Below are 144,179 nucleotides of genomic sequence, written 5' to 3'. Positions count from 1 at the left end.
GTACGAGTACAGGCAGCCCAGGGGAGTTTTTTTGTCTACATTTGCTTGACCATTTGATTCCATCACAGTCATTTTTATAAAGGCACAAACCAAAATATGTGAATGGACACAGTGAAAGCAAGGTACAGTTATTTATTTATTTATTTATTTAGTTTTACTCTGGGTTTAATAACAGAGGCATAACTGGCCCAACCACAGCTGTGTTTCCATTACCTTCCCTGTCACCGCACATTTAGACCTAGTAGCAATGCAGCCGCCGTTACCCATCAGAAAAACAACCAATAATACTCCAGCAACATGGTTGCCGAACAACAGAGTCTATCAACTACACCTGAAAAGGGTTGCTTTTTCTGTAACCAGGGTGTAGTGTGAATTCCTTCTGGAATTATGACTGTTTCTGCTCGTCCTAATGCGCATTTATATTTTTTTTATATTTCGTGTTTTCAACAAGCTTGCTTCGCCGATAAGCGGATCTCCGAACCGCTTATCGAGGTCTAGATCATTTTTTTACGTTCAGGAAACTCTCTCTTCCGTTTGGGAAGTCACAACAGGGTTGAGAATCAGCGTTTTTTTTCCTGAGGCACAGCAGACTGAGGCTAATGGAAATGTAGCAAACGCCAGCGTGACCCCAGCAGGTCAGTGTGTCTATCTGGCCGTAGAAATGGGCAACATGTAAGCTAAGAACCGTGCGCACTGACCAGGTCAGGATGCACCTGGTAAGGAAACGATAATGTAAAATACAGTAACTGTTTGAAAGAAATTTAAGGGAAATGTTTTTTTTTTTTTGGAATATAATCTAATTTTGTTGATGGGTGATGAGGAGAGAGACGGAAGCTCTTAAGTGACCACGTGCTGTTGTGCCTTAGGTTACTGTAGATGTTGAATTATATATTTAAATTATATGTTTAAAAATCTTATAAATGTTTCATCTGTACATATGCACATATCATACATGCAGTATGCATTTGTGATGCTAACCTTGAAATTATTTCTCCCTTCCTTTTGAGTTTTAAAAAAGAAAAAAAAAAAAAACCTGGACCATTTTGAAACCACGGACATGGGACCCCATTTTAAAATTTTCTTGAAGGTCTAGCGGGACACCCCATTTTCTGTGTGTGTTTACTCCAACCAGCACAGAGGGCTAGTGAACAGCCTGGGATGTGGATGAGGGGGTGTGGTCTGTTTACTTAACGTTTATTGCAATATGCTCCCCAATTGGGAGATGAGGGGTTGAGGGGTGGGGAGGGGGGAGGGGTTGAATTCGATGGAATATTATGAACCCTGTGACCTTTGCTCGCAACGCATTGATAAAAACCGTTTGTTTTGGTTTTTATTACAAAATTACAAACAGAGCATTCTTCCATTTTGTCAGAACCATCAGAACCATTTTAGAACCCTTGAATAGGAAAAATAAATACCTGCACATCACATTAAAAAGCCCTAAATTGGGTTCAATGGCACAATGTTTACACCTGCGAAGGTATAAGCAGCACCTGACAAAGAACTTTTCAGGTCGAAGTGCTGTTTGCACATCAAGCTTACATGTTAATAACACAGTGTGCTGGTATCTCTTCTCTTACTCATCAGTCCATTCCATACCCGTTCCATATTTTTTTTTCTGAAATGTGCGTGCGCTTTATTCCTCTTTAGCGAACATGAACCCCCCAGGGATAGGATTGAACTTGTGAGGGAAGGCGTCGCCTGTTAGAACTCTCTAGAAGCCCGTGTCAGATACTGTGCTGTGTCCGTAGTGGGCCAGGGTTAAGGGAACCTGGCTGTGACTCCGCCGGTTGCTTTGATAGGGCCCCCGTCACTGTGCCCTTTAGCAAAGGTCATTAACCTCCCATTGGTTTTTATAAAATGCCAGTGTTTCAACAACATCATAATAATAATAATAATAATAATAATAATAATAATAATAATAATAATAATTACATTACATTTATTTGGCAGATGCTTTGATCCAAAGCGACATACAAAAAGTGCATTTCATGGTCATATAATAATAATAATATTATTATAAGTAATAATAATAATTAATAATACCTTTATACAAGCACCTTTCATAGGGGAATGTAGCCCAAAAACTTCACAGAAGAGTGACTAGTGACGGAGGACCACAACGGCGAGTCTGGAGGGGTCCAGGGCGTTGGCCTCAAAGAGGAGAGCCGTGCAGCGGCAGCATCCAGCACGGTGACATCACAGCGCTCATTTCCCAGGGTGCAGTGGGGGAACCCGCCAGTTCGTGTAGAAATATTTATTCATGCGTTCATACAAACATGCATTCATACACATTCATACATTTACCATTTGCATGAATTAGATTATCAAGACTTCGGTCTTGATGTCCGTAGGTGGTCGCGACATTGCCTGTTCAGACCCTCAGCCTCACTGTTACGTGTCCGTTCGATATCAAGTCTGCATCAAGCGGTGAGCTCCCTCCAGGGATTATCACTCCGCTTTTACCTGAGGTGTGAGAAATCACCCCCAGGGTGACATTTATTCCGATTTCATGTGCAAAAATGATAGCTCCTGCTTCCCCCACGCCCAGACAGCCAACACAAGTGCTTCCGAAGGTTCAGAATGTGTGAACGGACAGGAAATGAAAAACCATATTTTATTTATTTATTTATTTTTTTGGAAAATGCTTATTTCCAGCTCAGACAGCAAAGGATTTTGTTTTGCTGCCTGTGCTGGGTATATTATCGGAGAGATTGGCTGGCCCCTTGGTGAGGGTTGATGACTCAGTAGGCTGACGTGTGATTGATGTCATTTATAGACGCCTTCCCTGGCTGGATGGAAGGTTTGTGTTCTCCCTCAAATTTGATTCTCTCTCTTGTATGCTGCAAAGTCCATCTTGTTTGGTCAGAAATTAGTTTACTTCGTGCCCGAGTTTCATTTGTGACACTGAACGCCAAGAGATGGAAACTAGAGCTCTTACCTGCTTCCTCTATGGAGGATCGTTTAGCCAGTGGGAACACTACAAATACAGAAAAAAAGAACGTGTTTTGTTTTGAGGTAATAATTACTATGATGTGAATAATACAACAGATATCACTCTAACAATAAAATAAATGGTTTTATTTGAAACTACTAACAGGCAAGACAAAACTATGTCGTATACATTCATTAGATATACTAGCATTATACAAGGAGAGATTGTACTTAACAGTCAAGCTTGCTGTTGCTTACGTCACTGTTGGTATGTTAAAATCTTGTTCAGTACTGGCACAGATTGGAATCGGTTGTTTTTAATTTTTTTTTTCCAGTAAAATGTACCCTGTTTTAAATTAAAAATGATAATATTGACTATCTCCTCTTTGCATTTTATTTTGAAACCTAAAATGTGTATTTATAATTATGTACTGGAAACTAGATTCTGTGAATTGATTTTTATTTCCACCTTGCTGGAGCATTCTTGTTTATTTGGCAAGTATCAATGTGCTTGTTTCCACTGTAGAGCTGGAACCAGGCTGGCTCATTATAGCCCTTTCCCACTGTAGAGCTGGAACCAGGCTGGCTCATTATAGCCCTTTCCCACTGTAGAGCTGGAACCAGGCTGGCTCATTATACCCCTTTCCCACTGTAGAGCTGAACCAGGCTGGCTCATTATACCCCTTTCCCACTATAGAGCTGGAACCTGGCTGGCTCATTATACCCCTTTCCCACTGTAGAACTGAACCAGGCTGGCTCGTTATAGCCCTTTCCCACTGTAGAGCTGGAAACTGGCTGGCTCATTATAGCCCTTTCCCACTGTAGAGCTAGAACCAGGCTGGCTCATTATACCCCTTTCCCACTGTAGAACTGAACCAGGCTGGCTCATTATACCCCTTTCCCACTATAGAGCTGGAACCAGGCTGGTATCCCTTCACTGTAGAGCTGAACCGCTCTAACCTTCCCACTGTAGAGCTGGAACCAGACTGTCACAAACTATAGACAAACAATACAGTGTCAAAACTCTGTCTTTCGACGACACACAGGTACACTGTGTGGAAGGCTGGTTTATATTCAATGACAAAATAGCGTGGTAAAAAGGCTGGATTCAGATGTCCAATGGGAAATGGGTATGAGTCAGCCTGGGTCTAGCGCTACACACACACACACACACACACACACACAGTGGGGCCTGTCACTGGAGATAATGGCTACAATGATAAAAAAGCTCTTGCTTTGCCATTCCGGGTGGTTTATCAGGCCTGTCTCAGAGCTGTTTTCCTTCCATAATCTCCCCCCGGTCTCTGCTCCTCCAGCAGTCCACCACGGCTAATAAAATAAACACATTCCAGTAGACACTTCACATGTACAAGTGCACACACACACACACACACTCTCACACACACACACACACACAACACTCAATCACACGCACACACATACACACACCACACAGCACACACAACAACCAGCACACACAACAACAACAGCAACACACAGCACACACGCACACACACACACAGACAAACACAGGAAATAAAAGATTGTGGAAGACCAAAAAAAACATTTTCGTTTAAATTTTACAATCTAGAACATCTTTTCCCGCACCCCTTCCCCCACCCCACCATGCTAAACCTCAAAGCAAGAATTTCTCCCAAAAGACCAGGAAACAGAATTACTTCGCCCATTCAAGATGGCTTTGTGCATTTTTAATCGCCGTTGCATATTTTTTGGGAACAAAATTAACGGCCCTGCAAATAGACACTCATTAAAAATAATGAACTAGAGAATTTCATTACTGTTTAGATTCCGGGGTCTGTATGCTATAGGTTCACTATCTTACATACATCATGTAAGATAATGAATATCACAAGGCTTATGTAAGATTATTACTGTGGACCAAACCACTACAAATGATTAAATATAGATGGTGAGTGAAGCACTCTGGGGTGGGGGGCGGGGGGCGGCTCTCCCAGGAGAACGCTAGCTGACGAGTGGAAACCCACTCGTGGTGAAGGGTGTCTGCGTCCCCACAATGGCATTATTCAGCACTTTCGCTGCTAATAAAAATGGGAATTGGCCCGCAGAATTTAGAGAGAGAAGGGGAAGAAAAAAGCAGATAACATCACTTAACCATAATAATAATGTTAACAACAGCAACAACAACAACAAGCTTTTTGGCAAGGCCTTTTCCAAACATGGTGCTCAGAAACAAATAAAGCATATGTAATGAGAATAAAAAAGTATAAAAATCATATTACTGCATATGCTTCATCTTGTGTATGTAGTATATATTCCGTTGTTATTATATAATAATAATAATAATAATAATAATAATAATAATCAACCTTTGGGATTGTGGGGGAATTCAATCTCTTCCATATGAAAATTAGCCTTTAATAATATATGAAGACAAGAACAGGTCATTCGGTCTATCTCGGCCCATTACTTGCCTACAGACTCTTCTTCAAGTGCTAGGTACATAAAAAAACTGATGTACATCCCCCCAGGGTGCTGAAGTGAAGTCACCTGAAGGGTAATTCTCATTTCACTATGGAAACCCTGTGGAGTTCGCGCTGAATCCCTAAATAAAGACGCTTTTTGAAATTGGCATTTTATCTACTCTTGTCATTCCCCACCGGCTCCATGCACACCGGCACCTACACAAGTCCCAGAAGTCGGCAGCTCAGACTGCTGCGTGAGTCATCATATGGGGGAGGACCGGAGCTACCCCCCGCAGTTCCCCAAAACCCCAGAGGCCTTCAGCACCACGGACAGCAGCCGCCTCTCCTACAGGAGCACGCACTGCAGCTGAGGCTGATTAATCGCCAGGTCCGCTCACGCTGTGTTTCTGAGGAGAGACGATGACGAGGACAGAGTCGCCGTGTTTCTCCTCAGCTGCCCTCCGGCCAGGAAATCATGCAGGGATACATTTTGCTGTTTGTTTTCTTTCTGTTTATGTTACTCTTGGCTCGCTCCATAAATGCTGAAGTAAACAGCAGCCAGCTGGCCAATTTAGACTCATTCTGTGTGTTTGTATGTGTGTGTGTGTGTGAGTGTCTCTGTGTGAGTGTGTGTGCATGTGCTTGTGTGTGTGTAGGTGTGCCTCTGGGTGTTGTGTGTGCGTGCGGGTGGTGTGTGTGTGTGTGTGTGTGTGAGCCACAGGTGTGTAATATTCCAGGGATCATATTTTTCAATAATAATTCAATAGTCTGAATATTGCCAGGATTTAGACAGACGGACTGACTTCCGGTGCTGCACCAAACCCAGAGTCTGAGCACAGAAGGCTGAGGGTGAAAGGATGAGTCTGACCTTTTAATTCCAAACCGGAGGAAGAAACATCTTCTCCGAAAGAATCATAATGAGCAGTAAGATCTGAAATTTTCTCTCTCTCCCCGAAGGAGGCGCAGGCTCTGTTGTTTTCCCCTAAAAATAGGCTGCCAGTTTGGACCCAAGATCAACTGCACTGATTTCAGTTCATTTGTGATTTTACTTGACATCCAGGCTGTATGTGTGTTTTTCCTGCTCCTGCTGTGCATCATTGCAGGTTAACATCTTGTGGCTCATTCTCCTTTAAACTGGCTTTCTTGTCACTGTGCGTATTTCTGAATTCACGTTTTTCAGTGAATTGCTTTTGTCACTTGCTGTTTTGTTCTGTCTGCCTCTGTCACGTTTCCTCGAGGCTCTGTGCTGTGTCCCAGAGCCTGTCCTTGCATGACTAGTGAATGTGAGGGCGGGGTGTGCCGTGATTGGTGGACGACCGGGACACCGGGATTTGAAAAGTTGCTTTCAAGAGGCAGCTGTGGTTCTCTCACAGGGAATCCAGGCGGCTTTTCTGATGACTATGGCTCGCAAGTCGACAAGCCACTCTGTCATGTCATAATACAAACTGCAGATTGTGTCATAATAGTATGTCATAGATTAGAATGGACATGACGCTTCATGACAGGCGTTGTGCCATGATTATGACACTGTCATGTATATGTCACAATCAAATAAAGAGTTACTGAAGGAGCTACAGACAAGAAGATGGTTTCAGTTCAGATGCAGGCCTTACTGAATGGGAATAAGGTGTTTCAATGTCTGTGGCTTCTGAGCAGAGGTGGAAAGTCCAGGGGTCAGAAAGTAAAAGTCCTGCCATAATATGTTTCTTCTATCCATGAACTCAGCCAGCTGATTTCACTAATTAGCTCTGCCTCCTGGGTGAGGAATTGTGCTCACTAGCAAATCCAGGTGATTGTAACGAAATGCTGGGGAGGAGTTTTACTTTCTGAACCTGGATTTTCCACCTCTGCTTCTGAGACAACCAGAGCAGGCTATCATCCAAAATGTCTGACAGGTGAGCTGCTCTTGGAGGTTTTTTCCTGTGCTCCTCCCAGGTGTTTCTGGTTCCGGTCCTAGAGGAGACAAGCGTCCTTTACCTGGAGGTTGCACAGTTCCAGCCCTGGAGGTGAGTTGGATTTCATTTAGTTTCGTTTTAATTTTCAAATGTTTACGTTTCGTATCTATTGCGGTGCCAGGAAGGGAATTGCGGTGCTGTCCACCAGGGGGCAGCACCAGCCCTACCGGCAGGTATGGCCTCAGCTGTGGTTCATTGTAATAATCTCAGCTGCAGCCCATGCACCTAATTATGGGCTTTAAAAGAGGCCTGGCTCATAGGCCTAGGGAGACTGCTAGGGAGCTGTAGTATGCACAGTGTGGTGTGTTGGAGCCAGTTTCTGTATGTGGGTTTTGTTATTCCTTTTTCTTTGAAGTGTTTGGCTGCCAGGTTGGCCTTTTCTTGTATTTATTTTTATTTTTTTAAGGAATTCTGTTGCATGGGAGTTTTTGTGTAATAAAAGGCGGTACGCCGAACATCTCTGTTGTTTTGTCCTGTCTGTTCACCGACAAGATCACTGGCCACCCTGCATCAAACTATTTATAATAAAAATGAAAATGTTTCAACTTAAATTGTCAGGTGGAGTGTCGTGGGGTCACGTCTCAAATGGGTGTGGAGTGTCTGGGGGCACACGTCCATCAAAGCACAAATGACATCATTAGCAGTGGGACCCTCTGGCATGAGAACTGTATCCTATTAAGATTTCACCTACCAAGATGGTGAAATATAATTGGCTGTTAAGCCCATGTATTGGGTCCAATGCGGCTTGTCAAAAGGTCAGCGGGGAACATGACATGTTGCAGCCTGGCCAATGCCAGCTCACCTTCCGTCCAGAGTTTTCAAATGCATCCCAGGTTCTCCCTGTTCAGCAAAATAGTTTCTGCTGGGAATTGTTTTTGTACTTTTGTGCTTTGGTACCATGTTTTCCATCAGTGCTGTGAAACTCCACTTTTCTACAGTGTTTGTAGAGGTATGACATCTTCCATAATGATCTGTGCCGTCTCAGCAGTTGTGTTCTCTTCCTGATTTTCTTTAGCCGTATCTGACTTCATTTTCCAATCGGACTGCAAACAGACTGGGCTGGTTTGGCTGGTTTGGCTGCTTCCCTCTCCCTGGTGGCCAGAGGCAGAAGAAAAATCACTTCACAGTCCACCTACGTGAACGCAAGGTTGGATGCATTTCTTAATTTGGCCACTGCATGCTTCCCGCAGACTGGGGAATTGTGTTCAAAAATAACCATGTCTTTTTTTAAAACTTTTTTGGCTGGACTGCAACAGCGGGGCCAGCCCTACAAACGCAAATGTCTGTGACTGGAGTCACTGAGTGATGAAGTTACACCATTGGTCGGCCGGATGAAGTGTGTTAGGTCCAGCCATACGCTAGGTTTTGACCTGGTCTTGTTAAATTAAGCCAACAAAGATGAATTGATGGCTCTGCATGTATCTGTGTCTGCGCATGTGTATTGAAGTGGAAATGAACACGATGCAGTACTGGTGAATGTGTGCTTTTGAGTGCCATTTTTGTTCAGTGACAACATTAGAGGCCACAGTGCAATAACGACCACAGCCAGGCGAATTTGGAAACAAATTAAACACAGAACGGCAAAAGTAGCGGCTAGCGCGTAAGCGTGCGGCGTGTCAGAGAATCTGGGTCACGCCTGCGGCCGTTTGATTTCGCCGTGATGGGTTTTGTTTTGCACTTCAAACCACACCGGCGGCAGCGGTGCCTTCTCTGCCAAAAAAAAAAAAAAAAGACAAACATCACAGGCTGCCACGGCAACCCGCGCGGCGACTTTGTTATTGAGATGCTTCGCGACGGTGTTTCGCAGGTATGTCACTGCAGGGCCTTCGAAGCCAGTGTGTCTGGAGTAGATTAATAACACGTCGCTTAAACTGTACACTGTGAAGCCTGCATACTGCCTTAAAGGAAGAAATCACACGTTCAAAAGCCACATGTCCAAAAAAGCCACGTGTGAACACACAACATGTGGAGAGTACACATGGGATCTATAAAAATAAGCCCACATAAAAGATGAGGGCGGGAAAAGGTAGCCTGTGTTATTTCAATTCATGTTTTTTTTTTTTTTCACATGTGAATATTTTAATTCCATAAAGTATGTTGGCTGTTTGTCTCCTGCTTCAGTAGCTTGTAGACTAATCATTCAGTTCACTGCAAAAAAAAAAAAATATATATATATATATAATTAGTTGTTATATGCATAGTTATTTATAAAGGCATTTATTTTTGTTTTATCTCATAGTTATATATAATGTAAATGTATTTTTATTTTATGATCTATTATTGTTAAAAATAGATATCTATTGTTTGAATTGGTTCCAGTGTCATCAAAATAAAAGAAAACAGTTTTGTAGACTAATCATTCAGTTTGCTGCAAAAAATGTATATAATTAGTCATTGTATGCATAGTTATTTATAAAGGCATTTGTTTTTGTTTTATCTCATAGTTATATATAACATAAATGTATTTTTATTTTATGATCTATTATTGTTAAAAATAGTTATTAATTGTTTGAATTGATTCCAGTGTCATCAAAATAAAACAAAACAGTTTTGCTTAACCATTTCAGTTCTTCTTCTTAGAGCATATTTACACCAGGAACACAATGGCATGTCCCATTGACATGATTCTATGATGTGGTTATTCCATACAACCTGTTCTTGCAATGTAAGATGATATACCTGAGCTGACATTTTTGGTTTTGGAGATATACTCAAGTGAATGCATTTTTAGTAAGAAAAAAATATTTTTTCTAAATAATACTACTAAATAATCAATATCATATCCAGGCCTAATCGTGGTATTTCCGGATAGAGAAAAGTCTTGTGAAAAAATTATGGGTTGCGAGAAGGGTTAAAAATCAAAACACCATAGGGCTCAAGGAGCTAGTACTTTTGCAGATTTAACAGATTGTTCAACAAAATTGTTCCCTATTAACAGTGGAAGCTAATGTGTTTGGATGCTGATGAGAATCCATATGGTGTTTGCAGCAAAACTGAGTGTCTGAATTAACTCAAGCACCACAATGAGTAGCAATTACACGCTTATTAAGAGCTGGTTGCTGTTTTTGTGTGCCATGCTATTTTTCTTTACACAGAACCTCAAATTGTTTCTGTCATCAGGGTCTACTTTTTATTTGCGCCCTGTAAGATGTAAGACCACTGATATGTGATTAAAATTTTCTTAAGTGAACATTTTAATGCTGATGTAACAATCACCATTGGTGATGCTATGGATTTTTGTGTTTGAAATAAAGTTAAATTAAAGTTAATTTGATTCAGTTTAATTAACTCTTTGAAGAGCTGGATTTTTGGAATGTTTTTTTTTTCTCTCAAATTTCAAAGTCAGTTTTCTAGAACTCCATTGCTTTCAGTTATCAATAATAGTAATTCTAACATCAGGATTTAAATGTTCTAAGAACATTCTGTAAACACATATTTGCGGTTGCTTAGAGTAATTACGTACGCCATAATGGGTTAATGGAAGAGTGTGGACAGTTTTATTTACTCCTTTTCCAACAATAGATTTCCATTTCAACGCTTGACTCCTTGTAGAATGCATCCATCTTTATTTTTTTTGGTCATTTTGAGATAATGGTTCATGATCTTCTGGTGCCAGATGTCTTCTGGGGTCAGATCTTCAGAGCAGATCAGGCCTGAGGGTCAGAGGTCAGGGCTCAGGTCAGTTCCATTTCAGTTACGTCAATTCAGGCGATGAACTGAAATGCAATTTGGGATGTTTGAAATGCCCTGGAATCGTCCATGTGGAGTCCATTTCCTATAGGGGGCGATTTCCTGTGGGGTCAGGCTGGATGCTTGAGGATCGAGTTCAAGCGTGGTAAAGCAAGCACCAATATTTGCAACGTGGCAAAGACAAGCAGATCAATTATAAATGTCAATCAATCAAAGGGCCACGTAGCACCAAGGTGGGTTTGCACCCAGGAAGTGGTTTCCCGGGCAGATCTGTAACACAGTCTGGGGTCTGTCTCAGTGGAGCGTGTTTCAACACGACACCAGGAGGAGGACGTGAGAGCCTCGTTCACCTGAGTGGTGGGATTTTAAAGAAGGGTCACTACCATTACATTACATTACATTTACTGTGGCAGAAGCTTTTATCCAAAGCAATAAGTGCATTTCATGGTCATTGGACAACTACAGAACACGGGTTCAATAAGATACGATACTCATTTCGTACAGCTATTTCTAGCCAAGAACACAGTTCAGTTCACACAGTGAACACTATTCTGACCTAAGGTATGGCAAGCCAAATTAGAGAGAAGAACTTATTTTTATTTTTTTATTTTTTTTATTTATTTATTCTCACAAAGTAAGTGATAAAACAAAAGTATGTAACAACAAACATAGCAGGGATTGTGCAGGAGAGGCAAGAAACCCCAAGGAGCTTATAGTAAAAACCTCCCCTCTAGGATTTACAATTTATCCTAATACTATGGATACAAGCTACAATATTAGAACAAATACAAATTACCAAAAAGTGCTGGAATGGGGGTACATGTATCATGAGTGTCATGAAAGGGGCGGGGGGGGGGGTTAATGTGAAATGATATACAGAGTGGTGGCTCTTAGTTCAGGTAAGTCTGAAGAGATGCGTCTTCAGACCACGGCGGAAGATGGGTAGTGGGGACCCCCCTCCCCTCCAGGGAGCACCAGCCACCCGGTAAATCAAAGAACGACAGGGCAAGGACAAGTGGAGCGGAGAGGCTTCTCCCCCCCCCCCCCCGCGCACTATTATCCCCCACATGCGTAGCACACTCCACACGCACGCCCAGGCTGCAGCCTGAAATAATCACACTCTCCCTCTCTTTTTAACCCCTCCCTTGTTTATTCTTCCTCCCTTGATCCCTCCTTCACGGGTCATCTCTCTGTCGTTTCCTTCTGCAGCTGGGGCAACTGGGTTTCACTGGGTTTATTTAATGAATATTCCAGTGAGAGGACCAGGGTTCAAGGTGTGGCAGTATTGCGAAAAGCATTTCATACACATAAGTACATTTCAAACCTGCTCTGCCTCGTTTTTCTTTCTTCCCTCTCCTAGGGAAAGATTGCATAAAAACATATATATATATATATATATATATATACATATTTCTGCACCTCTCTCACTCTCTATCGCTCGCTCTCTTTCTGTTGCACACTCTGCCTCGATGTCTAGGCCTCTACTTCCTCTATCTCCGTAATGCTCCTGTATATTGAAGGTTAATTGGATGGAGGCCTGTGACACATTGCAGCGAACCGATCGATCGTCCTTGACCCTGTTGAGAGGAAGGGGGGAGAGAGAGAGAAACAGAAGGGGGAAGACAGGGATAAGGGGAAAGAGAGAGAGAGAAATGGGAAGAGAAGTAAAAGGGGAGAGACAAGAGGGAGTGAGAAGGAAAGAGAGAGACAGAAAGGGGGAAACGAGGAGGAAGGGGGAAAAGGAGAGAGAGAGAGAGAAAGAGAGAGAGAGAGAGATAAATAAAAAGACAGAGAGAGCAGTGGTAATGAGAGTGGAATATATCCTGCTAATGGGAATGTTAATGTGACTTTCTCCACAGAAAAAGATCCAGGTCAGTTATGCTACTCCAGCCCTGCTATCTGCCCCACCCTAGACCCCCTTCCCATCAACCCCCAAAAGGATCAGCAGACAGCACACCATGCCCATGAGATGCCTAACCCTAAACCTAACACTAATTTGAGCCCGAAAAACTAATTGTAATCATAAGTACTTTTGAACAAATTTAATAACCCATTTAAAATAGATGAAAAACAAAGTCAAGATTTAGTCTAACCCTAACCCTAACCCTAGCCGTAACAGTAACCCTAAACCTAATGCTAACCCTAACCCTAGCCGTAACCCTAACCCTAGCCGTAACCCTAACCCTACACCTAACCGCAGCTGTAACGCTAACCCTAACCCAATGGTTAGGGTTAGGGTTAGATTGTGGGTTAGGATTAGGGGTAGGGTTAGGTTTAGGCTTACGGCTAGGGCTAACGGTTAGGGTTACAGCTGGGGTTATGTTTAAGGTTACAGTTATGGCTAGGGTTAGGGTTAGATTGTGCGTTAGGGTTAAGGTTAGGGTTAGGGTTCCAGCTAGGGTTAGGTTTAGGGATGGGTTACGGCAAGGGTTAGGGTTAGATTGTAGTTTAGGATTAGGGTTAGGTTTAACCTTAAAGTTAGGGTTAGGGTTATGGCTAGGGTAAGGGTTCGAGTTATTGCTAGGGTTAGGGTTCAGTTGTGGATTCGGATTATGGTTAAGGTTAGGGTTAGGGTTAAGGTTATGGCTAGGGTTACAGCTAGGGTTAGGGTTAAGGCTAGAGTTAAGGTTAGGGTTAATGTTACAGCTAGGTCAGGGTTAGGGTTATGGCTAGAGTTAGGGTTACAGCTAAGGTTAGGGGTAGGGTTACGGCTAGGGTTAGGGTTAGGGTTAGGGTTACAGCTAGGGTTAGGGTTAGAGTTATGGTTACGGCTAGGGCTTGGGTTAGGGTTAGGGTTACAGCTAGGGTAAGGTTTAGAGTTATGGCTAGGATTAGGGTTACGGTTAAGGTTATAGTTAGGGTTAGGGGTAGGGTTACGGCTAGGGTAAGGGTTAGGGTTATGGTTATAGCTAGGGTTAGGGTTAGGGTTACAGCTAGGGTTAGGGTTAGGGTTAGGGTTACAGCTAGGGTTAGGGTTATGGTTAGGATTAGGGTTAGCGTTTTGGCTAAGGTTAGGGTTAGGGTTAGGTTTACAGCTAGGGTAAGGTTTAGAGTTATGGCTAAGGTTAGGGTTAGGGTTAGGGTTACAGCTAGGGTTAGGGTTATGGTTATGGCTAGGGTTAGGGTTAGGATTACAGCTAGGGTTATGGTTATAGCTAGGGTTAGGGTTAGGGTTACGGCTAGGGTTAGGGTTAGGGTTACATCTAGGGTTAGGGTTATGGCTAGGGTTAGGGTTACAGCTAGGGTTAGGGTTAGGGTTAGGGTTACTGCTAGGGTTAGGGTTGCAGCTAGGGTTAGGGTTAGGGTTAGAGTTATGGCTAGGATTAGGGTTAGGGTTTCGGCTAAGGCTAGGGTTAGGGTTAGGGTTACAGCTAGAGTAAGATTTAAAGTTATGGCTAGGATTAGGGTTCTGGTTATGGTTATGGCTAGGGTTAGGGTTAGGGTTACGGCTAAGGTTAGGGTTAGGGTTAGGGTTACATCTAGGGTTAGGGTTAGGGTTACACCTAGGGTTAGGGTTAGGGTTACAGCTAGGGTTAGGGTTAGGTTTACAGCTAGGGTTAGGGTTTGGGTTAGGGTTACAGCTAGGTTTAGGGTTAGGGTTATGGTTATGGCTAGGGTTAGGGTTAGGGTTACAGCTAGGGTTAGAATTAGGGTTACGGCTAGGGTTAGGGTTTGGGTTACAGATAGGGTTAGGGTTAGGGTTACAGCTAGGGTTAGGGTTTGGGTTAGGGTTACGGCTTGTGTTAGGGTTAGGGTGCCTGCTAAGGTTATGGTTATAGCTAGGGTTAGGGTTAGGGTTACAGCTAGGGTTAGGGTTAGGGTTACGGCTAGGGTTAGGGTTAGGGTTACATCTAGGGTTAGGGTTAAGGTTACGGCTAGGGTTAGGGTTAGGGTTACGGCTAGGGTTAGGGTTAAGGTTACGGCTGAGTTAGGGTTACAGCTAGGGTTAGGGTTAGGGTTACATCTAGGGTTAGGGTTAGGGTTACAGCTAGAGTTAGGGTTAACGTTAGGGTTACAGCTAGAGTTAGGGTTAACGTTAGGGTTATGGCTAGGGTTAGGGTTAGGGTTAGGGTTACATCTAGGGTTAGGGTTAGGGTTACGGCTAGGGTTAGGGTTAGGGTTACGGCTAGGGTTAGGGTTTCACCTAGGGTTAGGGTTAGGGTTAGGGTTACATCTAGGGTTAGGGTTAGGGTTACAGCTAGAGTTAGGGTTAACGTTAGGGTTACAGCTAGAGTTAGGGTTAACGTTAGGGTTATGGCTAGGGTTAGGGTTAGGGTTATGTTATGGCTAGGGTTAGGGTTAGGGTTACGGTTAGGGTTAGGGTTAGGGTTATGGCAAGGGCTAGGGTTAGGGTTAGGGTTAAGGTTACAGCTAGGGTTAGAGCTAGGGTTGGGGTTACAGCTAGGGTTATGGTTATAGCTAGGGTTAGGGTTAGGGTTTCAGTTAGGGCTAGGGTTAGGGTTAGGGTTACGGCTAGGGTGAAGGTTGGGGTTACAGCTCGGGTTAGGGTTAGGGTTAAGGTTTTGGCTGGGGCTAGGGTTAGGGTTAGGGTTACATCTAGGGTTAGGGTTAGGGTTACAGCTAGAGTTAGGGTTAGCGTTAGGGTTATGGCTAGGGTTAGGGTTAGGGTTATGGTTATGGTTATGGTTAGGGTTACGGCTAGGGTTATGGTTACAGCTAGGGTTAGGATTAGGGTTACATCTAGGGTTAGGGTTACAGCTAGGGCTTGGGTTAGGGTTAGGGTTACAGCTAGGGTAAGGTTTAGAGTTATGGCTAGGATTAGGGTTATGGTTATGCTTATCGCTCGGGTTAGGGGTAGGGTTACAGCTAGGGTAAGGGTTAGGGTTATGGTTATAGCTAGGGTTAGGATTAGGGTTACAGCTAGGGTTAGGATTAGGGCTACGACTAGGGTTAGGGTTTGGGTTACAGCTAGGGTTAGGGTTAGGGTTCGGGTTACATTTAGGGTTTGGGTTAGGGTTACCGCTAGGGTTAGGGTTAGGGTTAGGGTTATGGCTAGGGTTAGGGTTAGGGTTACAGCTTGGTTTAGGGTTAGGGTTATGGTTATGGCTAGGGTTAGGGTTAGGGTTACAGCTAGGGTTAGGATTAGGGTTACGGCTAGGGTTAGGGTTTGGGTTACAGCTAGGGTTAGGGTTAGGGTTACGGCTAGGGTTAGGGTTAGGCTTATGGATAGGGTTAGAGTTAGGGTTATAGCTTTGGTTAAGTTTATGGTTAGGGTTATGGCTAGGGTTTGGTTTAGGGTTAGGGTTATAGTTGTGGTTAGGGTTACGTTTAGGGTTAGAGTTTGGATTATGGTCCTAACCCACAATTTAACCCTAACTCTAGCCGTATCCCTCACCCTAAACCTAACCTTAGCTGTATACCTAACCCATATATTAAACCTAACCCCAACCCTAGCCGTAACCCTTAATTCTAAACCTAACCCCAGCTGTAACCCTTACCCTACCCATAATTATATCCCACAATCTAACCCTAATATTAGCCATAACCCTAACCCAAAATTTAACCCCATTTGTAACCCTAATCCTAACCCTAATTTCAGCCCTAAAACCTATTTGAAGCCATAGGTGTCTCAACCACCATGTGTACCATCAAAACACTCACATATCAAAACACTCCCATTACATCATGCAATAAAAGTTAGCTCTAAGGATTTGCATGGGAGAGTCACCAGCCAACACTATAGGTGTTGATCAGACATTGAGCGAAACTGCTGCCAGTGATTGTGAGGTGAAATTTCAACCGTTATAACTCTCTCCTCGCACCTTCGTCTCTTCACTCCGGACGTTCACAATTCCACAGGCGCCCGTCGGTGGAGTCGTAAACACCACAGGCTGTAAAACATCAGCTGGAAGGACAATAAAAAGCCTGCAGCTGCCAGGACGCGGAGCATCAAAGCTGTCTAGCGGTTTATGCCTGGGGCACGTGACTGTCCCCCATATATTGGAAGCGGGATAACCTTTCCGACTAGAGACCCTCTTGAAATGCCGGACCGTAAATATACTATGGGGTGGAGCAAAAGGACCCGGACAAGACTGGGTGCGTAGACAGAGCAACGGCACCTCCACATGGCTGTGGATGGAATGCAGTGAGGGCCATGTGAAAGTATTAGCAGGGGCAAACTAGATACTTATGGGAAGGAATCAAGGACTGGTTATATCTGGAGGGGATATCTGGAGAAATGATTGTTAAAATCATAAGGACACGTAGTCGTCCAAAAGCACTTTATTACTATCACTATTGTCTTTATTGTTTATTAGGATCCCCATTAGCTAACGCCGTGACGTCAGCTAGTCTTCCCGGGGTCCGACTAGTCTAGATTATGGGGGAGTGTACTATGCAGTTTCTTTCCGCCAAGAGGAGGGCGCTCTCCTGTTAAGTCCGCACCTTCCTTTCCATCCACTCTTCTCCAGCTTCACAAATACATAAATACCCAGTAGAGCCGGTGTGTATGTTGAAAAGCAGCGCGACGGTGTCCCGGGGACTGTGGTGGTGGTGTACATACTAGGATCTCGCACCCGGAGTCCCCACGGCTTACTCAGAGCCGAGTACAATTTCCAAGGAAACTTCCAACCAGAGTTTTAACAGTTCAGTCACAAGACCACTGTGTACTGAGTCAGGTGACAAGTTCCAAGGTAATCTGCGATTCTCGTAAGCTATAGAAACGAGTCCCCAGACCCATTGAGACAAAGTCAGGGGGAGGGGGGGATGCTGGTGCCTGACATGTTTAACTCGTAACAAAAATTATTTGTTGTGAAAGCACATCCACTATAATAAAACATAACGCCACAGTTATAATATGAATTTGTCACAATGAACCCAAGTAGGAGTTTTATTTATTGAAGTGCAGCATTAGATGTGATTGGTTCTTTCAGGCACTCAATCAGAAAAAAGGTAGAGGTGGGGGGTCATTTGCAGCAGGAAGTGCAAGCCTGATCTCCCATAAAAGTGTAAATATGTTACATTTGTGCAAATTACCCATTTTTTAAAACGTTTTGATAGATTACTGACATCACTGAAATTAAAATTAATGAACAAAAATTTGAAAAAAGAGAAATTAAGTCTGCCTTTACCCAAGCCCCCTAAATTGAATAATAATATTTATCTGAATAATTTTGCAACATGACTCATTGTATTTATGCTCAGAAGCTTGATGTGTTATTGTATGCATTTTTTAATGCACTAACTACTGCACTAAATATTATCTGTATGAATGCAGATATAATTATTACCAGCTTTATTATGTATTTATGCAGCCCTTATTCAATCAGCAAAATCTCACTTGGGATTAAAATACCTTCTGCAAGAGAGATCTTGCAAGAGAGCGGCAGGAAATTACAAGCAAAAAAAAAATCTGAAAATAAAATCACAATAAGAACAGGAGCACTGCAAACATTACACAGTATTTACAATGCAGATATAAATACAGATTAGGTGGAAAAGTGAATCAGTTTTAGCTGCTGATTTCATGTATTCCAAGACCATGTAGAGTGGATTGCGGCTATTTATCTTTTGGCTGAAATAACCAGTGGTATCATTATTTATCTTTAAGTGAAACGGAAAGTAGTATAAAATGTGACTGTTTATAATACATGTCTGTGGCATTGCTTATCTTAAGAAAATGTTTGAAAAGCCAGTTTTATCAGGGTTGTTTTTTCAGCTAAAAGGACTTTGGCATAAGTTTCGTTATTAATTCTCATCATGATTCCAGCTTCTGTGGCATTATTTAATTTAAAGTAAACACTATTGTGGTATCCATATGATTATTTATATTAATGTACAACGGGTTCTAGTATTGGTGTCATTATTTCTCCTTGGGTAAAAATAACCTCTGCTCTCAGTGCAATCATTTATCATTTAGCCAAATGGACAATATTATAGATGTAATTAATAGCAATGCTGGTATAAGACCATGGCGTCTGTGTCAATACTTATGGTAAGGAAACATTAGAAACACAGTTATGTCAGGGTTATTACTTAAAGGAAAAAAGTGTAGAATCAGTGTTATTTCTCTTCAGGTGAAAATGAAGGCATTGATGATATTATTTAAATGAGGGTTACATTGCACTGTGGCAAAATAAAAAAAATCAGCAGCAATGTTGCCAGTGAAAAACCATTTATAAAGGGGATAAACGGATTATTTAAGTGTATAAATCCTGTTGTTTTATGGAATGATTATTAAATAATGAGCTATTACTGTTATTCTGCATGACCCTGACAGTGAAAAAACAGTGAAGTCCTGTGAGTGTTTACAAATATTTAAATTAAATTTAATATTTTTTACACAGTGTACTGTAGTATCCCTGCAAGTGCTTATGTTAATGAAAGAAGGGGAGAATTATCCACGTCATAATTTCTCTTTGGATAAAAATCACGGCAGTTTCTGTGGAATTATTTGTCTTCGTTTTTCCTGACAGAACTGGGTCTGACTGGGCCCTGGAAGCAAATGAGTGAGGGTCTGATTTATGTGGCCGTGAGCTGTGATTTATACACGTGTTTACTCATCTGTGTCTCTTTGGAACAGAGATCTGTCAGTCACAAGCGAGACAAACTGTGTGTGTGAGAGAGAGAGAAAGGGGGAGAGAGAGAGAGCAATTGAGAGAAAATGAGAAAATAAAAAAATAGCAATTCGTCCCTCTTTTTTTGCTTTCTTCTCCCACTCCCATCAGATACAAGGGGATGTTTGTTGTCACCAGTGAAGCGATTGAAGTATAGTGTACACATTACGCTGCACATTTGTGTCATTATATACATTGGTCGATTGCAACAGGCAAAAATGCTCTCACCTCCACTGGTTAACTTAAAAATAAAATCAGTTCAATCACACAAAAAGTGATGTTGCTGGATGAAAACCTGTTCTGTATAAAATGTATGCTTCTTACAAAGGGAGTTTTCACTAAGCAGCTTTACAGCAATCCATGCCTGAACACCCCAACAGCACGTCAAGCGCGACCATGGCAAGGAAAAACTCTTCGGCTGGTATTATAAAGAAACCTTGAGCAGAACCTGACTCAGAGGAAGAGCCCATTTGCCTGGTTCAGGTTAATTGGAAAATGCTGTTTATATAATACATGTATAACAACCAGGAAAATGACAATGAGATAAATGTCATAATGTCATAAATGTCAGAATGTGTGATTGAAGCTGGGCAAGAATGACTCTGACTCTGTAAGGCTCACCTCTCTGTTTTTTGGGGACTATTTTTTGCCACACTGGGGGAGGCCTTTTCTAATTATTAAGTTTTTCTTTTTGTTTTTTAGTTATAGAAGTAAGCGAAAAAACATCAGCCAACAGGTTCCTTTTATTTTCGGCAAAACAAAAACGTTACACTGGTACATTTGGTACTTTTTTTTTAGGTACATTCAAATTAACCTCAAATTTTCAATTGAGAAAAACTAAAAAATATAGGTATAAGAAAACAGTAAAAGTTTTAGGATTATCCAATGAAACATTGTACATCAGCAGGAAAAAATATAATAGAGCCAGAGTCAGTGTCACTTTTAGAGCATGGGTTTGGGTACAGCCAGAGCTAATCTTGTTTCCTATATGGCTGTGAATTCCCTTAATTAAACTGTTCGGGCCACCTATAGAGCGAATATACTTTGTAATGGGTTGTAAATTAATATTTGCGAATGCCTTTGGGTGACTCCTGATAGTATTTTTAAACTTTTTTTTTTTTTTTTAATGGTTTGTCTTGTTTATATTTGAATTTTTTTTTGGTTTGTATTGTTTATGATTTGTCTTGTTCTTTTTGATATTTATATTTTTTTGATTTTGGTTGGATTTGTATATCATGCCCTGACACTAGTTAAATAAAGGGAGTTGTTAAATTCTCTCCCTCCCTCCCTCCCTCTCTCCCCCCTCTCTCTCTCTCTTCCTCCCTCTCTCCCTCTCTCAGCTCTGTGCTTTTGTTTTTGGGGAGAAGCGGCCCCTTTGCTGAGTACAAAGCTGGGAGAGATGAGGGCAGAGGATCGGAGGAGCAGAGAAGGAAGGAGAACCAGAGGGAACGTTGATAAAGAAACCGTAAGCTCTCAGCTGCGGGGTCACATGGTTGCTTTTCTCCACATCCATTGGGTATTACTGTCCGCCTTTGTTCCGCTGCTACAGGTGAGCTTATGGACCGATTCCCTCTGGGGCTCACTCAGCTCTTAGTGTCAGCCAATCCCAGCCCAGCATCTAGACCAGCGCGAGTTGTGAGCAGCCTGTCTCAGTCCTTTAAAACTGAATAACACTCCAGACCCAGTGTACTGATCAATGGTGGAACATTACAATGCATTCATTTTCTAGCATGCATCCAACTGATGAATCTGTAATAACACCATAATGACAACAGTAATCAACTGTCATTAATAACTGGCCTCCTCTTTAATAAATGCTTATAATAATATTAATAACCGGCCTCCTCTTTAATAAATGCTTATAATAATATTAATAACCGGCTTCCTCTTTAAAAAAAAAAATGCTTATAAAGCATTTGGCAATAATTTATAATAAATTCATGTTGTATTTAGCACTTGTAATCAGACCTAATCCACACTCTGTAATGCACCAATTTTTTTTATATATCCTTCCCTGGTTTTACACTTAACACTTCATTAGTCTGTCCTAATGAAGTTTTATGAAGAGCGATAGACTCAGGAGATTATTTGAAAAGCAGAATCTATCTCTCTCTCTCTCACACACACACTCTCTCTCCCAGCCCACTTGTGTCCTGCTTTTAATTGTTCCTTTCATTTTTCTTATCTGAGTTTCTTAATTTATGTCTTTTATTTGAGCAGTATAATTACCACCTCAGGCCTGTATGCAGCCACTCGTTTCACAAGGCTGTTCGTTCCCTTCATTCGTGAAATGACATCTCTATCTGGAATAAATTAAATGACTGCACTTTTATTTTATTTTATTTTATTTTGACATTTTTCAGATTTTTAGATTGTTAAAACCCCCCAAATTAACCTAAAAAATATAGGTATGAGAAAACAGTAAAAGTTTTAGGTTTATCCAATGAAACGTTTTTTCATGGCGTTGTACATCAGCAGGAAAAAAACATAATAGAGCAGAGAGAAGAGCCAGAGTCACTTTCAAAGCATGGGGGCTAATTTTTTGGGTTTTTAGATTGTTAAAGCCCCCCCCCCCCCCCCCCACTCCACCCCCTGAGAGCAAAGCAAACTGCGCTGTGTCTATGTGATGGAACGGCAGTCTGTCGGCCTGTCAGTTCGTCCCTATTCCAGACACACCAGTAGCAAGCAAGCCTGAGAAGCAATGGGGGTGGAGTTTTTTTTTTTTATAGCTGAGGGGAGAATGAACAGATGGACAGATTGCTGCAGATAAATGTACTACACTATGCACACAAGAGGGGATGGTGGCGGGGGGGTAGTCTTCTCTTTCAGCATCATCTCTCAGTCTCTCAGTCTGTCTGTCGTTGCATCTGATGCACCAGAGGGATGGGATAACCAACCAAATTCTGACTCATCCAAAATAAGACCACTGGGATGCTATTTTTCCACACACATGAGATAAATATCACAACTACAGAGATATGTTGTATAAATTGTAATAATTTATTGGCAAGTTAAATTTTAACAATATTAAGGTCACTCAAATTCAAATTCAAATTCAAAATTCAAATTGCTTTATTGGCAGGAAATACATAGGTACATATTGCCAAAGCATCATAAATCATTTCAAAATACATATTTACAGTGGAATACTAATAATGAACATTCTATTAAAATAAATAAAAATAAAAATAAATAAATAAATAAATAAATAAATAAATAAATAAAAATAAAAATAAAATAAAATATATATTATTATTATTATTATTATTATTATTATTGTTATTAATAAAATAAAATAAAATAAAATAAATAAATAGATAATTATAATTATGTACAATGGTCACTCAGTGTCCCTCAGGTTATGGCAAGCTGAGACATATTGAGCCGCAATTGGGGCTGTTGGTCCTTGTCCTAATAGGACTGCACACTTTTCGTTCTTTGATAAAAAGATAAAAGATTATTCTCTCTCTGAATAAAATGCTATAAAAGTATATGTGCAATGAAATGTCTGTTCTTACCAGGTTCCTATGTTGTGTTGTGTTCCTTTGTGTCATTTTTCTGTCCCTCCCCCAATGAATTGAAAAGGACCATCACACTGATTGACAGGAGAGTCTGCGACTGGGAGTTGGATATGTCTTCAGGCAGGAATATGGCAAGCGCTAAGATTGCGACAAGATGGGTTAGTCATTGATTTTGGATGACCCACATTTTTTTTATGATTGAACATAGCTGCATTTCCTAATGCATATTGACATATTTTTACTGAGCTGCATTTTTCATGATAGACCGTTTCAGTTGTATTGACTTGTGTTTATAATTTTTATTTTTATTTGGTGGATTGAGGATATTTTGATGTTTGATGTTTGATGTTTTCCATTCACCTTAGTAAAAAAACATCAGAAAAACTTTTTTATCTTTTTACATTCAGATGCATGAGAAACCATCTAAATTTTAAAAATGTAATTAGGGGGTCAAGGTGTTTGCTTAGGGTTAGGGTTCTTAGCTGCCATAATTCAGAGGGAGGGTGAGGGTGTGTGTGCGTGTATGCCCTCCCTCTCTTTTGGGGCGCCATTTTTTGGCTTCAGACGTCCGGGCGCTTGGGCTGGGGAGTTGGCGGTTGGGGGCCCCGATGGCGGCCTGACGCCGGGCGGTAAATCTGCGGAGATTCACGGGCCAGTCTGGGCCAACGGTGGCGTTTGCCAGCCACCAAGAAAACATTATTATTATTATTATTATTATTATTAATAATTACATTTATATAGCACTTTTCCAAATGCTCAAAGTGCTTTACAGTGTAGGGGAACTCACTATCACCCACCACCAATGTGTAGCACCCACCTGGGCGATGCACGGCAGCCAATTTGCGCCAGAACGAGAGGGAGAGAACATTTATTTTGCCAATTAAGTCTGGGGATGATTTTAGTGGCAAGTCTGCGAGAGCCAGATCTGGGATTTGGCCAGGACACCGGGGAACCCCCTAAACATCTCATTAAAACCAAAGGCCACCATCTCTCTCTCCTTTCTTTTCCATCCCTCGCCTCATTCCTTTTGACTGCCACGTAATATGTCATCGCGGTGACATCGCAGGCAGGCGAAGAGGGGGAAAAAAAAACACCTTTGTTTGTTCGATTTGCGACGGTGACAGAGCTGTTCGTCTATTTGTGGCTGCCGTTGGAACTGGAACGCACAATGCTGATGGGTAGGATTGTATATTAAACGCTACAAGTCTATATCCACAGTGTATGAGTTCATTACATGAGAACAGAAGACGTTTTGGAAAATGTGGATAAATTTGCGTTAGCGTTGCCATCACCGTGACAAGTCCTAAGCTTTATGATTTTTGCATCTTTATACAACACTGCTCTCTAATGGGGACAGATTCAAACATATGAAAGTGTTGTTCTGACTCTGCAGTTGGCCTGCAGGCACAGAACGATTTTCCCGTGATCCCGAAAGTATAAAATGATAAAAGAAAAAACTTTTTGGAGGAGAAATCATGGTTCAGACATGGTCGAAAAAAAATCTTGATTTTCAGCCTGTCTGCAGGCACGCAAAACAACTCCAAGGCTTTCTTCGATTTCGTCTGTGGCATCTGTCGTGAAGTTGTAAAAGGTACGTCACAAGAATTATCTTTTTGCTTTTATTGATTTCTTCAGGAATATATTCATTGCGCAGCTCTGTGTGACCTATTTGTAAACAATAGGAACAAAATTATCACTTGTGGTGCAAAGTCACACACAGCAATATAGCAACAGAATAAACAGACACAGCCATCTTCCAAAACCCACATTTGCAAATAAAAATGCTGTATGAGATTATCAGCAAATATTGTAACATGATATAATATTCAGTATCACAGTATCTATCATGCTAATCAGTATCATGATGGATCGTACTGTAATGTAAGTACCCATGCCATGCCCCTGTCAGTGATGGCTGGCTCCTTCTCTAATGGTTTCTGAGATACATTTCTGAGCAAGGTCCTCATGGTTTCCTGATATATAAAATATCCTCTCAGTCTGGTCATTAAAAAGCTCTTTGATCAGGAGGGTGATGTGTGCTCATTAGACATTGTAACGCTTTGGTGAGAGGATTTTGGAAAGTACAGTACTGTGTGACGTATATATATTTCTTTCGAGTGTGGGGCTGTCAAAATAAGACAAAATGAGGTCACACTCACCATGGGAAAGTGTTTACATAGACGCATGGTTGCCAAGCAACCAACGCATGAGTTTGAGAGGGAATGGCCTGCAACTTGTTCGCTTACTGTACACACGTGTGCAAATACACACACACACACACACACACACACAATGGACGCGCCACAACACATCACACATGACTTTGCGCATGGCATCACGCACCAGCCAAGCAGCACTCAAACATGAATACGGTACGCATGCAGCGAGCTATGTGCTTTACCATTCATTTTGAGTAACTAATTACACTGCAAAACTGCATCAAAAAGCAAACGGACATGTTTCTGATCATGTTCCCATGGTTTATTGCAAGGCAAAACTGAACTGAAATAATACATAAAACATTCATTATGTCACATACAGTTTTACTACATTATTTGACAATGCAGTCCTATGTATGCAATTCATACGAATCCATTATACCACGGAATGCAAAAATACCACGGAATGCAACAAGTGTGACATGTATGACTTAATATGGTTTAAACATAATATCACAAAAAAAATATTCATCCAAGTAAATATGTAAATCAGGTAAGGGGGAGTCACACATGCCAAAAACACTGAGAAAGTTCAGTGAAGACCTGACAGTTGCTTTTGCTTTATTTTTATGCAGGACACATTTTATTATGAGAAACTTTTTATGCTACAGAACAGTGGATGACTGTGCTGCTGCCCAGAACTAAGAGTCATCCCAAGATGTAAGCAGAAAGATGAGCACATAGAAGACCTGGTTCAAAAATATATTTTAAATACTATAAGTCTTTAGATGCTGGTACAATTTGACAAGAAAACTTATGCGTGACCCTGAGAATGTTCAGTGGAAAAAAAAAAAAAAAAAAATCACTTGACAGAAAACATTTTTTTTTCTGAATATTGGTAAAAAAAATAGACGTCTCATTTATAATGGTTGTTTACAACTGTAATAACAGTACTTGATATGTTGAAATGTTTTCCTGAGGGAGTTTGTTTTTAGGTTATAATGTTGATATTTACAGTAAAATTAAATGTGGTAATTCCCTGAGAGCAGTGGTAAGCCATTATCTGCAGCAAAACCAAGGAGCCAGCTTTCGGTTCTCAACCTCAGCACCGGAAATAATATCGCCCCCTGCTGATATCTATGATTTTCGCTCAAAAACCAAGTTTCCCCATTGGGCTCCATTCACTTTTGACAGCAAAAATAAAATACTTCCACTCAAATATTGATGTTAGCTCTATGCATTATATTAGGGGGAAAATAATCACTTATTCTTTTTCCGAGGTAAAATATATATTTTTTCTACCACACAGACAAAGATATTCATTTTTTATTTATTATTTATTTTAGCCAATGTCTGTGCTATCCTTGTTGTACATGTGGATGTAGGCCCGTGACCAAGGACACACTGAGCATGTCTGTTGAGCAAAAAAAATGGTACTTCCTGGTTCTGATGTGCTCCCCATAGGTTTCTATTGGAGTCGCTGTCTCTACATATTATATACTCTAAGAGTAAAACTCCTACACTTGTGCCCTGCACTTACTCTCCATTTAATTGGTTAAAATAAGACATGCTTAGTTAATAAGCTGTAACATATTTATTACATATTTATACATCCCGAGAGTATACTGAGCAGATCTCTCTCAGCTCCAGTCTATGTTCCCATGTTATAATGCCAGTATGGGACAGCAGAAACCCAACAGCTTTGTATTAGTTAATGTGAATTAATGCTTTGTAGTAGAAGCAGAAGTAGGTTTCTAACATAAATACAGAAATTATTCCATTTTCTTTTGGATTTAGCAATCATATATTCTGGCATTCAATTAAATTATTCAATTTGGAAATGCTTGTCTTGGTGGACGTTCTGTTCTCAGGAAATTGTCTTTAGAGGTCCGAGGCAAATTTGCTTGTAGCATTCTAATGGAAATATAGCTCAACATTTTCCCCTTCAGTTCAGTGACTGATACACCACTAACAGAAAAACACCTCTTCTGTGTTTCTCTTCCCTCCCCAAGACTCACCCTGATACAAAAATATATTAGTTTTCTCATTCGGATACTTCCAGATCAAACAGCAATTCTTTCATCAGTAAAAATGACATAAATCTCAGACTGGGCTCACATTTTGTTGATTTTTTTTTTTTTTTTTAAAGGATGTGCCTGTTACAGTTTCACAGGCACCTTAACCGGGATTCAGAGTCAACCTCAGACAAGAAAAAATCGTGTAAAAACGGCTTGTCCTTCGACCACAGTAAAGCTTTACACAGAATCACGGAACGTTATAGATGCCGCCCATTCTCAGGGCCGCCCAACACTGTTCCTGGAGATCTTCCATCCCGTAGGTTTTCACTCCAACCCTAAAAAAAGATCGCTAATTAGCAGAATCGGGTGTGCCAAATTAGGGGTTTGAAATGAAAACCTACAGGGTGGCGAATCTCCAGGAAACGGCAGCCCTGTTCCGGTTTATTCTGGATTATTATTATTGTTATTCTGGAGTTTTCTGCTTGTTTCAAAAGGAGGCGTTCACATGACGTCACATGGAAAAACGCGGGTGACATGGACAAAGAGCACATGTGCTTTAAACAGAGTCTGAATAAAAAAGCTCGAGTTAGCATATTAAATTGAAGAGACGGAAACCTCAACACCTTGCAATTGCCCAAATCGCTGCTGATGAGGTGGATGAATCAGAGGCTGCCGACAGCTGAACAGGGAATGTTTCTGCAATGTTACAGTCCTGGTTACCTGTTACCTGAATCTACATCAGGAGAACGCTCAAGCTGTAGCTTTACATTACACAGGCATTTAGCAGACGCTCTTATCCACAGCGACTTACACAACTTTTACAATTATACAGCTGGATATATACTGAATCAATTCAGGTTACGTACCTTGCTCAAGTGTACAACGGCAGTGTCCTACTCAGGAATCGAACCTGCGACCTTTCGATTACAAGCCCAGTTCCTTACCCACTGTGCTACGCTGCCACCCCCTGAGCATCACCTCAGAATGAAAGCCCTGGGGGGGCCCGTCTGGTTCTGTCCCAACTGGACTCTGAGACGCACCGATGAGGCGGGCCGACGGAGGAGCTGAATGCTAAGCTAACCGTTAGCGGTGCTAAAAACAAAGACGGGGAGAGAGATGAGGGAAAGATGATGGCCTGTCGCTTTCAGCCTGGTTTCAGACGAGACTGTTTTATCAAAGAGCGTCGGAGAACAGTGGTTGTCGGCTAACGTGGGGTATATGCTGTCTGCAGAGGCACATGCACACGTGCCCACACAGTCAAACGTACAAGCCCTTATATCCACACGCTCACACCTCGCCCTCCACTGAACCGGGCATGGAGTCCTCTAAGCGTGTCTCTGTGCGACATCATGAAGTGTGGATTGCCATGACGACAGGACGGTGCCCCAACTCCCGGTTATTTACAATGCCCACAGTCCTTCTCTCTGGGAGGGTTAACTTGGGGGGGGGGGGGGGCCACCCTGACCTCAACTCCAAATCTGGGAGCTCCAGGGTCTCTGCGATATCCTCCAGCTCGTCCAACAGCTCCGAGAAGGAAGGCCTCCGAAAGGACTCCATCTGTCAATCAGTCAGTCAATCAAACAATCAGTCAATCAAACAATCAGTCAATCAAACAATCAGTCAATCAAACAAGCAACAAATCTATACTTAATTACCCTCACGACACAGCAGTATCAGTGTGCTCACTCACTCACACACTCATGCAACCACTCGCTCACTAAAGCACACACACACTCACTGACGCACTCACTCACTGACACACTCACGCACTCACTCACTCACTCACTCACTCATGCACTCACTCACACACTCACTCACTCACTCACTCTCTCAGTAAACACACACACTCACACACTCACTCACTCACTCACTCACTCACTAAAGCACACATACACACACTCACTCACTCACTAAAGCACACACACACACACACTCACTCACTCACCAAAGCACACACACACACACACACACACTCACTCACTCACTCGTGCACTCACTCACTCACTCACTCACTCACACACTCACTAACACACAGACAGTCTGTAAACTCATTCGCCCACATCCCCTCACTCACTCACTGCTTCACTCACCATACAGCAGCTGGCTGCGAGCTCTATCACCCGCTGTGGGCACCCCGTCACCATCTCCTCGAACGCAGCCACGTCCAGCCCATAATCCTGACCAACACAAGAGACCTTCTGTTCAGCAAAGCCCAATGGCCAGCTGCAGCTACAGGCCTGCCCCATCACTGCAGCGCCCTCTGCTGGCTCTGAGGTGCATGCACTACCATCTAACTCAGAGGTGCACGACTCTGGTCCTGGAGGGCCGGTCTGCATGCTGGTTTTTGTTCCAACCGATTACCTTAGTTTTAGTTTTTTGACAGCTCTATAAACTGTGCTGGTTAACTCCTGTGTCTGAGCTCAGTAAAATCCTTGGGATAAGCTTGCAGTTTGTGACTGTAGCTGGTGCTCATACAAATGACAGACGGATATATGATTGAGCAAATTAAATAATTAAGAGCAGAAGTTGGCACAAAAGCCTGAAACAGATCGGCCCTTGTTGTGCAGTCCTGATCTAACTCCCTCACAGTCCCTCAGTCTGTGAACTGCACCGCTGAGCTGATACAGGGGCACAGGCAGAGGGCCGGTGCCATTACTCAATCAGACAGGAAGTGCACTAATAAATATAATCCCGCCCCCTTTTTGGGCTTAGACCAATTATGCATCACCAGAGAGACTACTGCCTACAGACTGAGTGGCATGTTATACCCAGCACATTCAAAAGCACAGTCTCACACTTATGGCATATAGATATATGCATTATTTTCTAATGATAACACATGGGAAAGCCAAATGATATGTATTTAGTAACAATCTGTGAAACCAATACATAATTTTATTTTCTGCAATTACAGTATTTTGTTCTTTATATTGATGCCTCTACTTTCGTGTTACTCAAATCACAGTCTCTAGGGCTGAGAACTGGTTTTCCACCCTCCCTTTGCCTGGGAGTCAGGTGTGAGGACAGTCTGGCCAATCAGTAGCACTAATTGTTCAGTTAATTACCTGGCAGAAAAGAAAACCAGGGCTGGATTTGGATTCGAGGGCCAGCTTTGAGTATCCACGATCTATTTAAATTTAAATATCACTACCATAACTACATAATCCTGATTTCATATGCCCACGGAGAACGAGAGAAAGAAAGAGAGTTCATTCAGTGCGCTGGCAGAATCGCGGACAGGCAAGCGCTTATAACAGACCAGGAATAATTTTAGCACGTAGCACAGTATGTTCTTGATTATGCCAAGTCTGTTACTGGGCTTCAGAAAAGTACAGCATAATTATATTTCAATCAGCCAAAGGCAGCTATTACAGCAAAGAGACAGACAGACAGACAGATAGATAGATAGATAGATAGATAGATAAATATACAGACAGACAAATAGATAGACAGGCAGACAGACAGACAGATAGATAGATAGATATACAGACAGACAGACAGATAGATAGACAGGCAGACAGACAGACAGATAGATAGATAGATAGATAGATATACAGACAGACAGACAGATAGACAGGCAGACAGACAGACAGAGATGGACGGACGGACAGACAGACAGACAGACAGACAGGCAGGCAGACAGACAGACAGACAAACAGACAGACAGATAGACAGGCAGACAGACAAGACAGATAAACAGACAGACAGATAGATAGACAGGCAGGCAGACAGACAGACAGACAGACAGACAGACAGACAGACAGATAGACAGGCAGACAGACAGACAGACAGACAGACAGACAGCCAGATAGAAAGCAGAGCAAGCAGAAAGCAAGGGGATCAGCAGGGGACACACACGTTGTGTTCCCATGGCAGAGCCGTGCGAGATGAGGGACAGGCTTTACCTGGGTTCGTGGCAGTATTTCGGGGTCGGCCGGGATTTGGCCCAGGATCTCGCACAGCACAATCCCAAAGGAGAACACGTCCACCTGCGGGGAGCCACAGGAAGGTCAGGCAATCGACCAATCAATCAGTCAATCAGTCAACCAACCAAATACTCAACCAATCAACAAGCCAACAAACCGAATAACATTCAACCATAATTCAATAACCAATAATTCAATCAATCAACAAATGAACAAATATTTCAGTCAGTCAGCCAGTCAGTCAATCATTCAATGATCTTTTTTTGTAACCCTTGACAATAGAGTAGTCATAGAGTGTGTACATTTAAGTGTAATTTGTTCCGTAAATAACTCTGGATAAGATCACGACTACACAATAAATTGTACTAAAATAATGAAATATTGAACAAGGAGATGAGAGAACAAAAAAAAAAAAATCAAGACATAAGACACAAAAACATTAGAACAATATCCTTTTGAAATAAATGTTTTTTTACTCATGGAATTGCATATTCCAGATGAATGGGGCAGTAAAAAAAAAGAATAATTGGTAAATTTGGTCAAAGAAACATCTCAATTATTATTCGCCTCATATTTACATCATAGCAGAATCCGTGTGCTTTCGTACGTGCACCACTTTTTAATCCGTCTCACCCACTCACTCACTCACTCACTCACTCACTCACTCACTCACTCACTCACTCACTCACCAAACCAAGAAACAAAGAACATTCAGCCTGTCGCCTTTTGACACGCACGGAAATGGCCTCGGTGATTTGTGTGTGCTGTAATGATGCAGTGAGCTGAAAAAGAACGGGTCCTAATGAAACCTAATAAACGACGCTGAAGCAATGCGCGCGGGACTGACAGGGAAGAATAACGACTCCTCTGGAGAACGTCCTGTTCCAAACGCGGCTATCCAAACGCGCGGAAGTGGCGCTCTGCGAGTCCCTCCTAGAACGAGTCTTTATTTTTTGGGGGGGGGCTTTTTTCAGCTGTATTTGACAGACAAGAAGAATTAGGAGGAGTGAGAGAGGGAGAGAGGGAGAGACACGCGACAAAGGTCGCGCGGTCGGACTCGAACCATCGCCGACGTCACGGCTCGCAATGAGCATGTGGAAAGCGCTCTGCGGGCTACGCCACTGGAGGCCCCCTTTTTTTCAGCTTTTAATGCTGCTTTTATTTCCTTCTTTAAAACCTACATACACCACCGCAGCCATTGTGAAACCCACTGCCCCACTGCACACTCTTATAATAACCTGCTCAGCCAATCACTCTATGTTTTGTTATACAGTGCCATTTAAAGTCAGCGTGTCACACATTGGATTCATTCATTCATGACAGGAATTTTCCAAGGTAAAACAAAATATTAAACCAAATAGTACTGCGCGCAGACTCGATCGGGAGCACCATCGCCAAAAATAAAGTAACGATCAAGGAACAGAGGATGAAATTCCTGGGAAAAAAAGCAGGATTGCTTCCCCTGTCTAATAGTGGGATTTCACTATTTCTTTTTCTCAGAGCCTCAGGCACCAGCCCAGGACAATATCGGAAGGGAGGAGAGGGAAAAGAGAGACGGAGAGGAGGAGAGAAGGACGGCGTGACACTCGCGAAGGGCTGCAATCAGACCGTGACCTCCTTTCTTCAGTACCCCCCGAATTATTATTCCATTTGGAAGCGTCGGAAATGGAACAGCTTCAGCCTTTTTTCACACGCAGCTTTCCCCAAATTCGCCTTCGCGCCGCAGATTGCGGCTCATTGCGGCTCACGGCCCCCCGAGCGGGCGAAGGCGGCGGGCGGCCATTTTAGAACACCGTCGGCAACGAATTTATAAAACGGTGAACGCCACCCCGCCATTCCTTAATTAGATTTTTTAAATTAAGTTAAAAAAACATTTTTTTTAATTCGCTTTTGATTCCAATCCATGTAATTTATTTCCTCCAATGATTTTTTTTTCTTTCATTTTTAAACGTCTGCTTTATTTTCACTGTATGAGCTCTTACACTGTTTGTACGTGTGTTTATTCTTCCTTCCTTCATCCATTGTTCCTTGAGCATCCTAACCGAAGTGATGTCTAAATAAATAAAGTCATGTTGACTCATTTCATTTCAGGCCAGTGCCTTAGACTGAGGATGAGGAAGAGAAGCTCTGCTGTGAAGGTGAATGATTGCTCCTTTGAGGAAGAGCTGACAGCCGGGGAAGGGGGGGGGGGGGGGCTCTCTGTACCTTGCGGTCGTACGGTTCCCCCCTCAGCATTTCGGGGGCCATCCAGAAGGCGGAGCCGACGAGGGACAGCTTCCTCTGCGGGTCGTTGGCGGGCAGGTCGGCCACCTCTCGCGCCAGCCCGAAATCGGCCACCAGGGCCTCCCGCCCCCTCGCCGACACCCTGATCAGGCAGTTCTGCGCGGACAAGACAGAGACAGGACATCAGCCACGTTTCCTGCGCTCCGATTGGCCCATGCTGCATCAGGAGCCTGACGTAGGAAAGCTCTGGTGAGGTATAGTGGAGAACGGTGATCCTGAAGACAACAATGATGATGATGGTGATTATTATTATTATTATTGTTATTATTAGTGTTGTTATTGTTATTATTATTAGTATTATTAAATATTACTATTAATAGTAATAATCGTTATCATCATTATCATCATAATAATAACATACATAAACATTTCTGTATCAGATAATCTTACTTACAAACACACAGATATTTACTTCAATTGTATTGCAGTAAAGACAGCAGTGGTGAAATATTAGTGGTCCCCATTGTTGCCAACCAATCCACTCTCCAGTAGGGGGCAGTATGGCACAGCTTAAACCCCCTGCAGTAGAGCAGTATCCTCCTCTGGGAGCGATAACATTAAGGCAGAATGCAGCATCACTCCTGAATCCTGACCCATTACTCTCTATGAGTGAATTAAAGCGCTGTTCTTTAATCACCTCACGCGGGCCAACAGCAGTGAGAATTGCAGGGGCACGCTGGCGGTGTCAGACTATGTGACTGTCAACGGGAAAAGAGGAAACAGGGGAAAGATACGCACGCGTTCTGCGTGCAAGGTGCCGGCTGAGAAGAGAAACGCTGAACTCACTTATTTATTTAAATGCTTCTCAGAAACTGGCTACAGCGGGTAAAAGAGCACCTGTTGGGCATTCGTACCTGGCCCTCCTTCAGCCTCCTCACCTGATGAATTATTCAGACTGAAAGCTAATGAGCTATACAAAACCTGAGAGTGGCTTTTATAGTCTGTGCGTGTTTGTGAGTGTATATACCTGTATGTGTGTCTGTATGTGTGTGTATGTGTGCGTGTGTATATACATCTGTGTGTGCGGCGGTAGGTGTGTGTGTGCGTGCGTGCGTGTGGGTGTGTGTGTGCATGTGCGTGTGTGTATATGTTACATGTTATACGTCATGTGTGTGTGTGTGTGTGCGTGTGTGTATATGTTACATGTTATACGTCATGTTATGTATGTGTGTGTGTGTGTGTCAGTCGCTGTTGGCGGTGTGTGTACGTGTGTGTGTTCTGTGTGTTGCGTCTGCAGTCTGCACCATGGCCACGCCCGCAGGTTTACCTTAGAGTTGAGGTCCCTGTGGTAGATGTTCTTGTAGTGCAGGTAGATCATGCCGCGGGCGATGTCACAGGCCAGGTCCACCTTCTCTCTCCAGCTCAGGGACACGTCCTTCCTGGAGAGGAGTTCCTCCAGGCAGCCGCCGTTCATGTACTGCGGGACAGAGCGGCAGTGAGACACCGCGCCCCGCGCCCCTGGCACCGCGCCCCGCACCCCTGGCACCGTGCCCTTTGACCTCGCTCCACATTCCATGTGCCACGCGGCATTGATATCCTAACCTTTGAGCTGCTCTGCGCTCTGATTGGCTTACCTGTGAGTCCGCCCTGGCTTGGCTTGGCCAGGCCTGACTTTCAAAAAGAGGTTTGAAAGCTCAAGGTGAACTCCTAGTAAAATGAAGCTTAAAATATAATAATAATAATAATAATAATAATAATAATAATAATAATAAATATGGTTTGGGCAGGTGAGCGGACAGGTGACTGCACGTACACTGATGACTGCTTGGCTACGCTCAGGTTTACCTGAGACATGCTGAAAAACTCGTTCTGATTGGTGGGCCTGCTCAGACACAGTTGGGTGCGATTGACAAGCAAAGCAGGATGGGTAGAATCGGAGTCCCCCCCCGCTTTCCCCTTCCCCATATCTCTCTGAACTAATCAAGGAAGGCGATAAAAGAAGATAACACACCTCTAGGATTGGGTACAGCTTTTCATCCTTCACACAGATTCCAAGATACCTAAAACCAAAAAAAAAAAAAAATAAAGAACAGATATGAACATCTTATAAACCTCGGAGAGATTCCAGAAGTGTCAGATTCTGTCTCTGCCAATGCCATAAACCAGTCCTCCATAACAATACATACACATAAACCCAAAGGTTCTCGCATTCAAAAGTAAACTCAAATTTATCGTCTAACAGTAATTTAACTTTTGGCTCATGTTGATCATAATACAAACTACATCTGACCCCGATTCATGCACTTCTCTAGAGCGTCAGCCAAATGCCAGTAATGTAACATAAGCTCACAGATACATCTTTGTACGCTTAATGAGGTAATTTGATATCCCTTCCGAGGTTCCAAGACTGAAAAACGCATGTCAAGTTTTAGCATGCGCTAGCCTATTGAATGTCAACATCATCATTTTATATATATATTTCCCATGCTGTTTCCCAACACATTTTTCAATATTGACACATTGACAATCAAACAATGTATTTCTGAATGATTCATGTTGTGAGAGCTTCGTCAAGCACTTACTGCATATGTGTGCAATAGCCTGAAGTGTAACGGCTATTTTGTTTTGTAACTGTTAACCGGTTAGAATATCAGGTTCTAAAATACCGTTTTCTTCCAGAATATTCCGGTTCAAGCCCCTGCTAGAAGGTCAAAGCTTTTTGCTAAGCGAAACCAGGCAACGTCATTAATGTCAGTAAGTCACAACACTGGAGACACAGTGCGCGGTCTGAGCCTCATATTTTATTAAGTGTGTGAGCGCGCCGATCATGACGACAGGGAAAGAAAGAGGAGAACGGAGCGAAGCGACTGGCTGACGTTTTTGAAAGGAGGCTTGCCTGACGATGTTGGGGTGCGAGAGCTTCTGGAGCAGGCCGATCTCTCGCACGATGCTGCTCTGGTCCACGTCCTTCTTGTAGATCTTCACCACCATCGCCTTCCGCGTCGTGCAGTGCGTCACCTGGCCAGCAGGGGGCAGCGGTCACAGTCAAGGCCTATTCCACATTTCTCTGCCCATTTTCTGCCACTTCCCATAGTTATTTCATTTTATTGGCTGGACCGCAACAGCGGTGCCAGCCCTGCAAACGCGAATGTCTGTGACTGAGTGACTGAGTGAGTGATGAAGTTACACCATTGGTCGGCCGAGTTATGAAGTCACACCATTGGTCGGCCGGTCCAGCCATATACTAGGTTTTCACCCGGCCTTGTTTTTTTTCTACTGTATATACAGATGTTTTTCTTCCCCCATCATTTTACAATAATCAATTTCATCTCTGTACTCTGAAATCACAGGATCTACGGTGGTGTGTGTCCGTCTCACGCCCCACAGAGAAAAACATTTCTGTCTGGAAGGAGATAGTCGCGCATCTGCCTTCCAGCGGGCTGATCTGGTACGTCTCATCTCAGAAACAGGACTGTAAACCGAGATAAAGAAATCAGTCTGGAGCACACAGATTTTCAGCTACGTATCGCAAACACAACTGCACACACAACTCTTTTTCATTTCTGTGTCGCAGGGGGAGCATATTAAACTGTATTAGAGTAAAAATTTGCAGTGGGAGATGATCAAAAGTACAGCATGCAATAGCAAACTACTCAAAGCCAACCCTGAAATATCGTTTTCCATTATTCCATTATGCACGTTTTGTGGTTCTTGCGTTCCTGTCGGCGTGTGCTCGGCAAGAATGACGTCAGAACGTCGCAGGATTGCGAGCTGCATGCTCCAGCTGCAGCCAGAACAATGCATGCCTCCTTTGATCTGTTCGAACGGCAGGCCGGAGAAAAACACACCAGACTGAAAAAAAAAACACGTACATGTACTGCACGCACAGCGTGATTCACGGTATCCAGGTCGAACCCTCGGTTTAAAGCGACCTTCTGGGACCCGAGTTCAACCCCCCCCACCCCCGGGCCCGAGTGCATGCACGGCCTCGAGGACAATGCGCCCAATCAGGAGCCCTTGTGAGGGCAGACCGTATCGCACGCCGCATCGAGATGCCTATCGACGCACAGTTCCGCTCGAACGCGAACACGCCAACCAGACCCCGAGACGCGACGGGCACCTCCTGCATTACGTCAAACAAGAACGCGTTTTCACCCAGCTGCGATTCGGCCATCTTTAACCCTCTACGGAGCAGGTGGGCTGTTTTTATGACATCAGCAATGGAACGTTCGGTTAAGAAAATTCTAACCGCGTACAGTGCAGCGTTTGTGATCTCACACTTTATAGGGTCAATTAAAATGTTTCTGGCTCAACAACCCCATCAATTATGAAAGCACGGAACTTTAGCCCGGGGGGTTATAAAACGATCCTGGGGGACCCTTGGCATACGCTGGGTTTTATTACAGACGTTCTATTGATCGATGTGGCAGAAAACTGGTTTAACTTCTTTGACACTCTTTAGCCGAAACCAATCTCAACCGCATGCAGGTTCGGCCTGTTGATTTAGATCCAGTGACCACGCGTCAACACTTTCATTTATCTCAGCCATCGATCTATTTTATTATCCTTTCAAAAAATGAAAAAAAGCAACCTGTGTAAAAGCAGGGCCCTCTGAACTGCTTCTGATCCAGGGACTCCCATCATAAGTAAAAGTTAAAAAAAATAAATAAAAAAGCCGTAGACCGGTGGAAGAGAACGAGGAGAATGTGATCGCGGAACAGCGGGGGGGGGGGGGAGGGTGCAATGAGAGTGCAACTGCAGACCCCCTACAGTACCTTTGTGGAACCCCAGCATAAAACTCTAGTTCTAAAGGAATCATTAGTCATGCATCAGAAGAAAATTAAAACATCAGCAGATCTGTCTTGCTAAGCCATTGCAGACATAATGTGACAAAAGGGAGTAAATCTTTCAGTAGACATAAAATTCATTAAAAATTAAGAGCAATTAATATCTTGTTGAAATGCAGGGCTGGTAATTGTGGATGGAATGAAAAGCAGCGATACACAGGGGTCCCCCAGGACTGAGGGTGAGGACCCCTGCTTCACTGCTGAACACAAGTCACCTTTACAGATGACTCATCTGATAAAATAAGCAATAAGTGTAAGACATTATTCCTTCACCTAAGGGGTTCAGTGTAGAATGTGCCTAGATGTATCTGGTGTATAGCTGGAGTCACGTCACTTTATGTTTTTATTGTCCGTTTTGAAAACATTTTAAAATTGCAGGGACATGTTTCTAGAATCCCGCTGGATTTGTTCATCTTTACAGCAGATGCACTGCTCTACTGTCAGGAGTTGTTGTTGTTGTTGCGGTTGTGGCCATGGGTAAACTCAGCCAGCCAGCCAGGCCTTGTGCACAGACATGGCGCACTGTTTTCCTAGAAAGAGGATTAATTACAAAGAAAGCTTCCTGCGCAGTTTCCCCCGTCTGCCAGCCATTTGGATGGCTTCCACATGCAGAGCCGTGCACCTGACCCCGCCGGCTCGGCCATTCTGGTTCCGTGGAACGTAACACCATGGAATGTTCCGGCTTGGCATTGTCTTCACTTTTTCCTTTTTTTTCACATCGCGAGAAAGCCAAGCGTCTAGTCGAGCACAACACGCACCATTCAAAATCGCTCCTTTAACGGTGAGACGAGATGGTCTGAATAGCCTGTTCTCATTGTATATTCTTCTGTTCTATTGCGTTAATGCGTTTCGCATTGGGACATTTTGTGCTAAGGAACTTCAATGACTGAGATGGGAAATAACGCTAAGTATAAATAACCATTGACAAGCGAGTGAAATACAATACCGTGTGTCCACAAATACTTGATGTGATTTTCAAAGCAAGAATCGATGTTACGCAATAAAGCCCGAAGGACCTTAAATCAAATAGAGAAATTTAAAAAAGCATGTGCTTTAACTGCAGCTGGAATATGTATTGCGGAAATATACATAATGTCATAATAATGTCATTCATTCACGTGATGTATGTAATATGTGACATTAATATTAATTTTAGTGATATGCGAGTGCAAACAAACTGGTTGTCCTTAGGACAGGGGTGCTAGTCAAAATACCAAAGAACATGCTGCTCCAACTTAGTGAGGAGATGAACTCCCAATAATGTGACGTACCATATTCACATGGTCTTTATTGAATTTCAACTCATTAATGAGAGAAATAAACAAGGTGTCAGCCTGTGTGGAAGACTATACTATGACAAAAACAAATATGTCAAAATGTGTCAATGTGTAAAAGAACAGTGAGCATATAGTATTTGGATACAATGCTGCAGTCCATTCTTGAATGTAATATTAATGGGCGTTACCTGAATGAAGAACAGTAAAATTGTTGATTTACCTCTTCGGGTGTTTCATATGAAAATATGAAAATACCGCCAACTGCTTTCAAAAAACTACAGAATGCTCACCCGCCCCATTCAAAAAAAATAATGTCAAAACACAGGTGGTGTTCAGTGTCAAACCAACTCTTTACTAACATTTTACTTCACTTCATTCCTATAGGACTGGAGTCATATCAGCCACAGGTGTTTGATGTCTAAACTGGGTGTTTGTTTTCAGGTAAAAGAAAAAAAAAAAAGCCTTTGGCTCCCCAGGGCAGTGCTGACTAGCCCCTGGTGAACGGTCTAATGAGAGTTGAATTAACACTGAACTGAGTATTACTGCATGTCGTTGCGGAATTTATGCTCAGTTTGTCATTATTGATGTATTCTGTGCTTTTAACGTGTTTTTATCTTCTAGCCCCCCCCCCCCATTCCCTTCAGTGGCTTTCATCGCTCGCCAGGCCGCCATCGTAAACAAGAATTTGCTCTTAACGACTTGCCCGGTGAAATGAAGGCGAAATAAGATAAATGAAATAAACACCTTGTAGACCTTGGAGGAGAAGCCGCTTCCGATGCGCTCCGCGCTGAAGTTTTCCCAGAATTCCAGTTTGCGGACGGTGGCGCGGAGCGCGTGCCAGCGGTCGGCCTGGCAGTAGGAGTCCGCGGTCTCGCCCAACGGGGCGGGGCTGCTGGGCTCCGAGGACGAGTCCACCTCCGAGGACGACGAGTCCGCCTCCGTGTCCACGCCGACGTCCACCGAGCACGTCCTGGAGAGCTCGCCTGTGGGCATACACAGACCTGGGGTCAGCCACTTCACCTCTCACTGATCTGGGGTCAGCCACTTCACCTCTCTCTCTCTGCCGTCCTTTATTACTCTGAGGCTCTCGCTGATCTGGGGTCAGCCACTTCACCTCTCACTGATCTGGGGTCAGCCACTTTACCTCTCTCTCTTCCCTACTTTATTACACTGATCTCACTGATCTGGGGTCAGCCACTTCACCTCTCTCTCTGCCGTCCTTTATTACACTCTGAGGCTCTCGCTGATCTGGGGTCAGCCACCACACCTCTCTCTCTGCCGTCCTTTATTACACTCTGAGGCTCTCGCTGATCTGGGGTCAGCCACTTCACCTCTCACTGATCTGGGGTCAGCCACTTTACCTCTCTCTCTTCCCACTTTATTACACTGATCTCACTGATCTGGGGTCAGCCACTTCACCTCTCTCTCTGCCGTCCTTTATTACACTCGGAGGCTCTCGCTGATCTGGGGTCAGCCACCACACCTCTCTCTCTGCCGTCCTTTATTACACTCTGAGGCTCTCACTGACCTGGGGTCAGCCACTTCACCTCTCGCTGATCTGGGGTCAGCCACTTTACCTCTCTCTCTGCCGTCCTTTATTACACTCTGAGGCTCTCACTGACCTGGGGTCAGCCACTTTACCTCTCTCTCTTACCTCCTTTATTACACTCTGAGGCTCTCACTGACCTGGGGTCAGTCACTTTACCTCTTTCTCTCTCACTCCTTTATCAGTCCATAGGACCCCCACAGACCTGGGATCAGTCTTCTCTCAGCCCACACTCCATGACTGTCACTGATCTGGGGTCAGTTAGGGTGTTCTCTGATCTGCTCTCTCTTACCCTATACTCCTTTATTACACTCTGAGGCTCGCAATGATCTGGGGTCAGTCACCTCATCTCTTTCACCTGTGATCATTGCTCTCTCTTTATTTTTTACTGATTCATTTTACTCACATTGCCTCTGTCCTCATTAATAGGGTGCAGAAACAAAGCTTAAAAGTGGTGCAGCGAAGGAGGTGACAGTCTACCATTTATTTTTATTTAAATATTGGTGACCAACATTTTGGCACTGAACATATCCAATTTCCACCCTAATTTGGAATGTCCAATGAACTACTGCAATGGCAGCTGCCCCCATACGCGATCCCCACTGCCGCATCAGGGGAGTTGAGACGACTGCGCTTCCCCTCCGAAACACACGGGGGCGCCAGCCTGCTTCTTTCCACACCGCGGCCCACAGACAAGCTCACACAGAGCTGGGTCCGGGAAGACATCTCATATGCAGCTTTGACATGCAGCCCGCAGGCACCCGACTGACTGACATGGGTCGCTAAAGAGTGACAAAATGCAGACCGACAGAACCGACCCACGTTCCACGCCTATATCCTTGGCCAACGCAAATCAGCAACTGCCCATCTGGGGCGACATAGCTCAGGAGGTAAGAGCGACTGTCGGAGGGTTGCCGGTTCAATCCCCCGCCCTGGGCGTGTCGAAGTGTCCCTGAGCAAGAAACCTAACCCCTAATTGCTCTCGACTAACGAGCTGATTGGTACCTTGCATGGCAGCCTTTCACTGTTGGTGTGTGAGTGTGTGTGAATGGGTGAATGAGAGGCATCAATTGCAAACCGCTTTGGATAAAAGCGCTATATAAATGCAGTCCATTTACCATTTACCCATCACACAATTACTGGCCGGATTCGATACAATCACCACAGCGTGGTGCCTTAACCAAATGGGCCGCCCAGCAGCCCACTGGATCCACCACTTGTGACAGCACTCAGCTCTGGGGTAAGTGCCATTGTGGAGCACTGGCACAGAGATGAGCCTCCATTAAAAGCAGTCACCTCCTTCAGGTTATAATCAAGGGGCGATGGGTATCCCTTAATCAGTTATTATGGCTCTGTGCAAAATACGTAGTCTGAAAGTGCACTACCGAAGGAAAAATGAACTGAAATAATTGTCTTGTTTGTTACTGTCTCATCTAAATCCACTCAAAGGACCAAGGAAGTCTGCCAGAAAAGAAAAGACAACAAAGATCCAGGGATAAGAGACAGCATGCAGACATGAGAGAGAGAGACAATGTCAATGCCATTCTTCAAAATTAATAATATAAGACAAAACAAACCAATACCAAGCAGTTTCATTGCTGAATTGTAAAACAACTGATCTCCAGTAGATCATTTTAAAAACACATCAAAAACAACATTTTTCTGAAGAACTGATATTTCCAGAACGACTGTATGAAAATGAAGTGTCAATATTTTAACAATGACTGAGGGATTGCATCAGCACAGCTAAATGAAGATAAGAAAGAATAAATGCTCTCCCATAAATTAAAGATAACCAAATGCAGATTTAAGATGCAGCCATAAAACCCTGGAGAAGATAAAATCTCAGGTTCAGCAGAGCAAGGTATCTGAGCAGATCCTTTAACACTGACCCAGAACAGAGAATCCATATCCATAGATGCACAACTTTGTGTTCTTAACTTTAAAGTTAAGTATCCTGGCTGCCAAAGCCAGACCGTTTCTGTACCATCGGGAAATTCACGAAGGACACACGACCCAGTACAGTACCGTGGAACGCTGGAGGGGAGTATCCGATAGGTCTATAGAATCGGTGCCCAGAGGCTGTGGATTCGGTTTTGCTGCGTGCTGAACTCTGGGACTTTGAGCTGGTTTTTCCCACAAGAGATGTTTTCCTCTCGGCCGACGAAAGGACCACCGACGCTTTGAGCCAATGACACCCCTGCTGCCGCAAATCACAGGCGCAGCAGCTGGAGCAGATTCAATGGCCTCTTGGTCTTCTGGACAGGAAGAGGAAGCGGGGGGGGAGCGTTTGTACTCGCAGCGACATGGCGGCCGGCAGCTTGCGGGGGGGAGGCAGTGAGCGCGGATTCTCACACCTGCCCCAGAGAGGGGGGCGGGCGGGGGGCTACCATGAGGGCGTCATCCCCCCGCTTTGCGAGCAGACCTGACTTTCGGCACGTCAGTGACACGGGGGTCGCGGCAGAGGGGGTATCCGGGACGGGTCCCGAGAGGAAACAAATGGGCGGCTGTCCCAAAACGAACCCTGAGGTCCCTGCACGTACGCATGGGCTTCACCTCTACCCTGCAGTATTTATTTACTCTACCTTTATTTGATCGGGTAGGTCAACTGAGAGCTCCGTTTTTTTCTTGGCGGTGATGACCTGGAACATCAAAGCTAGGAGAGAGAGAATGTGACAGACTGTGGAAACCCAGAGGTATTCACTCTTGGCCTCGGTGAACTTGCAGGGCAGCTGGTTTTTTTGCTTTTACCGAGCCAAGAAAGCAGGTGAGGGGAATCCTGTACTTGGTTGTTTAAATCAATCAATGAAGCGCCGAGTAAACCTTGGATCTCCAAGGCTGAGGGAATTCCACCAGTGTCAGCCAATCAGATGTACAAGGCCGGTTAGTAGACCGCCAGCCTGCTCTTGGTTCACTACATTCTCTTGTTGTCACGGCGATTCCCTTCCCCTGCTGTGACACGTCAGCCTTCATACATAACAATTTACAGCCTCGCTCATTTTCGCCATAGTAAAATTCAAGCCATCAAATGTGACAAATGGAAGGACAAACAAAAAAGAAACGGGAGGAAAGCTCAGTTTTTCTGGAAGTGGTCTGTGACACAAACATGGCATTTGTCTATCCAGAAATGACAATCTATTTGAACTGTGTCTTCAGGATAAATCGGTTAGCTTGTTGATGAATAGTCTTATCATTCTTGGGAGATTATTATTATTATTATTTTTTTACAAACCTAGAACCATTAAAACCCTACCAAATATTATTGTGCTTAAAAATGAGCCTTGCTTGTACTTCATGTATTTAGAAAAAAGAAAAGAAAAAAAATGCTACCAATCTATTGAACATTGTGACTCTATTTCGCTTAACTTTAGAATGTCCTTGCCCTTAAGTGACTGTTAAAATATTACTTTGCATTATTTTGTTTGGTCCTTTTATATTTGTATCTGATTGCCTTGATTTTTTTGTATATATATATGATGTATTTTGTACATATAATTTGTTTTTGTAATAAAAGAATCAACATGCGTTTTTTATGCCAAGAGTATATTTTCTTTACTATCTTTTGTTTAGTTTTTCAGTCAGATAGACTAAAACACACAAGTGTCAAAATAATAATAATAATAATAATTTTAAATCATTAACACAGCATAACAATTTGTGATACTAATTGTAAATGGCTACATGTGCTCAGTATGGTGTGCCTCAGTCTCTGTCAGAAGTCTCAGCACTGTAAGGCAATTACTTTTGATTGACTGCAAAGGGGAATCATCATTAAAAACTGATTCTGTGTTCCACGATGATTTTAAATCTGAATATACACACGGTGGAAAGGGGTGCAGTTTGAGTGGGTATGAGAGCAGGGTCTCTTTGGAAACGATCCACTCAGTTATTTCATCTTTAAAAATACCACTAAGGCACGCTTCTCATGTTAGCGAGTTAAAATGCCTTAATTGATATGGAAAGTATACCTAGGAGATCGTTTAAAATATGCTGCACGAATACGTTAAGGCTTACAGGGCTTCTGTGAAGGTATGATACAACATGAAAAACCAGCGTGTGCAAATGGCAACGCAGGTAATGATAATCAACAGGTGTGAAGCAATCGGGAGTGTACACGGGAACATTCCGTGCTCGCAAACACCTCACCTCACCGTGCATCCTGAGTCAGAAGAGTGCTAAGCCTGCGTTACACATGCTCATCAGCCTCCTAAAACCCTATGAGCATCGGCCCTTACGTGTCACAACTCTGATTGGATGATCTCTTCCTGTCAAAAACTAATTCTCCACGGGTCGCCCTGTTCCCCCCCCCCCCCCGAGCGGGGGCCACTGACAGTTGAGTGACGGACAATGCAGGCTCCGCCCACTGAGGTGGAGACTACCTGAGCCGTGCTAAAAGACATGGATCAAACATAATCTGCTGCGAAAACAAAACAAAACAAAACAAAACAAAACAAAACAAAAAAAAAATCACTTCTGAGAACTCGCACAAAGAACTGCGAGCCTGTCTCGGCTCGCCGGGTTCTGCCCAAACCCAAAAACGTAATCACCGCTGGAACAGAACCAGGCAGACACAGAAACAGGACCCAGTCTCTCTCTGCGGGGCGAGCGAACGACCGAGAGAGAGACACGGGATGAATGAGTGAATCAGCGAGATCATACAGTGAATGATTAAAAGAGTGAGTGAGGGATAACTATGTAACAAGTGAGTGAGTGAGTGAGTGAGTGAGTTACAGAGATACGAAATGAATGAATGAATGTGAATGAGATATGTAGAGAGCGGACTGACTGAAAGTGAGTGAGTGAGGGAAATTAAAGGAATGAGCGAGTGAATGCATGAGGTGCATTGTAAGTGAAAGAGTGAGCGAGGAAGTGATACGGAGTCAGTGAACGAACACGGGGATGAGAAAGACACGCAATGAACAAGTGAGTAAAAGAGTGAGTCACCAGAGGGAGTTAATAAGAGCATGAGTTAATAAGCAAATGGAACATACTTCTTTAGGGTGAGAACGAACATCACTAAGTTTTCATGTCTCCCCTGTGGCGACGGGCCATTAGCGCTGGTCTGTACCGGTGGAACTGACAGCCAGGTCTGTGCTCCATTTCAATCCCATCCCCTCTCTTGGAGGGCTTCCTCACAGGCCAATCAGAACGGCCCGCCAGCGTAGGATCATCTGACCCATTAGCCCCGCCTACAAGGGCAATCTCCAAGTAAGTGGCTGCGTTTGGACTTTAATCACCACAGCCACCACCTGAGGAAATATGACCTTGAAACCCTGACCTATGAATTATTTCATCATAAGCATACGCGACCAGACAGGCGAAAGGCCAGCCAGCTACAATCTCTTTTATTACTCGTTTAACAAAAAAAAAAAAAAGATGTTAATTAAATTACTCGGACGCTGAGCTTAAAGTGCGTGCGGAAGCCAAGCGACAGAAATGAGCCATTAAGGATGGTAATGTACGAGGCCACCAGTGGCGAAGAACAGAATTTTAATAGACAATAATGGTTTTCTGAGGCTCGTTTCAGAAAGCCCGTGTCCACGCTATGGAACTGTTCTGGCAAAGCGTACTCATTTATGCAGAACTAAACCAATCGGGATTTACAGCGTTGGACACACACTGAGAACGGCTGCTGCACACAGTAAAATGTTTGGCCTTAAATCAACTCAAACACTGTCTATATGGGAATTAATAAGAGAAGTAAATACACTTGGGAACATTTTACTCTGATAGAATATATTTGGATTCACATAAATACTGTTATAGCTGAATTAACACCGAGAATTTTATAGCACAGGTTAGAACTAGGCAAGGATCTTAAAATGAATTATACAAAGGACAGATTATTAAAAGAGGCTTTTCTTTTCGCTTTGCAACAGGACATGAGGCTCTGTGGTTTGCTCACTTCTTTAGACTGTTCTGTTATTCATTCCACAAAGATATCGCTCAAGATGAGATAAGGTCATGGAATACAGCTGAATAACACTACATCACTACATGCAGTAGTGTGTGTGTGTGTGTGTGTGTGGGTATGTGTATGTGAGAGAGAGACAGAGAGTGTGTGTGTGTGTGCATGTGCATATGTGTGTGTGAGCGAGAGATTGAGAGAGAGAGAGAGAGAGACACAGAGACGGGGTGACAGACAGATGCAAACACAATGCACAATGGAAAGCCATTAAGGTTTGCATCACGTTTAAACTTGGCAGGTGGAGCAGACACCCGCAATCACAGGGTGAGGCCTAGGAGTCACACAGAAAAAAGAGCCTGTAGTTTTACAGCAGGGATTCCACCTTTATATTCCACCAAAAGAACAGGACAAAAGCAGCCTTGTAAGGACGCACTACAAACACATCATTACAAGCATAAACACCTTTGTGCTATATCCATTACTGCCAGGGGCGTTTTAAAAACCCCATATCACAACGTGCTACACCTTCCTCTGTGTTTTACATGGCCTTATGATCTTAGAAAGCTCCTGGAGCAAAGACGCAGTGTATCCGCTATGAAGACACGAGCATTCTTACACCACTTTTAATGGACTGTCTGAAGCCCAGTACGCTTACCCTGTAGCACAGGAAGCAAACGGGGAAAAAATGAAACAATAAATGAAGTAAATGACGTGACGTCCCCGAGTTGTGAATATTTCAGAGCGTGATATAAGATCTCTCTCTCATGTGAGCCACTTCAGCACCATTGTGGGTCTGTAACACAATCTGGTTTGTTTCCGTTACAGTAGCTGTCCCAGAGCTCTAGGTCAAGACCCACTGTGTGAATGCGTGTGTACACACGTGTGTGTGTGTGTGTGTGTGTGTGTGTGAGAGAGTGTATACATGCATTTTGTGTGAGAGTGTGTGTGTGTGTTCACTTTGTGTGAGTGTGTGCGCATTTTGTGTTAGTGTGCGTGTGTGTGTGCATTTTGCGTAAGAGTGTGTGTGTGTGCGTGTGTGCGCATTTTGTGTAGAGAGAGAGAGAGAGAGATAGACAGAGAGAGAGAGCGTGTGTGTGTTTCAAGTGGTTCAGGTCACCTCTAATTAAGAAAGAAAATAAAACAAACAAGCTCAATCCCTGACTCACATACAAAGCTTCCTTACAGTATTAGTACTCCACCCAATGCATCAGACATTCTTGTGTTCTGTTCCACACCTGAACATCACCTGTGAGGTGAGGTGAGGTGCACTCAGCCAGGATCAGATCCATGGGAAACGTGTTTTTTTTCATCTGCGCACGACCTCCATAGCTATAGCCACAAAAAGATCCCTGTCCCGAGTGACTGATGTGCTCCTGCACTTCCCACCACTCACGTTCGTCTGCCACAGGGGCGGTGTCCTGCGTGTGCGGTAATTACAACACAAAGAACTGCGTCTCTCCAAAACCCCGACGGATGACGAAATCACGTCTCGGCAACCAGACCAGCAAAAAAAAATAAATAAATAAAGAAAGAAAGAAAGAAAGGAAAACACCACGCAAACAGGGATATTTTCTGTTTCGGAAGGTTGACAGACCTTCTCCACGCAGCAGGAAGAGAAGTCAAACAGATGCATACAGGTCGAGTTTCCAAAAAAAATTTTTTTTTGTTAAAGAAACACTGAGAAGCACATGCTCGGCTCAGCTAATCTTCACGGCCCTGCTAAATTCCACGTTCTGTTGACTCATCGCGCTTATGTCTGCGACAGAGACTGGCGCAGCACCTATTCATCAGCGCGGCTTCTCTCTGAGTGCAAATACTCATTGTTTTTTAAAAACTAAACAGAGTCCCCAGATTGTTTTTTAAATGGTTTATCTGCTTCTTCAGTTGTGGGGTAAACCCGGATAGACACCCTAGCTAAAACAGTACACAACAACATTCAGGGACATTACTTCACATTAAATGTGGAATGAGCTCCTCCTGAACTGAGCTCACTGATTCAACCCACAACAAGTCAGGGTTTCCCCTACGATTGCGCCATGAATTACAATTCAAATCGGAACAAGCTCCATGTTCGCACTATATTATTTTAAAGAGAGTATGCGAGTTTTCGCATTTCGTTGTCAATCAGGCCCTTATTTCATAAAGTACGTATTGCTCCACTATAATTCCTCCTGTACATTTCCACTGTAAATTCCCCTGTACGTTTAGGCTCCACAAATATTCATCAAAATATTCCACCGGGGCTGGTCAAATAACTCAAATGTCTGTTGTGTAAACCTTGACCCGAGAACAAGATCAGAAACTAGATAAGCTGCATTTTCTGCATAGCCGGGTTAGACGGTGCTGTGCTGAAAGGTATGTGCATTTTCTGACCTGCTTTCCAGAGAGCTTGCATATAAAAGTGAAACCTTTCCTGAAAGTGAAACCTGGTTCATGTGGGGTATCGTACTGGGTAAAATGTGTTTGTATGCGTCTATGTGCATGTGTGTGTGTGTGTGGTGGTCTTTTTTTTGGGGGGGGGGGGTGAATACATGAACTTGAGCTTGGCAGAACGTGGAGGTGTTTTGCAATGCTACACCTTAAGCGCAGAGAAACCAAACACTCCGGTGAAACACACCTGACCTCCTGCTGCGATCGCCATGACATCACCTGGCCTGTTCACACACGCTGCGGATCGAACCCTGATGCCCCAATTCCCCATCCCCCCCACCCCCACTCCCCAAACAGCTCACTGCCACCCTTATGGAAATGGAACCAGAGACCAAGACACCCAGCTCCCTGAATAAATATTAAATTATTGTTTAAAATGAACGAGGGATGGCCACGCAAGCCAATGTCTTTATATGACAAACGCCGCAGCTTCAGAGTAAAGACTGTATTCATCGCAATTCCCCTAAGCAGCAAACAAATATTTAAAATACATTAAATGTATACTATAAACAGCAAAATTAAATAATAAACTATAAACTAACTATAAACAATTTTGCAAAATGCTAATATTTACATTTTCTGACCTTCCTATTAGCATAAAAGGAAAACGGGTTGATGTCATACTGGCTCAAACCCGCCGCCTGGCATCTTGCCCCAGTAAGCAACCGCTGAGCCGGCTGTTTGTTCTGAAGAATTTCATGGCAACACTGTCTTTAAAAACAACGTACAGTACAAGCCTGGGGACCAAATTAAAATGCAAAAGTTTACTTGAACACGCGATACTTCTTCCACACCAGAGGCCACGATTGATCTTGCGATGGCGACGGAAACTAATATATTTGTTGGACATCTTTCAAGCTGTCGTCTGAGCGGAACTCTCAGTTTAGCGAGGTCCGTGCGCAAATGCATCAAGTTCAGCCTCACACGGCTTCCACGTCATGGGAAATGAGAGAAAACTACTTATTGGTTTGTGAAAGCAAAATTCATCAAAGCAAAAAAAGAAAAGAAAAAAAAGTTCAACTTTAATGGCCTGGCCCATAAAATTAATTAGAGGGATATTAACTGACCGTAGTTATTTTTAGGACAAGCACGTTTTATATGTACAGAAGACATTCATACAAACAAAGAAGACAAATATCCCACACCTGCTGGAAATATATAACAGTATATAATTTATAAGTATATAAATATATATAAATATAGTATATATATCGTATATAAGTATATAATATAAGTATATAATTTCACAGCCCTGTGCTAATGTCATGAGAAAGCTAATGCTAATGAGAAAGTTCAGGAAGTATGCTTTTGTGAAGGAACAAAATTATTCAATCACTTACTCCATTGGTTCAGCAAACTATTCATGTGCATCTTGAAGGCTTGCGGGACTTCCTCCGCGAAGGAAACACCAGCCGGGCGAGCCGAGGGCAGGGGTCTCTATCCTGGAGCTGAGGAGAAGATCCGTGAATAGCAATTAGCGGACTGCAAGTAGGCTAGCAGACACCACAATGAAGAATCAAACACACACACACACACACACGCACACACACACACCCACATCGGATTCGCACACAAGTATTGTGTTCTCAAATTTAACTCCCCAACACGAATACAGACATGGCTGAAAAGTAGGTAATCGCTTCCCGTTGTGATACCGCAACGCAGTTTAATTTACCTGTCAAGGTTAACGACTGTCAAGGCAAAACTCAGAAACATCGTCCTGGATGAAAGTTTGTCGGTCAATTAAACAAACTGGGACGAACAGCTGATCACCGTCACCCATCACACCGGACGTCAGCCGACAAGACTGAACAAAAATGTATTTATGGGTGAATAATATGAGTACTTTTTAACATAGGCTATAACATTTCGCACCTCATTCACGATTATGTTACACTCGCCTTCTAGGTTAAACGTAGGCTACACGTGCAAGTCCAAATGCTTTGAAAATACGGAGCTTCAGAAAAATGGGAAACTTTATATGTTTTTAGGCTACGTCTCATCATTTTCACACTGTGGTAAGTTCGCGTGTTTGGTAGAACATAGACCTATGGTTACATTACTCATCTTCCTCGGGGCAGTATAAACATTAGTCGAATTTCCAGTCTCGGATCATCTAGCCTACATTTTTGCGCTGTACGATGAAATCATGACCTTATCACATTATAGGCTACAAAGAAAATACTGGTTGCATATTAGGATACCGTGTATAGCATATAAAACAATCAAAGATGGCCTACAGGCCAGGTTAAAAATAAACGGAGCAAAAAACTAGCATAAAAACTGATGTTATGAAGCTTTTAAATACAAAAAGCACGCATCGTGACAGGTGAAATAATTCCATTTAGATTTATAGAATGAAAAAAAAAATCGTGATTACTTATCCACCGAAAATTTAAGTATTAAAAAGTGTTTGGAAAGTTTCTAACGGTGATAGGAAGATTAAGAAAAATAACTATAAACAACTTGATTTCCATTTGTCCCTTGGCCACAGTTAGGCTAACTATAGACATCAAAACATCAGCTAATTCAAATATATTTAGAGATAATAATAATAATAATAATAATAATAATAATAATAAATTAATGACTAAATAAACAAATCATATAATAATAATAGTAGTAGGCTAGTGGTAGTAAACGTACGTGCAGTCGTCGTTCTGGATGGAACAATCAATTAACCAGCCGCTCGTCTCTTCGATGGAAAATAAGAATACGCAGCCGCGTGTGACTACTCTCCTAAAACCATCGGCATATAGCATGTGCACTGTATTCCTCTGTGTGAAGTCGTAGTAGGGCACGGTTGACAACACGTCTCCGTCTCGCGGTCTGAAGTCGCTTACACACTCCCGTCTGTCAGTGCACCCGCCTCTTTAATGTCAGGCGCCCCTGACAGTACTAGTTGTTGGCCATTGTGCTATAGGGCGGGCTGATTTTGAACCGTCTGTCGACATGCATGTTTGCACAGTTGTCTAAGGAACACCTCATTACGATTACAAATTGCAAACCGCGGTTTGCTCATCCCACTTTCCTCTCAATTTCTCACAGTCAAGCCAAGCCAAGACCAATGGCAGAGTTGCCCGGGATATGTGTACATGGATGTATAAGTTTGTGTGTGTTTAATTAAGGTTTTCTTGACATAGCCTGTGTACATGTAGGCTATGTGTACACCGTGCACATATATCACCGTGTGATAGTTTCACTTTGCATTTATTAAAGAGGGAGCGGCTTTTAATAGGAATGATCTGGAAGTCTCGCCGCATGAAATGCATGCCCGTGTTTGTTTCTGATGGTGCAGCATTTCTGGTATTCAATTATTTCCTCATACAAGGGACTGGCACCATGACATGATTTATGGTAAAATTCCCCGTTTATATCCTGCTGAAAATTCCATCTTGAACCCGTATAAACTGGTCAAGCTGGTTTAAGATGTGTTTTTCACACTTTAAACTGGTCAACCAGCTGTTCACCAGCTGACCAGCGTACTGTATGCAGTCTGCTAGTCCAACAGTTCACCGCCAGCTTACTCTACCAGTTTAACCAGCTTTGACTTGCCACAGATCAGCTACAACCAGCTAGAAGTGTCAAAAACACACCTTAAACCAGTTTATATTCCCAGCTGGTTTTAGCAGGGTAATCAACTAAAAAAAAAAGAGTTTATATGAGTGCAGTAGGGGCTAAATGTACTCAGTACAACTAAAATACTCTATCATTTTGTGTTGTGTATTTTCAACTCAGCACTTAGGTACATTGATATTTTGGTTGTAAACTTCATGTGCATTTGGTGACAGCCGTCTTGCAGCAGACAGGAGCATGGCTGCCAGGTCTATGTGGCCGAAGTGGCCAATTTTCTGAGCAAAGCTTGCCAGAGTCTTTATTGAACCTGCCCAAAATGTGTGTGTCAGCAAGGGGTGGGGAGCCAAACCGTGTGACATTCCAGAGTGTTTGTGGCTCTGGCAAGCTTTTCCAGAGAACAATGCACTCATGTGCAGGGACAACGTTAGCCTTTCTGCCAACCTAGGCACGACAGCGAACAGGCGAGTGGAAGGTTGCGATTGCAGACTGGGGGAAAGAGGAGGGGTGACGGTTGTGAACCAGGAGGGTTCCCATCACCTATCCCCCCTTGTCACCTGTGCCTACAACCTGCTCTGAATGTGTGTGCGCACGCATGTGTGTTTCGTTGCTCTGGATAAGAGCGTCTGCCAAATGCCTGTAATGTAATGTTTTGTGTGTTGTGTGTGTGTATGTGTATATGTGTATGCATATGTGCTTGTTAAAGGTGTGTGTGTGTGTGTGTGTGTAGGGCAAGGGGGGTCAGTAAGTTGTGCTCATGTTGCTCAAGCTGCCTTGTGCATCAGCCAGTGGCATAGTGGTTATTTCAATCAGGGATGAGACGCCATTTTCTACAGGGTCAGCGGAAGCCAGCACCGGTTCGAGTGTCGTAGCACGGACCTTACCGCAGAGAAGCAGAGACTGGGCGGTAGTCACGGATGGAAGAGGGCTCTAGAGTGCGTCCCTTCAGCAAGCGGGTGACACCAGTCCCTCGGACAGATGAGGAGAAATGGCCAGTGGACAGGAAGGGGTCAACCATAGAGGAAAACAGAATGGCGGCAGTGATGGAGTGATGAAGAGGAAGAGAGATGAGGGGATCAGTTCCAGAGGAAAAGGAGGCTGGATGGCGTGAGAGAAGAATTTGAGACACATCTGCATTTATAAGAGGAAGAAATCAGACAGAGAGGACAGGGAGAGAGAGTGGGTGTAGAGAGGAAGGGGAGGGCTATATATTTCCCGTAAATAGTGAAGTGTTGCCGTAAGAATATTTGATAGAGAATGAGTGGACCCCCGCTATTGGTTCAGGAGAGCACAGACAAGGACATGCTCTCTTCCAAAGTATGTCATATCAAGTAGCACTTTTTATCACACCGCAGCTCACAAGTCACATTCTGGTATTTCTTTTATATCTTTTTTGGCTGGACTGCAACAGCGGGGGCCAGCCCTATAAACTTGAATGTCTGTGACTGAGTGACTGAGTGAGTGATGAAGTTACACCACTGGTTAGGCGGTTTGGTCCAGCCACATACTAGGTTTTGAGCCGTTCTGGTTTGTATTACACTCATGTCTGTTTCAAGGCATAGCAGGTATATAGTTACTGGTATTGTGAAACAGTGCATGACACCGCAAAGGAAGTTAAAGAGCAGCATCTCTCTCTCCAAGTCAGTAACAAGATAACTGCAAAAATGGAAACTAAACTCACTGTTTTTAAGGGAGTCTGAACTCGAGACATAATCTCTGTTATGGCGCCATCTGGTGGGAAACATGGAGGTAATACATAAGTGAAGCTTCTAAAAAAGAAAAACTTGTTTTGACATTTTAAATTGACTTAACAATAGAGGATAATTTATAATACATTTTTATACTGTTTTGTTTTCTTCCCTTTAGTTGCTAATCATTCTGCCATGTTAAAATACACGCAATAAAACACTGATAGTATTAAAGAACAGAACAAGATGATGGCGATGATGATTACCACTCAGTCTACATCAATAATATGCAATCCTTATTAAAATAAAACCCTAATTTTACTTTCTCAAATAACATTCCACAAAAAAAAAAAAAAACGCACACAAACTATAGCCAAAAAAAAAGGAAAGAGTAAAGTTGATTCTATTCAGTAGCGGGTATTGAAAAGAACACCGCCAAGGAGTGAAAAAGTATAGCCTAGTTTGAAACTAATCGTAAATGCGCACTTAACACCTTAGCCGTTAAATTTGTCATAATTTATGACATACTTCAGTGCTTGGTTTGGAGCAGTTCTGAGGTCTTCTCTACCCTGCCCCCCAGTGGTGGAAATAGCTTCCTGCAAGTTAGATTCAATGTCAGTCTTCTACCATAGACTGAAAGCACACCTGTTTGCACTGTATCCTGGCTCAGCTAACCAGGGATTTTGAGCATTTTCAAAGGATTACAAGCCAATTCCAATGATACATCTATTACTATATCTATTACTGCATATTAGCTACTTAATGTTGTACATCCTCAGTATCTCATGCACCTACCGACGTTATGTTATAGGTTTATATATTAGCTACCACTGTCAGTTCTGACACCGATTAGCCCTTTTGTAAGTGACTCTGAATAAGTGCTGAATGCTAAATGTAATGTGAGTAATCACCCTTTAGACAATGTGTGTAACAGCAAAGCCTGAAAAAGCAGAGGACAGAAAAGTTATATTAAAAAATGTTGATTTGCAAGAAGGCATTACTAAACAAAGGTTGTTTGTTTATTAAGGGATACAGAGAAACATCTTTTTTTTTAAAATTTCAGTTATAAAACAACAAATTCAAATGTAAGTGACATCATTTACACAGCTATTAAATCATGTCTTACTGGCATGTTCATATTATGGAAGGTTTCCCTCGTTAGAATACAGACTTTATGCCCTCAAGCATTCAAACTAGGAGTGGTAGGCCAAGATGTGGTTCTTACTAGGAGGAATATATACATTTAGTTTCTTTTTAGTTTTAAAAGCGTCTAGTTCCATTTCTTTTTTTTAAATCTTCACAAGGGACAAAACTTTTTCCCAAGTCAGTTTCATCTTTTTATTGAGTAACAACTTTAACTGAAGTGGAAGCACCATTCCTTTATTTTAAACTTCCCTAAAATTTAGTTTCACATTTTTCCAAAAAAAAAAAAAAAAAAAAGGAAAAAAATAAAATTAAAAAAATAAAAATGTACCGGTCATCGTGCATTATTTTAGATATATTATAATTGAGTAGCAGGTCCTGCCTTGGAAGTTCTGTAGAAGGACATAATACAAAGATAAGACATTTTAATTATTTTAGATTTACTCTGTCCCTGCCTTGGGCTGGTAGGACACAGTCTGTGTTCTCTTCATGTTTGAAACAGTACATCAGATGATTTAATTTAGAAATGCATCTTCCCCTCTCTTAAACAGAGGAGAGACAGAGAAGATGGAGGGATGGAGGAGTAAGGAAAAGCGTAATGGAAGAGGAGACAAAAGCTATGTCTCCATACCAATGCTAAACTTGTCTAATACTGCAGCTTAATTTCCAAAAATTAATTACACTGAAATACAGACTTCCCAAAGGATGCCTGGGCCACATGGAATAGCAGCTCATAGTTCAGTTAACAAATAGAAAGTTAGTCTTGTTCAGAAAGCATGCTAGTTTGTGAAAAGGTACTGATGGGGAGAGTAAAATAAAACACTTTAAAAACTTTTGAAAAAACCACTGTGCAAACAGATGTGGCCCCCTCTGTAGAAAAACCCGGAATGACCTCCTGAGACTGTGTATCATGGACACAGAAGACAGGGCAGGTCAAACCCAGCATAGTAAAAAAAATCCATTTAAATCCACGAGCCAGAGACTCAGTGGCGCCCTCTGCTGGGCGCATTCGGGATCACCACTGTCCTGTATTCCGCCCAAGAGCAGGTCTCTTTCTTTGGTGTGTGTACATGTAGGTTGTTTTTTTTTTTGTTACTGTGCTTAAACAGTACAGGTCCGCGGCAACTGCAGCAGTCCAGCCTTGGTGAGACGCATTCGGCCTGCCTGCCTGCCTGCCTGTCAGACTGCATGGGAGTCTCGCTGGAGGTCTGGGGACCGAGCGACAGAGGGAGAGGTGAGGCGAGATGGCTCTGTGTTCTCGTACTTGGCGGTGGCTTTGTTCAGTTCAGGGGAAGGGAATGTTTGTGTGTGTTGGGGGGGGGGGGCGGTAAAGTCACATTGGTATTGGGCAGGGACAGAGGAGAGAGGGAGGGGTGTGGTGGTGGGGGGTGGGGGGGGTGGGGCGAGCGACTTGGCTGGGCGGGGCTGAAGGGGTCTCATGGGGAGTCGTTTTATGATCGTTTCCGTCTTCCTTCAAAGTTTCTGAAGTTGACCGGCCTCATCTTCATTTCCACAAACTCGATGGAGTGCTCGTGCCCCTTCCAGTGGAACCAGTTTACACCCTGGGGGAAAGGAGGGGAGCGGGGGCCAGTCAAACACAGAGGCTTCGTCAAGGCCGGTCACTGCACAGAAATGTTCTGCAGTTGTGCGTTCTGAGGCTGGCTGGCACAGGTATGAGCTTTACAGAAGCTGTTTGCCATAGATATACACTTCAAACAGGCCGGTTGTCATAGATATGCACTATACAGAGGCTATTTTCCATAAAAATACACTTCAAACAGGCCGGTTGTCATAGATCTGCACTTTACAGAGGCTATTTTCCATAAAAATACACTTCAAACAGGCCGGTTGTCATAGATATGCACTTTACAGAGGCTGTTTGCCATAGAAATACGCTTGAAACAGGCCGGTTGTCATAGATCTGAACTGTACAGAGGCTGGTTGCCGGGCGACGCTCCCTCACCTTGCTGTGGCTGTGGTCGCCGTAGCGCCCCATGACGTTGACGCGGTGGCAGTTCTTGTACCAGAAGGCGCCCTTGTAGGACAGGGCGCAGTTGGTGACGGCGATGTCGTTGTCGTTGTCGTAGGTGGAGAAGGGGCGGCCTTGATGGTAGCTCAGCGAGTCGCCTGAGAAAGGGGAACAAAAAACCCGGAGAGGACCGGAACTCATCGACCGGAAAAAAAACGGTCCCCGGGTCGATGAAATCCTGTGACGATACGCCGGTCCAACCTGACCGCAATTACGCTTGGCCTGCATTTTGACCGATGCTGTTATGTCCCCTGCCTCTGCTTGCCTGGGTAGTGCAGGTGGAGGTAGTTGCTTAATTACCTAATTGCTTGATTGCCTCCACCTGCCTGTGGCCCAATTATAAGCCCAGCAGTATGAGGCAGGGGAGATTTTCTTTTGTGGCTTTTGTGTTTTGGGTAGAGATCTTTTCTTCGAGATCTTATTTGGGGCTGTGTGTGGTTTGTGTTTTTTGTGGAGATCTTATTGTTTTGTGTGTTTTCGTTTGTTTTAGTTTGTGCCTTAGTTTGTAATTTACATTAATAAATGTCTGTTTGTTTTTAGATCAGTTTCTGTCTGTTTTTGGGGCAGGCCCTTTGAGCCGGCCGCAACAGGTGAGGTTAGAGATTAATGCTTGATTAATACGGTTGATTAATACGGAGAGAGGGGCGTACCTGCGGTGCCGCTGTAGCTGCCCAGGCCGAGCTTGTAGCGGCCGCGCGGCTCGTTCACCACGAACTTGTCGTACTGGGCGTAGGCCTCCTCGCCCTGGTCCCGCAGGTCCACCCGCAGCTCGTACTGCCCGGCCGTGGACACCTTGTGCAGGTTGCTGAGGCCTGAGGGGGGAGGAGCGACAGGCGCCGTGGTTACGGTCGCCAAGGTGGAGCGAGGAGAGGGGGAACGAGGGCGGTGGAGCGAGGGAGGGAGAGGGAGAGGGGAAAATGAAAGGAGGGGGTGACTTACCGAACCAGAACTCGTTGTTCAATTCGCCGAAGCCAGCAGAGTAATTCCTCCAGTTCCTGAAGAACTCCACGTTACCATTCTGCCGTCTCAGGATCACCTGCGGAGACAAGGGGCTGCAGGGTCAAATCCCAGGTTGGGGGCACAGTAACAGAACACCTGAGTGTGTGTGTGTGTAGCAATTCAGGGTTCATTGCCTTAAAAGCAATTGTTTCATGACCATGCAATAATACACACATCATGCATTATTATGATGACTATTATAATTATTACAGTATTGTTAATGCAATCATTACATTTCACATTATTGCAGGAAGTGCGTCCCATCTCTACCAGTGGCTCCCCTGCAGCGTATGTGTTATTTCTCAGAGCAGATACTGACAGAGCGCAGTCACAGCACAGTCACAGTCAGAGCACAGTCACAGTCATGGGCGTGTCGCAGTCACAGCTCAGTCACAGCTCAGTCACAGTCACAGCACAGTCACCGCTCAGTCACAGCTCAGTCACAGCACAGTAACCGCTCAGTCCAGTCACAGCACAGTCAGAGCTCAGTCACAGTCACAGCTCAGTCACAATAACAGGCGCGGCGCAGTCACAGCTCAGTCACAGCACAGTCACAGCTCAGTCACAGCACAGTCAGAGCACAGTCACAGTAACAGTCAGAGCACAGTCACAGTCACAGCTCAGTCACAGTCCAGTCAGAGCACAGTCACAGCACAGCTCAGTCACAGTCCAGTCAGAGCACAGTCACAGCTCAGTCACAGTCACAGCTCAGTCACAGTCAGAGCACAGTCACAGTCAGAGCACAGTCAGAGCACAGTCACAGTCACAGCTCAGTCACAGTCCAGTCAGAGCACAGTCACAGTCACAGCTCAGTCACAGTCCAGTCAGAGCACAGTCACAGTCACAGCTCAGTCACAGTCCAGTCAGAGCACAGTCACAGTCACAGCTCAGTCACAGTCCAGTCAGAGCACAGTCACAGTCACAGCTCAGTCACAGTCCAGTCAGAGCACAGTCACAGCACAGCTCAGTCACAGTCCAGTCAGAGCACAGTCACAGTCACAGCTCAGTCACAGTCCAGTCAGAGCACAGTCACAGTCACAGCTCAGTCACAGTCCAGTCAGAGCACAGTCACAGTCACAGCTCAGTCACAGTCCAGTCAGAGCACAGTCACAGTCACAGCTCAGTCACAGTCCAGTCAGAGCACAGTCACAGCACAGCTCAGTCACAGTCCAGTCAGAGCACAGTCACAGCTCAGTCACAGTCACAGCTCAGTCACAGTCCAGTCAGAGCACAGTCACAGCACAGCTCAGTCACAGTCCAGTCAGAGCACAGTCACAGCACAGCTCAGTCACAGTCCAGTCAGAGCACAGTCACAGCTCAGTCACAGTCACAGCTCAGTCACAGTCAGAGCACAGTCACAGTCAGAGCACAGTCAGAGCACAGTCACAGGTGCGGCGCAGTTGGGCGGTCACTCACGATCCAGCCGCCCCCGTCGGTGCTCATGTCGCAGTACACCTGGAGGGGCTTGTTCTCCGCCCCGCCGATGTAGATGGTGTAGAGGCCGGAGGCCGTGTCCCCGTTCAGCAGGGCCTGGCTGCAGTCTTTCGGGAACTTGTACAGCAGGCCGGCTATACACACAGACACACACAAACACGCACGCAGGCACACACACACGCACACACACACACGCACACACAGGCGCACACACACACACACACACGCACAAAAAAACTTTCGTAATTAGACATACATGCAGTATATATTATGGTGTTGTAAAATGTGTTTTATATATATATATATATATATATGAGGGTCAGAGCAGTGACAGACAGAGGGAGAGTGACAGACAGAGGGAAAGGGGCGGAGCTGTGGGATGATGGACAGAGCAGTGACAGACAGAGGGAGAGTGACAGACAGAGGGAAAGGAGCGGAGCCATGGGATGATGGACAGGGCAGTGACAGACAGAGGGAAAGGGGCGGAGTGGGGAGATGATGGACAGGGCAGTGACAGACAGAGGGAAAGGGGCGGAGCGGGGGGATGATGGACAGAGCAGTGACAGACAGAGGGAAAGGGGCGGAGCGGGGGGATGATGGACAGGGCAGTGACAGGCAGAGGGAGGGTGACAGACAGAGGGAAAGGGGCGGAGCGGGGGGATGATGGACAGGGCAGTGACAGACAGAGGGAAAGGGGCGGAGCGGGGGGATGATGGACAGGGCAGTGACAGACAGAGGGAAAGGGGCGGAGCTGTGGGATGATGGACAGGGCAGTGACAGACAGAGGGAGGGTGCGCGGGGCTCACTGGTGCTGAAGACGCTGGTGATGACGCGGCTCCTCTTCTCCCCAGCGATGGCCTGCAGCCGCGCGGTGTACTCTGTGGAGTGGGTCAGCTTGGACAGCTGGTACGAGGTCTCCGCGGGCCCCAGAGCCACTTCCTGTACGCACAGCACAACACACGCACGCCCGTACTTTGGTGACGGGAGCCAATGACAGAGCAGAGTGGCTCAGAGCGGCCAATCACAACGCGAGCTTGTGGAGTGTGACGTGGGCACTCACCCTGACGGTGCCGTCAGCGGACTCTAAGATCAGGGCGTAGCCGGTGATGGCGGCCAGGGGGGCGGTCCAGGTCAGGGTGGCCTTGTCGGGCATAATCTTACTGGCCGCCAGGTCCCGCGGGGGGTCCACGCCTGGGTCAGAGGTCAGGAGAGACAGTTCAAAGGGCAGAGCTTCAGGGGACCTACGGCTGTTCTCTCAAATATCACAGTGCTAGCAGTTTATCAAACAGCTCTCCTGCAACATATTCCTCCCACTGTAACTTTAAACAAATCACTTTAGGCAAATGAAAGCAGAACACTGAGAGCTCCAGATTTGCAGATGGAACTTGTAATTAATCCTTTCAGGCATACAGATGAAATTTGGAACTTGTAATAAACTGGATAAAATTGTGTGTTTAACTTCAGACAAAGGTAAGTATCATCCAAGAATGGGGACAGCAGCGGAGAAGTAGTTTTTAAATAGAACTAATGGTTCACTGAAAACAATGCAGTTCACGTAGGCTTCACAAATCCCAACATAAAACTCCATTACCCATGCTCCTTCGCTCTTAGAACACCGCTAGGGTGGGCGTGGGACTCACCGGTGGTGAAGTCGGTGGTGGCGGCTTCGCTCTTCTCCGCCTCTCTGACCGCGTGGACCAGGACCGTGTACAGCGTGCTGGGGACCAGGGAACTCATCTCGAACTCGACCGTGTTTCCAGAGACGCGCTCCATCACAGGGGGCACTGCGGCAACATCGCAGGACACGACCGTCACCCTCTCGCACCCAAACGCGTCATACACTCTCACATGGATAGGGGGCGGTGCCCCGAATTCAGTTTAGGGTTAGAACAAAAAACTGGGACCAGTGTCACAATACACGGAACATTTTACCCCAACAGGAAGCTCTTGCAGAGCCTTAATCGCTAAAGTAATAAAATCATTTGAATGGTAAATGGACTGCATTTATATAGCGCTTTTATCCAAAGCGCTTTACAATTGTTGCCTCTCATTCACCAGAGTGGTTAGGGGTTAGGTGTCTTGCTCAGGGACACTTCGACACGCCCCGGGGCGGGGACTGAACCGGCAACCCTCCAACTGCCAGACAACCGCTCTTACCTCCTGAGCTATTTGTGAGTTACCATCACACATTGAAGTCCAACTGCAGCTTTGCCTTTAAACATCAATAACTAATATAAGTGGCTGTCACCTTCGCTGCTTACTGCACTGTGTGAGATGAACCATTGAATAAATGAATGAAAGATGTTACATAATAAATGAAAGCAGATGCTTAAATGACTGATTCAAAGTAAAGGACATGGCACACTGCAGGAGTTTCAAACTGAATCTGGTCTCTGCTGTCTCCTCTAAAATTCCTTCTGATATCTCCTTCTTAGTGGGATTAAGTGTGCTGCTCATAGAACTCTGTAATATTTTTAGTGTACATTTTAATTAGGGCAAATGTATAATACTTGTGTTAAGGGTATAAAAAGTATGTCTGGGCAGGGTCAAAACCCACCTATAAGGAGCATGATTGGACAGGGTCAGATCTCACCCATGAGTATGATTGGACAGGGTCAGATCTGACCCATAATGAGCATGCCTAGACAGGGTCAGGACCTGCCCATATGGAGCATGATAGGGACAGGGTCAAATCCCACCCATGAGTATGATTGGACAGGGTCAAATCCCACCCACAAAGAGCATGTTAGGACAGGGTCAGGCCTCGCCCCTGAACGAGTCCAAATGGGCAGGCCAAGCCCCAGAACTCACCAGTTTCGGAGCTGTAGGTGATGACGTAGCCATCAACGGTGGCGATGGCTGGTTGCCATAGCAGCAGGGCCTCGGAGTCCGTGACATTGATGGCCCTCAGACCCGTAGGCTTGTCCAGAGCTGGTGGAACATAAACACACAGGTAGATAAACTATGTGTGAATATGTACACGCTAGTGTGTCTGTGCACGTTCTTCTGTCTGTGGTACACAAATTACGTACAGTATGGGAGTCTGTGGGTTACAGTGAGCAATTCTGTGTGTGTGTGTGTGTGTGAGTATGTGTGTGTGTCTGTGTGTGTGTGTGTGTGAGTATGTGTGAGTGTGTATGTGTGTGTGTGTGTGTGAGAGTGTGTGAATGTGTGTGTAGGTGTGTGTATGTGTGTGTGTGTGTGTGTGTGTGTGTGTGTGTGTGTGTGTGTGTGTGTGTGTGTGTGTGTGTGTGTGTGTGTGTGTGTGTGTGTGTGTGAGTGTGTGAGTGAGTTTGTGTGTGTGTGTGTGTGTGTGTGTGAGTGAGTGAGTGTGTGTGTGTGAGTGAGTGAGTGTGTGTGTGTGTGTGTGTGTGAGTGTGTGAGTGTGTGTGTAGGTGTGTGTGTGTGTGTGTGTGTGTGTGTGTGTGTGTGTGTGTGTGAGTGAGTGAGTGTGTGAGTGAGTGAGTGAGTGTGTGTGTGTGTGTGAGTGAGTGAGTGAGTGTATGTGTGTGTGTGTGTGTGTGTGTGTGTGTGAGTGTGTGTGTGTGTGTAGGTGTGTGTGTGTGTGTGTATGAGTGCGTGTGTGTGTGTGTATGTGTGTGTGTGTCTGAAACACTGACCTGTGGTCACGCTGCCAGCCCCGGGCTCACTCTCCTCCAGGCCCCTGACGGAGATGACGGTCACCAGGTAGGTCATCCCCGGGATCAGGCCGGACAGTGCCGTCTGGGTCTCGCTCCCGTCCACCGACAGCGCCAGCGGCACTCCTGCAGCGGCAGAAATACCCAGCATGCACGGCACACAGCGATCAGAACACACGGGCCCAGGTTTTACTGAGTGAGCTACCCAGCAGCCCTGTGGTTAAATGTGTCCTACAAATTAGTACAAAGTTTCAAGACAATCAACCAATAAACCAAGTCTAGAAGTAATTAGCAAAATTAGCATAATTTACGCCTGACAACAAAAATACACTTTTCCCAGAGAAACAGAAGAGTCCACTGACAATATTAGTTCAAGTTTTATGCAAATATATACACTTATTTTCAAATTCCTTATTTTCTAAATACCAGTAATTTACTGAAACTGCAATAACAAAAGTTCCATTCTTGAAACTGTAATAACGAAAGTTCCATTCTAACAGAATTGAACAACTTCTCTCCCACTGACAGATCTGAAATGTGAAAAATTAATTAACTCGAAATACAGAAATGTCAAGCCATGTAGCAGACATGGAAAATTGTCAAATTGTCGCTTCGATGAAACACCAGGGACATTCACCTCACGGATCCAGCAAAGATGCAGGATCAGTCTGGCTGCTGGGAGGTACAAAAGGGTCCCACATTAAACCACACATAAAATGGCGGTATCCAGCTCTGACGAGAGGGCTCTGAGATAGCGAGGCACAGGGGGCCTTATGTTATTTCAGGACGGGGCCGGAGTGAGAAACCCCTCCAGATCTCAGTCAGTCTCAGTCTCCGCCAAGTCCCCAAAACTATGAACATCCCATCGAGTTAAACTATGCATAAGTGGGAAAACAGCCCACGCAATGTCTTTCTTGGAGTACAGAAACCCCAAATCCCGCCCAGAACAACATGATGTAACTGAGCAATCCACCCAAAAGACTCGCAATACGATCTGCACTCACATCAGGAAGTCTATTACACAGAGAGCTGTCAATCTGTGAGACAGCTTGCTAGCTCACTCATTTAGCAGAAGACGGGAGTGCTGAATACCCTCTTGTCTGTCTGTAAATGGTGATTTTATCTGGGCTGTTCTTGTCATTATGTATTCCTGTGTTCTGACTGACAGACGCCCTCCCCTTACTACTGTGAACCACTGGGCCTAATTTTGACCCATCATGCCCCTTCTTCTCCTGCCGCACCCCTCCTTGCCCTAAATTCAGGAAGTGTGCGGTATTTTTCGCGCTCACCTCCGTCGGAAGGTGTGCAGGAGACCCGGAAGTTGTCCACTCGAGTTCGGGGTACGGTCCAGAGGACGTTGGCGGAGGTGTCCGTCACGTCGGAGAAGCCGATGTCCATAGGAGCACCCACACCTGGAGCAGCGAAGCGTTACAGAGGCAAGCGAGAAAAACAAACACACACACAGGTGGAAAATTACAACCTGCACCGGTAACTCCTCCTCAACGGACTTCTCAGAAACCCAGTGCGCTCTCTTCCCTTGGCACACACAACTACTTATAGCAGGGATGAAATGAATCCAAGCAGAACGACACATGGCACTGATATGTCGAGCACAAAAACACACGCACATCCTCAGGATAATCAACTATTGATACGCCCACATCACTTCTCCCTTTAGAATCAAAAAAGCATGTCAGGTCAGCACATAACATCCACAACTTTTCAAACCAGAAAGATATGTTGTTAAACATTAAAACTGGCACTGGATCCCACCACATTTGTGACTGCTGAGGAACAGTGTTTTACATGGCAGCATGCACAATTTAACCATACCCAGTGGGAAATTACACGTAACCTAAAACCGACCCTGCGCTTCCTGGCTTAGATATTAAGCAAGAATGTCCAGAGACAAGGTGGCACTGATATTACCAAAGAAGGCTGATGTGGACGACATCTTTTTCAGAATCAAAGCCCACACAACACTGATTCGACTACAAATATGGTCATCAAGACCTCGAAAAGTAGGATCAGACGCCTAAGTGCCGGTCTAAAACAAGAACCTGCACCTACACCTGCAGCCCTTTCTGGATAAGATAGGACACACCTAGAGTATAAAGTCATGCAGAAACAACTTGAAGCTTGGCTCACACTTGGCAATAATTTCCCTGATTTTAAACCCAACTGCAGCCAGGCAAACTGGAGCCAGTCAGATAGACGATTGGAGCTAATTATCCTCTAGTGTTAAGGATTTTGTCCACCCCCAACGACTCCCTACCTGTCAGGGCAGGCAAGATTTTTTCCAACGTTTGAGCTCAAGAGGAAGGCAAACAGAACAGGCAGGAATTGGCTTCCTTTTTGCCACTCTCAGTCCTTTGACTTCCCTTTTGAGCCATTGTGTTTTTGCAAGATTTATCAAAGTTTGAGACAAGACGTTAAGAACTGGGCTAGCGAGTCCCTCAATCGGTTCCCAGTTGCCTAGTGTGCACACCATCATGATGGCAAGTTAAGACCGATTGTCAAGAACAGTCCTTAAGTCTGAACAGTTGCCAAGGGTGAACCAGGCTTCAAGGGGCAAAAGACACAAACACAGCACACCCCATTCCCTCCCCCTTTTTCCACATCAGGCAACAGAAGAAAGAAGAGTCTCCAGTAAACAAGGCAGAAGGAATCCTGTGTGAGTGTTACCAAGGTTACAGGGTAAACACAATCAGGAGCCTGTGACAGGAAAAGAACAAACATCTTTGATGGAAGAGGATGACATACTCCACTAAACAGGTCAGGGCACAGGTAATAATTCAGGGGAAACTGAACACGACTGGCACAAGGCACGAAAGCCAGTACGGAATTAAACAAACACTACTTCCTTCGCTGCTCATGCTATAGGGCTACAAACACTTCCAAGTTCTCAAGGAATTTAACACGGGTCACAGGCATGTCAATCAAACATTAGTCATTCAAACATTAGCGGTAAGAACAGATTATGCTTCCACTCTTTTACCCATATATAACCTGTGCGTCTGTACGGAACCGTTAACAGGTTTAGCAATTAGCATACATTAAGAAAGACATCTTAGTATTGACAGGACAAGGCAAGGTGTTCGCAAACCACCATTTGAGGCAACTTTGATTTTCAGACAAACATGTATCTGATGTTAGTAGTCAAAACATATTAGGCGTTTGGGGGCACAGATTAAAAAAAACAAAAAAAACAAAGAAAGTAGTGAATTGTTTTCCTTCCGTTTAACAGAGGCGGGGGACCAGCGCTGTAGGGAGATATACCTGTTCTGGCTACAGCGGTAACGGGCTGGGATCGCCACGCCAGAGTGATCCCGTACAGCTCGATCTCGTACTCGGTGCCGCCAGTGAGGTCCGAGATGACTCTGGTTCGTTCGTCGCCGGGGACGAGGAGCTCCTGCGGGGCTTCTAGCCTTTTGGAGTCCCTAACTTTGATCACGAACGTATCGAAGGCGTCTTCCTCGGCCGTCCAGGCCAGGCGGAAACTTTCTGAAGTGATGTCCGAAACGAAAAGGTGTTCCACCTCCGGTTCGGCTTCTGAATGACAAGGGAATAGTCTCTTTGTTTTTTTTGGACCCTCCTTTGGGAGCTTTTTGGGCTGGCTAGCTAGCTAGTCGAAGGCGAAAATGAAGACTTCAGCGGTAAGTACCAGGAGCTAGCCACAACGGTATGAGATTCGAAAATTAACTGACAAATAAAACCGTTGTAAAAACGCTGTACGTCCACGCAGCATCATGCTACAAACGTAGCATGCTACAAACACATCGCTCTGTTAGTCTGGGCACAATGAGAGCCAGTAGAACAGTTGAACTTTTGGCTATTAACACTTTTTTTTAATGAGGGAAGGATTGTGAACCAAAAGACCATAACTAGAAATGTAGGAATTTCCAGTTTTAAGCATTATACAGTTAATATGACGAATTACATAAAAGTAAGGCCTCCGTCAAGCCCTCTAGCAAGACTTGTTCCACTGTTTCTCAGTCTGCCTTTACTGGTAAGAAATTCAGCTTAAGGAGATAGTTCCCTTTCCGGGAAAGAACTCCAGCAAGTGAATGGTCCCTTTTTAACAATCAGTCATTTTAATATTCCAGCTCACATGCAGTTGCATAGCAATCCTCTCAACATCCAGTGTTCTAATAGTGAAACGTTGCATAGTAATAGACTGTATCAACTGGCATCTCATGCCAAAAATGCTGTGTTGATACTGCTGTTTCCTTTTGAATGGAGGTAGTAATGGGAAAAGTATCACAATTCTGTATTCAAGCACAACAGAAAACTAAGGGCTATTCTCTGGATATTGTTTTTTTAAAAAAAGAACCATTCTGTACTTAGGCATACATTGTTTTTCAATAATTAACTTTAGCTTACCAGTCAGATACACTTTCGCTTTTTGGCAATATTTCAGAGAATAACCCTCAGGTTGATGTCAGTGTTAAAAACTGCTGTTGACCATAATCCTGGTAGTGCAATACTTTTAAAATGTAGGATGATGCAGCTGTTAAGCTACAATAGCTAACCACATTTTACGGCACTTAAACATGTCACAGTAGCAAGACAACTGAAGGAAATCACAGTTAAAACATAGCAAGCGGGCTGCTTGCTCACATTTTGTAGAGACAACGGAAGCGTTGTTGTCTATTTTCTGTAAAAAAGAAAGAAAGGAAGGAAAAAAGCGAGAAAGCAAGAGTGTGTAAAAGGAGAAATTGAACCGTGCTTGCGTATGGTGAGAGCAAAGCAGCTGCCATTGCCAGAGGGTGAGAAAGCTGAAAAGGTAACTGGGGTGTGTTGAGGCTTCTCCGCCAAAGCATAGCTTGTCTCTGATTTTTGGCTCTCAATAGGACACTAATACTCCTTAGATGCTTAAACAGCCTGCCCATGATTCCCATTTGAAGGGTTTTATGGAAGCAAATAACAAGCTAAATGCATCTTTACATTATTTCAGTGCCTTGAAGCACAATTTGGCTACTCACTACGAAAACTGCCCTTGCGCTATCAGTGAAAGAAAACTGGTTCCTGAAACCGTAAATCAATTTTTACTAAAGGGATTGGCTAAAATTAAGATGGAAACTGTGTGTGCACAGTGTTCCAAGTGAATCAACTGCTGTTACCTCACACTGAGCCCAAAAATCAACATTAATGACTTCACATCCATATGAATGGATGATACGTAAAAAAATACTGTTGCGCTACGTGTTTTTCTTTGTTGTTGTTGTTGTTGTTGGAGATGTCCTCCCGCTTTGGTGGAGAGAGCCTCAGCTTTTTTTGTGGATTGATGGTACCTGTCACAGCCACTGCAGTCAGAGTTCGGGAGCTCAGCCCGGACCTGGACACCCCGGTCAGCCTGACCTCATAGCCTATGCCAGTGATCAGGCCGCCGACGTCCAGGGAGTACTGGTCGCCCGGCACCGTCATCTCCTGGGGCTCCAGCAGCCAGCCCGAGTCCGTCACCACTATGTGGAAGTGATCGAACCCGCCGGGCTGCTGCCCCCCCCCGTCCCGCGCTGTCCAGGACACCCGGAAACCGAACGGGTTAACGTCCGAAATGTTTAGGTTTTCCACTTTGGGCAGTTCCGCTAAAGAGAACGGCAGCAGGGGTGGAGTTTCCGTTTCGATGTGGAGGGTAAGGGGGGGTAAAGAAGAAGGGTGGAGGGGGGGAGGGGGGTGGAACAGTTGGAGGTGAGAACACATGGTTGATGCACACAGTGATTGCAGAAAATATTTCCTTGTTATATATGTTGTCAGATTCTGTGTTTGTGGCTTAAATGTGTAGGAAACACTGGTGTACCCTGACCACCTCAACCCAACATAAACCAATGGATGAAACCAACAAAGACTTCTTGGCCAACTATGCACAGGTGAAAGCATGAATCCTGCTGATACAAAGTTAATCACAAATGTGTGAATCCACCAAAAAAGAGTGCTCTTAAGAATTCTCAGGAATTATTCATTATTTATTCATATACTGGCACATCCAGTTTATAAGCACCTACCCATCAAGTAAGTATGTGGCCCAGTGTGTGACCAAGAAGGACAGAATGAGTTGCCAATTAGATCAATACATTTCTAGATATATATGAAAATAATAAATAATGACCTAATAAACAGTTAGGTCATAGCTTTTTTAATTTTCGGCAGATTTTGTAAGCAACAGTAATTCATTTTACATCTACAATGTCTTTCTAAAGAAACATTCAGAAAGTTTAAAGCCTGCTGACATTGTGTCTGACAATTTTCTTAAAAATTACACAAAATTAAATAATGAGAGCATTCTTTCTTAAGTGTGCCTGCAGCTCTATGTCGGAACGGTTGTTGAGTACAGCCATTCATAACTCATTTTCTTTTTTTTGGTCCCTGTGAGCAATTTCAATGTCTTGGGTCACCTATTTCTAGATTGCAGAGACCAGTCTTTGAAGAAAAGGTTTCTCTGATTGTAATGAAAAATACTCTTCTTATGATGTACTATCTTATTCTGAATATCTTTTGCAAGTTAGGCCAACTAAAGCTGTGGATCTATTTCCCTTTTGTTTAATCGTTTGGTCTTTTGCCATTTTTTCCCCCCGTAATGCTCTATTGTGGGGACATACCGAAAGAAACTACAAAAAACGGAAATGGAATGGGGTCAGGGGGAGGAGGGAGGACACAGGTGCCAAACACACTTCAGATCCCTCCACGGCTTCTGGAGAACAGCGTCTATCCCGCTCTGAAGTCTGCACTCCTTCACTGTTCAAGCACTCTGTCAAGTCATCTCCTTTCAGCTAGTGGAGTGTGTGTCTCGCAGGACCACGAACAGAAGCCCCAGCTTCTCATTCCACACTGAACGGCTAACATGTGGGAGGGATGGTGCAGCTCATAACATTAGGGTCTCAACTTCCAGCTTATGCTTCGGACAACGTTTCGGCTGTCTTTTCCCTTGGTTCACAAGGTTGGTGGACAGTTTACATCACTGTTGATAAGCGATAGGTTTGGCCAATCAGACACTACGAGGCCCTCATTAGCTATGGCTGATAATGGATAGGTCAGGCCAGCTCCAGTGGCGTAGCCACTGGCAAGAGGACATGCTCTGTGAAAGGCCATGTGTAGACAGTCTGTAATTTACCACAGGCACACAGTAAAAAGTCCAGTGTTTATTCAACTCTAACAGACGACATTTGGTTCCCATTGGGAGACCAGAGTTAACAATGGGCATTTGGTTATGAGTTAATGGCTCAGACTGGAAGGGGTTCAATCCTGTACTGGCCAAATGACAGAAAAACAGACGAGAGCCACACATAATTTTGTAAAACCTTTGTCTCAATGACAATTGCTGTTCCTATCCACGCTTTACAGGCCCTGGAACAACCTTAAATTTGGTCAACGTGCCCCACCCTATCAGGGACATGAAATGTGTGTACATGGGAGTTTTTATGTAACGACTGCTCTGATCCCCTTTGTCTAACCCCACTCCTGCAAACACAATCCATACCTCCAAAGCAAAGTGCATCATTGGAAACAGATCCAGTAGCCTGTCATGCCCTAGTCTAGCCTCATGGAATGTATGGCTAAGCACACTAACTCTCAATCAGGGCTGGATAGCATATGCTGATCTCCAACTTAAAGTGAATAAATCATGAACAGCACTAAGCAGTGGTGCACTGAAAAATCACAGCTGAGAATGACATTGACCTATGGGGCAGAAATCAGTGCCCGCTGAAATTTCATTTGAATTGAGTAACTTGAATTTCTATTGCAATAATTTGAATTCAATTTCAATTTCAACTTGAGTTAAAATTCACAACGTTACTCGTGGCAGTGGCAATGGCAATGGACGCAAACATTTACTCAAATAAAGAAATGCAATGTGCTCTCTATGTTTCTATGGTAATCATGAGGAACAGGAATAGAATAGGATTTGTTTCATTGTTCCGCCATCAGGCCGATAGTTAAGCCTTGTGAGGTTTGTGGGCAGTGTGTAGCACCCATAAACCGTGGTTTCATCTGTAAGCAGATAGGTAACCCGCTCGAGTGGGGGGGGGGGTTATTTTTGGTAGGGTTGGGAAAGCCTGGAGCTGTTACATAGTACCTGTGCGGGCACTGGCGGACAGCGGGGGGGTGCGGCGGCCGTGGGAGACGCCGTACAGGACGACGTCGTAGCGGGTGGAGTCCGCCAGGTCGGCGACGCTGACGTTGCGGGCGTCGCCGGCGGCCCTGAGCTCCAGCGCGTCGTACAGCTGCTCCGAGTCGCTGACCCGAAGGACAAAGCCGTGGAAGCGGCCGGCCACGGGGCCCCAGGACACGGTGAAGCTCGACGGGGTTACGTCAGACACGGCTAACGCCCCCAGCTGAGGCTCTGCCTCTGAACAAAACACAGTAGCCACTGTTTTTTTTTTTTCTATCTTCAGTTTCACTTCAGTGTTGGGTGATTGGGTTTCTTTTGCTATACACGACTGCGGTACTATGCAAAGTGCATTCTTAGCCCGTACTGTACATTTACAACTTCTGTAGCATGCAGGATTTCATTTTAGTCTGTTTTGATCGTCCTTATAGTGTTGTTCATGCTTTGTAACTAACACCGTGCTAAGTAGTCCTATTTTTAAATATCGCACGAGCGACCAAAACTAATTAGTCAGCTAGTCAGCTCGTTGGCTAACTTGGGTACAAGGCATTCGATGCATGCTATGAATCTTTCATGTTTGTACACTGGGTCCCTGACATGAAGCCAAAATATGTAAATATGTAAAATATGTCCTTTGAATTAAGTAAACAGTTGCCTCGTTGGATGAAACCAGGCGTGTGAGCAGCATGCGTTTCTGTCGTATGATGTGCTGAGCATGCTCACAGCTCCACTCTCAAAGAGAGGGGAAAACAATACCGACAGTGAAAGCGACCTCTACCGGCTTCAAAAAAAAACAAAAAAATAAAAAAAGCTGCGATGTTCAAAACTGGAGAATCTCTCGCGAAGGTGGAGAAGGCGCCACCGAGGCGGACTTCAGGGGAAGCCGAGGGACGCGGAACACGGCTCTGGTGATCTCACCGGGTGCGTCCCGAAAAGCTCAAACAGGAAAGGGAGAAAGACGGTGGGGGGGTGGTCGTACCTGTGGTGGCGACGGCGGTTAGGGGCAGTGTGTTCTGCCGGCCGGAGCTGGCGTAAATTTTGATGTCATAGCGCGTGGCCCCTTTCAGCCCCGCGATGACCGTGGAGCGCGCCCCCCCGGGCAGGGTGCGCCCCGAGGCCTGAGAGGGCGAAGCAGACTCTCTGACCTCTACCACAAAGTAATCGAAACTCCTGCCCCCCGTCCTCCAGGAGAGGGACAGTCTGTCTGAGGTAACGTTAGAAACAACTAGACTGGCCAAGTCAGGTTCTGCAGCTACAGGGAAAACAGAGAGTCAGCGTTCATTTGAGTGGAAAGACAAAAGCAGCACTTTTCTTTTTCCTCTTTTCATCGAACCCAGTTGTTATACCCCCCCCCCCACATCCCTTCATAAAGTGTCCCCTCCACCCACAAAGACTTCTCTCCTTGCTCTCCCAAGTTACTTTATTCCTCAAAATTAGAATAAAATTATTTGTAATAAATAATAAATCAGTGGACATATGTTCATGCGTGCTCTGTGCACTTTATCAGATACCTGAGCAGTGCCCCAATATTAAGAGGGTGGTGTCTCTGTGTGTTGAAGAAATAAAACCACTGTATTTAGAAAAAGCCAAATAATGCGGCATCACAAGAATTAAAAACAAATTAAGAGAAAATTGGAAAGGAATCGGGGAAATACCTGTTGTCGCAACAGTACTGACAGCGTGTGTTCTCACCCCTTTGACCACCCCATAAAGGTAGGCTATATAGTCAGTGCTGGGGTTGAGCCCAGCGATTTCATATGACAGTGCATTGTGGGATAGATTATACTCCATGGACTCCATCATCCAGCTGGAATCAATGATCTCCAGGACAAAACCCTCAAAATTCCCTTCCGTGCCATTCCAGGAAACGGTGAAGCTCTCTGGTGTAACATTTGACACATAAAGATTGCCCACCACAGGCTCTGTCTCTAAAAGGAGAAACATCATGATTTGATTTGTCGAAAGAAAAGAAAGAAAAACGTATGCAGTGAAAATTAACAGCAGAGGGTGCTGTTCATTTTCACTCTACACTTTTTAAAAATTTAAGCTTTTCTCAACACCATTATGGCACTTGTTAAGTAAACATATGGCCTGTCCAAGATTACCTTCCTTTGAAATATTTAAACAAGATGGGTCAGGGGTTTCCTTTTCATTTAGGCCAAGTGACTGCCGCAAATTCTGTACAAATTATTAAGTGTGTGTGTGTGTAAGCGCACGTGTGTGTGTGTGTGCATGTGTGTGTACAGGTTTAAGTGTTGGCTTCAATCTGCAGAGATCATAACAGCAAATGAAGCCAAGGGAGCACTGAGCTCCAGGCACTGCTGCTCCCCTCTCATTAACCAGCCTGCCCCTTTTATATTTAGGATACATATTACCATTCCAGTGAAAAATATCATATCATCACGCTCCACAGACTAACTTTATAACAGAGTCAAGTCTAAAGCGCAGCCCTTGGTCGTGCGCTAGCTTATTTATATTTCTCGTCCGCATTGCTTTCTGTAATTATAAAGGGGAGGGAAGAGGTTTACTTTGATTTATGATGTTTCAGTGTCTTGCTGTATTTGTACTGTGTGAATAACTTTGTATTCCTTTAATCTCCAACAGTTTACATCGTCCAGAACAAACACAACTGTGTGTGCGTATCTTTTTAAAGTAATTGAGTAGAGCATCATTGCAGTTAAGAAAGTCATTACAGCTTATAAATAGTTAATTGTGCCTGGTAATATGCTATTGTAATTAGTTTGACATTACTTTGATAGTTGAATAAAAGGCATGGTGGTACGTTCGATGTTCGAAGCATCAGAGTAATTTCAAAGAACATGAATGAGGCTGCTATGTTTGTTGACAAGTTTCTTGTTGAATGAACAAGTGCCCCCCCTCCCCCCCCCACTCTATAGCCCATTCAACTGAATGTACACATACACACAAAGAGGACAGACGTAGAAGAGACCAACATTAATTGGGGAATGTGACAAAAAAGAGGAGGCACAGGTGATTGAGGCTTCATGAACCCTAAAACAGGCAGAGCAGTCAGTGACTCATTGAGTTCAATCAGTCAGTGTGGACAGCCAAAAATAATTTGCTTCCTTTAAGCAAGTTCATGACTGGTGGTGCAAGGTGGTTCGACCCTCTGAGATTCATGAAGCCTCAACTCTAGACACTTGAAACCATTACGACAGGTCTATCGGCCTTTCAAAAACAATGCATAGGCATTTCCAGGTTGGTTCACTAAAAGGAACGGGTTTTAGCAAAAATGAAAACTTGAATTTCAAATAAATCTCTTTTAGATAATATTCAGCATGCTGCTATTTGAAGTACCATATGTATACCTCATATATTGTAGATTTTGAGGCATACTATCAGGTTGAAATGCAAAGTTGCATTTTCACAAAACCCGTTTGTTTTAATACACTGTAGTGTCAGAACAGATTGCTCAAAGGGAGATGGATTAGTGAAGGACACAAATAGCCTTTATCCCATATGGAAGAAACAAAGAAGAATATATTGTTATGCACCAATATATGTGGGAACAACTAATACAATAATGTGTTTTTTAAGTTATTAGCTTATAAACACCAGTTTATGAATTGTACAACTGCATTGTGCACCTATGAATTTATTACACTATTGGAGCATGAAGACCAACGAAAAAAGGCTCTTCAGCTCATTCCAGTGTAAAATGTAACATGGCATGAACCCGATTCATTTTTGGTATATCAACCACAGACATAGTGCATTCCCGTTGCTAGTGTTGCTTTTTGAAAACCTTAAATATATATTATCATCAGCTAGCTTTGAGTAAATGCAACTGCTAAAGAACCCCCCTTAAGTCAGGCAATGTTACAGTGTATGCACGTAAGACTAACTGCCCTGTACCTCCCCAGATGCATGCCATCAATTCCATATGTGCACTATTGGTACCATACTAGCTTTGTAATTAACTGAATTGCTGCAGTTATGTCCAAAGAATATAATAATTTAAATGGGTGTTCAATAAGAAGTAATAGTCAGTCATGCTAATTCTTTCTATTGTTTCTTCTGCATGGGTAAATGCATTATTTGGGTGGGAAGAGTTGTATGATTGATGACAAAGGGACATGCACAAAAACATATAACAAGACAGAGGAATGTGAAGAAACACCAGGTGGAGAAGATTGGTCTCAGGAAAACAGTACCTAATTTGCAGGTAATACAGTAGGTGATGCGGACTTCGCGTTAAAGCCAGAATTTAATATGAGCTAAGGAGCTACTGTACATCCCCATATCATAGCCTGTCACTCTTATAACAGACATAATCAGCCAATCCCATCTCTAGGGAAAGATTTAAACAAAAGCAATCCTATAGGCAATATCACTGAAATCATCAGAGAGCAAAATGCAGAGCACTGAGGATGTACAGGTACTCCAGTCTAGGTAGGTTTTAATCCAGTAAAGACAACAGCACCTGAATCAGTTTCTGATGAGACAAAATGCACAATATATTTGCTAATGAAAAAATGGAACTTATGAAGAATTCTACATTCATAGTTAGCTAGCAAGCTAGCTTTCTAGTGAACCAAGAGGTGACTAGCTCAACAATATTTGGTATACTTTGCTTTTGTTTGCTCCACTTGTTCACATGGGTATTGATGTTTAATCAGATTTTTACTACTTATAAGAAACGGGTCCCAAGAATATATTTGTTTTGAACAGGATGTTGTGAAGGTAGTTAACTAGGCAGCTACCTTGCTCTGCTTGTTTTCTGAAAACCCAGGTTCAGCATTTGCAATCACCAAAAATGCTATATCTGTAATGGATCAACACCGTACACTGTGAATTACCAACAGTCTGATCACTACCAGAAGAGAACTGCCTACGGTCACCACCTGGTCATTCTTAACAGGGTGAGGGGGAGTGAAGCAGGGTAGGGGTGGCGTTTCAGGAGCTCACCGTTACATGTAAATAAGTGTTAAGGTCATCCAGATGAGCAAACGTTTCCGCGTTCAGTTCGATGCACGCATTCAGTTTCCGTGCACAACACAGGGCCACGGACTACACAACACAGCGCGTTCAGCAACCAACCGTTTCTCAGTCACTTGGTTAAGGCAGGTTTCAGCAGGCAGATGGGTGGTCTAGGGTGTTAAGGGCCGTGATCATGAGATGTGGGATGCAGATGTGAGTGGGTGATGAGGATTATGCTGATGATAATGGTCATGATGATGAGGATGACGATGATGACATGAAATGAATGGATGACTGGTTTGGATGATGTTCGGTTTGGGTTTTTTTTTTTCTTTTTTTGCAATCACTGCAGCACAACAAGGACAACTCACCGTGCAATGCACATATGAGGAGGAGGAGGAGGTCTCATGCACTCGTTTTTGGGAAGAAGGGGCAGGCGGGGTGCGGGGTGAAGCTGACGGCCGGCAGGGTTTCGGGGCAGCAGGCCAACGAGACCTCCTTCCCGCCCACCCTACTCCTGATGCCAAGACTGACAACAGTGGCTGGAGGGCGAGAACGGTAGATGACACCTTTGTTACTATGGAAACCATGTTTGTGAGTGCAGAGGAAAACGAGAGCAATGACGTATGAGTGTTTGAGGGGTGCGGGCGGCGTGCTCCTCGCATGCAGTGCTGTGAGAAGGTTTCTGAGTGTGGAGATGATGAAGATGGAGATGGAGATGGGAGAGCAGGATGATGTTTGGTGTGACATGAGCCGCTGCTTGACACCACAGATCTGGAGGGTAAAAAATGAATGAGGTAGAGCCTGAAGGAGAAGAAGAAGAGAGGGAAGAGAGAATTCGCACAGGAGTTTGAAGAGGAGTGGGAAGAGACTGAAGTGTTGGCAAGTGGTTGGTGTTGTGGGGTGGGGTGGGGTGGGGTACCTGTGGTGACTTCGGCAAAAGCAGGCTCTAAGATCTCCCCCTTGTGCACCCCATACAGAATGAGCCTGTAAGTGGTGCTGGGGTTCAGCCCAGTGATGCCCAGGCTCCGGGCATCGCCGGAGAGGGTGTGGTTAGCAACCTGGTCGCCACCCTCGATCTCTGCAATCTCAATTAAAAAGGCCTCGTACTCGGCCTCCTCTGGGCTCCAGGACACATTGAAGCTGTCCCAGGACAAGTCCGAGACGGTGAGGTTTCCCACCAGGGGCTTGTGTTCCACTGGATAACAAACAAATCAAAACATAGTCAACGCATCAAGTGAGCAGCAAACAAATGCATCAGCACGGGATCTGCAGGAGAGGTGGGTGAGATTTGCGCGGTATGTTTAAGCCTACAAGCATTTCAGTCAAGTATTTTCTTTTGAGAGAGTAAAGATTAGATGTTACACAGATAAGCAGGTCATTAACATAACTCAACCTCAGTCGGTATTTCACACAACATTATTCAAACATATATATATAATCAGAGAATACATGATTTTCAGTTCAAAATTCCCAGGCTTAACATCAAATATGATGGAAAAAAGCACAGATAAGAAATCGATGAATCAGATGGCAGATGAAATGAATGGATGAAATGATGAACAATATGAAAGGAGAAGAATTCTGTGCTTTGTTGATTAAAATATACCAACTACCCTCCCTTCCTTCAATTCCTGGCCTATCTTGATCCTCGCATCTAAAGGAGCCACGTTGAACGTATGACTGGGAAAGTCTCATCTTTCAATTGCAGTTACTGTACAAGCCAATCCACTGGTCCTATTAAAGAACCAATATTTTCACTTGTTGTTTTTCAGAGTCGATACTTGCTTTAAATATTCATTGGTAGGTCAGTTAGTAAATACGTTTCTAAAAAAAGACACTTAAGCCAAGCCGTTGATGATAATTTTGGTGCTGCTTGTTCAGATCGTTAAAGACAAATGCTATTAAGCCAGGGATAACTGACTATTATAATTTGTAAGTTGAATGTTAGGGCAGTCCGAAAAAAGTCATTAAGTCAGAATTTCATTCAAAAATGAAAGTTCTATTTCTCATCCATTTCCTCTCATTCCAGCATTCCCTTCTTCAGAAGCAAAAACTGCCTTGCGCTCAACCCATAGGTATGCACTTTGGGCCAGTTTTGCAGACACAGATTAAGACTTAGACCTAGTCTAAATTTAATTTTGAATTGAGATTCTTCATACAAAACTCAAATTTAGTCCAGGACTAAACGTAATCTGTGTCTGTGAAACCGGCCCTGAGTGTTCATTCCCCCCCCCCCCCCATTTCAGTAGCTATCAGACCAGAGCACAGGACAGAGAACAGGGCATAAGAGATGACCATTGATGGGATGAAGAATGGAGAGAGATTTTTTTTTTTTTTTATTGGTGGCAGCATAAATGATTAGTGAAACTGATGTACCTGCGGTGGCAAGAGTGGGGAGAGATCTACTCCTCTCTCCCTCTGAGGTCCCGTACACATTAACCTCATAAAGGGTGCCGGGAGACAAGCCATTTACTTGCGTGATCCAGGATTCTCCGGGCACCGTGACCGCGCGAGAAGCGGTGTGCTCGGCTGTGAAGTTTGGCTCTGCTGTGGGGTTCGGCTTAGCCGTGAAACTTAGCTTGGCTGCGATGTTTAACTCAGTGGTGGAGTGTGGCTCAGCTGTGGAGTTTGGCTTAGCCAAGGAGTTTAGTTCGACCGTGGAGTTAGACTCAGGCATGGAGGTCGGCTCAGCTGTGAAGCTTAGTTTGGCTGCAGAATTTAACTCAGTGGTGGAGTTTGGCTCAGCCACGAAGTCCGGCTCAGCTGTGGAGTTCAGCTCAGCCAAAGAGTCCAGCTGAGCCATGGAGTTTATATTGACTGTGGAGTTTGGCTCAGCTGTGGAGTTTAGTTTTGCTATGAAGTTTAACATGGTGGTAGAGCTTGGCTCGGGCCTGGAGTCCGGCTCAGCTGTGGAGTTCAGCTCAGCCAAAGTCCAGCTGAGCCATGGAGTTATATGACTGGAGTTTGGCTCAGCTGTGGAGTTTAGATTGGCTATGAAGTTTAACATGGTGGTAGAGCTTGGCTCGGGCCTGGAGTCCGGCTCAGCTGTGGAGTTCAGCTCGGCCAAAGAGTCCAGCTGAGCTGTGGAGTTTGGCTCAGCTGTGGAGTTTAGTCTTGCTATGAAGTTTAACATGGTGGTAGAGCTTGGCTCGGGCCTGATCGGCCAGTGTGAGTTCAGTCGGCCCAGAGTCCAGCTGAGCCTGAGTTGGCTTGTTGGGGTTGCCTCAGCGTAGTTAGTTTGCGGTTTAACATGGTGGTAGAGCTTGGTGGGCTGGCTGCTGAGCCGTGGAGTTTAGGTTGGCACTGGAGTTTAATTCAGCCAAGAAGCCCGGCTGGGCCGTGGAGTTCAGCTCAGCTGTAGAGTTCAGTGAAGTCGTGGAGTTCATCTCCACATGAGAGATGCTGGAAGTTCCCACAGGAGCTGCCCGGGTAGGGGCTACATCTGTTTTGGTTGCACCCTTTTGGACCACCATAGTGGTAAAGAATTCTCCCAGGGGCTCCACACCAGAACTGTCAGGCTCATCCCCAGACCCGCCGAACAGATACCTGACCGTGAGAGCTTTGGGTTTAAAAGAATCACGTGCCGTGACCACGGAGTCTGGCTCCTGGTCTGGAGCTGTTGGCGTTGTTGCCATTTTTATACTCAGAGCGACTACATCCATTGTGGTAGACTCAGGCGCTAAACAAAAGTACATTTAAAGGATTAACAGTTTAACTACACAAACAAAAAACTGACCTGCAAAGGGAGGAAAAACATTTTGCTTTCAGTTATTGCTTGGGAAAGGGAACAAAAGAGAGACAACAGGGAATCTCCAGGCATTAATGAAAATCTACCGCTCAACCAGCAAAGCAAGACATACGTGTGTACATTTGCACTTGTTGGTTGCGTCTATTGAAGGTTGAAAAGTGATCGTCAAGTTTGTGCATCTCAGTCGTCACTTCATTCCAATGAGTAATGGTCGATCCTTAGCAGGAAATACAATCCCCACAACCACAGCCACCACAGATGCAGTTTTCACAGGCCGTCTGCTATCACGGACCACAGATATCCACATGCAGGCAACTCATTCACGGCGGGCAGCTAGCGTATTAATGGCTCCGGAAGGCACCATTAATTGTTTGAAGGTTCCGTGTAGTCTGCTTGACACAGAAGTACACCGTACACTTCAAAAGGATGAAGAAGCCATGCACTGCGGTTGCAGCATCAGATCGCAGGATACCTTTGTGCAGCATTCACCTGTAAGGTAGGTAGCCTCAAGATGCACAGGGCACTACGGACCTTGACTGATGCACGGTCAAACAAGCCAAAAATAAAATAAAATAAATGGACAAATGGCATGACAATGGAATGGAAAGCAATGAGAATGAATGGTGATGACTTGGCACTAGCCTACAGAGCTGATAGTTGCTTTTAAAACATCGAACCAGGGAGGTACAGAACCAGTTAAGGAAATTAACTGTAGGGTCCAGGCATAGAATCTCATTTGGAGGTCACAAATTAGATTCTTTGGAGTCCTCCTTAACTTTTGAATGTCCGTCACATTCAAAAGAACATGAGGGTGATGAAGTAAAGTGAGAGTAAATCATGGTTGTTGGAAGAGGTGTAGGGACAGAGATTGTAGATGATTAAAATTAAAATTAAGATGCTTAAACTAGGGAATGATTTGATCTTAGCCAGCCAGAGAATTTTGTATTAATGGGCCTGCCAGGGTCCATATTGAGTCAGGATCTCAATTTCAGGGCTCATCGTCAATTCACCTATGCAGACAAATAAGACTAATGACCATGCTGGATCTTCTGTCATCATCAAAGTTCATTGCAAATTGTCTTTGAAACTAGCAAATTTGGTATATGCCATTATTAGACAAGAGATAAACCATTTTTATCATTGCCTGTTGCTGGTGCTTTAAAATCTCATTATCTACCACTGTAGAATAGAGGTCTGCATTGGGCTAGAAATGAGGACTGAGCCCACCTATGCCCAACGTTTTTACAGTCTGACCCGAACCAGCCTGACAAGCTCTAGGCAAATTCGAAGCCTGAACCCGATAGTGCTCGATCGCTGAAATAACAAGCCAACAACACAATAGAAAATAATGCAGTTTCCCACAGGAAAGCTGCTATAGGTACTTGTGGCTGTGCAACATTGCATCTTTGCAATGATGCAAAGCAAAGCTTCTAGTTTTCTGTAGTGTATCATTATGGTCAACTAGCAAATTAATGCAGCCATATTTGAGCTTTGACACTTATTTAAAGCATGCGTTTCCTTCTGTTAAATGTGACGTTAATAAATTTGTCACTTGCACCACTGCAAAAAACAACACAGGAGTGACTTCATTTTTTTTCTTTGTGCTTGCATAAAGTATGTCTGCAAAATGGAGGAATAACTTACATTTTAATGTAGGTAATGAACAGAACATGCTAGCCAGCAAGCTTTAGTGTAATTTTCCTCTCTGTTTAATGTGACATTGATGCATTTGTCGCCATTCCTCTTTTTCAGAACAGGCTAGCCAGCTAGCTTTAAAGCATTCTTCCTTCTGTTAAATGTGAAGTTAATAAGTCTGTCACTCTTGTGCTGGCAAATACAGCTGTTTCAATTTGCTAGTTAAGCACAACGGTACGCAAAGAACACCGGAAGCTTTGAGCCATTGTTGCCAATCGTTGTCAACAGGTAGCGGAACTGTTGCTACGCTACTATTTTTAAACTTCCGGACTGGCAGCGGTTATGTGAGTAAGGCCTAGAGGCCGGTACCCAATCAGATCCAAATGTCACAGATATAAAAATAGGTCCAATAACCGACAAAAATCACGGCAAACCTTCGGGTCCGGTCAGGCTCAGGTCAGGATGCAGACGCCTACTGTGGAATCATCTGCCTCTCAACCTATATGTGCCAGGAAACCCTGTTGTCAGCGTTTTGAAAAGCAACTCCCTCTGTGTCTCAGGCCAGGCCTTCCCAGCATGCTTATGGAGATGAGATGGCAATGGGGCCCAGTGGCCACTTTTTGATGGATGATGGCAATGGTTTCTTCGGTACGCATGCTAAGGCATTTCCTACGGTCATTCCATGCTTGTCGCTCTACCACACGTGGGAGCAAACCCGTCATGCAATCCCTTCGATATCCGCATCCAAGTTGCCACTTGAAACAGTCATTTTAATTTCGGAAAGAAGGTATTCATTTTCGACAGAGCGTAGGAGGATAATGCTGGCTGTCGGGGCAGTCGAAAACGATATATACCTGTAACAGCAACTGCTGCCCGTGGTGAAGATTTCTGGCTACCATTTACTCCGTAAAGCCTTACGTCATACGAGGTGGATGCCTTCAGGCCTTCAACCCTAGTGCCTACGGCATCTCCGGGGAGTTGAATCTCCACCACATCCCACAATCCCATGGAGTCTCTACATTCTACGGTGAAACTATCGTGCACGTTTTTTGACTCCCAAGACAGAAGAAATCCATTAGACGTTATGCCCGATACAGTCAGAGCAGTCATTTCTGGATCCTCTCGGCCAATCCCAGAGGAGTCAGGGTCAATGCCATCTACTGACAGTAAGCTAAAGACATTTTCCTCTGAGCTTTTGGTCGAGGTCAGCTCAGGCATATAGTCTGCTAGATAAAATGTGAAAGAAGCTACAAGGAAAAACAACAAGAGACAACAAGTTAAAATTAGACTGGTGTTCTCCATCTTGCTTCACTCGTGCTTGTTGTTGGAAAGCTGTTGCAAGGTCACAGTCTTCTTACTTCTGCTGTTTAATACTGCAGCTGTTTAATTTCAACACTTCTGTTGGCTCTCTGTTTATTTTGAACTCTTAGTTTACACAGATGTTTCACACGATAATCTAAGCTCCTGAAAGTGATAGTGTGCATAAATCGTCACAGTCATTTGTTGTAGTTACTGCAATTATTCAAAAGTGCATTGTGCTGGCATAAATGAACAGGACAGGCTTTGCTGATTAGTGTCATGAAGTCCAGTAGCTTACATAAGCCTTCAGTTTCATCGGCATGCTAATATTTACGTATATAAAAGGCCAAACTAAGAGCAGGGCTCTTTCTACATTTGTACAGAGGAAATGAAGGCAAATTTTTTAAAAATAATAATAATTCATGCTGGAGACATACTGGATCGGGCCTTTCTGTCTTGTAGCCACCACTGTGTTTATTCAGTATTAATCCAAAGCTTTTTCACCTATGAGGCTATTTGTGCAAGTGATCTTTTCAGCAACTCATAATTTGAAAAGGGCTTAGACTTGAAATAACTTAAGGGATTTGACCAAACGGCATTGACAAAACATTGTTTTTTGCTCAATAAGCATTAGGTTATTGATTGTAGATTGGTCCAAACTCTCCTACCCTCACTTATAGATATATATGCCCACTAAAACACATGCATCAAGCCTATAGGTGAAAAAGCAGGGTGGATATCTCACTGTGGATCTTGCAATGACATCGCTTTTACTGCAAGCATAGCCTGGTCTCATTAAAAGCAATAACCTGTCTCTTCATTGTGATGACCTTTCTCAAAAGCTAAAAGAGAACACTGTATGGGCAATACCACAGTCTGTCCTGCTCTGCTTTTTCCTGGAAGGGGAAAAAAAATCCAATAAAGGCCTATTATTCTCAGTCAAACCTGCATTCCCCTTGTGTATTGTAAATCTGCCGTCTGCCATAAAGTTTGTTTCCCTTGTCCTGCAATAGAACAGGTCGTCTCGTGAAAGTTACGGTTTTAGGAAACGTGGCGCCCAGGACACCAGCGTAAACAAATAAAAATCTTGATTTTATTACGCGTGTCTCCCTCTCGCTTCTGTGAAGTCAGACTACCCTTCTCTCTTGCCTCATCCTTGCGTAGAAAGGTTTTCTGATGGGTGTATCTAAAAAGCACCTTTCTTAGCTTGATCGATTTCACCTACAGAATGCTAAAAGAATGATTCCTAGCGGGAGGGGACAACTGTTGGCTTCCTGAAAACATACAACAGACGGGCTTACATCCACCAGGACCCGCGCAGAACCCCAGACTTCTTTAACCTGTCCATAACGGAGAACCTGAGAAGCGTTTTAGCGTTCTGGACAGAGCAAACAGAAGAACGCTGCGTGCTTTCCGCACCATTTGGATCTCATCTGAGGGGAAAAACACCCAGATCCACAACCCTCCAGGACCGGGGGGACCTCCACAGCTGCCGTGCCACTCACCTGTGGACGCAGAGAGGGTGGCAGGCTCGCTCTTCTGGCTGCCCCTCTTGGCCACCAGCGACAGGCTGTAGAGCATGCCCGGGGTGAGCTTGGTCAGCGTGAACGTGGTCTCCGAGCCCGGGATCTCCACCTCCTCCATGCTGCCGTCGGTGGAGAAGTAGACGAGCCGGTAGATGCCGATCGCGGCCTGAGGCTTCTTCCACACGACGGTCAGGGTGGTCTCCGTGGATTCGCTCACCTCCAGGTCCTTGGGGGCGTCGAGGTCTGGCAGAGGGGGGAAGGGTGAGGGGGGGTGCGGACGTTAGGGTGAGCACGTGCGGCAGCTCTCTGCAAACGTCCACGCGTCGAATTTGTTTTCGCGAGACACGGGTAAGAAGATGGCTAGGACACAAGAGACCTTGCGCAAACGGAAAAACCATCATCGCCAACTGTCATCGAGAGATGGATTTCCCAGTAACCTGGAACCAAACACATAAATGCTGAAGGTTATTTTATTTATTTTTTTCAAAAAGACTTCTTTGGAACCCCCAAATCGTCACATTTAATGAACACGCTCGGATCCTCAGGGCTGCAGTGAATCACTGCCGGCTGCACCCAGTACCCAGTAGCTTAAGCGCGCAGTAAAGCGAGATGGATGGTTCTCCTAGCCGTCGAGCGTCAGCGGTGGGGAACCGTTGTTTGAACAGCTGCAGGCCTTACCGGTGGCGGCGTTGGTGGTGGCCGGCAGGCTCTCCCGGTCCTCCTTCACCGCGGACACGCCCATCCCGTACTCCGTCCCGGGGGTCAGACCTTTCGCCAGGGGAGGAGACGGGTTGGGTTATCTCACCTGTGCTTATTATTATTATTTAATTTTTTTTTTTTTTGGTATGTTTTTAAATATGAAACTTTTATTTTTCTGCTGCCATTTTGACCAGGACTCTCTGGCAGAAGAGATATTGTATCTCAATGGGACCTTCCTGGTTAAATAAAGGATAATAAATAAATAAATACAGTTACAAACTGATCACGGCAAAGCGCATAGCCCACAAAGGCTTGACTGCCCACCATAAAGAAAGCGTTCTCATAAAAGAGAGCAATATGTGCCTATGTTGAGGAAACATTAATTCTATTCCAAATTACAAAGCAGACTTCAGCGCATGCATATTATAACAAGTAAATGTATATTATTATCACTTTCTTATGGGGCGTATGCAGATAGTATGCTGAGAAGTGGTGTGTATTCCACATCATATTTCTCTACTGCTGGATGTTACTGTTTTTGCCTGTATGACTTTTTAAATCAACAATATTCTCACATTCACTTTGTCTAAACAATTCCATCATACCCAACTGGATGAGTTATACAAATAATATTTCGAGTAACCTCAATATCCCATTAAAGACAAATATCTGGTCACTTCTGTAAATCTACAGACTCAAGCTGCTCCCTGTTTCAACCACAATTCTACCTTATGGCCAATTCTGCTGTCCTTGCACTTTTAAACATTTTGTTGAGAGGTATAAAAAAATGTTTAGGTTTATTTTATTTAAGAAAGGGACAGTGCAAATTAATAAACATGAGAACTTAGGTGCACCATGTAAATGTGCCAGATTTAGCCATGCAGGCTCATTTTCATCTGCAGTCCCTGGGCAGGTTGATGGTTTAAGGAACATAAAAGAACATACATAACACAGACAAATGAGTAAAAAAAAAAAAAATGTAAACATTGACAAGAAGCATGACAAAAAGAAATGGGCATTTGCATTTTCCAAAAGCAATGAATTTGCCATGAAACAGTAAAGAGGCCTTGAGATAGCCTCCTCTGCCCCTGACATTGAAGCCTCCATTAAATTAAATCCCGCGATTTAGGACTTTCCAGCGAACCCTTTGTCAACCACCACAGGTGGTGTGAGGCCATGCAGAACCCTCTTTGAAGACCCCGTGTCGAGGAACCCTATCGTTATCAATAAAATCACGAGGTTCTGGTCGTAATAAATCACATTAACGACCTCGGTGAAGAAACGAGAGGGCGTTCCAGGGGCTGAGAACGGGAGCCCTCCAAACAGGAAATGGTTTCCAGGGAACGGTGGGAGCGATTCGGACCAGGAAACTGCTCCACGTTTGAGTGTGACTTTCTCTGGCTCCCTTCAAGTCCTCAGATACTAGACTGGACGGCTTGTGAATGAGCCTCTTTGACAAAAAATAAATAAATAAATACTGTGTCAAAATGAGCTTGGAAAAGCAGCCGCTTTTCTCATTTCGACAGTGAAAGGACCTGTAGTGCCATTCTAGCTTTAAGGCTGGATGAGTAGTCCCTTGCGAATGTCTTTTTTATTATTACATTTAGGCATTTCACTGCAAAGGAAATTGAGCAGTGATTTAATATAAAATGGAAAATGACCGTTTAGGTCACCACACTGCTTTGTGCTTGCCATTGGCATTTTTGATGAACCAAAGTATAGGCACCACACCCACCTACAGTTCCACCCCCACCCTCTCCACAGCTTCTCTTTCTTCTCTTCCACTCAAAGTCCCCGTGTGACTTCAGCCCGTTCCAGAGACTAAGGCCTGGCCGAACTGTGCCACTGGCAGCCTCTGAGCCTCGACTTGCTGACAGAAGCGAGTCTTCCAGACAGGCGCGTCTCCCACCACCCTCAGGCCACAAGCCTGAACTCATCCTCGGCTGGGCCCACCTGGTGGTTTTGGGTTACACCCCCTCCCTGATGGAAAAAAAAAAACCACCCACCCATTCCAAACTCAGGAGCGCGGTCAGTCGCCACCTCCCAGCACCAGCTGTGAGACAATAAACCCTCAGGGAACCCGTGTGCAGATGAGACAGAAAGGAGAGCTTCCAGAGTAGGGGCCACAGTATATGAGGGGTATTGGAGGTTTCTCTTTGGAAAGAGCCCACATCAGTGGTCAGATGCAGGGGGAGCCTCGGTGACACTTTTTCCAAGATTAGAAAAAAACCCTTTTTTGAAAACACTGGAATTTTCATGTGCTCAAAGTCATTATTTTAATTATTTGGACTCAGGTGAGTACTGGCTTAACCCATAGCGGAGGCAGACACCTCGGTGTAGAATACAGCAATACTGTCCTTGCCTTGTTGAGGGCTACAAGCGAGCAGATACAGAGTTCATACTTTTGGCTGTATTGGGCTGTATTTCGCAATGTTGTCCATAAAATGGTTGCTCTGAGTGGCTCTGAGGACCCTTAGGTCTTCTAATTAGAGAAGGAGTCAGTGCCTTTGTCAACCACCATAGCTACAGCAGAAAGCTTCTGCACATGCTCCCCTCTGGTCACGTGACCCTTACCCGTGATGGTGGCCAGTGTGACCTCGCCAGCCGAGGGCAGGAAGTGCATGGCGCCGTGCTGGGCCCCGGAGAGGGTGCTGTATTTGACCTGGTAGCTCTCCACGGCCGCCTTGCTGTTCTTCCACTCCAGCGTGACCGTCTCGTCCGTCTGGTCCACCACCTCCAGGTCCGTCGGAGCGTCCAGGCCTGGAACCACAGCCGGACGAACGCCTGAGTGTCACCTGTGTGCGCGCGTGTGTGTGTTTCTGTGTGTGTGTGTGTGTGTGTGTGTATGTATGTCGGGGGGCCGCTGTTGGCTGGACCGCAACAGCGGGGCCAGCCCTACAAATGCGAATGTCTGTGACTGAGTGATGAAGTTACATCATCGGTCGGCCAGGTGAAGTGTGTTAGGTCCAGCCATATACTAGGTTTTGACCTGGTCTTGTTTCTAGACAGAGCAAGGTTACAGATACACACAAAATAATATACTGGTAGAATGCAGAGTGAAAATGCCCCAAACCTACACAGCACCAAGTTTGGCCCTTTTTTTTTAGCCTTTCCAGGATTTTCAAACACTACGAACACTACAGTCAGTTTCAACAAAGTTTGAGTTTGGCACCTCCTCCAGGGAAAATGAAACCTGTGTCACCTGCGTTATATCCCCACTGAAGCTGTGCTGTCGGTTGTTCTGGAGCCTGATAGCACAGCTGCTGCGGCGGGCTGGCGGGTCTCCCCCCCTACCTGTGGTGAACACCTCCCGGGCTGGATCGCTCCTCATTGGGCCCCTCCGGGAGACCAGCGACACCTCGTACTCCGTGTCCGGGGCCAGGCCGTCCAGGCTGTGCTGGGTGTCGGCGGGGGAGAGGTCCGCGGTGACCCGCGCGGCGGAGGAGTCCGCGCTCGGCCCGTAGGCGAGGACGAGCCCGTCCACCTGCGCCACCGGCAGCGCCCAGGAGACGATGGCCGAGCTGTCCGTCACGTCGCGCACCTCCAGCTGGCTGGGGCTGTCCAGCTCTGGGGGAAGAGAGCACAGCAACAAGAAGCATTTACAGGATGCATATTAAAGGGAAGAACCCTTCTATGAGGCTTTTTCAATTAATTAACTGAATTTCACGACTCATGTCCTGAATTTACTGGCAGTTTTTGTGTTAAGATATCAGGATTTGCATGTCATCTGCACATACTGTGTATATATGTTTGTGTGTGTGTGTGTTTTTTTGTGTGTGTGTGTGTGCACAGGGGTAGTTTCTTTCCCTATTCGTAATTTTTGTTTGCCACTGTTATTCTACAGTAAATTAAAACTTTTCTCAATTTGACCATAAGAGCATCATTACCGACAATGAAAGTGTTGAGTAAGTAATGAAAACAAATACAGTAGGGTTGGACTGGCCACAAGCCGAATGACCTTCCTCACAGCCCCACAAGACACACGCATTAAGGGCATGTGTGTGTGTGTGTGTGTGTAAGGCCAATTTTGCAGAACACAAATTTTGCAACATATAGGTTGCTGGCAGATAGCTAAAGAGAACAGGGACAGGAATAAAAATGGTACCTCTATATCAGGGGCGCACAACTCCGGTCCTGGAGGGCCGATCTGCGTGCTGGTTTTTGTTCCAACCGATTATCATTTCTTACAGCTCTATAAACTACGCTGCTTCACTCCTGTACTTGAGCACAGTACAATCTCTAGGATACACTTGCAGTCTGTGGCTGTAGCTGGTGCTCATACACAAGTCAGATCAAGATATGATTGGGCTAATTAAATAAATGTTGGCAAATGTCCGCACAAAATCCTGAAATGGGTTGGCCCTTCTTGTGCACCCCTGCTCTATATATTAGTCCCTTATCTAGTTAGAGCAAATAAACCTGGAACTTAAGTTCAGCCGGAGAAGCCTTGCTGGACCCCTAACATCACTTTGGGACCAAGAAAGGTGTGGAATAAGCACGCCTGCTGTATCTGCAGCATTTCTCTCCATGGTATGCGCAAGTATATCAGCTCACTACTTACTAACAACAACAAAAAAAAGACAGTTAAACTGGTAAACTCTGACAGTGTAGTCAGAGACCACACACCCGCGGTCCCCTCTTGGGGCGATGAGGGAAAATCTGACAGAAGAACAGGGTTCCGACAGTAGCGTGAGAGGTGGCAGAAAGAAGCTATGCTATCGTTAACATCAGCCGATGACCTCAGACTGACATGATATGACGAGGCTTTTTCTGTGACCCCTAAGCTACCCCCCCTCCTTCTGCCCCCCGTAGACATGCCTGATGTTGCCCTGTGGTAATCAAGGCCGCAGTCTACAAGCTGTTCAAACAAACAGAGGATGACAAGGGACTACACAGTGGCACGGCAACGTTTTGCGCTTAATGGCTTTTCCTTCTGCCGTTCTGCTGTTTGGCAAGCCTCCTGTCAGTTTTTTAAACGGCAAATAAAGGCAGCAACTTGGCCGTGTAAAATATTTGGGGAGGTACAGAAAAGCCTTTTCTCCGAAAGCAGTACTGTTGACATGGTTGGTATGACAGCTTCTTAAGCGTGGCTTTAGACGGGACAGGAGAAACAAGCAACGGCACTGCTCTCCACTCAGTCTGGAGACTGTACCATTAAACTGCGAGATCCTTTTTATTTTAAACATTAGCATGTATATATTTTTCATCTTCCATTATTTACATCCCAAATCATGCCATAACAGACAGTTTCATCGGGCTGTTACAGAACTTTTGGGGCAGTCCCCCAGGCGTTGGAAGATTTGTGCATTTCTTACACCTCCTGTAGAGGGGCGGTGTTGGCTGGTGCCAAACCGATGCTTAGGGAGTCGCTCCTCTATGACCCCTGACCAAACCATCGCTGTAATGAAACTCCCGCTCGCCCTCTGACCCCTGCGCAGAGTCAGACCAATCGGCAGACAGCAGGGGGTGGGGTGCCGGGTTTTTCTTTACCTTCCAACAGTCAATCACATCTTTGACCTCTGACACTTTTTGCTATTGTGATGTCAGTATGATGTAATGAGGCAGATCTCTGACCCCTGGAATCTCAAGTCTGAAATTAACGGCATGTGCCGGACATAGATCATGTGACCCAAATGTAGATGTGACCGACCTATCAAAATATATAGTACTGGTATCAAAATATATGGTACTGATCATTGTAGTAAAATGAATCTGACAGCCTGAAAGGCTGACACTAAAAGTATATTTTTAAGATGCCCAAGATATAACAGATTTTTTTTTCTTCAAAATATATTCCGGCATATAATACCCTCTCTATAGCTTATATATATATATATCTGTTGCACATTTGATACATGTTGTGCACATGTTGTTTATTAGTACATGTTGCACAGCATGCATTAAAATACACTAGTGCACAATGTGATTTAATCAACAAATGTATATAATTTTGACATGCAATTAAATACAAGTGCTTCTTTACAAGTAGTCTGATAAGTACAGTGATCAAAAAAATGAAATCTGTGTTTGTGAAGATATTGTGCCTGATATTATCTTGTAATGACTGATGGAACATCAAGGACCACGATGGAAATAAGTCCAGGACTTTTTCGTGTTATCCTTGACAATTTCTTCACATGCAAGTCTTTTGATCCATGTGTAATTTTGTCAAATAAACTAAACTAAACTAAAATTGTAATTGAAAATTTTGTTTGAATCAGGTTCATTTTCATTTCAGCATTATATTCTCATGTCTAAATTTTACATTCAGGAATGTATTTTTTCTTAAATAATCAGGAAATGCTGATTTTCAGACCCTCAATGTCTCTACGGCCAGCAGCACTTGGCTGTGTTGCTAAACATCCTCTCAGCCCAAAAGTGGAAAGGAAAAGAGTTAGCAAAACTTTTTGGAAAATGTTTTTATGCGTGTAATTCACGGCAATGTAACCACATTGCAATATTTGAAAGTGCAAATCATTTTAATATTTGTCAATATAGCATGAAGTGCTTGTAAAATAATAATAATAATATATTTATTTCAATGCGCTTTCAAACGTGTTATATTTTCATGAAGAGGGAGACACTGAGAGTCTGAACATCGCAGTATTTCTCGAGCGGTGAGAAAACATCTGAGACGGGGGGGGGGGGGGCGCGGGGCGGGCCCTTACTGGTGGTGACGGTCTCGAAGGCCGGGGGCCCCGGGGTCTTGTTCTTCACGGCCTCCAGCTTGACCTCGTACTCCAGGCCGGGCCCCAGGCCCGTCTGCTCGTAGCTGGTCTCCGTGCTGCCCAGGGCGTTCAGGATCTCCCCGTTCTCCTCTTTCTGAAAAAAAAAAACGTTTTGCCTCACTGAATCATGTTCGAATCTATAAAAATAATTTTTTTGCTCGGTTGCTAAGCAAGGAAAGCCTCACTTTTATGTAAATGTACTGTGGTAACTTTTGATGATTTAGGGTTTTTTTTTTGCCATCCATGTCCATCCAGGAAGATTGCAACACTCCTTGTATGTATTTAATCTGAACTGAATACATATGTGAAGCTCTTTACAGTGTAATACAGAATATTAAATATTCAAATGTTAACGCAATGAAAATAATTTCAGACAAATCATTTTTCAGTAGCTTATAAATATGAGCAAAATATATTTCAATTACTTTTTTAGGCAGTGGTTGTAAAGAGATAGAAGTAATACACTGAATGATGATATAAGTTTTTTTTTTTTAACAAGCTTGTTCAATCAAGACCTCGGAGCAAAACAACCAATCATTCACAAGCGTCACTGCTCAAAATGAACCAATTAAAACGCGAGCAGCCGGAGTTTGGCTGCGGCGGCGGGGGAAGTTCACGCCGTCGCCCGTGATTGGCAGCTACTCAAATTAGGACGGCTTTAGAGGCAGCGCGGGGGGGGAAGACGCGCCCTCCGGAGCAATAAACGCGAGCTTGCTCGTACCGGCAGAGCCTTTACAGGAGCGCGGCTGCAGAATCCACGCCATCTCTCTCCCCCCCCACCCCCCGTTCTTTATGGGGGGGTAAAGCCACAGCCGCTGGCTGCTCGGGACGGCGGTACGCCATAAAATAAAAAAATTTAAAAAACCACCCCCAGACTTCAAAGGCGCCCTTCTTCAGACGGGTCTGTAATGGGCGTCGCCGGCGGCGCCGAAAGCTCTCTTTCGCGAGCCGCGTGCAGCCGCGGTTTCTCCAGGGAGGCGCGGCAGGGTCGTTAAAGAAAAACCGCCTCCTGGCTTTTCAGAGCCACGGGCGGGAGCGGGGGATTGGACGGGAGCGCCCCGCGGAACCTGCGGTTCACTGGAACTTAACCTTTGAACTCCAGTCACAACGGTGCCAATAAAAGTCAGTGAAACTGAATGGAATCTGAGACAGGAACATACACGTTTTAACTGTATGTCATAAACACATCTATGTAAAATGCTAATAAAAGATTTTATGTAAAATAGAGACCTTTGATTGGTGCATTTATTGTAGAAAGCACTTTATAGCGCATTTATAAATGTTATATTAAAACTACTTCAGCTAATTGTATAAGTTCTAATAATTGAAATATGGGGGGATGATAATTCATATTTGCACCATTAGATATACAGTAATAATGTTACAAATGATACCTTGAGGCGTGTGACTCTGGCAGGGCGGGGCGACTCACTGTGTTTCTGAAGGTCAGGTGCCACCCGTCGAAAGCGATGTCCAGCTTGTCCCACAGCACTTCCACGGACGTCTCCCTCACGGACTTAAACCTGAGCCCCTCGGGCTCCGGGAGATCTGGAGGGGAAAGGGGAATAAAGTTTGGAGAGGAAAATAAACGCCCCTGCCCTATCCCACTGCTCCCACTGAGTGCACCACGTTGGCTGTTTGTCCTTCATAGCGAATAAAGAACAGAGGCGCGTTCAAGTTCAGCGAACAAGGCGAACGTTTGAAAACGTTTGCAAACTATTTCAAACTTTTTTTTCCCGTTAGCTTTGTGTTCGCCGCAAACGTTTGCAAACATGAGCGAACGGTCTGAAGAGGTATTTTTTGCGGCAAACAGAAATGGGCGCTGGACTGAGGGAAATGTTCCCAGTTGGGTATTTCAATCGAAGATGCCGTTAAGTGTGATCAGTTTTTTCAATAATGTTATTGCTAACGCTGGCCAATGTTATTATTGTTCGCTAGCTAGCTATTTTCTTCTTATCATCGATGATCACAGAAGCGGCTGTGAGTACAAACGCTCTCGTCACCATGTCTGTTTATGTTTAATGCAAACAATTTGGAATGTTCGTAAAAAGCCGTTCAAATTGAACTGTTCAAAGAAAACGTGTTCGCCACGAACATTCGCCTCTGTTCGCTGAACTTGAACGCGCCTCAGACAAATGCTGCATTGCTCCACAGGAGCATTTGGGTTGCTATCTGTTTTTTTATTTATTTTTATTTCAGTCCTCTTTTCAGAAATGTGGCTCTCTCTATTTTTTAAATATGTATTAATGAACATGTTTGGCTGGCAGGCAGTCTTGCAGATTACTCTAGATTTTTAAAAGAAACTGTCAGTAATCTGCAAGAACACATTCCTACAAATGTTTACACCAGAAGTCTTCTTCCATATCATTGGAACATGACTTTGGTTACATGACTAGAAAATTTACTGGAGCAATTCTAGTTATGCACGTTTCTCAAGAATACAACCACAGCACCCAGCAGGGAAGCAAACCCTGCCACTTTTGAATTACAGACCCAGCACCCTGACCATTATACTGCTGCCACTCCAAAAAACTCTCTGGGGTCTGCAGGAGTGCATTGAGACAGGCTTTACCAGCATCTAAAGAACTGGAAGTATTTCAAACATGACCTTTACACCCAGGCCTGGTGGGAATTGCGTGCAGTAGGGGATTGTGGGTAACGGCGGGCTTACGCGTGGCCACCCTGGCGCTGACGGGGATACTCTGCTTGTTGTTGAGGACGGCATAGACGTTGATCAGGTACTCGATCCCCGGCTCCAGCTGGTCGATGGTGGCGGCCTTCTTGTCGCCAGGTACGCGAAAGTCCAGCAGGAGACCGCCGGGGGCGGTGGGCACGTAGGTGATCAGGTACTCTGTCACGACCATCTCGTTGGCCCAGGTCAGGTCGACGGACTCTGGGGACACCTCGGTCACAACCAGGTCCGTTGGTGGGGAGACTGCAGACAGAACCACAGGAAGCTTGTCGTGACAATGCGAAATAGAAATCGTAACGATTAAAACCATCAGTATTTATTACATTTTTTAGACAGTTTTTTGCTTAATAGTCTCCACCCTCGATGTTCTCCCATTGAGCGTCTGGGGCGACATAGCTCAGGAGGTAAGAGCGGTTGTCTGGCAGTCAGAGGGTTGCCGGTTCGATCCCCCGCCCTGGGCATGTCGAAGTGTCCCTGAGCAAGACACCTAACCCCTAATTGCTCCCTGGTACCTTGCATGGCAGCCTTTCACCGTCGGTGTGTGTGTGAATGAGAGGCATCAATTGTAAAGCACTTTGGATAAAAGCACTATATAAATGCAGTCCATTTACCACTTGTCTGGAAAGTGAAGTTAGTCTTGTGACATTAGCCAACTTCTAATTACCTGCAATCCACACCTGACAAATGAGGCGAGTTAGGAAACCTCACAGATAGCTATAGATCATTGTTGATAACTTGGTGCCTTTTCTCATTACAATTTGTGATTTTTCTAGCTCTAAACTGAACTTGTGTTTCCTGAATGCCACCGGTAACAATTCCTGCTACTTCTAAGTAATGGCTTACAAACACAAAGCTAAAACCGCATTTTATTTGCTGGCGTTTCTGTCTGTCAGTTCTTCATGCCCAGAAAAGTAGCTAGCCACAATGTAAGATTCTGCACATGGGTATAAAATTGTATGTGCACATGAGAGTGTGTGTATGTGTGTGTGAGTGATCACAGATACATCTGAGTGTGCCCCAGGCAGGGAGCCATTGGCATAAACTCTCCACACAATTAAAAGTACGTTGGGGGTCACAACAACATTCTTGTTTAGAGCCACCAAAACCCTAGGGCCAGCTGGTCCCAGGCAAAATCACAGCCATGAACACAGACCGATCCCCAAGTACCCAGTGATCAGTGTCAGAAAGGCCTGAAATAACATGGAGCCAAGCAGCCCTGGGTGCGATTACGGTTAAATGCACTGAATCCTTACTGAACCAAACATCTGCTGGCACATAAGTCCACTTCACCATCATCAGTCAGCGAGAGTACTGGAGCCACACACAGGCCAGTAAAAGTCACAGAGCCAAGCAACGGCCTGTCCTATTTAAACAAACACACAAAGCCAAGAGGCTCTCTGCTCAGGTTACAAGAGCATCAGTAATGCATTTTCAAGGTATCATTCTCTGAATGGCAAAATAGAAAAACTATTAAAATGAACTTGGGTCTTTTCTTTTGCCCCTAAAAGCTGGATGATGAAAGACAAAATGATATACCATGCGAATCCAGAAGATTATTTTTTGTTCTGACTTTAAATGACTACCGTAGTAAATCACCGAACATCTTGAGACGGTCAATCAATTTCTCTTTCTGTCTGTTTTTTATTTTCATTTGTTTTGTCGGTTGTCAGGTATTTAGGGTGTACGGATTCAGAAGGACATTTTTTTTAAACCAAGTCATCCTGCTGCACCCCAAAAATCAACGATAAGTAACTTTAAGATACATTTTTAAAAAGCTCAAGTTAACCATGAAATACATTCGTGCAGGGCGTTACCTACCCTGGTCCACAGCGGGTTTTTTTAAATCATCCCTCAGCATTTAACGGATGAATTAAAAACAGTTGCATAGAGAATTCGCCTCCCCTGGTTTCTTATGTCTAAATGGGTGGTTAATTTCAAGGTGAAAACAACAACCAGGGTGTAACGGAGCGAACCCTCCGTTCCAGCTAAGACATTTTTTTAAAACGAACGGGTTTTTAACAGTGTCTCTGCTCATGGTAGCGGTTGTTTGGCGCGAGTACGTCGCTTTCATAAATGTAGTGAGCACCATTTAGGTTTGCCCGTTTGTCAACTCAGATATTCGCTACTGAATATCTGTTCACCACCATAATGCACTTCAAATAACTTAAACATACTCATTCCTGGTTTCAAACATTAAATTGATTTATTTTAGTACGCCATGTTTGATCAACGCAATGTTAGGAGTTGCTACTAACCGTTGACTGTTCCGTTTGTTCCATTTTCAAACTGGAATGACGTAACCCGAACGTCACGATTCTGTGTAATCTTATTGGAAACGCTGGACAAGACGAACTTCCTATTTCAGACGGGGGAAGACCGTAAAGTATATTCGGTATTATTTTCTGATATTTAATTAAATGTGTCATTATTAGATATAAAGTAGCAACTGATAATATATCTATAATGGTTTGGATGTGTAAAAATATAATGTATTTTCTTCTGAGATAATTGGATATTGTATGAAAATGGTATAGTCTAATTGTGCAGGTATAATTGATGTGCTGATTTTTTTGTTTGTTTTGTGTCTGTAGGCACTTTTGTAAATAAAACACCCCACTTGGGTTGCACAAGTTTGAGTCTCATCTCTAAATACGCTGTATCTGCCAACTGACCATCCTTGTAACAGGGTAAATCTTGTCTGTGGCTCTCCAGGACCATGGCTCCAGGCCCTTGAACTGCTGCATAGGGGGTCCTCCCCCAGGAAATTTTGAGCGTCAAACACTTAATTTCCTGCATTCTGTTGAATTGTTATGCACCGATTTGTGCCTTTTCTTCATCAATCTATGGTGGAAATGCTTCTTTCATGTTTTTATTGGGGGTGGGGGGGACAAACATACGTGTTCTAAATATCGAGGGGGACATATCCCCTGCGTCCCCCCCCCCCCCCCCCCAAAAATCTACGCCTGTGAAAGAATGAAATAAAATGCAGAAATACATCCCCTGTCGTCCGTCCTCACCTTCGGAGCAGTCGTCGCCGATGAAGCCCTCGTCGCACACGCACAGCCCGTTGACGCAGCGGCCGCTGTCGTTGCAGTCGTTGAGGCACCTCAGCTCGCCGCAGTCCTCGCCCATGTAGCCGTCGTCGCACACGCACAGGCCGTTCTCGCAGCGACCCCGGCCGTTGCAGTCGGCCGGGCAGGTGAGCACCGAGCAGTCGTCGCCCGCGAACCCCTCCCGGCACACGCAGACCCCGTCCACGCACTGGCCGCGCCCCAGGCAGTCGTTGGGGCACAGCTTGACCGCGCAGTCCTCCCCCGCGAACCCTTCGTCACAGACGCACTGCCCGTCCACACACTTCCCCCGGCCCAGGCAGTCGTTGGGGCACAGCTTGACCGCGCAGTCATCCCCCGCGAACCCTTCGTCGCAGACGCACTGCCCGTCCACGCACTTCCCCCGCCCCAGGCAGTCGTTGGGGCAGGTCTTCACCCCGCAGTCCTCCCCGGCGTACCCCTCGTCGCACACGCACATCCCGCGCACGCACTTCCCCCTGCCCAGGCAGTCGTTGGGGCAGGTGAGCTCGCCGCAGTCCTCCCCCGTGAAGCCCGCGTAGCACGCGCACTTGCCGTCCACGCAGTCGCCCCGCCCGTTGCAGTCGCCGGGGCAGGTCTTCACCCCGCAGTCCTCCCCGGCGTACCCCTCGTCGCAGACGCACTGGCCGTGGACGCAGCGGCCCCGGTTCAGGCACTTGTTGGGGCAGGACAGCTCGCCGCAGTCCGCCCCCTCGAAGCCCTCGTCGCAGACGCACACGCCCTCCACGCAGCGCCCCCGCTCGTGGCAGTTCTTGGGGCAGGAGAGCCGGGAGCAGTCCTCGCCCTCGAAGCCGGGGTCGCAGAGGCACATGCCGTTGAAGCAGTGCCCGCGCTTGCTGCAGTTGCCGGGGCAGGTCAGCCGGGAGCAGTCCTCGCCGGCGTACCCCTCGCCGCACACGCACTTGCCGTCCACGCAGAAGCCGCGGTAGTTGCAGTTGTTGGGGCAGGTGAGCTCGCCGCAGTCCTCGCCGGCGAACCCCTCGTCGCAGTAGCAGGTGCCGTTGACGCAGCGGCCGCGGTCGAAGCAGTCGTTGGGGCAGATGAGCTCGGAGCAGTCGAAGCCGCCCCAGGGGTGGTCGCACACGCAGTCGCCGTCCACGCACACCCCCCTGCCCAGGCAGGCGTTCAGGCAGTCCGGCTCCGAGCAGTCCTCGCCCGAGTAGCCGTCGGCGCAGACGCAGGCCCCGTCCGCGCACTGGCCGTGCTCGCCGCAGTCCGGCGTGCACACCTCCACGCTGCAGTCCTCGCCGGCGAAGCCCTCGAAGCAGACGCACTTGCCGTCCACGCAGCGCCCCTGGTCCTGGCAGTGCTCGGGGCAGAGCGCCTCGGTGCAGTTGGGCCCCGTCCAGCCCGGCTCGCACACGCAGCCGCACGACTCCATGCTGTAGTTCCCGCGCCCGTTACAGAAGGGCTTCGTCCCCACCACGCCTAAGGAGACAGCCGCAAATTATAAAGGTTAAAAGCACGCAGCGAGCGCAGTGACGATGATGATGATACCACTTACCGGCTCTTAGAATAAAACCAAGACCATTTGGCAGGCGCCCCAGATGATGAACGACACACGAGATGTGACATCTGAATGACCTCCAACCAAAATGTTCCATCGTTATCCTTATAATCTTTTTTAAATCGTTAGGGAGTAACTGACTACTAATTTGTATACAGTAGAGGTGGCTTTGAGTCTCTCTGCTAAACTCCCATCTTACTTTCTTATCTTACTATCTTATCTTTTTCATTAGGTAATTACTTTGAAAATCGTGCAATAAAACCTCTTGATAAATAGTATTCTTCTTCTTATTAATAATAATAATAATAATAATAATAATAATGTTGTATTAGTTACCGGTGGCCTGGTGAGCACTGCAGCAGCCGGCCCCCGTGGTACACTGGTCCCGGAGAGAGGACACCTCCCCCTCCAGCAGCTCCAGGCGGCTCAGGATGTCCTTGAGCTCCGGCAGGCCGTCGGTGCAGCCGCAGGCCTGCTGCGGGATGTTGATGCGGTGCGTGAACACGATCTGGTTCTCCCCGTTCACGGTGTGCTCGGTGAGGAGGTGCTCGCCGGGGGGGGCGTCCGCGGGGGCGTCCCGCTGCGCCAGCGCCACCGCGCCGCCGGGGGAGTCCAGGTCCACGGAGCAGAGGGACCCGTGGGGGACGTTGACGTTGTAGACGTGGTTGAAGACCACCGGCTGGTCCAGCGCCGGGAGGGTGACGTTGGTGGTGGAGGCGGGGGCGGGGCCTTTGTCCGCGGCGGGCTTCAGGGCCTCCCGCCGGTGGCGGATCACCTTCACCAGCCCCGCGGAGCTGAGCTGCAGCAGGGAGGCCACAGCCAGGCAGGCCAGGAGCCGGCCTCTCGTCTCCATGCTGAGGTCCGGCCGCGTGGAGCCCGGCGGAGGTCAAAGGTCAGCCCGATCACAGCCAAGACACAAACCTGCAGGGCAAGACCGTCAGAGCCAGGGTTAGCCTACAACATGGCCGGCGGTGGCTATGGGCAGAGGTGGACTTAGCCTACCCAAACGTGCCTCTTGCCCACGCAACTTGGCCCCCCCCACTGGTTGACCACACTGGGCAACATCAACCCTAGTGACACCACTGTGCCCAAGTTGCCCACCTATTATTTCTACCAGCCCACCCTAATATAGCAGGCTAAAACCGGCCCTGGCCTACAAACACAATCCACTTTACCGTATGAATGAATGATTCACATTTGTGCAGTGTATTCTGATTGCTTTTCAAAGGGCTTTTCAGCCATGGGAGGGGTACACTGACCTAGTCCTGACACCTTCATCAGTATGAGCTGAATGAAAAAATGAATAAAACGACTTGCATTTGTACCACAGCTGTCATAGCTTTCCAGGTGATTGGCCCTCAGACACTCCACCCCACTTTGGGTGGAGGCAAACTGCCTTATAGGGATGCACGGGAGGTGGTGGTCCTCAGAAAACTACAAAGCATTAACCTACAGTACCCTACAGTAACCAGAGTTTAGTTCCCTTTGGTCATACAGCAGCAAAGCTTCTAAAAAGCACCCACTGTATTACTCCAACATTACCGTTAGAGAGATGCATTGTGGGTAAATGCTGCCTGACCAGAAGAATGGACTCAAGCTGTGACTGTACGAGTCACCTAGAATTACACGCTTCTCTTTCTTGCATTTAATGAGGGGTCTGATTTTGATTCCAGTCCTGGAGGGCCATCTTGCCCATATGTTTTGTGTGTTTTTTTTTGGCTGGACCGCAACAGCGGGGCCAGCCCTATAAACGCAAATGTCTGTGACTGAGTCACTGAGTGATGAAGATACACCATTGGTCGGCCGAGCGATGAAGTTACACCATTGGTCGGCCCGGAGAGGTCCAGCCATATACCAGGTTTTGACCTGGTCTTGTTATTATATAGTCCCGCAGGTGGAAGATGAAAGAGGCTAGTCTTTATTTTTTTAACTGTGTTCACAAATATTCAAAGTACGCGTCACTTCCCTGTAAGGACGGCCTAATTAAATGGCAGCACACGGCACACAGAGGTTTTAAGTACAGCTTTGGGGAAAGTTCCCCCGTCTTTCCCTGAGGGTCCGGCCTGGCATTTCAAAATGGAGGCGGGAAGGTTCTCGTGACCTCGCGTGACGCGGTTTAGTGTCCGACACAGGTGTTTTCTCCTGACGGGACGGCGGTGTAACACCTGCATTGAGGGGACACCCGCCTCCTCTCCACCCCAACCCCACCCCTCGCCTCCCGGGGGCAGCTGGGTGTGCTCCGGGCGGAAGATTTTGCCGTCGTTGACCTGACAAAGACTCCACTCTCGTTTTGAACCCCTGGTGCCCTTGATGTAAACTATCACTCTCTGATCTCCCTGTCCAACGATCATGTGAAGCAGGGGTGGCCAATCCTCTTCCTGAAGATCCACCATCCTGTCTGTTTTCATTACAGCCTTACACCCGATTCCAGCAGCTAGCAGCTCAGCGAGATATACAGTTGTTGAATGAAGTGTGCTTTGTTAGCGGTGGAATGAAAATCTAGAGGACAAGCAGGTCTCCAGGAACAGGACTGGGCAGCCCTGATTTAATGGTTCACTTTCTGGTGTTTTTATAAATAATATTGAAAAACTCCAGAAAGGGACCACATTTACCACAAGTGATTTAAAAAAATTTATCAAATAAAAAAAACATTATATACTATACATTATATTGGGGAAATTAAGCATTAATTGCAGGTATGACTGATGTTTGATTGTCAACTCAACTTTCTGTTTCACTTTTCTGTGCTTATAAAGCAGAAAAGGAGAAAAGGTCTGACGTCTCAGGTGATTCTAAAAACCAATAAATCCGCATTACAAACTTGTGGATTACTCGCTTGTCAAGATAAGAGTTTTCGCTTTTATCTTCTTTAAAGAAAGAAAGAAAAAAAACATGTTCAGCACATCGGACCACAGAGAAGCCAATCGCTGCTCACATTCCTGTGGCGCGTGGTGTTTCTCTTTACCCCGTTTGCCGCCGCACACCTGTTTTCTTTTAAACAGCAGCTAAAAAATACACCAAACGTGCCGAGACTAACGCCAAGGACACAGCTGTGCGCTGTGTGAAAGTACGAAAGCGTTAAAAAAAATTCCGCCAGATACAATCACTTTTCGCCCAGTTAAAACTGCCGTTAATACAAAAGAGAAAAAGCATTATCTTCGGTGACAATCATTTCTTTCTTCTGCATTCCTTTCCGGGAGAAAACAGATTAAGCTGTAAACTTGAATTTTTCAAGGTGTTTCAAACCTTCAGTCGGCACGTATTTGATTCCTTCAGTTTAGATACAGAGAACAGGCAACAGATGAGGAAACGGAACGGCTTTCATGTGAGAAGAACCAGAAGCGCTTCCTTCTCTGGGGCGGATTTTCAAGGTGAAACGACCCTCCGGTCACCTCAAAAAGATCGCACTTTTGAGCTATGGTGCAGCTGCTACCGTAATTGAGACATCTGCCCGCTGAAATCAAATCAGACGGCGTTACATATGCACATCCAAAGCTATTAGATCCGACCTTTCAGCTCAAAGGGACTGCACACAAATGTAGGCTACAGTATGCGGTGAAGGAGAAGATACAAATCTTTTTTTGTGCTACCCCGCATTAATTCCACTCTGCACACAATATATGAGGTCAGTACTAAGGGCGGCACCACTCTGCCGTCCGTTTGAACGCAGCTTAATAATTTTCACCAAAGTAAAGGAATGATACGGAAATTCCAGGATCAATATCGATAACGGAAATTTGTAGGCTGAAATCGATGCTGATACCACCCTCCTTTATATTATGGCGTAAATGCAACCTGCTACCAGGTTTCCACATTCATGGTAGAAGTAGATGACCAAAGACAAAAGACATCAACAACATTTTTTTTAGCAAACTGTATTTCCATTAAAATATTTCAACTTTATTATTAAGCAGAGAACATGAGTATAGAGAGAGAGCTAGGGAGTCTCTGTGTAGGTACATCCCTACATCACTACACCATTGCCTAGACTAGAGCCACAACATTGCAGCTGGGACAAAGCACAAAAACTGGCATTAGATATGGAAGATATTCATGGATTTCGAGATGGATGGATGATTAAAAGAAACAAGCGCGAATCCGCAATAGCTGCGACCGCACACGCGCATGCATCCATCCACGCACACACCCTCACACAAACACGTGACCTCTTCTTTGGCTCATGACCAACCTTTCCACAAAATTTTGTGCAAATCTGTGAATCCATTTGGGTGTTATGCGCCTTTTTGTGATATGCCACGCCCATCGCCACGCCCCCTCTTTGTCAATCGGCCGTGAAAGTTACTCAGCTCTACCTTCGGTCATGACCAATGTCCATGACAAATTTCAGCCTTCTGGGGCGAAAACTGTGGCCACTATGAGGTGGGACACTTTCGTGGACCAACCGACCAACCAACCGACCGACCGACCGACAGATAGAGCTATACAGCTGTGGTCGCAGCTAAAAAGAAGCTTCAGATGTATGGCAGTGTGTATGTGTGTGTGTTGGGGGGGGGGGGGGGTGGCAGTGTGAGAAAGAGGGAGTTGAAAGATAGGAAAGACTGCCTCTCTGCAACCCCACCCGTCAGTTGACGCACGCTGGTGGCCAGGAAACTGCCGGGGGGGGGGGGGGGGGGGGCTAGGAACGATTTCAAGCCAGCGGCAAGAAGTCCTGATGATATCAGGACCGCTCTGGCCAAGAATCCTCAAAATCCTCAAAAACAGCTCTAAATAGCCCTAGACCAGAAGAAACGGGTAGAAACTGACTATGTTTAGCTCTGAGCATGTGCAGGGAGACCTCTGCTTTGGCAGCAGCTACAGGCTTCAGGAACAGCTGTTGTGTGCATGTTTAGAATTAAAGCTAAAATAATAAGTCACATCTGTGTCTCTGGAGGAGGGGACTGGCCCTCACTGAGAGAGGGCGGTCTAATAATCACACTGACTGCTCTCCTGCACATCAGTGTTTGGCTATTGTTATTGTGATGGGAACGGCAGGTCATGCCAACGTCCTTCTTAATATTTAGACTGTAATTATGAGAAATCAGCCAGAGGAAAGAGTTAATTACCCAGGCTCTCTCCTGTCTGTCTGTCTGTCTGTCTGTCTGGCTGCCTTACTGTCTCTCTTTTTTGGCTGGACCGCCGTAGCGGGGCCAGCCCCACGAACGCGAATGTCTGTGACTGACTGAGTGAGTGACTGAGTGATGAAGTTACACCATTGGTTCGGCCGGATCACATGTGTTAGGTCCAGCCATATACTAGGTTTTAACCTGGCCTTGTTTATTCTGGCTTCCAGAATGGCTTCAGCAGACAATGCGAGTGGGTAAATGCAAAAAGGCTGAATGTCCTGAAACCAAGAGATTACAAAATAGACACAATTTTCCACGTGTTACGCATACAGAATACATATTCAAATGCAAAGGAATTCTCCTGTCCTCCTTGAAGCTGACCTTATTCTGAACGAAATTAAGGACTAAAACAAGTTACGACTGAACAGTGAGTGACATAAATTAAAAAAGGTTTCCTTTAATTTGTCAGTTTGATGTCTTTTTTAAAAATTTTATTTTAATGTTTATTTGATAGGGACAGATACATTTAAACATAGATTACTGTCAAACAATATCCAGTGCAATGCATCATAGCATATGCTGATTTCCGATGCTTGTCCCTGGATGGGCTTTTCAAACATGCTAAGCCGGAAGTGAACACTGCGAGGCGAACTGTGTCCCCGGGACCCTCAAAACGATCTGTAGAGGGTTCCTGTACACATGTACAGCTGGACCGCCTTTTTTTTTTTTTTACTGTCACAGCTCTCATCCATTCTCCTCCTGCTGCAGTAATGGAAAAACCCTCGTCAGTACGTCTGTCTGCTAGCAACGGCCATTGGCCCTGCTGCTCATTCTCATCATTCTTTCCTACCCTGCAACACCAGACGGTTTCCCACAAACCAGACATTCGTTTAAGTTTTACGATTTTTTTTTTTAGAAATATGATTATCGTAGAGAGTTTGTAGTGATAATCCACTGACCCTTCGCGTTGGTTCATATTCACGAATGATGATGTCATATCACGCTCTGACATCACTCTGTCTCCGTGTGCTTACGTGTGTGTTATTTACCACATTATATGTGAAATAAATATTGAGAACAATTGTAATGCAATTCAACACAGCAAAACTAATACAGCTTCCTCTCTGTTTTCGATTGTTGCCTGAAGGGGGGAACAGCCATCCTAAAGTCCTTCCTGATTTGCTCATTTATAAAACATATTTGGAAAAACTCACTTTTCCATGTGTCAATTTCTGCCTGAAGCCTTTTTACACATCTTTTATAAGGGCAAACTGCTTTGGCAGAACAGGAAATACTTCTTCTCACTAAACCCTTCCAGGGCCACCTGATGATTGGCTGATACACTAAGTTTTTTAAACAAAGGTGACTCAGTACTTTATGCATTGTTTTTTTGCTGATCTCATTTTCTCATAGGACAAAATCCAGCCTGTTTATTCAGGGTTTGGCTTTTGCTGGAACTGTGGTGGTGCAGTGTGTATAGCCAGACGTTTGGTCTTGTACGGAAAATGCTGAAGGCACTTGGGGATTGTGCCTATTTGTTGGTACAACTGCCTGTGCTGCAACCAGCTACAAAATAAATTTCTACATATTTTAAAGGTGCTGCTGAACAAGAGAATTGTTCTATTATTCATTTCTGTGAGTTTCCTGTGAGTTTACAATATAAACAATACAATTTAAAAATATGCTCATGACACACTGTGAAAAAGCTTTTAATTCTGACGCTTTTTTTGCCATTGATGTTTCACCATAAACTTGCTGGCTTTTCTGTACTACCATACTCTTTTTTTGTTGGTCCTGCCACATACAGTTGAAATATCCTTCCACAAAGGCTTGGATTATTGTCGATATGAACGCCACATTTAAGGAATACTGTATGTACATTTGTATGCATTGTTTTGAAGTGTTAACTTCCTGTTATTAGCCTGACAAGTTGTCAAAGGGCATTAAATAAGGACTTATTAAATAACTGCTTTTCAGAAGTTTGGGGAAATGTACTGCTCAATTTGTACCGGTGGCCGTGCTGACAGGATTATTATTTATTAGATAATAAATAATAATCCTGAAGCTGAAGCTGAAGATTCTGAAGGGTTTTTAGTCTCCTGGTCTCCTGTGAGCGGTGGCAAGGCCTCGCTGTATCACCGTCACTAACCGAGACTAGTATCGCATAGCCAGACCACACTTCTCCACACTTCGTTTCAGCGCTGTGCCAGCGCTGGAGAAAGGTCTGGCTCAACCCATTATCATTCCACTATAGGGGACAAAAAAACGCTCTGGCTTGTTTGTATTTCTTTAAACCAATCACAGTCGTCTTGGGCGGCGCTAAGAACCAGGATGCAGCGACGGTGATACAGCGAGGCCTTGCCACCGCTCACAGGAGACCAGGAGGCTAAAAACCCTTCAGAATCTTCAGCTTCAGCGGATCGGTGGGGCCATAAGATTACCGGGTGGGGGGAAGAGGGGAATTTCGGTACGGCCCATCAGCTTAGGAGACCCGTTCGCTTAAGGTCACGGGCCCAGGCACTGCTATAATATGCTGTGTATAGGTCTGTGATTATGCTGAGGCATTCTGTTGTTGTTTGTTGTTGGCGCTGTTGTCATTGTGGTTGTTGGTATTGTAGTTGTCTGTTTGTTTGTCTGACGATTGCTGCATGGCACAAGATGACTTTCCAAAAGGACTAATAAATATCTAATAAATAATAATCCTGTCAACACGGCCACCGGTACAAACTGAGCAGTAAATTTCCCCAAACTTCTGAAAAGCAGTTATTTAATAAGTCCTTATTTAATGCCCTTTGACGACCTGTCAGGCTAATAACAGGAAGTTAACACTTCAAAACAATGCATACAAATGTACTTACAGTATTCCTTAAAAAACAGCAACACGCAGATAGCGGAACGGGAGGAGAATTCCGACTGAAATAGTCGGCCAATGGCAGGGCTTATACCCACAGTCTATACCCTGTGAGTCAGACTAAACCGAGACAAATGAACTTCCCAGACAACAGACCGACCCGAGGAGCAGGAGCCCAAACGCGCCCCGGCCCACGGCGATGGCACGAGGTGCTCTCGGGCCTTCCGAATATTTGCCCGTGTACCTAAACTCGCACCCTTCCCCCGTCAGGACACGCCGGAGACTCCTCGATTGCAGCGGAAGCGCTGGACTTAGCGCACTCTCTCTGCTCCTGATGGCTTTTCCAGGGATGTTATTTCCACTCCCGCCCCTGCTCTCGATCCCTCTCTCCCTCTCTCCCTCTCTCCCTCTCTCCCGCCCCTGCTCCCGATCCCTCTCTCCCTCTCTCCCGCCCCTGCTCCCGATCCCTCTCTCCCTCTCTCCCGCCCCTGCTCCCGATCCCTCTCTCCCTCTCTCCCGCCCCTGCTCCCGATCCCTCTCTCCCTCTCTCCCGCCCCTGCTCCCGATCCCTCTCTCCCTCCCTGCTCCCGATCCTCTCTCCCTCCCCTGTTCCCGATCCCTCTCTCCCTCTCTCCGCCCCTGCTCCCGATCCCTCTCTCCCTCCCCTGCTCCCGATCCCTCTCTCCCTCCCCTGTTCCCGATCCCTCTCTCCCTCTCTCCCGCCCCTGCTCCCGATCCCTCTCTCCCTCTCTCCGCCCCTGCTCCGATCCCTCTCTCCCTCTCTCCTCTCTCCCGCCCCTGCTCCCGATCCCTCTCTCCCGCCCCTGCTCCCAATCCCTCTCTCCCTCCCCTGTTCCCGATCCTCTCTCCCTCTCTCCCTCTCTCCCGCCCCTGCTCCCGATCCCTCTCTCCCTCCCCTGTTCCCGATCCCTCTCTCCCTCTCTCCCGCCCCTGCTCCCGATCCCTCTCTCCCTCTCTCCCTCTCTCCCGCCCCTGCTCCCGATCCCTCTCTCCCGCCCCTGCTCCCAATCCCTCTCTCCCTCCCTGTTCCCGATCCCTCTCTCCCTCTCTCCTCTCTCCCGCCCCTGCTCCCGATCCCTCTCTCCCTCTCCTGCTCCCGATCCCTCTCTCCCTCTCTCCCGCCCCTGCTCCCGATCCCTCTCTCCCTCCCCTGTTCCCGATCCCTCTCTCCCTCTCTCCCTCTCTCCCGCCCCTGCTCCCGATCCCTCTCTCCCTCCCTGTTCCGATCCCTCTCTCCCTCTCTCCCTCCCCTGTTCCCGATCCCTCTCTCCCTCTCTCCCTCTCTCCCGCCCCTGCTCCGATCCCTCTCTCCTCCCCTGTTCCCGATCCTCTCTCCCTCTCTCCCGCCCCTGCTCCCGATCCCTCTCTCCCTCCCCTGTTCCCGATCCCTCTCTCCCTCTCTCCCTCTCTCCCGCCCCTGCTCCCGATCCCTCTCTCCCTCCCTGTTCCGATCCCTCTCTCCCTCTCTCCCTCTCTCCCGCCCCTGCTCCCGATCCCTCTCTCCCTCCCCTGTTCCCGATCCCTCTCCTCTCTCTCCTCTCTCCCCCCTGCTCCCGATCCCTCTCTCCCTCCTCTGTTCCGATCCCTCTCTCCCTCCCCTGTTCCCGATCCCTCTCTCCCTCTCTCCCTCTCTCCCTCTCCTCTGTCTCTCAGACGGAGGGCTTTTCTTCCTAGCCGGTTCAGCCGGGTCACGCGGTGATTAATGACGAGGCCTTTTTAAAAAAAAAAAACATATTTACTTATTTTCTGTCGATGTTTTGGAATAATCTCCTTGCGCCACAGTCCAGTATGAACCATAATGAAGCACTTAGCACTCACTGCAGAAGAAACTCGTTTATTTAGCACTTTCAATATGAGAAGAAATAAAAAAACATGGCATCTGGTTTCAGTGTGTGATAACCATGGCCGGCACATGCCCAGTGCGTGGGGCCTCCTTCCGGGGACGATCCCCTCAGACAGAAAGAATGCAAGAAGGATGTTCAGAGGGGACCCCGAAATGTGTGGGCGGCATTCTGAGTCTCCTGCTGTCCTGACTCAGATCCTGCTATTAACCCTTGATAGGCCGAGTGAGCACTTTAAAATAAAGGTAACTGACATAAGCAGGTGAAGGCTATTGAAATATAGCCGGGTGGGCACGGAGGCATAGTGGTTAGCACTGTTGCCTCGCAAAAAGGAGGTTCCGGGTTCGAATCCGGGTCCGACCGGATCCTCTCTATGCATGGAGTCTGCATGTTCTCCCCGTGTTCGCGTGGGTTCTCCGGTACCCGGTTCTCCACACTCCAAGACTGCATGTTGTGCACTCCTGCAGGTGCCTGACCACGGCACTGGCCTCAGAACTGGAGTTGGTCTCCGGGCGCTGCACTGTGGCTGCCCACTGCTCCTAAGTAACTAGGATGGGTCAAACGCAGAGGACAAATTACCCCACGGGGTTCAGTAAAAAGTATATATAATAAGATACATTCCTGATAGAACTGTTTGTAGACAGATCAGTTAAACACGGCAAAACTCACATATCATTGCCAGGGACCTCCAGAAAGGTATAGGTGACACAGGAGAAGTGGTGTGCTGTGTCAACAAGACAATGATCCAAAACATACCACCAACAACTTAAAGGAATGAAAGATCAAGGTTTTGGAATAACCTTCAAAATCCCGGACTTCAATATTATACTGAAAATCTGTTGGGAGATCCCAAACATGCAGTGCATGCAAGAAGACATAAGAATACTTCTGAACGAGATTCTGGAAGGAAGAGCTGGAAAAAATCATAAAGCAAGAATAGAAAGACTGTTAGCTGACTACAAGAAATGAAGCTGAGTTTTCTACCAAAGGAGGTGTTACAAAGTAAATGCCAATTTCAGCAAATAAAAAGTAATTTTCCGTAAGAAATACAGAAATACTGTATGCCATGTTTAAGTTTATTCCCTGCAGGGGTTGTTTTCCTGCCGAAAATCAACAAAACATGAAATTTGACCAGTGGTGCCCAAACTTCTGCATACCACTGTAAACATGCATACACACACCCACACACGCAAACACACACACACACACACACACACACACACACACACACACAAGCACACACACAGTCACACACATGCACACACACACACACACACACACACATGCATCAGCCTGACGCGTGTGCGTGGCAGAAAGTAGGGTTAACTGTGTGATCTGGGACCTGGTCCCGTTTCAGGGCCCACAATCGGGCTCTAAAAGTTACAGCCCTGACCCGGGGATCCCCGTGGAGCACCTAAGCAATGACTCACAACCTTCGACCTCTCACCCTGAGCTGCAATGGGATGAATTTTGGGTCCACTGTGCTGTGTGGTATGCTCCTAACCCCTGTATTCAATTAGCATTAAATCTTTAACGTACCATTCGCTGATAAACACAACAAATTATTTAAAACTCCAAGAAGGAAAAAATGAATAAAGGAACTCTGATGCTGGCTGAACCCCAGAGACGGCTAAGGACGGATGTCGTTTGAATCGCGGGATCGTCAAGGGCTAAGTTTGATTGAATTGTGTCCTTACGAAAGATGGCTTAAGACCCATGTGTTCAGACATGGAAAACCCCTGAAGAAGAAGCATCCCGCGTGCCGGCTCACTGCCTCCTGCTGTGTACCGATCGGTTACGGTGGCGACTCTGGGCCCCTCCCTGCGGTACAGCGCTGAGAGGAGGCCGGGAGCGGCGGACATAATTAAAAGCTCGGACTCAGACCGCGACTTCCCCGACTTCCCCCCGGCCGAACCACACTTGACCGACTCTGCACAAGACCTCTCTTGTCTCCCTGCGCCTCCCAGGAGCACCCCCAGAGGGGGGGGGGGGTCGGGGGTGGTTTGGGACCTAGGCTCCTTAATGGTCAGGGGAGGAAAAGCTCAACCTGCTCGCCGACCCATTTCAAACAATAACCTTTCGTGCCGGGATAATAAACAGCGGATTGCGCGCGTGAGGTTTGGGGCATCGAAGCGCTCGACGACGGTCCGGCCCCCCCCCCGTCGAACATCCTGCAAATCCATTAGGGGCCGTTGTCAGTGTGTTCCTTCTCGACTCCATTAACTCTGAGCTATGAAGGAAACGGGCTGACGCGAGGCTTTGGTTTCGGGTTGTGCAACGTCACTTCTGCGGCCAGCAGCCCCTGGCCCGTGCGCCGTGTCTCATATTTGCGCGTCCTTGATGTGCTGTTTGTCCTGCCCGGCAGAGTCAACGGGGTCCCATAAATTTCGAGGTTTACGGAACACAGTCATACCTACCTACCCTTCTTGCGCTCTGCCGTTGCACGAGAGAATGAAATAGGCAGCGTTTACATCTGTTAGCATAGTTATCTCGCATTAGTGCTTTTGAGACGTAGCATACATACTCATATATGCATAACTACACACTGTGGTCAACCAGGTCTGCCTTTATTGTTCCCATGAATCAGGCGGATCCACTCATGTTCTCCTACATCACAGTTTGCTCTGGATTAGAACATCTGTAAAATGACCGGAACGTAATGAAATTGAATTTGTGTGCCCCCTCTTTTGGGATCTGTTAGCTGCGCCCTTTCACTACCGTTTCCCTAAATGTTTCACTTCCCTTCCACACACGCGGTGCCGGTGTGCAGGGGGCAACACCAGGGGATTCTGGGCCCCATGAAAATGAAGCTCACATTGGGCCCCCTCCTCCACCCCAGAAAATCCTGTGTTCTAATATCTTCTATGGGTCCCTGTCAGTCAGGGCCCTTGGAATCATCCTAACTCCGCCCCCCCCCCCCCCCCTTACGGCGCCCCTGGTGGTGGGTCAGGGTGCCCCCCCCCCCCAGTCTAGCCGTAACCCGGGGAGAGCGTCAACAAGCTTTTTCTTTTCAACGCTAGAACAGAAATTGTGGAGGCTGAAATCATAAAGGCATTTAAAGCCTGGTAAATCATCGAAAAAAACAGTGGCATTCAGTTTGGGGGGGGGGGGGGGTGGTTAGGGTGATACGCAGATGGTGATTAACGCAGGCCGAACCAGCTGAACGCAGACGCGTTAATGAGCACATAAATATTTGAGCCACGGCTCCTGCGAGGGCCCGGGTGGATGTCCCATTTAAGAAAGGGGGCGGAATGGGTAGTGGGGGGGGGAGGACCCCACCCCCCAGGACGCCCGCCAGTAGCCAAGCGCTTGTTTAACGAGGCCCGAGATCAGCGACCTCATCGTTTACTACACTGGACCCCGGAGGTGCCCCCAAAAGCCGCTCCTCCTCCAAAAAGCAGCAAACCCCCCTGCGGGTCCCTCCCATAAACCTCCCTCAACCCCACATCACTCTCACCCCCACCACCGCTGGCCCCCAGTGCTTCCCCCGCTCGATAAAACTCATCTCAGGTAATCCACCACCCCTCCCCTCACCACACCGCCCTTTTAAAAACACACCTCCAATTAAAACAAAAAACAGGTATATTTGCATATTTTCGCTCTTTTTTTGACCACCCCTCCCACATCTGGTGAGAGACCCCGCGGAACGGGACATAGGTTGGACATGGCTGCCCGGGGTGCAGGAGGTCCCAGAGAAAGATTTGGGGGGGGGGGGCTATGCCTTACTCTCGTAAAGAGTTCCAGGGGTCGCGCTCAAGGTCAGCGCTCACCAGCTTCCCTGGGCAGCCAGTTAAACTGATCTCCCCCACAGGGGTACATTCACACCATTAAGAGTTCTGTTACATTCCTCTTCTGTTCTTTTCTATTCAGCTTTCAACATATAGTACAAGGTACAGTACAATGTTCATTAATAATAATAATAATAATAATAATAATAATAATAATAATAATAATGATAAAAAAATTAAAGAATTCCTGGCCTGGTCGCTGATTTGGGGAAGCAGCTGAGCACAGCTGAGAACAACAGAAGAGCCTGTACCTCCACCAAGAGAAAAAAAACAACACAATCATTCCACACTTTTTCCCGCCGACATTTTTATAAGCTAATGATTACCGTTTTCCCTCACACCTCAGGCTGAATAAGGGCTCTGTTGCTGTGATTTTTTTTTTTATTTGGAAAAGGAAAGAATCTATCCGGAAAGAAATTATCCCTGGCCCCACTCCAACCCCTCCCCTCTCCCCTCTTCAGAGTCTTCCAGTAGTTCTCTGTCCTTGGTCCTAAACCTACCGTTCCAAGTAGCACTGCCAAATGACTGCGGGGCCAGGTTGAAGCACTCACAAACTATTAAAAGATATTAGCTCATGTTGTATTTATAATTAATGTACGTGTAATTGATGCTTCTTTTTTTTGCTAATCACTCTGATGATGCATTTTTGGGTTGCACCCCGACTCGAAGTCAGTCAAGCAGAACGTTCCTCCCTCAAGGACCTAGATATGACACCCTCCTCTGTCACTCTTTCAGACTTTCCACAGACTTGACCTTTTTTTTCAGGCAATAAAGCAGACAAAAATAAAAAATAAAAAACACAAATTTGGCAATGATCCGGGCTCTAGGATCTACACTGCATGGATGAAAACAGTTCTGCTGCTCACATTTAAAGAAAAAAAAAAAAAACGGTCATAGTCAAAATACTTATATAATTAAGAGCAAGTTTGATCAAAGGCCTCCATTATGCGGAGTGACTGTAGCGACTGGAGAGTGAAAGGGAGAAAATAAATACTTTTATAACTGTAATTAAATAAACCTTCTGCTTAACAGGGACAGTGCACAGCCACAGGCTGCACCAGAATTTGCATTATCGTTTTAAGCTATAACGCAGAATTGGCTTTATTGCTTCCCCCCCCCCGTCCCGGTCCTGGCAACAGGGTGGGAAATTTCCTACGTGGAAACCGGACAAGGAATTCCTGGCCGCGGGTTGGCGGGACATCTGTTCTGCCGGGTCTACAGTGAAGCTGAGTCTAGCTGTGTATATCCAAAACCGGGAGAGAGCCCTGCTTTTCCTGACCTTCTCCAGTGAGGTCCTGACACGTATCTTTGTAATGATGAAGCGCAAAAGTCCGGACAAAAGTTATTCAAGTTTTTAAATATTTTTTTTAGATACAGTATGCCGCCCATTATTCTATATATTGTTGCAAACACTGACACAATTATGCCATGGGTGTTCATTTATATTTTTAGGATGAATTTCTGCATTTGAAAAACACTTTTGTCATTAGAATTTTAACCCGGACAGTTACACTGAAGGACATTTTGACACTTTAGAGCTCAATAACTCCCTTAATTTAATAGTTTGCAACACAAATATTTCTGGGTCAACAGAAGGGTAAGAGCTGAGTGATTTCATATTATATTTATACATATTTATCTTTTTATGTTAAATGAATGGCCTTCGGACACCAAATTTACACGTCTCCTCATTGACCCAGAGATCTCAGTTTCCCAGGGGTGCCATGGCATCTGTCACTTCTGCTAATACGAGGTTCTCCATAAGGAACGTCCCTGTAGGGCAGGGATGCTCACAGTCCGGCCCTCGAGGCCGGTAGCACTGCTGGTTTTCTTTTCTAGGTGATAGCAGTGCAAAGTGTTTTGGAAGGTCTACAAAAAATTTGCTCTAAATAACCGTTTGTCTTGACTTGACTTGACTTGACCACTAAATTGATTTATTGATTGATGCCACCGATTGGCCAGAGACTCCACTCACCTGGTGCTCCAGGTCTTAATTGGTGCCTTAATTAGAGGGACAGAGTGAAAACCAGCAGTACTGCTGGCCTCCAGGGCCAAAGTTGTGAGGTCACCTCAACATTTTCTCACATTTTTGCTGAAAAAACCTAATTGGAGGCTGAACCCTAAAGCTTAGAGATTCTCTGGCTACACTGCAGCAGGATACAACTGACTTGTGCCCTCCTGGGTGTGGTTGCTTTCACTCAGCTAGGATTCCTTGGTGTCATTGCAGCACCATTTACCTCCTAGCTGTTCACTGAGTATCCACACAGGTCACCAGTTACCAGAAGTGGGAGTGTACTTCTCCTCCAGTCATTGCTAGCTTTCCTGTAGAACTGTGTGGCGCGTGGTGTGGAAAATTTAACGCAGTCTCTGGAGTGCAGGACAGCTCATCCGAGGAGTGTTCATTGAGGGAAGGGCATAATGGCACCGCAGAAGCTGAGTAAAACTTATGATTCCAAAAATAGAAAAGAAAAAAATATAGCAGAAAATGAAAGTGGTCACAGATCCAGTGTCCAGTTTCTAGTGCCGTAGCGTCATGGAAACATCAAGTTCCAAAACCGGAGCATTTCGAAGAATCGTTTTACTCCGTTTCTCATGTGAAGAAAAGAACCCATGGTCAGAATCCCTGTGGTTCTCTGACCAGTTCTGTGAAACAGAAGTTTTAAGGGAGAAAATCCTACTGGAAAAATCATAAGCCCTAATAAAAATGTCTGCCAACCTTGCATGTGTCCAACAGAGCTTGCAAAACAGGAAAAATTAAACAAAATTTCACTACGGAAGGATTTTATGTGACTTTCAAGAGGTGCTCAGTAATATGTGCTACCAAAACCAGACCCTGGACATGGTGCGGCACATAATCCAGCAGGAAAAGGGGCTAAAGTGTTGTAGTCTGCTGTGGTCCCCACAGGTTAAACAGCGAGGCGGGTGTCCCTTTTCAATGTGGCACCCATGTCTCACTATTTGGGTTAATAGGCAGGTTTGGGTTGAAACAGTCAGATCTCGGAACAGGACATAATTACCACCAGGTTGACACCGAATACCTGGCGGAGATTTACAAGGATCCGCCTCTCCATAAAAACACACCTCTTTTTTTTGTATTTTGGGGGGGGGGGGGAACCCAAGCCTGCTGCCCAATGAGACGCATGGCATTCTGTTGGGTCGTTTCGTGTTAATCACCATGCCTGCAGCACATTCCAGAGTGCACCTGTAAATCTGTATGCGGGGTGACTCACCAGCTTCCCCTGCGTGGGCTCTGTGCTGTGGCAGCGGTGCAGTATAATGCTAGGGAAGTGGGCTTGTAGCTCAGAACTAAAGGTTGCGGGTTCGATTCCTAGCTGGAATGCTGCCGTTTGCACCCTTGAGCACTGGAGTCTGAATTGCTTTAGTTCCGTGGATATTCAGCGTTAAATCAAACACTGATAGAGCAGATTTTACTCGGACTCTTTTACTTTAATCTCTATAACTTTGAGTCACGGGGAAGTCCAGCCCCCTCTCCAATCAGCTGAATTCATATTTATTGACATTGCAGAAAATTGTGTTGACAAAGCAAATATGCAAAGGCACACACAGCAACGATACTTTACAGATGCAAAGATGCAGTCCTTCTCCCTCTCTCTTTCCCTCCTCTTTTCCTGTGGCGGTATCTCAGGCACTGCTCGTCACCGCCGTGTTGGCCGACGGCCAGTAAACCCACGAGGCCGGCGGACAGCGGCACGCAAGAAACACGGCGGCATTTCTCAGCCAGGATGCAGCCGCATCTGCGTCCCTGCTCCCGCACACACCACCGATTTCACGCCCCCCCCCCCCCCCCCTCGTCTAGACGCATCCGGTGAGATTTGTAAGATCCTTGGCCTCAGATTCCCCGTCTCCATCTGCTCGGGCTTGATGCAGATCCTGTGTGTGTGTGTACCTCGCGGTGCCCTTTGGCTAATTTCAATTACCGCGAAAAACGCCACCGCAGCTATGTAAACACGCACATTGACAATATGTCTGTGCTTCCACTTGAAGCAGACTGCCGCCTCCATCGCTCTCTTGCTTTTGGAATGAGGTGATGTTCCCCAGATGTTCTGAACTCGCCGAGGTGTTGTTCCGGCTCACAGAATGAAGTTTGAGGAAATACAGGAGAAAGTTCTGTGGACTATCAGTGTTAAATCAACACTGATAAGAGCAGATTTTACTCTGACTCTGTTACTTTACTCTTTGGATTTCATCCCCCCTTGGACTCGCATATACTGGAGCACAATTAACGCTGAACATTTTATGTCTAAGCAATCTCCAGGCATTGTAAGAATTTCAATGGGAGAAAAAAATCATTTAAATTAGGGGGAAAAAATGTGTGTGTGTGTGTGTGTGTGTGTGAGAGAGGGAGAGAGGGAGAGAAAGAAAGAGAGAGAGAGAGAGAGAGCACGCAAAAGAGTCAGTTAGAGGGGTCATGCACATACAAACATTTTTAAAAAATGAACAGGAAGATATAATCTGAGCATGAGCTCCCCATTGGATGACAACACCTCAGTGGCAGGGGGAAAACACCTCTACAGGCAAAGAGAGCTGTACGCTTCCTGAACCTCACAAGCCCATTACAGGAGAGAGGGGGAGGGGGGGGTAGTTTCTAACACCACCCACATCAAACCCCAATGCAGAACAGCGACTTCTCAAAAGATCACACACACACACACACATCAGCTGGCGCAGACAAAGGGATTAAGCACAATATGGTACAGACCTGGGCTTGTGCCCAGAAAATGCGCTCCCATCCTAACAAACAAAACCCCGCGTGTGGAAACAACATAATCAAATCAAACATGTCCAAGACTTTGTGCCGCAGCCATTGTATCCGCTATGGAATATATGATTAGATGGGACATCCCGCAGGCACAGTCATTGGGTGTTAAAGCACTGAACCTAACCAATGACAAAACAAGTTTCACCCCAGCACTGGATGTGACACATATAAAATGGGCATCAGTTCAACAAGTAGGACTGTCTCATACCTAAGCAAATGCTGCTGTGTCACAGTTGGCTACCACCAGTTGCTGCATGAATTAATTTTGTTCCCACCACAAAAAATAGAAATAAGAAATGAGGGACAGCCCCAATAAATAAATAAAAAAATATGAAATCTCCTGTAACTACCACTAGAACTGTACTGCACACCCCCGCCAGCACGTGGGGAGTAGGAGTGTTAAATGTATACAGTGTCTGCTATACAATCCTACCACTCTCCGGTGGCCAGGGAGCATAGAAATCGCGCAAAGCACAGGCGCGTGTTGCCTGTGTGAAAGCGCACGTTAATAATTTCGTCATTTTGCGGTCTGAGGTAGTGTAACGTAAATTCGAACAGTGCTCGCTGTGGTAAAGCGCGCGGTTCTACACTGCAGGCAACGGCGCTGGGCAGCAGCGATCACCCTTATTGCCGGGAAAAAGCCGGCTTTGAAGCACAAACGCGAAACAGCTGCCGTGCTCTTCAGTGCAGTCAAAAGGCGAGCTTCTGCAGATCACACAGTGGTGGAATTTTCTTGGCAGGCTGCGCGCGCCGGGTTGAACTTAACACCAGCTGATAAAAGCTCCGGCAAACTGCTCCACATGTACAGTTTTCAGCAGTCAGTCAATACGTTGCTTCATTTATGTTTTAAACGTTTATCCGCAAATATTAGAAAAGAAGAAAATAACATTTTCAATGTGCCTCGAGCAGAACTCTAAATGGTTGCAGCATGCACCAAATATGTTAACGACATCCAAGTAAACCATAATGAACTGATTTTGGCAGCTCGGCAAAGATTAATGAGGCCAGTCCAAAATTCTAACTAGTGAAAGAAGCCAAAACGAAAGGCAAACATTCAACCATTCATACGTGTAATGAAAATTCAGAAAATACAAGCTTCTGTGTACAGTACCAGTTTCAGTATGTTGCAAAATGGTCTGAAGCATCATCAATTATAGTGTACTTGTTTTACTGACAAGAGCTGTACATTTAATTATGCAAAAGGCTCTGTCATTACTTGTTACTTAGTTCACTGTAAAATAGCCAATGTGAGCATCCTTTTAATTACCAATGTATGATTTAAGTCACTGAAACAAGCAAAGATGACAGAACAAAATTCAACAATATAAAGCATTGCAACAAAACATTATAAAGAATAAAAATGAACTCTGAGCAAAAGTGTGAAAGGCTCGTGTGAGAACACACACTTTCTTCCATTCAAGAATCGGACATTCGCGTTGATTCAAGGAAGACCACCGGGTATCGAATGCATCTTCAGTGCATTAACATAATGAGAAGATGAATGAACGTGGACAGTTTGGCATGAGTTAAAGAGAAGAGTTCACAGCACACTCACCAGGAGCAGAGTCTCCCAGCAGTTTGTCCAGTACAGAATCCCACAGCTCCGGGGGAAGCAAAGTGCTTTTCTGAAGTGGAACAAATGATGAAAGATGCAACGAAAAAAAGTAAAAATCTGAAAGTGTGAAGCACCTCCAAAATGTTCCTGCCGCTCTCTCTCTCTTCCTCTCTCTTTCGGTTCTCTAAAGCATTGACAGCTCAGCTGGCTTCCTCCCTGTCTTCTTCTCCTCTGTTCCAGCTCTGTCTACCCTGCTCATGTAACTGGAGGGGCTGGAGAATGGGGAGATTCTGAGAAGAGAGTGAGAAGAAGAGAGATGGAGAGGTAATTCTCCTCTTAAAAAGACACTCTGTGGTCAGACCCCACTCCTCTAACAACAGGTCTTAAGTAACACCCCTGCCCCCGCCCCCCCCCCCCCCTCCCCACAGCAACACCACCACCTCACAAACAGCTGGATGTAGAGTTGGGCTACTGCCTTGAAACGGGATTCCTCTACACTTACTTGTGCTTGGGGGGGGTGGTGGGGGGGTGGTGGAGAGAGAGAGAGAGAACAGAAGCATTTCAGGGCTCCAGGAAGAATTAAAAGGAAATTCTGGCTCTACAGACCATTTAAGGCAGAGCAGGAAAGAAAAAAAAAGCAATGCTAATCATTTTTATTTTATTAATCAGCAAGTGTTGTGAGAGGTCATTGCTATTTGTCCACCTCCGAACACCTTTAATTTTTTGTACTGTCAGTTATTTTTTGAATGAAAGTGGCTTCGAATGTAAAAGAAAGCATTTCCTCTTTATTACTCCAACACCAAACCCCCCCCCAAACCCTCATTATTCCTTCAGAGAACATCAGAAAAAGGCTTGATATGCAAATTGAACCTAGAGTCCCCTGATTGGTCTATTCTCATACCTCTGTCCCAACACCCTGCCAAACATTGTCCAAAGACTCATTGCATGCCTCCACATTCATTGGTTAGAAACCAAATGGTCCTGGTCCCAGTCATGCAGCTCAGAGGACCCAGAGCGATCATTAGCACCAACCCAAATAAAAACAGGAACAAAGACCCGGGGTCTGGAACCAGTTTGAGACAGAAGACAGATGGCAGTGACATGTCTTTGGGATGAGACCTTAAACCTGACTCACTGTCATGGAAAAATTTCCAGTCTGACACATGAATCATTCCCAACTGCCTAACTACCCAGCCATCCTCACCACACACACACACACACACGCACACATACACACACACACACGCACACACAGTTATATGATTTCAGTTTCAGTGTGTTTCCCATTGGCCCAGACAGTTTTTGTTTGGGATGAAGGATATTGTTAGATTCCTCTGCTTTTTGCATCCCTTGCTTTGTGTTTTAAGTTTGCTTTTTGTGCTGCTGTGTTTATTTTTGTCTCTCCTACAGGTGGAGATAATGATGTCACAGTCCCGTTACGGAGATCCCGATTGGACGATGCACCGGAAAGGAGACAATGCTCTTCAGAAGACTGACACCTCTGGCCATCGCCAGGCAACCAGACTAAGGGATGCCTGTTGCTGGGGTAACCGGGACCATGGCACTGCAGTATTTTTTTTTAAAAACATGCAGGACTTTATTTTGATAATGTGCATTTTTTTCTGACAGTCCACAGTCCATGTTCTGCTGTCTGTTGATCCTAACAGCACCATCACTTCTGTATTTACCAATCAATCAATCAGTTTTATTTGCATAGCGCTTTTAACAAAGGAGCTTTGTCACAAAGCAGCTTTACAGAGAACCGGCCCCCAAAGAGTAAGCCTAGGGCAACAGTGGCAAGGAAAAACTCCCTGACTGATAACAGGAACTTATCAACTTTTCTATAACGCGCTTGTTAAATGACCAATTGTAGCCTTTGTGTTGCCTTTTAGTCATCGAAAATTATTTTGTATAAGAGTGCAGGTCGTTTGGATAGTCAGCGATTACCCCAATTCGTACTCGGGAAAAACATCTACGAGGGATTGGAGGATGAAAATTTTGAACGGCAGATTATTTTCCACCCAGACGTGGGATCCATCTATCCATTATCTGCCCAGTGAGCCCTTGCTACCTGTGCTGAGCTTGTATATGTATATGAACCAATGACTGGCTACTTCTGAAGAATCATGCTTTTGTGTAGGTGAGGCCTTGTATGGATGGGGCAATTCAAGCCAAATCAACCTACAGCAGCATTTCCCAACCTTTTCCCTTCCGCGGCACACTTTCCAAATTTACAGAATCTCATGGCACACCACTCTCAAAAGCACAAAAAATAAACACCCTGCAGTCCCCCCTCCATACACGCACGGACTTAGGCCTCGATGTTCTGTTGTGGTTTTAATTAAGCGATATGCATTTTAATGACATTTATTTTGCCTTTTGTGAATGGGATTTGAGTTCATTTAAGTTTTTTCATTTGAACATGAAAATTTTTTTTAAAGGATTTTTCACACGGCACACCTGACCTCGCCTGACGGCACACCGGTTGGGAAACGTTGACCTGCAGTATACATTGAAATATTGCATGATGCTAGAATTTGCTGGAGCCGATGAGCTCAGGAACCAATGGGAATAGGAATCCTCTCTCAAAGACTGTAAACTCCCTTTCCAGATGCTGCAGAGGTATAGCATCAGGGGGAAAAAAATAGTTGTGCACTGATCTTATAGTACTCTTTGTACAATGCTTTCTGAATGAGGGTTTTGGAGTTTCGCCCTCTGAACTAAACTAGACAAGCCTTCTATTCGAGAAAACAGTTTGGAGGAAACAATTTTTTTCACGTTTCTGAAGGCACAAACAGTCATGCCAAAAATATTTATGTTTCTTGAGTGGTGTGCCACCCGGCCTCCAAACAAGTAGAAGCGATTCCATCTGAAGGAGATGCCCTTAGTTTGCCCGTTTCACTGTCTGTTTCCCGTTTATACAAAAAACCGTGCATGAGGACATGACACAAGCCTGCGTCAGCATCCTGTGCGTCTTTCAGAGACAAACGTAAGCTACACCTGCTTCGATTGACCTCGTTGCCCTGTGTTATTCCACAGTTCTCCAGAGACTTCTCTAGTGCTCCTGAAACGCAGCCAATAACGACACAAACAGGCTCGCAGAGTCAAACAGAAACAGCCCTGCGTATGATCGCTTGTCCCCTCTGAATGGAGGAGGAAAGGCCTGGTGTGGAAGAAAATAATAAACGACCAAACAGAGTATTTCACGAATGTCTCACAAAGCCTCTTGTTTCAATATATTTGACATCAGTTTTCAATGCACATGGAGTTGGGTGTGGGGGGGGGGGGGGGTTGCATATTTGTCAAACATATCCCTAAATCACAGTAGCATGTGAATCTTTCCTTGGCTTTGCGTTTGAAAAAATGAACATACAGAACAGCAAATGGAATGAACTGAAATGATCCTTATGAGGGTATGGGAACCACAGCAAGTGAACGTGACTCACTCCAAACATCCAGGAGCAAAACAAATCTGATTCATGAGCAGAGCAGAGGATGATGAGAGGGGCAGATTTTCAGCAAGATTCCTGGCACTGTTGGAAGAGGAACAAGGTGAGACAGAGGTCAAAGAACGAACCCGAAAAACACTCCTGAATGAGGGTGTAGTCCTCCCCACAAACACACTCCCATCTGGTACCTCATCTCAGAACTTCGACCTGGCGGACTCTGAAGTCATCTTACTACATTTCCCATGAGTTCAGCAGGGGGTTCTACAAAAACCAGGAAGTTCTCTTGATCTCACCAGCAACAGTTGGCCCCTACACATCCATAGGATTGACAGCCTGAAGACTTTCCAGATAAAACGTGCTCAAGCCGTTGCTGCTCAAAGGGAACGTTTATAAAGTGTTTTATTGAAAAATCGCCAGGGGTCCATTTCTGATCTAATGTACAGATGCTAGATGTGTGCTTACTTCACCTTGCTGGAAATAATAAATGAATCAATGTCTTTGAAGGCCTGTATGATGGCTATGCCATATCACATACATTAACAAGCTGAAGGTTTGAGTGCTATTGTAAAAAACTGGAAAGGCAGTGAAGGTTGGTGCAGGTCAGAGCAAGGTTGGATAACTCTGTTTCTGCAATACTGGTGGGTATGTAGGCTTTTGTTTCCCCCAATTATCCAGGCTTAATGAGTTAGGTGCGTCACTCGCATATATAATACCAGTAAAACATTTGATATAGACATAAGAACAGGCTTCAGCTGTTCCAGATGTTTAGATCAAATAAAAGTTTGGACTGAGAGAGCTCATGCCAACTGCTGCTCAATTAAAGTTGGCATGAAATGCATAAACAGATTATTTTGCTTCTCTTTCATCTTTGGTCTAAACAAAGATCACCTCTTTGAGGTGATAGTGAGAATAAAAGCTTAGATGAAGGCATAATTTATAAGAAGCTCTTACACATGTATGAATGAACAACTACTTCTACTACTACTACTAGTAATAATAATAATAATAATAATAATAATAATAATAATAATAATAATAATGATAGTGAATTTATGTAGTACCTTCATCTAAGAATCTCAAAGTGCTTCACAGGCTTATTTAGTCTGACGGCCCTCTGGCTGGATTATGTACCTTACCTTTGTTCTGTGTCTAAGCAGGTAGGCTACCTGGTGGGCGAGGCTGGAGAGCCATCAGGATGACTCAGGACAGCTGGCCTGGGTTTTCCTGTCCTGTAGCCTTAAAAGGCTCACCGGTCTCTCGGTTTGGCTGGCTCCTCACTCCCAAGCACGCTCTTTCTTTGTTTGGTGTTTGGCTTTTTGTTTCTTTATTTTCCACCGCACAACACCCACCTCACCATACTTCCCATTTCATCCACTCACTTACACTACTGATTTACTGATTGTCACGTCCTATTGCATTATTGCATTGCATTGTTGTCGAGAGTTCGTTTAGTTGTATACTTTTTAATAATAAATTCTTGATCATTTTTTCGCTTATATTGTGTGTGTCTCCATTTTTGTTGTGGCCAAGAGCTGGGTCATAATAAAATTAGTTTTGTGACCACAGCCTGGATCACCCCTGAACGTTTTGAAACTGAGGTTTGAGAGTTGGGAGGCTGGCAAAGAATTAAAACAGTTGACGAAAGAAAGGCAAGAAAACAAGCACACAGCTGTTCAGAATCAGCCAATTGCTTGCTTTTGTCAAACTTTTGGGGGGGGGGGGGGTAAATATTTACACGCTGTGACTGCTCGGTAAACAAACAGTACCAAGTCAAATGTTCAAAATCAAATAAATGACTTCAGGCACAACAGACCGCATCACTACAAGTGTGTGTGTGTGTGTGGGGGGGGGGGGGTGGCGGGGCATTGGACACATATTTGTAAATACACGATAAAATGATGCCAAAAAAATACCTTAGAACATTAAAACATTTGCAGACAATCCATTCATTCCATTTTACTCATCTTTTGCCAATATTCAAAAAATAGGAATGCATTTTTATTGCATGATCAACCATGCATGACTTGATTAATTGATTTTATTGGATAATTGAATGCAATCACACTTATTGTATAATGATTGGTCAGTTATAATGATTGTCAGTAAGTTACTGTAAATTTATTTACAGTGTTATCACTGTAAATGTGAAATGCAGTAACCATTACTTTGCTGAGAATACAAATACAGTATAGCACTGTAATTACGAATTGTAAAACAAAAAACTGCACTGTAAAATCCACATAATGTCTGAGGATCTAACGAGGCTCGAACTAACCAATGCAGTATAAGATGAATTGACCAGTAGCAGAGCAGTTAGGCCAACTAATGGATCACTACCTCTACAGTTAACTGCTAGATTTTTACTACTGTACGATTACAGTAAATTACGGCACATTAAAACTTCCAAGTAGCCTACTGTCATAATTTCTGTGAAATGACATGAGGACAATGTAGTGACCTGTGAATTAAGTTATGTCTGTTGTTTTACAGCATCGCAAAGGGAGGCATTTATCTCATTTAAAATGGGCCGTTTTCTTTTGAACAAGATTATATTACAAGGAACAAATTAAAAGTTTAATTAAATTGGCTATATCCTATTTGTGCAATAAAATTTAAAAAAAAAGCAAAATAGCGATAAGGCTTTTGTACAAAGTGTGGGCAGGGGGTTTTGCCAATCCGAATATTCTCTGATGATGATGATGTCATATTGCGATTCGGGAGTGCTGCTTTCTTCAGGACTTTCTGTCTGGAGGAACACTTATTCTGCCCTGCCAGCTTTTGATAAAACTTCCTTGTTTTTCGTCATTAGGTCAGTATTTCAGTCAAAACATTCACTGTACATGGTTTCACAGTACAACCAATAGTACCGTGTCCCATGCCATGTATACGAAACGGTTGCCCATAATGCATTGCCATTCACAGCAATAAAAAGCAAAATAATGTCATGCTATCGTACTGCCCAATATACTATAAATAATTTATATAAAATACGGTGCCATTTAGAAAAAAATGCTTACCGTGGGTAAATGGGGAATAAAGTAAAGAAACGGCATCCCAGGTGCTGTGATTATTGACTGCGTCAGCATTGAACAAAATCGCAAGCGAAATAAGAACAGCCCTACAGCTCCACATCAGAGGATACGAGATACAAAGGTCACACTGCCCAGCAGGAGGGCCTCAAGTCAATACCCACGTCAGCCAGCCTAACAGTTCACAGCTCGGGGGCGTCGTCGTTGGCAACTCGACTCCGAAATACTGTTCTCTGCTCCCTAAAATGTATAAAAGAGACCATTGTTGCAGTCGCTCTCTTCTTCTTTTTTTCTGTACGTGCTGTATGTTTTAAGAAAACTGGTAAATCACAAAAATTGTTTCTGTGCAGCTTCAGAAACACCACCACGGGAGGGGGGTGGGGGGGGGGGACATGGGTGATGCGGACAAAATATTCGCCGGTAGCAAAAACAAGCACCACAGATGGGAAATTTAAGCCCGCGATGACAGGAGCCATCATCCTAAAAAGCTGCACAGAAGCCTGAGAGGGACGGAGAGAGAGCGTGTGTTCCGAGCGTGACCTTTGCGTGCCATTTATTTATCGTTGTTTCTCGGTGTTCCGTCGGACAGGGCGCATTCATAAATCAATTTTTTAATAAACCGTGGCGTGCAATCAAAACACGGCCTCTTAATGGGAAAAGAGTTGCTACAATGCTTAAATTTTGCAGTTTACTGTACCGAAGGAACATATGTGCAGGAAAATGCCCCCTTTTCAGGATCTCAGTTATAGCCAAAAAATATGTCCGTGGACAAGCGCTTATTTTGTGAAACTCAAGTACACACGGACTAACACTAACTAACATAGTTGATACTCGCATATAAGAGAGGGGAAGTCTTCAGGCATGCCTCAGAAGGTACTACAGTATTAATGAATTCCGAAAAGGCCTCAGAAGTGAACCATGTACCAAAATTCTCTGTGTATTTAGTAACATTTTCAGAACAATTTAAGGCGAGAATGCTTCACTTGTGGTTTCTCAATGAAAAGCTTAAAATGGGATTTCTCTGAATTCTGAGAATGAAACGCCACAGGGCTCTGCCATGGATAATTTACTGAGTGGCTTTCCAAGCCCAGCTGGAGTCTCTGATCTGTGTGCTTTCAAAGATCTGCTTCCCCCTCCTTCACAGTTCATTTCCAGAACCAGACAACGGGTCCTTTTCTCCCAAACTACAGGATGCTGAATAATTTCAGAAAAAGTTTTCTGCCGCGGTCCTGTCCTCTCATTCCTACCAACAGTTCCTCAGGCAGTGAGTCACTGAGTCAGACGTGTCAGTAGAGTGGCTGGTCCTTTCAGGGATTCTGTGGCAGTGGTATTCACTCGTACTCTCAGGAAGCCACTGGGTCTGTGGGTTTTTTTGTTTTGCATTTTAAAATGCAATTCAGGCACAATAACCTGGTGAGGCAACAATGCCGTCCACTGCTTTAAATGACCAATTAAGTTTCGAGAAAAAGCAACCATGGAAAAAAAAAAACCTGCAGCTCCCCGAGAGAGGGAAAATACCACATCTTTACGACGCTCCATACAGGGGTCCGTAATTCAGTCCATAGCCCCCTGTTTGAAACCCTGCTCTGGTATTATCCTGCTCCGAGGTGAACTTTGACCTTTGACCCTGTGCAAAGGTCACCCCTGTGGCTCTGAGAGTTTGGGGCCAGGTGGGTTCGGGGGCAGCGCGTGTTAAGGGACCAGGTCTGTAATCTGAAATGGGCTGGTAATTAACTGGACAGAGGAAGCAATGCAGGAACTCCACAAGAGTCTCTAATTATCCATAGCAGATAAATAACACTGATAACATCCAACTGTTACAGTTTAAGACATCGCTTTCCTGGTCCGGATCCAAAGGCTCCAGCTCGTTTTAGTTCCAGCTGGGATGATTTAATTTCATTTTAACTGATCACAGTTCTGGAATGATATTTTTTATAGTTTAAAGAGTGCTTTGTGCTGCAAAAAAGTGATGTATGTCTTTGTTTTTGTCTGTATTTTTATATTAAATAATCAAGATCTGGAGTAGGCATGACACCCTAAAAACCTAAACTGTCTTTGTTGTGAGCCTCTGATCTAGACAGTCACGTTTACATGATGTATTCAAACAGGGACCATTGAAAGACATCACACCTAAAAACTCTAATGTTTTACGTAGACATCCAGTAATTCGCCTTCAGGTAACTTTCTGTGTTACCTGTCACCCTATACTATACAATTTGCTGGCTTTTGGGGTCATGCTGGGGTCATTGAACTGCCAACTAATAATCACAACCAGCAGGTTTCAACGTGAAAACTTTTTAAATGGTGTGAGCAAAGTGCTGACCAGATATCTGGGACGGAAGCGTTTGCTGCCTTCTTTGAAGACTTGGGCCAATTAAATCACATTTTGTGTTTGGGCCGCCATGCTGATCCGATATTCATTCTTTGCGTGCTTATGGAATAAATCTCTGGCTGGGATTCAACCAATGTGACCCTAACACGCCTGCAGTTTTTTTTTTTTGGCACTTTTAAGGGTTTCAAACAAGCAATCTGCTTGCATGTGAACTGACAACAAATGGTAAACAGTGAAAAGAAGAGTACAGTACCCCACCAACCACAACATGCAGGCATATCTTTACACCGAGTAATCTTTTAAGAAAAAGAGGACGGTAAACAAAAAAAAGATTCAATTTCAATTCAATTCAAGAACTTTATTGTCATTGTGCAAGCACAACGAAATTGCAATTGCATCAACCTCAAATGATGCATTTGTATTTAGGACTTCACACATATTACCAAAGAATAAATAAGACAGGAATGAGAGAAGAAATATAAAATATCAGCGATAGAAAGTACAATATAGCAATATAAGTACAAATATAAGCAATATAAATACAAATATAAGAAACATCAGTACAAGATATAAGCAATATAAAGTATAAAATACGATTAACGATAAAATACAGCTTAACGAGGGTGCAAGGTTGAAGTGACATGTAAGTGAATATTGCACGTTTTCCCATGATGGCAGCACATCAGTCTTGTCAGACTGAGGAGAGGTCTGAGTTCAACAGTGCCACAGCTTTTGGGAAGAAGCGGTTTTTCAGTCTATTTTATGGGGGGAAAAAGGTACTGTACTAGCAGTCCTGTATGGATTTATAGTTCCAAGCTGCAGTGCATTTACAGTACATTTACCCGTAATAGCCTGTGAAGCGCGGACATAAAGCCGAGTGCTAGTGAACTCCAGAACATAAAACCGAGTGTTAGTGAACTCCAGAACAAGCCAATGGAACGGTGTCTCACCGTTCTCGCCCTATCCAACATTTATTACCCCACAAAGGTGGGGATCTGCGGTTTCCCAGAAGGCCGCATTCTTACGGAGATTAGCGGGTCTCGCTGTGTTCCGTCTTTCCGACGATGGCAGCGTTTATTTTCCAGGTTCCCAGCCCGTTACAGTGAAGTATGGTACATCACAATCCCGCTGTCAGGCACAATGCTACCGTTCATTCAGAGTAGCTAGCTAGCGGAGTGAACAAAATAAAGAAAACTACACTTCAAAACAAACTTCTGGGTGGGCCTCTATCGAGGACAAAAAAAAAAATCATCAAAAAACAAGAATTTATTGTCCCTTTTTTTGGCTAATACAAAGCCGATGTTCTGTTGGTACAGTCACTGTGTGATATTCTAGCCCTTTGACAGTGGCCTTGATCAGGACACGATAAAATTAAATGCAGTCTCTCTGTGACTTTGGGCTTTTGAGTTACAGTGTTACAGTGGGTGGAGCCACACTGAACTGGCATACACAGGATGGGTGGGGCTGTCCCAATTTGAGGGCCACGGGGCTGATTTTGAGGGCCCGCCTCCTCTCCACTCCACCTGTCTCACCTGAGGGCCGGTTATCCGCCCTTCCCCCGTGTCTCTCCCAAAAGGGAGACGCACATTCATCTCAGAAGTGAGAATGCAGGTATGGTTTGATGGACAGCGACAGCACACTGAACTGTGAGGCCAAGCGGATTGGGTCCCTGCCCTACCCTGAGAGTGGGGCTGAGGAGAGGAGGCTGTTTCACAATTGCACAGTCATCTCTCTCAATCTCTTTCGGCTGTTCCCGTTCGGAGTCACCACAGCAGATCACCCAAACCGCATATTTTTGATTTGACACATGTTTTACGCCAGATGCCCTTCCTGACACAACCCTCCCATTTTATCCGGGCTTGGGACCGGCACTGCGAACGCACTGACTTGCGCATGCTCAGTGGCTGGCTTGGAGCACTGGCCGGGAAACGAACCCAGGCCTCCAGCGTGGCAGGCGAGAGCTCTACCACTGAGCCAGCAATGCTCCACAAACGCACAGTAAAATGTTCAGGGTTAAATCGGCTCTTACCAATTACATATGGTCCCTTATTGAACTCTGTTAGAGATTTCCTGCTCTCAGACTTTCAGGGGATCAGTGAAGAAGCGTGACAGTGGAGGAATGTGACCGGTCGTTTGCAGAATCGGTTCATGATTGGTTTCATCCTGCCCAGGGTAGAGTGAGTGGATTTAATTCAGGTAGGTGCTCCTAGGATTAAGGGAATGTGGCAAATGACACATAGATCTGGCCAATTTGTTAATCTTGGAAGTGGTGCAAACTGTGACAGCATCAATGCACCAAACTGCAGTGTCACGCAAACACACATGTACACAAATAAATTTGATCCCTCTCTTTCACGTGCAGGCACACATTTACAAATCATGATTAAGATGTTGCCATGTATTGACTTTGCAGCACTAAACGATCCCCTTACTTGTGCACAATACAATCTCCAAGATGGTGTGCTTCCAAACTGCTTTGTGATGTGACCAACTGTGTCAGAGATGAGATGACTAAATTAATTATTTGAGAACGGCTTGATTTTACTGCAGCTAAGGTCTTGGAAATTACAACCAGCAATTTGGCTCAATCTTTCCCTGATTTTGCTCCCACTTGTGAGGTTGAAAAGTCAACTATCATTTTTTGCAACGCGTCGTTTTCCACTTGACATCACCACGCGGTTTGATTAAATCAACACCGATGGAGGCGTGGCTGTCGAAAGGAGCGACCCAGAAGCAGGAATGCGCCGAACTCTCCACAGAAGCCCCTCCCCCCCTGCCAATCATCACCCCCGGCTCTCCCCATCTGCTCCTTTAGTGCATATTTTCTCAAACTGCCGCTCACTGGAAGGGTGAGGTGGCGGTGTAGCACAATGACCAGGGAACTGGCCGTACGACCGGTCAGTTACAGGTTCAGTTCCCACGTAGAGCACTCTGGCTGTATCCTTGAGGAAGGTACTTAATCTGAATCGCATGAGTGCACAGAGTGCCCTTCACCTGATTATTCTGAAGCCCTTTACAGTTTAGGGGTTGGACTCCACCACCACCAATGGGCAGCATGCATCTATGCACTACGTGGCACTATGCGGTTGTTCCCTGCACTTGGAACGGTACTTCTCTCTAGGTGTTTTCGACACACTTGTTCCTGGTTATGGTTATACACTTTGTTGTACGTCGCTCTGGATAAGAGCGTCTGCCAAATGCCTGTAATGTAATGTGATGTAATGCATCTGAGTGAGACATTTTGCGTCAGAATGTTCACAACACATCAGCTGATCAGTTCCATGTCAGGTCTTAGATTAAGTGCCATGACATTTATTAACCTACAGTGAATATTTATTATTACTAATTTATTAGCTTGAATTAGACAGTTTATCAAGGCTGAATTAGACCGTTTACATTAAGAATAGCAGTGTTTTGGAACAATGCTTAAAGGTATAAAGTGTTTCACTGGGGAAAAGCAGCTGCAAACCCACTCCTTCCAAGCACCCTGTGACCCCTTAACCATTATATCACAGCACTACCCAGCAGAGCCTCTCACCTCTGTCCCACATGCACTGTACTGACGTACAGTCTGGTTCCAGTGACATATAGCCTGGTTCCAGTGACTCTAAGGTAAGTTAGCCAAATTCTGTGTCTGTGACACAGCACTGAATCACACACGATTGCACGCACATTAAAAGCACATTTAGAAAATTCCTAACGAGTGTGGTATCACGTCTGTAAAAAATCTTTTTCCAGCACTGTGCCGGCATGCCCCGATACAGTGAGATGCATGTTGAAGGGGGTGCAGTGTTTGGGGGGGGGGGGGTGCTACCCATTTTAAGACTACTGTGGCAGTAGAGCTTTTAACATGTCTCATGGGCAATGTAATGGTTACTGTTATGGGGAATACTAATCATTGTGCACATTCCCCAATCCCATTATGACATCATCACCATCCTGGAGGGGGGAAAGCAAGTAAATCTCATTGTCTCAATTTGCAGCACTCGTTGAAACAATACACAGATCTGGAAGAGAGGAAGGGGGTGAGCGAGAGAAAGAGAAATATGGAGGGGGAAGGTGGGGAGGTGGGGGGAAAGAAGGGGAGAGATGGAAAGCGGGACAAGGAAAGAGAGAAGAAAAAACAGCGTGCCATTGTACTTAGAGAGCTACTGTAGTGACGTAACTGAAATACAGATGTAATACATCATACGTACAACCTTGTAAAAAGAAACCATAAAAAAAAAACATGAAGTGAGCACGGCAATAAAAGTAAAATTAAAAAAAACCTTGTTGCACAACACACGTTTCACAAAACAGACGAGAGTGCGCTTCCACTTGGAGCTTGGCCTAGCGTGTCATGGCATGGTGGACACTGAGCAGAGCAGTGCTGTCGCGGCAACGGACATAAAACATGGACTAATATGGAGCTGAACGCGTCTCTTGGGGGGGGGGGGGGTACCTGGACCTTGCCAACCAGCTGGCCCCAACACCCAGTAGAATATTCCAGAATGAAAACATGCTGTGGCCACTTGAGGAGCTCAAACCAGGCAGTCAGAGGGGGGACTTCGGAAAGGATGGGGGGGAGGGGGGGGAGAATATAATTATTTAAATGGATTACATAAGATCTTAAAGACAGAGATCTGCCAGAATAACAAAGGGCCATACTACACTGAGCCAGTGGACTACAGAACCACAGGGTCTGCTGCTGTTCTGTTTCATCCAGCATTTAATCGATCAATAAAACCAGTTGAATGCAGAGATAAACTCACATTTTCACAGTTGCTACTAGGGTCTGAATCTATTGCTTATTTCAAAGTGAAAAGAAAAAAAACCAGACAGGCTCTGAAGCCCTCCAGAGCCAGGGCCATGACCCCTGACCTCTTAATGGCACTGCTTCTCCTCGTCACCATTTTGATGGCTTAAGCTGTTTTTTTTTTTGGATTTTAAAGCAGAGAATGTAGAGCCTGCGTCGGCGCAGGCCCAGCGAGGCGAGCTGTAATCACACTGTGGTCTCAGAAATGAAACACAGTTTAACTGCGTCCCACGTCGTACGGTAGAAACAGACCAGGCCTGATAGCTCAGCCTGAAGTATTTTTTATTTTTTCATTTTTGATGTGTTGTTTTTATTGCACATTGTCGTTAATTGTTTTATGTTGTAGTGCTAATTGTTTATCGTACTGTTTTGTCTTATTTGCAACATTTTTGTGCTGCTGCTTGTCTTGACCAGGGCTCCCCCTGAAAAAGAGATTCTTAATCTCAATGGGGCCATTCGCTGGTTAAATAAAGGTTTAATAATAAAAAATAAATAAAAATATTCTTTGCTGAACATTTACATTTTGGTTTTCTTCTCCGCTGTCCTAATATGTTTTTTGCGGGAGGGACATACCGAGTTCAAACTGTGTTGCACTAGTTTATGAGTGGGGCTGCCACTATCTGGGCACAACTGTTACACTCACATCTGTTTTTGATGTTGAACAAGCACTGATGCAATCACATTAATTGCAAACAGTAATTTTACAAGGGATTCGTGTCCATTTAGCACAGAATAATGAGGAACAAAATGAATCACTGAGCTACAAATTAGATCAGATGAATAAGAAGCAAATTGACTACTTCAGTATTTTTTGACAATTTACAATTCATAGAATTGGATTATTTCAAATGAATTAGTTTTTTTTTTCGTTATACGTGGTTGAATGGAAAATGTGAGGTCTAGATCATGGGTGCACAACAAGGGTCAATCCATTTCAGGATTTTGTGCGAACATTTGCCAACATTTATTTAATTAGCCCAATCATATCTTGATCCGACGTGTATAAGCACCAGCTACAGCCGCAGACTGCAAGTGTATCCGAGAGATTGTACTGTGCTCAAGTACAGGAATGAAGCAGCGTAGTTTATAGAGCTGTAAGACATGGCAATCGGTTGGAACAAAAACCAGCACGCAGATCGGCCATCCAGGACCGGAGATGTGCACCCATGGTCTAGATGTACATTTCTGTAGAATAGAATAGGCTAACCCATGCCCCCCCTCCCCATCCCTTCACCAACCCAAGGGAAGTGATCCACCACAGAAGCTAGCTGAGCTGAGTCGGACCCGGGTCTGGATCCACTAACAGCCTGTTCGAAACGCTCTCTCAGTTGGGGGTATTACTGCTCCAGCCAGCCGCTGTGGCTCCCACACCATCCCGATGGGTGAGCTTGTGGAAAAACTGGCAGGCCAGCCACAGAGGAGGGGGACATGGCTGCAATGGGTCCATGGACTGAGGGGAAAGAGGGGACTGTCCTTCCTGCAAGGAGAGTTTGACACCCAGGACCCCTCAGCCTGCAATGGTCCATGGACAGAGGGAACAGAGGGGACAGAGGGGACTGTCCTTTCTGTAAGGGGAGTTTGACACCCAGGACCCCTCAGCCTGCAAGGGTCCATAGACAGAGGGGACAGAGGGGACTGTCCTTTCTGCAAGGGGAGTTTGAAAGCGAGGACCCCTCGGCCTGCAAGGGTCTTGGGCCCCTTGTGGGCTTTAATGAAAACTCTTTCCACCGCAGCCCATGAATCCTGGGCAAGGCTACTTCCTGTCTGTATCATGACCTCACATAGTGACCCAATGGGACATCAAGATGAAGAAGGTCCCATGCTATCAGTAATCACAGCAGCGATGACATAACACTGATCACTCTGTTACCATGGAAATTAGCTTAAATTTGATCACTTACCCTAACTATAGCAGCAATACATAATGCATAATACAGCAATCCTTAGCTGTGGTTCCAGACATCCCAGGGTGTGTACATTTATATTGTTACTTAGTAGTTAAAGCAGTTCATTACATGTTAGCCATGTAATCGGCCAGCTGCCGATTTTAAGGCAAACAGGGTTGTTCATGAAAGCTGGGATCTCCCTGCTACCATGGTGATTTTACCACAATGCCATGGCATGACCAGTCAAGACCAACTGAATATTTTCAGAACAGGCAGGAATTCCCCCTGACCCGCCCCTCGCCCCGCCCACCTCGCCTGTGTGGAATGCACGGTTTTACTCTCATTACACCCGGTGCCTGGGTGCCCCCTTAATGAAGACTTACAACAAGGGAACTGGAGGGAGAGGACCAGGTCAAGAATCCGAAGCACTCTGTTGTTTAAACTGTCATCGGGGGGAAGACGCTAAATCTCCAGGCTACATCCAGAAGGGAACTGCGCCTGTCCGTCTCACCGCCGTCGGCTTCGAAAAAACAGCCGTTACTCACGAGGCTGGTGTGGGCCCTGCTGACACAGGTCACAGGTCACAGGTCACAGGTCACAGGCCAAACACTAAGTCCGGGACACCAGGTAAGCCTTCTGTAATTATCTTCACAGGTAGGTTCTGAACCTAATTTGAAAAAGAAAACTTAACATACTGAAAGTTTTTAACTGCCTTTTTACCGATCGTTTTTGGTCATCTCTATCTTATTTTGTCTTATGTTTCGCTTTTTATTTGGAAACTGCTTTGAACAAAAGACATGAAAAGCACTTTAGCAATAAAGTGCATTATCACCAAGAGCACAGCGAGATAGCATTAGCATCAGCATGCTTTGTTTTTTTTCCCTCCAAACACCCTGGCTGCAGGTAAGGGTCTGAGGTAAGGTGCAGCACCTGAACGGTTTCATCCTCAGTGCTACCTCAACGAACGCAATCGCAAAAGGGACAAGTGCAGTGTCCAGCAGCATGTTCCCAATCACTGTGGCAATCCAAGGTCGTGCAACGGTTCTGTTCTGGTGGCCATATGGATCATATACCCTCCAGTGCTGAAGTCACATTGGACGTGACGGTCACTCTCCAGATGCTTATTGCTGCTCAGTTGCAATAATACTGCCATCTATGCTGACACAGCCACGAAAAAAAATTAAAAACAGAACTAAGACTCTTTCGCTCCATGAGTACAAATGCATCCAAAACTGAAGGATGTCGTAGTTTTGGAGTGGAGAAATTAATTAAAATGAGTATTTTCAGAAAGTATAAAGCTGTTGCTTAGATGGTTTTTATTATTTAAAAAATTAGTTTACTTTCTTGGGTTTTTTAAAGCAGTTTTATGTAATGTAGTTTAATGTACAGCTTTATTCAATTAAGGTTATTTTAAATATTAACAGAGGTTACTGATGGCCTTCTGGTTTAACAGCTTGTATTTGTGCTTCCTGGTCTAAAACAAGACACAACTTATGTAACATAGAAAGAACACTAATATGTGAATTTAAAAAATACTTAATAAACAAAAACCGAAAAATTGTCCAAACACTGATCATTGCTTCCTGTGGTGAAACAAATGCTTCCTGCCAAATAACAGACTTATACCTTACTTCTTTCCTTTGTAATTATTACCCACAGACACGGAAGAAACCTGTGTTTATATTGAAAGACATTATGCTTGAAACCACACGCTTGCATTCCATTTAATGCAAGTCAAAGCTAAGGACTAACGTTCATTGAATCCAGATCCCATTTTCTTCGTTCACAAACTGGGACAGTTTTTTATTATTTATTTTAAAAGGACGTGGAAGACATTAAGAACACACTTGGAGCAACTGGTGCAATGACACAGAACCCAGGGAAATCTTTTTATTTTAAATTCCAGATCCGCAGGTTTGGATGTTCTCCTCTGTCTCTTTCTATAGCCGCTTTTCCACCACATGGTACTGGCTCAACTCGACTCGACTCGACTCGACTCAACTCTACTTGACTCTCCTTGCTTTTGGTACCAGGTACTTCGTTTTCCACTGCAGATAGTACCCCGTCAATGTAGCTGGTCGTCATAGCGGCGCTGCATGAAACTGCCGTTTCTGACCAATCAGTGGTCTACAGTGTTTTTGGAGTCTAGGAGATAAATTCATTCATTAATACTTCATATCTCTGTAATGTTGTAATCTAGAAGACACTATAAATAAAGTTTAGCACAGTCTGTCATGCGCTCAAAGGGGTTGAGAATGCGCAGTGGAAACTTATCTGCGTTCTATTATTTCTCTTTCCTTCAAGATGTTAGGATAAACATTTAGTAATTCCTTCTAAACATTTCTTCTTCCTTTCAGATTTTTTCCTTCCGCTGCTAAGTCTCCGTAACTGTTGTTTAGGTCAAAGTTTAGTTTTTTTTTCTTTTGGGCCCGCTGAGCACAGTGCCCATTCATACACCAGTAAAAACACATTATTATATACAAACATATGGGTCTAAATTCTCAACCTGCAAATCAAATCTGAAGCCTCTAAAATGACCAATCTCAGTCCTCTAAACATTTTACTACACTGCCAACCTCATTTACACTGCCCCCCCCGCCCCCCCCCCCCCTCCGCTCCACAGAATCCAACAGCAAACCCCCCCCCCCCCCACTCGATAGAATTCTACAGCCCCCCGTCCCCCCACCCCCACTCGACAGACTTGCGTAGGGCCACCAAAATCCTGGGGCCGGCCCTGCTTGTGACTCATCAGCTCTCTCCCACTCTTACTCACTAACTCATTCACTCAGTCAGGTACAAATTCACTCACTCATTCATTCATTCATGAATCCACCCGCTTGCTCACTCTCGGAGTTTCCCACACCATTAAAAACCCGTATGGCTCAGGATCGCTGTTCGCTAGTTTTTCCAGGCTTAGGACCGCTCAGCGATGACTCGGCTTTCGCTGAGAAGCATCTCCCGCGGTGACACGCGCTGGCAGGGGGCACAAAAAGGGACTTCCTGTTGAGCTCGGTTTCCTCACCTATCCCCACACGTTTCCTACTTCACACGTGGCCCGAATTACACCGGGGGCCGTCCGACGCTTCAGGGACCTGTCGACCGGAGGATTGAGGGGACGCAGTCGAGCGCTCGGGTTACCGTTGACAACGGTCTCTTTAACGAACGCCGACCATGTGTCCATAACAGCCGGCTTTATTTGGAACACGTTTTCTTACGGTGCTTACAGTCCTTAGAGAAGACCTAACAAGGCACCTAGTCAGGAGAAAGCCCAGTGAATCCCCATGTTATTGGAAGTGCTCTCTCTGCCTTAGAACGTTGCCTCACCCTGGGGTGACATTTATGTGTATTTGGCTCTGCGCTCCACAATATTAGATTTCTAATTTAAAAATTCACTTATGGCATTCCTATCCTTTATTTAAGGGTATATTACACACTTTGGTTTCATGTGAAAATTACAGCACTTTTTATACATAGCCCCCCCATTTATACAAAGCCCTCCATCACCACATATGAATTGTTCAATTACAAATCTAAAATTGTGGAGTACATTAAAATTATTTAATTAAAAAAAAAATTAAAAAACATGTCTTTGTCCAAAACATTATGGAGCTCACTGTATATACAATACATTGCTATTATAAATATCAATTATGTGCAACTCTCTCAAAATGCTCCGGCCATTTTACATCATGTTCTACGATATGCTATTTTAACTCAAACTATATGAATGTGCACCTTTAGTGTGAGTGTGTGTGCATATGTATTTGCCTGACACGAAAACCTTTCTCTTTAAAGTGTAGTTTTAATATTTTGTATTGCATACCCCTGCGAAGGCAATATCACCCAGTTGGTTCTCTTCTTTTTAAACATTGTTTTTTTCTTCTTTTTTATCGCTTTTCTCTCTCTCTCTCTCTCTCTCTCTCTAAGTTCTACAAACTGTAGTTACTCAGTCTTACTCCTCCCTTTTGTTTTGTTTAATATTGCGGAAGAAAAGGAAAAATTCCCAACACTACAAATCATATGGCTCTCATGATTACATGACACATATAAAAAACAAAAGCACAAGCGTCTCTTCCAGGGAACCCACTGTGACAATATTAATTCTTCCGCAGCGAATAACCAAAATGTCCTCAGGAGAAAAAAGCTATGGAAGCTAACTGGGGGAAAAAACAATTTCTACCTCAAAAAAGGATGGCAAAAAGGCAACACAGCACTAGAAATAACCACAAACCCTACCTCTACATTACTGAGTGGTGTAATGTACACAGTACATTATATATATCCATATATCCATATAATCTCTGTCCTTTCAACAGGGGTATAATTTATGTACAATGGTATCAGTCCTTCTCTACTCACATTGTAATGAAATGAATGCCAATTTGGGATCAGTATTGCTCTCATCGATATATAAAATCAATATATCTCGGTCCCCTTCCTTGTACAATCACCCACACATTAATGCATTAATGCCAGTTACTCGTTTTCAGTTAGGTGATCCTTTTTTCTCATGCCCCTCAATGAAATTCATTGCTTTCTTTAAAATGTGTACACACATATTTCTGCCAACACTGACCCTCACGGAGAAGGCCTGAATGTTTGAACTCCCTCGTAGGGAAGCATGAATACCCTGTGGGTACGCCTCAGCCACTTCCTGCCAGCCCAGCGCTGCTGTGCATTCAACTCCACTCAGAGGAGCAGAGTCTGAGATTCTCTGAGACTCCATTTGGGCAACCACTGACCTGCACCCAACCCCCCCCCCCGCCCCCCCTCCCTCCCAACCCCCCTCCCAAAATGCACGGCCCATCAGAACTCACAGCTTTTCCCCGGGGACCACGGTAGGTGGCGAAAGGTCATGCCCTCGCCACAGAAACATGAGGATTTACGGGCACTGATGTTCCACTCGGCAGTTAATATACCACCGCCTCCCACAGTTACAGGAGCGTGTGGGGGGGGAGGGGGGTGGGGTGTGGTGGGGGGGTGGTGAGTTTTCCACTGAGAAAAAAGAAACAGAGTGAGCACAGGAGAGACAGCAACGTGTGTCAACTCAACAACAATCTAGAACATTTTTCCAGGGGAGTTCTGCCATCCCGTGAGGGGGCGAGAGAGAGATAAAGAAAGAGAGGGGGGGGGGGAGGGGGGGGGTTCACAAAATATTCGCTAAGGAACAATCTAGGACATCTCATTTTTGGAATCTGAATTCACACTAGACAGTGCGGTTCACAAGGCACTTAATCAATCATGCACGTTTTTCCCGAGAAAATTTTATTTATTTTAATGCAGCCAATCAGAGGGTAAAGGTTTGTTTTTTTCTTGCAAATTACAGCTCTGTTTTCTTTTATGCAGAAGTAGATGTTTACTTTCTTCACAGGACACTGTCGAGTATAAATCAGCTGGCGGCTAACGCTGGTCTTGGAGAGCCACAGGGTTCAGCTGGGTTTGCTTTCACTTTAAAATCAGCAACAATACAGGGAGTTAATTGCGTAAACTATAATTTATCAATGGAGCACTGAGTAGTGAGGAAAAGCAGACCCTGCAGGCCTCTGGCATTAAGGTTGGCCCTCCTTGTTGGAAATGTGTAGTAAAGTTTAATTAATTTACATTTTAGACCGGTACATATACTAATTTCATATACATCTTCCCCAAATTGTAAATGATCGTCAGAAATTAATTAGCACATACTGTAAGCAAAAGGCAGTTTTACCACAACTTTCAATTCTGAGTAGGTAAGTTCAACCAGCAAAGTAAGGTAGAAGCTAGTTTTTGGCTGGACTGCAACAGCGGGTCCAGCCCTACAAAACAAATGCGAATGTCTGTGACTGAGTCACTGAGTGATGAAGTTACACCATTGGTCGGCCAGAGAGGTCCAGCCATATACTAGGTTTTGACCTGGTCTTGCTCCTTAACGTATGGAATGGCTTTGCAGGACAGGAAACCGAGACTCTTGGGGTGTGGGAAGCCCAAAAAATTGACACAATGCTCCTTGGGCCCTTTTCTTCCAGTAAGCTGACCACCGAGCTAAACAGACCCACCGCAGTCTTCAAACTCTCTCGTCTTTCTGTGATTTGGGCTGGTGGTGAAATACTTCTGCCGTGAAATTCCATTGCAGGAATTCCATCATATCAAGAGAAAAAAAAGCTGTGCTGTGCTGTGCTGTGCTGTGCTGTGCTGTGCTGTGCATCGGTGTGATTGACAGCGGCGTTTGATCCAAGGGTCAGAGGCCCCTTCTTTTTTTTTCCTGGACCAGACGCACGACGGCTGCCCGTGACAGCACGCTGCCCCCCCCCCCCCCCCCCCGTTACCCCAATTTCCTCTACACGCGTCCCCCCCCCCCCCGTTCCGCCCCATAAATCACTTCTCCAGCCTAATTAACCCCATCGCCTAGGATTTATCAAGCCGTTATTGTGTCTGTGCGAAAAGGCACACCTTTTCTTCCGGGGAAAGATGTTCTCGCTGCCTGATTTTACAGGCACGAGTGAGTGAATGAGAAAAGAGGGAAGTGAACGTGTTGTTTGGCTTTACTGTTGAGTGCAAAAGAGGACTATTCGAAGAGAACTGGCCTTTGGGTCAGGGTTTTGGAGTTGAAAAATGAGTCCAAATAATGTTTTGCATGCCTGTAACACAGTGGCATCACTAGGGTTGGTGATACCCGGTGCGGTCGACCATTGGTGTCACCCGATGTTGTTGTCGACGACGACGGGGGGCCGGGGGGGGAGGTTTGGGGGGTGTGTGAGCGCAAGGAATTTGCGTGTAATGCATTCAACCGGCAAAGTGCTTCTCGTCACATTAATACCGCTAATTAAATCAACCGCAGCAGTGGAAACCTTAGCTGTTTCAACTCGCCGCTACACAAAACACTGCACAACAAAAATTTACTGCCACTCATTTCGGTGTCACCCCCCCTCTGATGGTGTGACCCGGTGCGGTCCGCACCCCTGCGCACCCCCCCCCCCCCCAAGTGACGCCTCTGCTGTAACACAGCCGGGATTCACAGACCTCAGAATCTCCCCCCGGCATTTCGTTCAGACCCTTTCCACCATCGAGAGAAACCTACACAGCATCCCAAAGCCCAAGCCAAACCTCCCACTACATTACATTACAGGTGTTTCGCAGACAGCTGAAACCAAACTGTCCCCAAATACGCATATTATATAAAGAATTTAATGAGAAGTTCTATACAGTGACGGCTAGCTGCCCACAAGTGACCCTCCGTTAACAGAGCTATAGATCCACAGCAGTGCTTTGATAGAGGACAGGCTCAGGCAGGGTCGTCATGGTGAGGATCAACTACAGAGAAGGCAGAATAAGTGATGAATACGACATACTTTGAAAAAATCTTGTCGGTCAATAGATGGCACTAAGACAGCAGTCTGATAGGTGCTGGCTGGCTGGGATGTGCGTGAGCGTGGACAACGCGGCATTACTTGTAACATTGCCCATGCACACACCGTATTTCATTGTGACAACAGGAGAGTCACCATTAAACAGGAGCCAGAGGCATTATAAACAATGACATCATGTCCTCTCTCACTGTGCTGTGTACCGCAGGGCTAACTCATTCCAATGTGATACATGGCTGACACAGTTCAAAAACTTCCTACTTAAGGGGGACTGGGAAGCAAAGGTGACACAGACCCCCCCCCCCCCCCCCAAAATAAAAAAGAAAAACCCCATTACAGATCAGGATGGCAATGTCCTAGCTTGGAAATAATGGTCAAATATGGCAAAGGCATCTTCAGACCGTTGCCAAATGGCTGAAGTCATAATCCCGTCATTGGTGATATCACCGACGAGCACTGAAAAGCACATTTCTCTTTAAGCCCAGATTAATTTCCCAAGGAAAGCAGTCTAGAACTCCAGACCAGACGACTAAACAAGTCATACAGATGTATGATTTAGCATTTCAGAGAAATGAGAAAAGATATAAATACTCTCTGATCTGAAAGCATGGAAATAACCGAATATTTGACCCAACGACTCGCTGTGCTTTTCCATTACACAGGTGTCGGGCTGCTTCCCCCTTTTCTGTCCAATTTCACTCTTCAATTTTTCAAAACTTACTTTGCAACAGCTGTACTCTGGTCTTCACGGCATGCAACAACCACGCTAGCCGTACTCCTCTCCGACAACCCCACTCGAAACTTAAAACTAACTGTAAACCAAAAGATCTCGTGACTCCAACAACCGCACTCTATCTGCAATCTACCGTGACCACTGCACTCTGTTGCATCAGTTACACTCAAATGTAACCACTGCACTGTACAGTAACAAATACACTACTGTAACCGTGCACTTTACTGTAACAACCACACTCTACTGTAATCAGTGCACTCTACTGTAACAACTACTTTATATGAGCAGCTACGCTACAGGAATGACCACTTTGCCGTACTAGCAACGCTACCAATACAACAACCACTTCCTTCCAAGAAAAGAGAAGACAAATCGCCTCTACCGAATGGCCATATGCTGATATCTGTGTATGACAACTCAAATGAGCAGATGCACCCCATGAAAGACTGGAGAAACAGCATCTTAAATAGCTATGTCTAAATCTATACAGTATCTACTTTTCACATACAGTTTTTGGAGACATGGAAGAAAACAGAACTAGTTACTCTGGAGCTTTTAAGAAACAGCTTGAATAGCAGCCTTGGCCAAAAACCCTATTAGCCACTACACAAGAGTCTGGGATCAAACGTTTTAATCTTATCTGTGCCTTTGTATGCCTACAAAATTACATGTAAATATTATGGATGGTATTTCATCTTTTTTTTCCCACACAATGCTTTGAATCCCAGGCCAAATGGAATGATTCACTGAGAGCGGTTTATCCTGTGGAAGCTCACTGCTCTCA

The 144,179-nt window shown here is 45.1% G+C and overlaps 2 protein-coding genes across 5 annotated transcripts; both read right to left on the bottom strand.

Annotated features, from left to right (window-relative positions):
- Positions 1-25,579: 25,579 nt before the first annotated feature.
- zgc:113162 (uncharacterized protein LOC553743 homolog) lies at positions 25,580-52,439 on the bottom strand. The gene is made up of 10 exons (XM_064308721.1): positions 52,101-52,439; positions 50,795-50,902; positions 40,315-40,553; positions 36,343-36,464; positions 35,458-35,506; positions 34,774-34,923; positions 33,429-33,602; positions 31,203-31,286; positions 29,388-29,474; positions 25,580-28,854 (listed from the first exon to the last, which is right to left on the bottom strand). Exons 2-10 carry the CDS (start codon positions 50,823-50,825, stop codon positions 28,645-28,647), a joined length of 1,146 nt encoding a protein of 381 aa, XP_064164791.1. The 5' UTR covers positions 50,826-50,902; positions 52,101-52,439; the 3' UTR covers positions 25,580-28,644.
- A 3,273-nt stretch (positions 52,440-55,712) lies between these two features.
- Positions 55,713-120,221, bottom strand: LOC135239180 (tenascin-like). 4 transcript variants are annotated; one of them, XM_064307673.1, is made up of 27 exons: positions 119,832-120,221; positions 100,269-100,853; positions 98,354-99,853; positions 95,316-95,579; positions 94,077-94,192; positions 92,585-92,738; positions 89,211-89,483; positions 88,491-88,676; positions 85,896-85,985; positions 85,197-85,460; positions 77,929-78,204; positions 73,721-73,993; positions 73,045-73,317; positions 72,033-72,305; positions 69,253-69,546; positions 67,238-67,510; positions 65,248-65,370; positions 63,941-64,084; positions 63,132-63,251; positions 61,961-62,104; positions 61,381-61,511; positions 61,127-61,259; positions 60,303-60,454; positions 58,827-58,923; positions 58,538-58,699; positions 57,822-57,985; positions 55,713-57,420 (listed from the first exon to the last, which is right to left on the bottom strand). In XM_064307673.1, exons 2-27 carry the CDS (start codon positions 100,783-100,785, stop codon positions 57,310-57,312), a joined length of 6,507 nt encoding a protein of 2,168 aa, XP_064163743.1. In that variant the 5' UTR covers positions 100,786-100,853; positions 119,832-120,221; the 3' UTR covers positions 55,713-57,309. The 4 variants fall into 4 exon arrangements, with proteins under 4 accessions (XP_064163743.1, XP_064163744.1, XP_064163745.1 ...); XM_064307674.1 differs by lacking the exon at positions 119,832-120,221 and adding an exon at positions 102,868-103,342; XM_064307675.1 differs by lacking the exons at positions 69,253-69,546; positions 72,033-72,305; positions 73,045-73,317; positions 73,721-73,993 and having other exon boundaries at positions 119,832-120,217.
- Between the last annotated feature and the right edge of the window lie 23,958 nt (positions 120,222-144,179).

The sequence above is a fragment of the Anguilla rostrata genome, chromosome 14 (genome assembly GCF_018555375.3).
Source record: "Anguilla rostrata isolate EN2019 chromosome 14, ASM1855537v3, whole genome shotgun sequence".
Taxonomy (NCBI): domain Eukaryota; kingdom Metazoa; phylum Chordata; class Actinopteri; order Anguilliformes; family Anguillidae; genus Anguilla; species Anguilla rostrata.
Note: the sequence above shows the minus strand (reverse complement) of the source record. Positions and strands in the feature narration are given on the sequence as shown.

What these genes read in the sequence shown, in the direction of transcription:
- LOC135239180 (XM_064307673.1), bottom strand. Translation starts at nt 100,785, where the DNA reads ATGGAGACGAGAGGCCGGCTCCTGGCCTGCCTGGCTGTGGCCTCCCTG. An exon ending in GACTGCAGTGGCTGTGACAG is followed by an intron (nt 67,511 to 69,252) that starts GTACCATCAATC and finishes CTTGTCATTCAG; the next exon opens with AAGCCGAACCGGAGGTGGAA. An exon ending in CAGCTACAGCGGCACCGCAG is followed by an intron (nt 57,986 to 58,537) that starts GTACGCCCCTCT and finishes CCCCTTTCTCAG; the next exon opens with GCGACTCGCTGAGCTACCAT.
- zgc:113162 (XM_064308721.1), bottom strand. Translation starts at nt 50,825, where the DNA reads ATGCACATGAATAGTTTGCTGAACCAATGGA. An exon ending in TCTCCTCCAAGGTCTACAAG is followed by an intron (nt 36,465 to 40,314) that starts GTGTTTATTTCA and finishes CCTGCTGGCCAG; the next exon opens with GTGACGCACTGCACGACGCG. An exon ending in TCGCACCCCAACATCGTCAG is followed by an intron (nt 35,507 to 36,342) that starts GCAAGCCTCCTT and finishes TTTTGGTTTTAG; the next exon opens with GTATCTTGGAATCTGTGTGA.